The sequence below is a fragment of the Cyprinodon tularosa genome, unplaced genomic scaffold (genome assembly GCF_016077235.1).
Source record: "Cyprinodon tularosa strain WSP-4 unplaced genomic scaffold, ASM1607723v1 ctg185, whole genome shotgun sequence".
NCBI lineage: Eukaryota > Metazoa > Chordata > Actinopteri > Cyprinodontiformes > Cyprinodontidae > Cyprinodon > Cyprinodon tularosa.
In genome coordinates, this window is record NW_024038643.1 from 2869 (window position 1) to 147047 (window position 144179).

The following is a 144179-nucleotide window of genomic DNA, read 5'->3' on the forward strand; positions in this document are numbered from 1 at the left end:
TAAAGTTTTTTTTTTTTTTTTTTTTTGCGTAAACCAACCCTAATCTTTTTCATTGTTTACAATATCAATTCATCTCAGCTGCAATTGAAAGTGTGCAGACTTATATCTGTTCTAGTTGTTCAGATAGTCTTGGTAAATCTTTTTCTTTCCGGAACTGTTTAACTACAGTGGCTTCTCTAAAAAATTTCCCCCAAATGACATGTGAAAGTTTTCCACATTTGGCTTAAATTTAAAAGACATGGCAGCAACTTAAACTTTCAGGTTTGTTCCCTTTCCTAATTCATCAGGATTTAAGCAATATTTTTATTTCAAACCACGATTCTGCCTTATAAAAACCCAGTTCTAGACGTATTTATCCCTGTGCAGTGCACCTGCAGACAAAACCAGCCTGTATGTGATGTTACCGTGGAAACCATGAGCCTTTCATGTAATCAAACACAAGATGACTTGATAGAAACAAGCCATTCCAATAAGCATCTATTTCAGAATCTCTTCTAGGGTTTTTTTTTTTTTTCAGGGGTGGGGGGCCCATCGTTGTAAATAGAAAAGAAAATATTAATTGGATATTTAATGGACTGTCTCTGCACTAAAGCACTAAAGTCTGAAATTATGAGTGTGTTTGTATTTCCCTCCAGTTAAGCCCCACACACGTTTTCCTGACTCTCCACTCCGTGTAAGTTCACTCTCCATAGGAAGAAATTAACAACTGACACTATTTGTTTTAGTAGGTTCAAGTATTTTTGGGTTATTCTCCAGCTATCAAAGAATTTGTCTCAGGCTGGAGTAAGAAAACAAAAACACACTTTTATTTTTCAGACCTGCTACCCACTAAGACAAAAGTATATATATATAAAAAAAAACATGATAAATTACTATTTATATATTACATTATATGGTTTTATTATGTGTTTTTGCTATATGTCCTTATCCCTTAGGCAGGTTTTGGACTGTCAGTCACTCTAAAGACTGAAATTAAATTTGAGTCAACAGTAAATGTATGGAATAGATATACCTTACTTTAAATAAAAATACATCAATCCCGAGGGATCATTATTATTTCACCACAAAATATGATTTTCAACTTTTTGTTGTACATTTTCTCCTTGAAACAACTTCATTCTTCATGTGACAGGAGAGCTACTGGAAGGAAAACAAGCAAGAAAAAATCAAGATAGTTTAGCAAAAGCAGGATTAGATTTATTTGTCGCCATTTCTAAACACCTTTTTTCCTTTGAAGGTACAAATAATGAATATAATACAATGTTATATTCTCCATTTAAAGTAAGTTTTATGCTAAGATCTCAGTCATCAGTCATTTACATCACTATATATAATATATTTATATATAAAAGATGTATGTAATTTCATCAAAACAACTATTAGTTAATGTTTCTCCACATTATGATGAAGTACAACAAATCAACATATTTCAAGAAAGTCTAGCTGCAGATCTGCACTGTCAGGAACCTTTGCTGCAGACCTGCAGTGTGAGGTCTACACCCTGTCAGAACCTGAGGTTTATTTGAAGACTTTCACAATAAAAGCAAAGTTGATTTGAAGCCTTTCTAAAATAAAAGCTAGTATACCGGAAGCATTTTATGTTCCTGTGTTTATTTATTGGGTCTTAAGGTTAAATAAGGTTAAAAAGAAAAAAAAATGCAACAAAATAAATAAAAAAATTACTCTGTTATTTTATAAAACATATCTTATGTGGGTTTGCAAGTATTACATATCCTTTTTTTTAGTATTTTTTGTGCTATGTTCATACTTTTGCTGTTGGACCACATAGATTTGCCAATGGAGGGTGTTTGTGTACTAACAGTGATTTACTGAATACCTGGATACACGATTAAAATAGGTAATAACTTCTGTTTTTTTCCCACGATACCGGAGAAACGGTAGACTTTTAAATGTCTGTTTTATTTAATTGTCTTAAAGCTACAGTGTGTAACTTTTAGCGACATCTAGCGGTCAGACTGCAGACTGCTGCAACATGAAAATCTCCCCCCCACCGCTTCTCCCCCCCAACAGCACGGCGAGCGTTACGGGACAAAATGTCTTCCACGACATCCGCATCACCTTAGACTTAGACTTAGACTTCTTTATTTGTCATTTTGTATGCACAGGGTGCATACAGAACGAAATTGCGTTACATACAGCTTATGAACGTTGCATTGATATTTCAAATGGCACGAGTTATAGAAAAATACAAAAAGTGCAGCAGTGGTCAAAGTGTGAACAGTGCAGAGGATAAGAGACAGTGTGCAAGTTGCAGTGGTTCAGTGCAAAATGGCATTTGTGCAAAAAATGCGTTATTGAAAAATACAATGAGATGAACAATTTAAAGGGCTAAAAGTTAAAAGTTCAGCAGCATTTGATGCCCGATAATGTGCAATAGGTGCAGAGTTCGGATTGTGGATCAAAGGTTCAACAGTCTGATGGCAGTGGGGAAGAAGCTGTTGCACAACCTGGTGGATCTGCAGCGGATGCTGCGGAACCTCTTTCCAGAGGGCAGCAGGGAGAACAGTCCATGGTGGGGGTGTGAGGGGTCTTTGATGATATTACGGGCTCGGGACACACAGCGCTGTGATGAAATGTCCTTAATGGAGGGAAGAGGAGCCCCAATGATTCCTTCCGCTGTCCTCACCACCCTCCTCACATTCTTCCAGTCAGAAGCTCTGCAGCCTCCACACCACAGAGAGAGACAGCTGGTCAGAATGCTCTCTATGGTGCTTCTGTAGAAGGTTGTGAGGATGGGCGGGGGCAGGCGGGCTCTCCTCATCCTCCGCAGAAAGTACAAGCGCTTCTGTGCCCTCTTCACTAGAGATGAAGTGTTTACAGTCCAGGTGAGGTTGTCCGTGATGTGCACCCCCAGGAACTTTGTGCTGCTGACCACCTCCACAGCTGAGCTGTTGATGAGCAGTGGAGCATGGTGGGGGCGGTTTTTCCTGAAGTCGACGATGATCTCCTTCGTCTTCTCCACGTTCAGGATCAGACTGTTTTCACTGCACCAGTCCACCAGCTGCTCCACCTCCTCTCTGTAGTCCCGGTCGTTGTCGTCCCTGATGAGGCCCACCACCGTGGTGTCGTCCGCAAACTTCACGATGTGATTGGTGGTGAACCTGGGGACGCAGTCATATGTCATCAGGGTGAACAGCAGGGGGCTCAGGACGCAGCCCTGAGGGGAGCCCGTGCTGAGGGTGATGACATCAGAGGTGTTCTGACCGACCCGGACTGACTGAGGTCTGTTGGTGAGGAAGTCCAGCAGCCAGTTTCGAAGGGGTGTGTTGAAGCCCAGATGTTCCAGCTTTCCCACCAGGTGCTGTGGGATGATGGTGTTAAACGCTGAACTGAAGTCCAGGAACAGCATCCGCACGTGGGTGTTCTTCTCCTCCAGGTGGGCACCTACCTTCTCAAGTGATGAGGTTTGTTTACATAGATAATTTTACAGATAGTATTTCATTAGTCTGTGTAGGGTATAGATTTCATGTAGACTTAAGATAATAAATATACCCGTTATTTTTTCTACATCGTTGTGACATTTTGGCGATCTCGCAATCGCTAGTTTGTTGGCTTTGCGCTGCCGTAGCGCAAAGATGTCTGCCTCCATGGCTGCAAGACCCGCTCCTATGTAATTATAAATAACGAATTCTAAGGCAATGCAAATATTAAGGTTAAGAGGCTGAGCTCGTAGATGATGATAAAATAACATAGTTATGTATGATATATTACATTTCTGACTGTATATCCCTGTAATTATTACACACTGTAGCTTTAACAGCAGATTTCACAGCATGACATGCAGCGTTTCACTGCCGGCAAGATTCACATTGAACATGCATCTGTAAAAGACACATAATGTTGTTTGTATGTCTTCTTCTAATAAAATCTCGCAGCATATATGTGCTTTGCGCTTTTCCTGAAGGCTTAGAATAAACTTCCAGTCCTGATAGTGCAGGGGACCCCGCTGTGCAGGCAGTGCAAGTCTGCACCCAGACCCTGTTCTTGCCCAGAGAATTCGTCCTGAATCATTCCCTCATGAAGTGACTAATGGAGCCTATAGCGGCAACTGCGGCAAATAGAGGAAAGCTCCTTTTACATTTTAGGCAATTGTATTGTATGGTATGTATATGGGAAAGAAAATAAATATTTTAAAACTTGCGTAGCACACCTTTTAAAACATAATCTGACTCATGCCAGCTAAGTCTTTTTCTACAATGGTTAAAATAAAAAATTTATTTCATATTAAAGTTAAAAAAATTGAGGTAGTAAAACTGCGAATAACCTACTGCTGCTTATGTTAGGGTGTAAGAGTCTTGGATATCAGAGAAAGCAGTTATGTGAGAGTAGCACTGCCTGCCAGCTGGTTGAAACCATGCTCCTACACTTTTGCCTTCAAGCAGGTCTACATCGTAGGCAACTGGACGTTTGCCCCATTTTACTAGAAGTGTTTTTCTGTCCAGGAGTCAAAATTTACAAGGTCTTATTTGGAAGGTGTCAAAACGTTTTACATTTGCCTCTGATTTAAGCTTGTTTGTGGTTGTCATGACCTAAATGGAAGAATTTGCACATGCATAACCTTTTCATTCACTCTCTTACAAGTGAGACATATACATGTCTGTTGGAAAATACTTTTTGCAGATAAAGTCACAGACAGTAATGGTGTGGAAAACTAACTTTATACCCATTTCAGACTGATGTATATGACCTTTTTGTTTTAATTATGTGAAAAGATGATGCCAAAAAAGGTTAATGCTTTCACATCAACTGCTTTGATCACAATATAAGTCATATAAAACACATAAAAAAAAAAAAAAAACCTTACTACAAAAGCACGTCACATCGCCTTAGGTACACCCTAAAGGTGGATGCTTTAAACTTGCACTGATGCTTGCTTTATTGCTCACCCACAATTTACAGTGCTTGCAGCTCGGCTCCGGTGCAAACGTACCATTAAATATGCATCCATCATAGTCAATGAGAGCATTTATACTGCCTCTGCAGGAGAGTAGGATGTGTTGGACCCAATTCTATCTTTGCTGTATGCCAAAACCAAAGATTTTCCTATATTACAATTAGGGCTGGTTAACATGGGTCAAACATTTAATCTCTGATTTCTTTTCCTACCAGATGAAATTAATTGATTTTTTTCTACCTTAGGTTTCACAATAAAAGTGTAAAATTCATTCATTACTTTTAAAACACAGCTTTTATTCAGTCCTCCCCTTTTAGACTTAGGCTCAAATAAAAGGGCAAATAAAATGAAGTTGTAAAAATGCTTCTAAAACAATGCTTCACAACATATTTTCCAACACTTTTTCCAAAAAAGTAATCTTCATAAACTGAAAATGGGAATCATTTATTTTATCAATGAACTGGCTAGCCATTATTGGAATATATGGAATATATATAACATTACGTTCTCTGTACTTAGTAGTATTTCTCATAGTAGAACAAAACTCTGGATGCAAAAAACAAAACAAAAAGACAAAAAAAAAAAAAAAAAAAAAAATCTAAAAAGCAGCTGTTTTCCAGCTGTTTGGGTCTGACCTCTGCATTGATCATCGGTTTTCTTCATTTTTTGCACATGCTTCTCCTAGTACCACCAGGCTTTGCAGTAAAGCGGAGCACATGCACTATAAAATGCGACATTATGTGAACAGATCTTGCAGAGCCAACAGTCAGGGTAACTGTCTGAATAATTTGACTAGTAATTGGGGCCAACTCATGAAGCATTCAAACCAATTTCCCAGATGGCAGGTTGATGCTTTAATATAAATAAATAAAATGTTTAAATAAATAGATTCAAACTGAAGAAAATGGTCATGATGCAGCAAACCAGTGTATTTTCCACACCTCTGGTCTGAGTATGAAATTCCGAAAGGGGTTACATCAAACGATGACATACTTAGGACTAAATATATATTTGATAAGTTACCGTATTTTCACTCCTAAATCACTCCTAAATTAACTTAAAATCCTGAAACCTGCCGACAGAAAATGTTCGCTTTTATTACTGGTATCCTGGTGCCTGCAGTTTAAATTATTTAGATGAAAAACACCTGCCAGCCACTGCATGAACCTGGAGGCTGCCCAGCCTAGAGGCTGCTGATGAAGGGATTTCTACTGTCGGCGCACCGCTGGTATGTGGGGGTCTGAGCGCCTCCGACAGAAATAGATAATCTGGATGAACTGACTGCAATTATTAAGTTTTCAGGTGGACTTTCTCACTTAAAAACATATTAAAACTACTTTATTCCCACTGATCACAGCAAATATAGCTGCAAGATTTAGATTATTTAGATGAAAAAACACCTGCCAGCCACCGCGGTGAAGAGGAGGAGACCCGTCCAGAGGCTGCTGTTGAATTAAGTTTTCAGGTAGAAAAATAGAGCGGGAGCAAAACTGAGTATGATTGTGCTTTATTCATGTATTTATTACAAAGTATTAATCAAACCCATCAAAGTCATCATCCTCTGTTTCTGAATTAAACAGCTGCACTAAATCAGACATGCCAATTTCCCCTTCTTCGCTGTCAGTCACTTTCCGTGCAGCGCAGCTCCTCAGAAATAATGCCGGCTTTTGCAAAAGCTTGAACAACCGAGCCAGCAGACACGTTAGTCCCAGCATCAACAATCCATCCGCTAAAGGTGGCGTAACTTGCCCGGCGCTGCCTTCCACTTATCGTGAAACTGTGGTCTCAGTCTGTCATCCATCGCTCCCACGCCACTCGCAGCCTTACTTTGAACGGCTGGTTCACACCGATGTCGAGCGGTGGAAGTTCCTTTGTCAGACCCCCGAGATAACGGCGAGCACAGCGTTTATTTTTTTTCACCATGTTTTTCACATCAGCTGTGAGATGGGCACGCATGGAGTCACATATTAAAAGCGATGGTGATGCGTGGAAAAAAAAACACCTGGTCTCCTCACATAGGCTACACCTCCCTCAGCCACGCTTTCATCATCTCCTCATCCATCCAGCCTTTTTCATTTGCTTTAAAATCATATGTCATCAGAGCGATGTGTCTGTCTCGCTGTCAGCTCCCAGATCAGCTTCTCTGATTCGGTAATGCGGCGCGTCCAGCAGCAAAACTTCAATTTTTTCCATCTGGAGCAGCAGCAGCGCGTTGGCGGCGCGCTCCCGACTCGCTGCGCCTGCTGCTCAAAACGCCTGCGGGACCTTTTGCTGCATCTATACGCTCGTCAACCGTTGACTTTGCATGTAAACTCGCTGCTTCTGCTGCACCTGCCGCGTCCGGTTCACAGCGAGCACAGCATTAATTTGTTTCACCATGTTTTTCACATCAGCTGTGAGATGGGCACGCAGCGATGGTGTGGTGATGAGTGGAAAAAAAAAAACACCTGGTCTCCTTACATTCAGCCACTCTTTCATCATCTCCTCAATGAGGTGGTCTCAAAAGTCGCAGTTGCAACACACATAGGGCGCACCGCACCAAAGGGCGCACCGCACATTTTGAGGGGAAAAAAAGACGTTTATGTGCGCCTTATAGTCGTGAAAATACGGTATATTTACATTTAGACCCATCTAACACTTGCTTTTAAAAACATCAGCATAGCTGGCAGGATAGGAAAAAGTGTTAACAGCAGATTTCGGTGGTGTTATTTCAACATGACTGCTGTTAGGATACAAGTGAAACGTCTGTAATCAGCGTTAATTTAGTCATACTTGTGTTTTTAAAGAGCACCAAAAAAAAAAATACCTGAAAAGAGATTAATCTGTGCAAAGAGGTTTATGTAAATACTGCATATAGTGAAGAATTTTCCTTTTAAACATGATTATTCAAACGTCTCCGTTTCAGGGAGGTTTGAATAATCATCTTTAGGATCCAAAGACGCTCCGATTAACCTAGTTCAAGGAGAGGTCTGAAATCACATTTAAGACCTCATATTGTCATCATGTATCTTGTTATTATTTCATTTTTTCCCTCAGTAAGTCGTAGAAATGCCCGACTGTCATGGTGGCCAGCATCACTACTCTAATTTTTTTAGTTTTCTTAATGTTTTATCTCATTAGATACACAGCTTGTCAGATAATCACCATTATTGGAAGGATGGTTTGTTGTGGTTTTTACCAAACCTTCTGAATTACTGGACTTTCTTGTGTGCTCCACATTCTTGAACTTAACTTTTCTTAATATTCTTAGTTCTAAAGGTCAGGCAGTAATCAGGCCTGGATTTCGCTTGGAAAATGTTATTAATCACTGTTGATCGAACATTTAACACAGAAAGGTTTACATAAGGAGCCAGGTTAGTTAGTTCCCTTAGTTGGCAAAATTCAAAAACATATTATTTTATAAACTTATATAATTTTCTTTGACAAGGAGGCACTTATGTTTCATAGTACTTTGTCTGCTTGAATGCATCTCTACTTCTATATAAACATTTAACCCTTTAAAGCCTGGACCATGAAATAATTGAAAGAACATTCAAATTTTCTCAAAATCAGAATGTCATTGAACTTAAGTTAGTTTAGATCATTTTTTGCGTCAAATTTGATACATAAGGCAATTCTGTATAATCTTTTATACAGTTTCAGTTCCCTACATGTGTCCGAATATAAACATAACACTGATGACGCTGAAGTCTCAAAAACTCATGTATCAAATATGATACGTTTGGCTTTAAAGGGTTAAGGTTTTATTAATAACTGCTGCAATACCCTCCTGAGCAGAAGATCAAGCTGCAGGAAAGTTTATAACGGTAAAGGAGCAAATCCAACTGAACCCATTACATCATGGGGTAATTCCAAACCCATGCAACATAAAGAAAGTGGTACATTTTGCTTTTACAATGAGAAGGATTTGTCTTAAAGCTTCCAGTTAGATTGCTGGCTGAGAAATGAATGTGTGTCTTTATCCTTCAGGTTTTGTGGCATCTTGACATCTTCAGGAGAAGCTTTCGTCAGCTGACCACTCACAAGTGCATGGAGGACTCATGTATCTTCTGTGCTCTAAAGGTACCAAAACCTTTATTATTGTCCACCCTACTGTATATGTTTTTTCTGTATACTTTGGTCAGTTCACTTTCAAAAAATTAATTTGTTTTGCACTTTTTGTGAGTTCAACTTTTCAAAGGAAGAAATATATTAACTTAAAGGCCAGCTCTTAGTCATCAAAAAAGAAATAGATGTGAAGCTTAGAATGAACAGATCACCACAGAAAACTGGCTCAGGTAGATTATTTTTGCCCCTCCATATTTAGTTCTTCTTTAACTTCTTTGTTTACATAAAGGTACTGAAATGTATTAAGGGGAAAGAAAACATTTACATTCTTCCATTATGCCAATATATTATATTCTAGAGTTATTAAGAATCATTAGAGGTCATTAAAATCTAGTCTTTAACAGAGAGTAGATGCCCTCCACCCACAACTATGTTTGCTTTTTTTTAACCTTAATCCTGTTTTTAATTCCAGCCTAATGAACTCCTTCTGTTTAGATAATGCTCACTGAAAAGGCTTTGGGTTGTTTTAAGCAAGTCAAAAATCTATCCAGTCTGTTTATAAAAACAAGAAACTTTTCCTGCTCATTAAATTAGTTATCTTTTTATGTATTTCTGCTTGAGGCTCAGGTTTGATCTTACCGAGGTCATTGAAACAGGGAATGCCTTTAAGCTGACTCATCTGGGCGAGTTTTGCTCAGTCATTGTAATATGAGCGATCACACTAGATCTGAATACCATCTAGCACAATGAAGATCAGGTCCCGCCTCTATTCTGTTCCATAATCTGATTCCTTTGTGTTCCTTTTTTAATATTGGTCTCATCTGAACCCGTTTCCAATGGACTGCACCTGTTCTCTGATAGAGTTGATATGTTAGAGTTGGGCCTGCTTTTCAGTGTTTAGTCCTATTTCTCTCTCAGACATAGCTATGGACTCAGGTTGTACTTCAACTAACTATGTGCTTTCGCTTTGACATAAAGACTGGCTAAAATCTTGTAGGCTTAACTCTCTCTAAGACCGAACCACCTATTGAGCTACTTTACTGTTACCTTTTCTAATATAGAAAGTATTTATAGGTCAGGGCTTCTATTTTCGTTTTATATATCTACTTCTGTCTCCTTGAAACCCCAGACCTTAGCAGGTACACACATAAATGGAGATCAGCCATGGACGTCTTATTTAAATAAATAAATAAATAACATTAGATCTACCTTTCACATAACCTTAGATCTGTAACATTACTAATTTAGCAAAAATTTAAGAGTTGGGTGATAACGCAGCACTTTAATGTTGATAACAGCCCGCCATTAAATAAATATATCTATCTATATGTATATAGATATATATATATATTTTATCTCTTTACTTAAAAACAGTATCCATTGTATGAGAGTTATTTGTTTTTATCATCTAAATTCATTTTTTTCTTTTTCTTGGTAGAATTATTGTAGTTTTTTTGTGAGAAATTGGTAGATTTCTTCTAAGGAAAAATATGTCCCTGGAAGGCGCATGGCTGTTTGGAGAAGACCAGCGTAAAATGTAGTTGCAGATAGAGCTCTAAAACTCCTGTCAGGATACTAAGCTAAGAATATTTGTCAATATTCAGGTCCAGAAGGCTCTACATTGCAGAATTCATTCAAAAGTTTTTAAAGTGGTTGGAGAGCTTCAAGCTGCTGATAGTCTTACTCTTTTTTGTGTTTAATATATGATCATATTTTTTTCTATTTATTTATCAAGATCATTTAAAGTAAAAACAACAACAAAAAAAACCCCAGAATGTTAATTTTTAATTTTTTTTGTCAGAAAATATTTTTTTACATTTTATTTTGTAATATTTTCTCTATTTAAAAGCATCATTTTTATTTTTATTTATTGTTATCACTATTTGATTTCTTTTCTTCTTCTTCTTCTTTTTTTTTTTACTATGTCATAGTTTAAAACATGTTTTTTGTAAAAAAAAAAAAAAAAAAAAAAAAAAAAAAAAAAAAAAAAGCCAGAACAAATAGTTTTTTACATTTTTCACCAGGGTTTTTGGTTTTTTGTCGTTGCCCTTTTAGTGCTGTGATATAAATATAACTGCATTCTTGGGGTCTCTTAGCAAACCAACTGTTAAAAAGAGAAATGATACTGTCGTTCCCCACTGCTTTTGATTGGGTGATGATGGAACCAACTTTACGGAATAAAAGTGAATTACTTTGACATCCTTGCATTGACAGTGTTAATACAAAGTGGATTATTTGACAACTTCAAAATAGAATGCAAGAAAGATGTTATACAAGAATTGTTGGAAATAAGCTTTTAAAAATTTATATGAGAACTTGTGACATTTTTTTCTGTGGGGAAAATATGTCCCTGGGTGTTTCATAGCTCTACGGAGTAGGTTGGCACAAAAGAGAGCTTCCAAGAAACCAGCAAAAACCTCATCAGGATACTGGGCCATAAACATTCTTGGATTGCTCAGGTTCAGAAAACTCTGTAATGTGGCATTCATCCAACAGTTGCTGAAGGTGTTGGAAAACTTGCAAAAGTATTTTGGTGAATCAAAGTTATCTGTTTTAATGTCCTCCGTTTTAGAGATGTATCTTCTAAATAGGCAATAAGTTCTTCCTCAGTTAATATATTAATTTTGAAGAGCATTTTCACAATTTCCCTGACTTACAATGTTGTCCTCATTTTTAACTTCATTCAGTGTAATCTGGGTACAACAAATCAATTGCTTTGCTTCTCCTCTGCTCTGGGGAATGTGCCGCCTGGTATTTTCTGTAAACGGGCATCAACTTCTTTTTATATCATAATTTCACTCCGACTAGGGTCTTCAAAAGTTTATGGACTTTGTGTTACATCAATATGCTAGAAACATCTGTTTTTATTGGGGCCTGCCATGGCAAAGCATGAAGCCACCAATCATTCTACACCCTGCAAAATGGAGAAACAGGAAGACTTGAATAATAAACACAGATAGAAAAAAGTTAGAGGCCTGTGATTAACAATAAAAACAGATGAGAATTCCGGGGGTGGGGTGGGGGTTGGTTGGCAGGGACAAAACACAAACTAAGAGAATTTAAGCCTAACTGCTCAAGGATCATAACACACAGGGAATGGAGGCTTGACATATTTTAAAATTGTGGTCTCTAATCTCTACAATAATGTTTAATATATTAACAACTGAAAACACTTAAAACAATTACTTTCCACCTTAAAACACATTTTGAAACAAACCAGGTTAATGTTTGGTATAATGCTAAACAAGTTTGAGAGGATATAGAAAAAAGCTGACTAAGTGCAGTTTTTAGTGTAAAGCCACTCCCTGCCAAACCAATGATGGAGTTTCTTGCTTTCTCATAATCTTGAAAGCTTCAAATAAATATAATTTTTTCTTATGTTTCAGCTCGTCTGTTTAAGCTGTAGCGAAATGCTTTTTTACTGCTCTACTCTAGTTCAGTGATTAAAACATGTACCTTTTCCAAATATAGTTGTATTGGTACAAAGAACCCCTGGCCTGATATTTTCCTCTAGAATATTCAAATTTTAACTACAGTCTCTACCATTTTAAACCTCCCTGTAATGGGGTCCATTTCACAAAGCTCACATTTCACAAGCTTAACAAACTCAGACTCATATCTTCAACTCTGAATTGATCCAGCATGAAGTTGGAAACTCTTAATTTTCAGTTACATAAAGGCCACTGTGAGTTAGTTTAATCAACTTTTAGTACATTTACTTAGAGTTGAGCACATGCGTAACAAGTAGGAAAAGTCAGTATCAGTGGAGCCCAGATGTGACGAGTTATCATGACAACAGGAAACAGGAAGTGCCTATTTCAAACAAATAGAACTAGAGATATTAATGCATAAATTGAAAAACAAAAGAAATTGGAGAATGTGTTTAAAACACAGAGCAACAGCGCCACAGCTGCTAAAGAGAGGGATATGGAGTAGATTGCGTATGTTTATATGCAGTGCACTGTATTTACATTTATTAAGAGCGCTCTCCTCTCTGTTATTCCATTTCCACTAAAATAAGATTTTTTCCTGGTCAAAATCACACTCCTAGACAGAATTAAAAAACCTTTTCCAAATTACATCTTTTGCAGCAGAAACTGAAAATCAAAAAGTGAAAAAACAAAAGTGTGCTACAAAGAATTAAGTTGTATATACCAAGAAATGTTTACACATTTTAGCTTTGCACATTTTTTGCTTTGATAGCGAAAAATATCATTTTGTTTCAAGTGGTTATATTGACAAGGGAAACTTTTTGTTTTTCAAATTTTAGAAATACCTATTCTGTCAAACTAATACATCTGAAAATGACCTACCATAGGTTGTTTTGACCATGATAACATTATATTCTATTTAGGTGAAATCGTTTGATCGGAGGTGAAGTCTAAAAACGTTGTTCTAATAGACAGGACCTGTTCATCATTTCATTGGGTTTTTCCTCAGTTTGATTCTGTTTTCTATTACACAGAAAATACTATGTGGCTGTTTCCAGTCTGTTCGGATGTTATCATCCCATTAAAGGGTCATTATTAGTGGTTATCAGTCTTATAGAATAGCATCAGATTGTGTCAGTAGGCTTAGTATGCTATCATCGAGTGAATCCAAATTCTAACCCTAAGTTATTCCCTTCTTTTCCCATGGAATGAATTTATCTATGTATGTGTAATCTGAAAATAATATCAGTAGTTCTTCATGTACTGTAAAAAAAAAAAAAAACTCTGTTTCTTTGTGAGCTGATTATAAAGGATTTTGCACAGTGATACGGCAGCCTAGCTCTCTGTTGCATCTCAGGACTCCAGAAGATAAAGAACTATAACCTCCTGACGCTCTCGTAATGAACAGGCTTAAAGCAGCTCAGCTCGGGCCATTTGTTGCATCAGTGCCATTATACATGTGTCTCATCCTGGAAGTGTGTGCTCCTCATGCCGCTCCGTCTCCAGCGCCTGCTGTAATTAATTGGCCCGGCTGAAAGCGCTGAGCCAGCACTGCCCACGCTGGGGCGTTGAAATAAGAAACACACACGCATATATCTCACTTTGCACTCCAGCCACGCACCTTTGGATCCTCCCGCTTTGGCCGCACGCATACAGGACAGTGTGCAGCTGTGGGTATAAAAACCAAGGGTTTCTTCTGTATTTTCCTGTCGGTTTTCATTAACTGTCCTCCCAGGTATCAGCTGTAACACTGCTCCCTACAGTCTGCTTGAGTTGATTAAAGCCTCCAAATAACCGAGCCAGACATCCACAAAATTAGCTTCAATGGAGTGTTAAATTTCAAAACAACTTCTTTAATCATGTAGAAGAAAAATCCTGGGTCTGTTTTACTTTACTTTTGGTCTATTTGTGGTAGATAAAGACTGCATTGTGCTTTCGTAGTGGAGATAAGTTCGGAGGACGCCAGTGGCAATCCCTCAAGAAAATCACTGCAACAATTTATCTCTCTCAGCTGCAAAACACTTTCACACTTACACACATGCACACAATTGGATGCAGATACCCGAGCACACACTGCAATAATCACAAAGAAGAAAGGGCAAAGAAGAAAGAAATGAAAATGGGAGGAAAGAATGGAGAAAGATGAATGAACATGGGAGCGGTTGCTGATTGTTTCTGTTTTCACACTCAAACATGCGCGCACACACTTTAACACACCTCTTTTACTCACTCACTCCGCCCCCTCTCTTCCTGCACTCCTCCCTCTCTGTAGGGTCTATTCCCCCTCCATTCTCCTTGGCGCAATGCTGCAGTCAGCACAGACACCATATCACACACACACACAATATTGCTCTCACTTTTCCTTTTTCCTCTCTCACTCCACCGTTCACACACATACACACTCCTCTCCGTCAGCAGCAAGACTGCATTACCTTTGCCGTTGCCATCACTCGGCCCTGATGAAGCCTATTGTTTGAGAACATTTTCACATCATTATGATCGCAGCCATTTTGGTAAACTGCTCCCGTAATGTCATCTGAAATCATGTCTACCTTTGTCCGGTACAATTACCATTTAACAAGTACATAGGGATGTTCCGCCTGGTCATCAGTAGATTTTGGTCCCTTTGGCTGTGTTTGCAGGTGCCAAGTCCACCTGGAAAATAGCATTGAGAGCTTTATAGTTTGTCAGCAGAGGAAAGGATGAAAAGTCTAAAAGGCGATGTGAACCCAAAGCATCGTGGAAGTTGTAGAGGGATTGAGGGGTCAAACATGACGAGAAGATTGATCACAGTGTTGCGATGGAGCTGTCCTGTGAGGTAAAGGATTTTTTTCCGTCTTTAACAAAGACAGAGGAAATAGCGGGAAGAGAGAAAGGTTCCTTGGAGGCCAGAAGCCCTTCTCCTTCCTCTTACATATAATGGTTACCATGGTCGCCGTCAATACGTTTTTGAGCAAAACACTTAAAAAAAATCTTTACCCAAATTGAATCTCTTTTGCATTTTCTTTTTTTTTTTATAATGAGAGATTGCACACAAAAAAATCGGAATAAAATGAATAATGATTTATTTTAATTTCCCATCTTAACAGAATTATTTAGTTTATGTCAGTCCCTAACTGAACTACAGCTTCCCAGGGTGGTGCTGCTGACATCCTTTCTCCTAAATTACATCACATAGCAAAAATTTGATGCAGTAACCCTTTTAAAAGCAGGATTTTTACAAATGTGTAGCACACTGTCAAAAATAATGCTTTTTTCCTTTTAAAGAATAAGAAAAAGATGATTTGAATACAAAGATACATCGTGTTTAAATAAACGTTTTTACAATTAGCTCCTTAATTGATTTTATTTAGCTATGTATTCATGTTTTATAGAAGGCCTATGTTTTTCATACTTAATTGGACCCACTGAGGACAGAAACAGATGACACATCAGTGCTGACGAAGTGTGACTGTGTGAATATTCTTTCCTTGATGTGGTGTTTTTGAAAGTCCTCAGGATACAGAGAGGACCTGCTGTTTTGCAGTCCAGCCATCTCATCGGCAACTGAAAGCACCGCTGTGAAGGAAAACCAGCAGAGGACTGACCACTGTTTGGATATGTTAAGCCAATTTAGGTTTATTCCTGTCAGAGGCCTAGGCTTGTTTAGTCTTAGTCATTATAATATATATATATATATATTAGGGCTGCAACTAACGGTTATTTTAAAAATCGATGAATCGGCCGATTATTTTTTCGATTAATCGATGAATCGGACAAAAAATTTTTTTTATATTAACCTCTTTATTCCAAAATAAACATTTTAGACAGAACAAACAAGCACACAAGTACAGGTTGCTCATTAACTGTACTGGTGCAATATGAAAAATAAATGTTTGTGTAAAAACTATGCAAACTTACATGAGAAATGTAGCTGTACATCCACAAAATATAGGCTACTTTGTTTCATAAAGCGCAAAAAGAGACAGGCATTTTTGTTTTTTAAAGCCCCTAAGGGGTTCAAACAATAGCCCCCCCCCCCATTTCAACAAATTAGTTTTTTTTAGACTAGAAGAGTTCTGCCTTTTAAGACAGGAAAGTATAGCAGTTAAAGTTGCTGCTTGAGAAAATACTGAACCATAGAGATAAAAATAGCCCTGTGATTCAAATTATAAATTGTATTTGGAATAAAAATGAGAGAACTAGGGGTGGTAAAAAAACACATCCTCCAAAGACTCCAATTTACATGGGAATGTGGCAGATAATTAATTGACATATTACTGATCTTGCTGGATTTTGTTCTGCTTTACTTCCATAAATTGCAGGATCTTCTTTTCTTTATCTTTGCCAGAAGATTTAAACTTTAAAAGCCTTGCCCTCATAATTTGCAAGTTAATTTATTTATAAAGAAAATATAAACGCTGCTTAAACAAATTTAAATGAAATTAAAAGTAAAATAAGTAGCCAACCTTATCACTGTCTGTAACCTACTAACAAGGTAAGGAAAGCATCAGATGAGCTACCTGAGAAACTAACTTACGTTTCCCCTCTTTAAAATGAAACAAACATGGTTACTCATCCTGCTGATCAGCTCTCTTCACTGCCATTGAAGGCTCCAACGTGTTTTCTTTTCAGGTGCTGCGTCATAACAGTGGTGCTTCCGTGCCATGTTCATTTGTTTTTACGAAAGTTGCATGTTACGACTTTTTTCACTTTACAAAGCGCAGGCTATTTTAATTATTGTGATCAATTTGCGCCATCAATCCCGGCGCATGCGCGCTTCATTTGCAGTCTGGACGCTGAGGGTAAACTCCTCACTAAAATCCTGCTGCTCTGACTCTGACTGCTGCGCTGAGAGGGATTCCTGTGGGAGAGGGAGAAAGGCGTTGGGATGGGGGAGGCGCCCCACGGCAGGCAAGAGCCGCCAGTGACACCGTAAAAAGTCGCCAGATTTGTTGCTAGTCGCTTTTTTGAAAAATAGTCGCTGGAGGGGTCTGAAAAGTCGCTGAGTTGGCAACACTGCAACTGCGGCGCTGACTCGCTCCGCCATATTTTTTTTTTCTTCCCCCGGATGACGGCGGTGGCGGATGACGCATTAATCGCGCGACACAACTAATCGATGATTAAATTCGTTGCCAACGCTTTTAAAAGTCGATTTTTATCTATTTTATCGATTCGTTGTTGCAGCCCTAATATATATATATATATAGAGGGATTATCAGGCAACGTCACTCTACGTCACTTCCGGCACCAATGCGCATGTCGCCTGCAGAAAGAGCCGCTAACATGTCTTGTTGTGCTGTCGGTTGCACGAACCGTTTTGATAAAAACAATAAAACGCGCAAGTTTTACCGAATCCCATCAACTCGCACCCCTTTCAAGGCAAACAAGAGACGTCTTTGGTTGCAAGCCATCAGAAGAAGCGATTGGAACGAGCAGATGATTAAAAATGCATCAATCTGCAGCGATCACTTTATATCAGGTAAGTCTTATCTATAAAAAAGCTAAACGGCATCGCTGGTTTTACAAACAATGGTTTTACATACAATTATTAAGTATTACATATATAAACGGGATTAATGAATCGTACAAAACACATTGGAGCATAACTAGCATACAAGCTAATGTACCTTGATTCGATCTTATCAAGTTGCAACTCATCGGGTCAGCCATAAGTTTTATCATTAACATCATCAGGTTGTCTGGTCTAAACTTCTCTGTGTGTGCTGTCTTTTCAATTGATTGACTAGTGTCTGTAATAAAGGTTGATGATGATGATGATGATGATGATGATGATGATTGCGTCAATACATTATTTGTACAGGAGAGGCATCAGACGACATTGACAGCCCAGACTTTGTCCCGTCTATCTTTCCATACTCAATCCAGCCCGGCAAAGACGGTGTTGCAAAACTGGAGCGGTAAGTATCACATCTGTGTGCTTGATTGTTGTCTGATTACAAGCATGACTCCACATAGTATGACTGGAAGTGCAAAGAAAAAATATTGATATATTGTAGCTATATAGGTTACCCCGGTTAAAGGTCAGAGCATGTAGTTTTTATTAGACATCTCATATGGAGAGTTGGGATGACTTAGCATGTGATTTGCATGGACTTGAATTTAGGAGATAACACCTGTGGAACTGTTTTGTTTTTTTGGGGTTTTTTTGCACTAAATGATTGTTCTCTCCTGTGTGTTTCAGATATAAGAGAAAAAGAAGAAGGGATGCAACCCCCAGCAGGTGTCCAGAAGATGGACATCAGTGTACACCCTCTTCCATCTCTCCAACTGAGTGTGGAATAGAGGCTGGTGCTGATCTATATAATGGTATGAAACCTTATTACTAACCTGACCAAGACGGCCTGCAAACTCATTTGGATTTTTATAAAGGGACGTAGATCTGTGTGTTCCTAAATGTTAACATATTAATTATTTTTTAAATTTTTAAATTTTATTTCAGTTTAACATGGGAACAAAGTCAGAATTCTGAGATTAAAGTTAGAATTCTGACTTTAATCACAGAATTCTGACTTTTTTCTCAGAATTCTGACTTTATTCTCAGAATTCTGACTTTATTCTCAGAATTCTGACTTTTTTCCCATACTATACGGAAAAAAAAAAAAAACAAAACAGTTAACTTTTTTTTTTCCAGTGGCCCTTATCCTCTTCCGTACTAGTGTGATTAATCAGTTAGTAATGTTCATATCTGTTGCGAACAGGTATTTGCCCACAGTGTGACTGATCACCCAGAATGTAACCATTTGTTTTTTGTAAAGATAAGAATGTAAAATTTGTATTTATTTTTCAGAAGGTATGGTCCCAAAGACTGTCCATGATGACCTCCAGCTGAAGTACAGCCAACTTCATACAGAGTGTGATAACCTGCGTGAGGACATCAACAAACTGAAAACAGAGAATGAACAATTAAAAGAAATGCTCAGGACTGCACAGTTCTCTTTTGCGTCACTGCAGTGTAAAGCAGCACAGGTGCTGTTTTTCACAGGTCTAACCAGTGCCCTCTTTAATTGGGTCCTGCAGACGATTAAGGACAGTGTTGAGGTCATCCGTGGCTCTCTGACCCTAGAGGATCATCTTTTGGCTGTACTCATGAAACTCAGATTAGGACTCACCAACAAGGATATTGCATTCAGATTTAATGTTAACGAATGTGACATCTCTAAAATCTAAAGAAGTTGGCTGCCTATTATGTCTCAGATTTTGAAACCTTTAATCAAGTGGCCAAGTAAGCATGCTATATTAAAGAATATGCAAAAATGTTTCAAACCTAAATACCAGCGTTGCAGGTGCATTATTGACTGCACAGAAATTTTTATTAACAGACCAACAAATTTAACAGCCAGAGCCCAAACATATTCAAATTATAAGAGCCATAACACGGTTAAGTATTTGGTTGGCATGTCACCTGCAGGAGCAATTACATTTCTGTCTGCAGGTTGGGGTGGGCGTGTTTCTGATAAACAACTTACAGCCGAGTCTGGATTTTATGACCTTCTACAAGTAAATGATGAGATACTAGCAGATCGTGGTTTTACCATTAGAGATGAGCTTGCCTTGCGTGGTGCTACCCTGAGGATCCCTCACTTTACCAAAGGTAAAAAGCAGTTGTCTGCTCAAGAGGTGGAAACATCGAGGCGTTTGTCCAATGTCAAAATACACATTGAAAGAATAATAGGGAGATGGAAAACTTTCCGAATTCTTACTACTGTTATCCCTTTATCACAGGCGGACCTGTTAGATGACATTGTAATTGTTTGTGCAGCAGTGACAAACATTTGCAAATGCATAGTCCCTAGAAAATAAATTAAAAGCCCTTAATTGAATTGTGCCAAAATTAAGGCCTTAATGTTGTTAACATCTATGAATTGAGGTTTAAATGTCATTGAATATTATTTTTTGAAAGAAATGATTGCCTAAGTATTTTCACTGCATAAGCTCATTGAACATTCAAAAGCTGTGGTTTAAAACATTTTGCAGCAGTTTTGGTTCAAAATGTGTGTTGTATCCAGTTTGCTTTTGAATATTGAGATTTTTCCTCATTCCTCTGTTGTATGATATATTTCAAAATCTTAAATGAAATATGCAGATATTTTGCTTTGTGTTTTGCCATTGAAAATAAAACAATTCAATCAGCTGATACGTGTGTAAACCCTGTGTAAATATTAATAAAGTATTCAAGAGTCAAGGAAACATTGAAATATATTTATTCTTGTGCATGTAACCAATAATAAAAATAACAATATTAAACATTCTTGTCATAAGATGCACACTGAGAACCTTAGTGCATACTTTGAATGGTAAGCACAGGTACAGTTACAACTCTATGTTTCAGAGTGCATTTTTTCTAGTTTTTCTGTTTTTTGCACTGATCACAATACCATTCTTTAGCCTTTCTTTTTACTTTTGCACATTCGTAGTGGAAATGCCTATTGCACTTTGCACAAGTGGGAATGAGTGTCCAGCCAGTGAATTTTGGGCCATTTTTTCTCGTCATTTATCTACTCACCGGCATGTAACGCGTATAAATAATCCCTCTATATATATATATATATATATATATATATATATATATATATATATATACATATATATATATATATATATATATATGTATATATAGTACCAGTGTTAGACGTGACTTCTCTTTTTTCTTTGTCAGCTACAACACACCACAGTTATCTTCTTTTGTAAATTTAGCTCTCTTTTTCATCGTCTAAAGCAGCGTAAAACTATTATGATAATTACAATGGCACACTCACAGAAAGCATGCATAATTTACTAATTTAAAATACTCCACAGTTTTATTTCCATCTAATCATCCTTTGCCTCAATTCACTTGCAGGGTTATAACAGCTGAACCGGTGCAAACTGTCTAAAAAAACATAAATGAGTCAAGGTCAGCAGCAAAGTCAGTCTAAGACTGACCAGTTTTTAGTTTAAAGTGTGAGTTTAAAATGTCCGATGATGAGCTGTAAACAGGAAAAACATGGTTCAGTCCAAGTCAAATTGATTGGATTCAGTCCGGTAGCTTTGATCTGACTCTCATTCAGTTAAATCCAGTTAATCAAATTGAGTTAGATTCTCTTTGATTAGATTCAGTGCAGCCAAATTCAATTGAATTAAATCAATTTTAGTGCAGCTTGATTCTGTTCAATGTAGTTCAGTCCAACGTATTTGATTCATATCAGTCCTTCTCTGTCCACTTGAACTTCATCCAGTTGGTTTTCAGTTATTTCAATCTAATTAGCCTAGATTGTTTTCTCTAAATTAGAATTATTATATTCTATTAATTATAAGTCAGTCAAACTTGATTGGTTTTCATTCAGTTCTTCTCGATAAATAAATATGTTAATGTTTCTAACTATGTTTGCATGTACATAGAATCTCTTTCCATCCTCTGGCATTCAACCAATGCCTTCTTTGTAGTATAAGTGCAAAAACTGGCACCGAAGTAGTTTCAGATTTGAAAAAATCGTTTGCATTTTCTTCCACTCATGAATTTGTGCATTTTTGTCATCAGAATGTTTGATCTGATTTGTATTCTAATGGGGAGTAACCTCCATGTAATGCAAAAAGGAAAAAAAACATTTTAAGGTTTAACAGAATTTATTCCAATCAAATATAACAGAACAATTGATAATGAGCAAATCATACAGAGAAAATATTGAATTTCCTATACCTCAAGGATTGTTCTCCTCCATCAGCCAAAGAAAAGAGACCCCCTAACTGCATTTTCTTTTTCTTTTTTTTCTTTTTGCAGAGCTGGCCTTCCTGATCAGCTTCTCCGGCTGCTTTCTCTTATATTCTCCATATATAAGATTGTAGTTTTACAATGAATCTTTTGGATTCAACCACAAACCTGAATGTTATTTTTCAGATTTTTTCAGATTTTACAATAGAGGTGAAATGTTTTTTGTTTGTTTTTTTTTACACATACATGTGAGGAATGTGGTCTGCATCTGTTTTAAAAATCCTACTTCACGAACAGACTCCACCTGTGAGTAATTTAATCTCAGTATAAGTTCTCAGTTCTACAAAAGTCTCCAAGATTTGCTAGAGAATATTAATGAACAAACAACATGACGACCAAAGAACACACAAACAGGTTAGAAATAACCTGTTTTTGCACAGCTTATATCCCTTTAGATAATCATCAAGGAGAGTTTCCCACAGGAAGACCTGAAAGTTGGCTGCAAACTGACTGAATAATTCTGTCTTTGCAGGATATTCTTTACATCAGTTGCTGCACTCAATGGCCTATCCCCTTCTTCTAGCCCCCTCCCAGCTATAGTCTCAATTTTACTGCTAAAAACCACTCTTTATGTTGTTTTTTTATTTCCAGACAAATGCACCGCAAATGTCATCTATTATTGATATGTTCTGATATTGAGGCCTTGGGATAGTGCTATTTGTTTTTAGCTCTATCAGAGAGTGACCTGCAGCACTTTAGTCCTGGATAAATTCACACGTTCCCCTGCTTCTGTTTTTTATGGGTCGTTTAAAATAACCTGATGATCCAGGCGGATGTGTTCAACGATATACTGCTTTATTTCTGTTTCTTTTTTTTTTTTCTTTCCTCCAGCTCCAACAATGCAGAGGTGTTTCAGGAGCACTATTGCAAAATACAGGTGCTGGTCATAAAATTAGAATATCATGAAAAAGTAGATTGATTTCAGTAATTCCATTTAAAAAGTGAAACTTGTATATTATATTCATACATTACATACAAACTCATATATTTCAGATGTTTATTTTGTTTAATTTTGATGATTACAAATGACAACAAATGAAAATCTCAAATTCATCATATCAGAAAATTAGAATATTGTGAAAAGGTTCAAAATTGATGGCCCCTGGTGCCACACTCTAATCAGCTAATTAACTCAAACCACCTGCAAAAGCCTTTAAATGGTCTTTCAGTCTAGTTCTATAGGCTACACAATCATGGGGAAGACTGCTGACTTGACAGTTGTCCAAAAGACGACCATCGACACCTTGCACAAGGAGGGCAAGACACAAAAGGTCATCGCTAAAGAGGCTGGCTGTTCACAGAGCTCAGTGTCCAAGCACATTAATAGAGAGGCGAAGGGAAGGAAAAGATGTGGTCGAAAAAAGTGTACAAGCAAAAGAGATAACCGCACCCTGGAGAGGATTGTGAAACAAAACCCATTCAAAAATGTGGGGGAGATTCACAAAGAGTGGACTGCAGCTGGAGTGAGTGCTTCAAGAACCACCACACACAGACGTATGAAAGACATGGGTTTCTGCTGTCGCATTCCTTGTGTCAAGCCACTCTTGAACCACAGACAGCGTCAGAAGCGTCTTGCCTGGGCTAAAGAGAAACAGGACTGGACTGCTGGTGAGTGGTCCAAAGTCATGTTCTCTGATGAAAGTAAATTTTGCATTTCCTTTGGAAATCAAGGTCCCAGAGTCTGGAGGAAAAGAAGAGAGGCACTTCATCCACGTTGCTTGAAGTCCAGTGTAAAGTTTCCACAGTCAGTGATGGTTTGGGGTGCCATGTCATCTGCTGGTGTTGGTCCATTGTGTTTTCTGAGGTCCAGGGTCAACGCAGCCACATACCAGGAAGTTTTAGAGCACTTCATGCTTCCTGCAGCTGACCAACTTTTTGGAGATGCAGATTTCATTTTCCAACAGGACTTGGCACCTGCACACAGTGCCAAAGCTACCAGTACCTGGTTGAAGGACCATGGTATCCCTGTTCTTAATTGGCCAGCAAACTCTCCTGACCTTAACCCCATAGAAAATCTATGGGGTATTGTGAAGAAGAAGATGCAATACACCAGACCCAACAATTCAGAAGAGCTAAAAGCCACTATTAGAGCAACCTGGGCTATCATAACACCTGAGCAGTGCCACAGACTGATCGACTCCATGCCACGCCGCATTGCTGCAGTAATACAGGCCAAAGGAGGCCCAACTAAATACTGAGTGCTGTACATGCTCTTACTTTTCATGTTCATACTTTTCAGTTGGCCAACATTTCTATAAATCCTTTGTTTTTATTGGTCTTCAGTAATATTCTAATTTTCTGATATGATGAATTTGTGATTTTCATTTGTTGTCATTTGTAATCATCAAAATTAAACAAAATAAACATCTGAAATATATGAGTTTGTATGTAATGTATGAATATAATATACAAGTTTCACTTTTTAAATTGAATTACTGAAATCAATCTACTTTTTCATGATATTCTAATTTTATGACCAGCACCTGTAGTTTACGTTTGCTGCAGCTGATGAAAAATTGATGGATTCTTTATATTTGTGTGCATTTGCAGAGCATCTTTGCTCAGTTCCAGTTCAGCAGCGAGCATGTTCTGCCGTCGGACGCACTGCGGAACGCTCTGGCCAAGACTTTCCAAGACAAACAGCGGTTTCAGCTGGGCATCATGGACGACGCTGCTGAATGTTTTGTGAGTCTGCAGCAGTGACATTGCTTCACACACACACACACATGCAGCTGATTGTATAAGACTGCAGATATATCTCACTTTATGACCAGTTATTTTTCTTAGAAAAGTCAAGGACAAAAGTAATCATTAGAAAGAACAAATTTTAGCTGCTTCCAATCTTTGTCTTATCTTAGTCTGGATGCTGGCACCATGCGGAAGCGTTTTCCACTTGGTTCACATGTAAAGTAATTCATTATATTTTGTCAAGAACCCAGTCATGTCGCATGAATAAAACATGATGCTTGAGTGTATTGGGATCAATAGTGTAAAATTCAATTCAGCATTTCTGTCTCTGTCCATATTAAATAATTGTCCAACAACATTAGGCAGTAATCTAGTTGTAAAAAAAGAAAATATGTTTTTGGAAGTATGCAAAGCTTAATTAATATAGTCTATTAACCTAAAGCAATATGCATGGTATGGTTGTTACATGTCAGGTACGCCGGTCATTGACCTTGACCAAGGCACCTTATAGTAGAACTGCAGTCAGTTCCTGGACTGGCATGGCTATCACTGCCCCTACATAGATAGGGAAAGATTTGTACTGGGATCAGCTTCATGGTAGGACACTTCTTTGATTTTATTTATTTTGCTCAGGCTACTCGTAAGCCCACTGTCATGGTTTTGGTTTTGTTTTCCCTCCGATTTCTCATTGGTCTCATTTTTCATTCTTGTGTTCTAGGTATTTTTGATTGTGTTTGAGTTCTTAGATATTTCCTCTTTGCCCTTTTGTGTCAGTCTCCTTTTCCCTAGCTCCCTTCCTGCCTCTGTTCACACCTGCTCCCAATCTACTAATTAGCCTGGTCTTTGTTTCTCTCTCACATTTATTCTCCTCCTGCTCAGTGGTGAGTCTCACATAGTGGAGAAATTGCAAATCTTCTTTCGGAAAGTAAGCTTGTCTGCAAACAGCAACTTCTAAACAGAGCGTGCACGAAGAGAAATGAGCTTGTGCATGCTCTCGCACGCGTTTAATAGACGTTCCCTCTCCAGAGCGGGTACAGGGTTGTGAATGTGCCTTTTTTTTTTTGTAAGTGGACAGGGTAGGTCTTTTCAGACTTTGCAAAAATCCACTATATTTTCTAAGTTGCAACATGTGAAATCAGTTACGAAATGTTTTAGAGGTATGAAACAGTTTTTTGTTTCGTTGGTAAATTTATGTTGAATTAAAAAAAAAATTAGCTCTTTGCTTTTTTTTGTTTAAGTGGATAAAAAAATGTACTGACCCATTTAAAAAAAAAAGTACTGGTGCATTTAGTTCTATGTGGAGCAGGTCCAAAGATAATGTAGCTTTTATGTCATTTTTAGAGCTGGAACATATTTTAACCTCTTGTGATGCGTCTCTGTGAATTTCTTTTGTTTTCCCTCCTTTAATGGTCTTCAAACTGAGGAGCATTTGTACCGAAGTGAAGGCATTTTGGTTTTTCTCATGTCCTTTTTTGTTAAATCTTAGGTTTTGGACTAGTTTAATTGAGTTTAAGTTAAATTATGGTTGGGCATGGTCTGGTAATTAGGTTTAGAGTTGTTGTCATGGTTATGGCATAGAAAGGGTTGAAAATGACTGAAAATCAATGCGAGTCAACATACGGTCCTCACTACATATACCAAAATGAGAATGTGTGTGTATGTTTTATGTGGGCTTCCAAAAGGTGTTGTCTGATCGATTGGTAGTAAATGTGTTCAGTCAGGGAATCGGTCGGCTTCTTATGAAATATAGATGCTGCTCCGACGGTCAGATTAACAAGAGCACCAGCAGAGAGGAGCAATCAAACCCACACGCACACAAGGCCACACACGCATACATGTACCGCGCAGCTATATCCATAAAACCACTCAGCTCGTATGTGTAAACGTTTCTGTGTTGCATGTTTTTCAGGAGAATCTGCTGATGCGTATCCACTTCCACATCAGCGCAGAGAGCAGGGAGGACATCTGCACAGCCAAACACTGCATCCCTCACCAGAAATTTGCCATGACTCTTTTTGAACAAGTAAGTACTCAAAAGGGAAGGGCAGTTAAGTAAAAAAATGTATGCTTTATGAAAAGATAGTTTTTCACTTTACATTCTTCTCATCAACACACCCACCACACGATGTGCAAATATGTTTATAATTAATGCAATAGGTACTAAAAAACCTGTTGTAAAATGCTGTTATGTCATTAAGAAACTCATAAGTGTCAGGGTTACAAAAAGGGATTATAGTCGGAAGAAAATAAAATGTTTATATTCAGTGAGATATTGACATGAAAGGGTTAAGTAATCCCCACTTCCAAACAAATCTTAACAACTTCATACATTAAGGTAATTTGAAATAAAGTGCAATAGCAAATACAGCTGACTATTATAAAAAATTATTTCAAACTTAGTTGGGTAACCCTGGTAGAAACCCATCCCAGAAGCTGTAACTGCAGTAAAAGGTGGTTTCATAAATGGATTCATGTTTTCCAGTAAAGAATTAGCAAAACACCTTTGAATTAAAGCTCCTTAAAATAAAAGAAAGATTTCACAGCTTAATAAAGGTGTTGATGAGTCTAAAGTTAAAATAGGGCCTGTGCATTCAATAAAGACAGCTTAGAAAGATGGTTTCTTTTCACCTCCTAAAGCAGAAAAGATTTTCATTTAATTACTTTAGACTAAAAAAGGAAATGGAAGAAAAATTCAAATAACATAGAAAGGAGCCTACCTTGTAAAGCTCTAAAGCTTAAGAAGAAAACTTTAAAATGAAATCTAAATCTGACTGGTGACTGGTATAAAACAAGGATTAAATCAGGGGTTTTTCAATCCTTTTCATTCCTGAGCCTTTAGGATTAATAGAAAGGCTGTGCAAGAACCTTTTTCCATATCTCAGTCTTGGTTTTTTAAATTTGGATAAATAAATGTGTATATAGATATATATAATGAAGAAAACGTATACCCATTTTTAAGGTTTAATGTCTTTTCTGATATCTATAATATTAGACTAGAGCTAAACTTATTTTTAAAAACACACATTTTATGAGAATATTGTAATGTTGTCTTTTACAGTACTCTGAAAAGGTTATTTAGGTTTTTTGGCCTTGGACTGATTTTATTTAGCTCAAAAACGGCCCTTTAGATTATCAAGGTAAAACGTACTGAAGTGCATATAAGTTTGCAGCGGTCATTGGAGGAATTGGACAACTTTTAGCGGAATACACCTTTAATGGAGACCCTTATCAACAGCCTCAACTTATTTCTAGCATCTTCTAACACAAACTTAGCTTTCAAATGTCATGATGGGTTTTTTCGAATCTGACCCACATGCAGAGAAACCACTCAGAGCATGGTAAAAGTTTAACAGGTTAATTGAGGGAGTAAAACTGGAGTTGGATCTTGAACTCGTTGAGCTGGTGACCCGGAACTGGAAGTGAGAAGGGAAGTTTAGTGGTCAGTTCAGGGACTGTGGGAATCTTGGAAGCACTTAGATTATGCTAGAATGGGACTCACGTTTGAGGGAGGCCTTGTTTGTCCTTGAATCCAGTCTGTGTGGTAAATCCAGAGAATAGTGCACACATTGGAGGGTGGACAGGTAAACAAGTGTTGGACCCGGAGGAGTAATGGAGCAGACTGTTACTCGGATTTCCGATGGGTACTTGAAAGGAACATGTGGATGTTTTCCCCTGCTCAGTGTAACTCGGTTTTTCCTTCCAGGGGGGAGAAGATCCAGGAATCCAGTATCACAGGAAAGCTTCCTGTCGGGGAGTAAAGACAAAAAACTCGTTAGACTCAGAAACAAAGCTAGGTTAGACTCAGCTAAACTAAGCTTGGCTAGAGTACCCAAAACTGGCAAACTCTCTGGTGTTGAGGTAGTGACAGCCCACTGCTCAAATACTCTCCAGATAATGATCCAATGACCCGCAGGTGTGCAGGGAGGGACAGCGAAGACAGGGCACCTCCTGGTGGTGGAAAAAGGAAACACATAAACAGGCCACACAAACTGGATTCCTGACATCAAATAGTTTTTTTTTTATCCCCTAAAAGGTGTCGGAAATTGTTTAAAATTTCAGTCCAACTAAGGTTTTTGAAAATATTTAGTGGGTAACCGTGCTATCTGATTCCCATTTCACATATAGTCCAATTTTTACACCAGCTCTGCCTCAGCAAAGAGTCTTTGTAACGATGAAATGGCTTTTTTGCTATCTGGACTTGATTCTTGTTCAGATTAAACAAAAACAATCCACTTACCAAGTTCTGACCTCTGTTTAGATACAGAACATAATTTGTGAAAAAAATTAAGCTATATTATTATGTGATAACATTTGAAGGCTCCTAATGAGAAAATAATTATCAGAGAAAATGATGTCCTGTGATGAATCCCAGGATGTCTTCCTTCTTACAGTGTGTGTGCAGCAGCTGTGGAGCCTCATCGGACCCCCTGCCCTTCATTCAGATGGTTCATTACATCTCAACCACGTCTCTCTGGTAAGTCCAAACATGCACCTTCACATTCACACACACTTGGCTGTGAATACACACGTTGCACTAAATCTGGAAGCAGGTTTGGGCTTAATCACGGCAGTAAAAGAAGGTACAGCTCGTTCTTTGCTTCTCTGCATGGGTCCTGGCTAGACAGTGAGCAAAATTGCGCATGAACATCTAAGTGCATTTGTCATGCATATGGTTATGCAAGATGCAGAAATTGAGTGTGTGCATATGTCAATGAAGGATTGTCCAGGTAATTGCACACACAGAGAAGTATGTGTTTTACATTACAATCCCCCCACCCTCTACTTCAGGTTAATGAAATAAGAAACTTGGTTGCAATCAATAAATTGCTCCAAGGGAATAGCAAAAACCTATAAGTAAAACAAGGAAGCAGAACAATCTAACTGAAAAATGAAACAAAACATCAAACATTTTACTTTTTGTTATATGATTAAAGAAGCCCTACCTTCCTTCCTACAGCAGGGAAAAATACAAATAAACAGGTAGTTCAAACACAAAGGAGCAGCTTTCCCTGTGTTTTGTGCCCGTTCACACTAACAGGCTATTTTTAACCGTGCCGAGGCCTGCTGCTTACAGCCTAGAGAGCAAAAAAGTCAACATAAGTAAGATAATCCAAGAAAAACAAAAAAACAAAAGATGGAGAAATGTTGCGGATGTGTGGCTGCAGCGCAGCTCAGACATAAGTAAACAGAAATAAAAGCGTCTTCCTGGCTGTTATTGTGGTGTGGTTGCAGTTAAGAGGTTTATTTCAGCATTGTTGTTTCATATTTACAGAGGGAATTAATTTATTTATGGGTTGGTCGCTTTGGGCATTTTAAATCAGGCAAAAGGAGATGACTGGATGGATTGTCTCAGAAGGACAAAGACAAGAATTGTTACCTTGTTCAGCCTTCCTGTTTTCCTCTGAAAGTCTTCCTTTCTCATTGCCTGAATGAACCGCAAAAATGTCAAGTATATTTTGCTTATTGACCTAAAAGAAATGCAATTAAAGAAGCCTGTCAAGGGTGTACCAACACAACTGGAGATGGGCACCATCACCCCTTGCGACCCCGCTTGGGATAAGTGTGACAGAAAATGGATGGATGGATGGAAATGCATTGACTATACACTTTAATTTCTTTCCTTTTGAAATATAATCACTTCTGTGTAAGGAAATGATAAAATGCCTATGGTAATATCCCAGAATCAGTACTCAAATGTAAATTTATGGCTTAAACAGGTAGTTCTATAATAGGGTAATCTCTACTAGGGCTTCCTGATTGGTGTTTGGCTTTCCTCTGAAGAAAGTCTGTGATCTTCATTCTGTTTCTGTGTGTCAATTATTCTGCAGTAACCAGGCAGTGAGAATGCTGGAGTGCAGAGAGAAACCAACGCCGGACATGTTTGGAGAGCTGCTGCGCAATGCCAGCAACATGGGAGACCTTCGCAACTGCCCTGTGAGACAATAATCATTTCACACATAGACATTATGCAAGAAAGTACTGTGTCATTAGCAAAGAAAAATATATCTCTAATCAAGATGCTGCCACATTACAGCAATGAACAAATATTAATCTGTCTAACCTGTCAATCATACGATACATAGAGAAGCATGTATAAAAAACGCATCCTTACTTGAAAACAGTGTTGAATCCAGCATGTCGATCAAGGCAGGATGGAAATGCTGGACCTACATCTCTTGTGTGTAAATGGAATCAAGAAAACATAAAGCAAAAACCTTTACAGGTCTGATTCTGATCATTAATCTCAGCAGCTCTTAAGGCAAGCTGCAAAAAGAGATTCAAATCTAACTTCTCTGCACTGGAACTCACTCTATACCTTCCTTTTTCTTCATCACTTTCCTCTACATGTTCTCATTCTCTCTTAATTAAATCTTTCTATCTTCACCACTTATTCTAACATCATTTTCCTCATTGTCACTCATTTCACTATACAGTTGCGCTATCAGTGGCCTCCTTTACCTGTGACTCTCCTCTCTCCTGATCATTCTAATAAATAAAATATGTTTTATTTAAATTGCAGCCTAAAGCAGGTGGCTTAGCAATGTTGAATACTGCATTTTAAAGTGTGTTTCTAGAAATTAAGTGTTTACCTTTGGCTAATCAGTGCTATACTCTGAGCCAGGGGAAGCCACACACATAAGACCATCGCTCTGTGTGACTCAGATCAAATGTTTTCTAAGCCAGTTATCAGTGGGACATATCACACATTAATCTGCCTTCAAACCAGGAGAGGTTTCTGAAAATAAACTGAAGTTTTATATCCACAGTGATGAGAATAGTAAAGGTATGGATCCTAAATGTTAAACCAAGACAGTCTTGTTAAAAGTTCAATGTTCCTGAACATCAGAGTACTACAATTTACAAAGGATCAATTGTTATTAGCATAGTAGAAATAAGTTTGCTTCAAAAATGATAGTTTGCATTTTTTTTTTATAATAGTGTTTTCTCTTCTATCATTCTAAAATATACTTTATTAGATATACTAATTTCATTAGTTTTATTATGAAAAACAGTAACTACTGATGCATTTTGTCAATGTTCAATGTATCTATTTTGGTACATGATTAATGTATCTATTTAGGTAAAATCATCTGGCAGCAGGTGAAGATGAAGTCTAATAACATTGTTGTAAGACATGGGACCTGTGCATTTTCTCATGGGGTTCCTCCTCAGTTTGATTCTGTCTTCCATTACACAGAAAATACTAAGTGGCTGTTTGCAACTGCTTTGGATGTTATCATCTCAATAAATGGTCATTATTAGTGGTTATCAGTCATCGGCGTCACCAGACCCCATTTACTGGGGCACGTGCCCCAGTATAAATGAGCTGTGCCCCAGTATAAATCTCATGAATATTTGCAACAGTGATAAATTTTTTTAATGCATCAATTTAGATATTTCCAACGGAAGTAGACGTATATTTCTACTCAAATGCGCAGCAAGTGTGTTGGTAACTCCAAATTGAGGATGTATTAGCGCCCCCACGTCAGCGCATGTCACTGCATGAACTGCAGGTAAACTAACGCGCAGCTCTCAACTGTTTTGGATGGGACACTGTGCGGCCACAACGCATTTTTAGTTCTGGTAACGTTTCTTACCTGTCAATTTTATTATTTTCCCAGTGAAACCACATGATTTATAGGCTACTAACTGAAAATGACTGCATTGGTTTGTAGATGGATATCAGGAAATTCCTCACACGAAGCAGAGACAGGGAAGCAGTAACACAAGATGAGAGGGAGGGAGGTAAGGTCTTGTGATGAATTAGTGATTTAAGCTAACTAGTTACATTAGCAACGTTATAAGCAATATGATAGATATTTGCATAATAATAAACTTACGTTTTTTAATGTTTGCTGTAGAGAATGAGAATGAAGGTGCTGGAGTAGGAAAGGGAGGAGGAGGCGAGTCTGACAGGCAAGAGACAGGAGAGACAGGAGAGACAGGTGAGAGACAGGACCATGAAGATGATGAGGGAGCAACAACCAGCTTCCACAAATAAGAAGGGGACATTAGTGACTTAGGGGGAAAGCATGATAGTCCTAGACAAGTGAAGTTGTCCCACTATCCCCAGGACAAATTTGGAGTAAAAAAAACTTTAATTTAATTCAAAATGGTTTGAAAGCTTTTCCTGGTTGAAAAGAAAGCCTTGTCGTCAAGGATATGCAGTGTGTTTTCAACTTGCTTGATAACACCATGTTCCCCACACTAACGCAGGTCATCCAGATCTCCCTCACAATCACAATTAACAGCTGGATTTGTGAAAGGTCATTCAGTGTGTTGAGAAGGATCCACACTTGGCTGAGGTGCACAATGGGATAAGACAGGCTCCATCATCTTGCTATTTTATCAGTTGAAAAGGAAGAACTTTCTAAGCTGAGTCACAGTCTAGTGATGGACCGCTTTGCAAAAATGAAAAATAGGAGGTAAACTTTATTGCTCAAAAAATAAAAGAAAAACTTAGTTCGGGTTGAGTTAATCTTTCCCCTGAACTAAAACTCTGAAACCTAGGAATTAATGATTACTTCAGATTGTGTATAAGGAAACTTTTTATTTGTCAAAGTTGGGGATTTCTTATTTTTTATAGCTGCAATGTTGAAAATGTTCATGTTTGTTAAAACAAATATGCTCTTATACTCATTAATATCTCAACTGGTAATTTTGGTAGGAATGTATCAGAGTGGGGCAGTGTGCTTGTCTGTATTTGTGTATGGAAGGAGGGGCATATGCACTAGGGGGCCAGTGCCCCAGTAAAGCTTTGTGCCTAGCAACGCCCCTGTTATCAGTCCCATAGAATGGCTTCAGATTGTACCAGTAGGCTCAGTAGGATTTTGTCACTGAATAAATCCTAATCCTAACCCTAAGGTAAATCTTACTGCACCATGACATCACTTTTGGAAGATGTAAGGAGCGAGGTGTTACTACATTTGGGCAAAAATGGCCGCTCCCGGACTCAGGGATTGCGACGAAAATAGATATATTTTTTTTTACCCGATTAACTCTAAATTTTTTAGATCACCATGAATGTATTAGTTTTAGGTATAATGATCTATTGATTATTCCTTGGTGACTGGACTTTTCCTTTAACTCCTAATGTGTCTAAAGGACCAAGTGAAGGATTTTTTTAAGTTCCTTTTTTAAAGCACAAAAATACAACAAAAATCTCCGGACCAAATCGGGAAATAAAACAGCATGATTGGCTGTAAGGAGAGTGGAGACAGAGGACATTCAGAGTTTACTGAAAGAAACCTGCTCCCAATTAGGTAAGCATGGGGAGAACGTTACTACAGTGACTGAAACAGCGGTTGAGGCGGAAAACTCTGAGTTTCTAATATAAACCTGCATTGTGAAATGGACCCCTGATCTCCAGGCGTTTTATTTTGTATTTGTGTTCACGTTGTTTCCCGGTTGTTTATTTATGTTTTACCTCCTCTGTGATTTATAGTTCATTATATGTTAGACACTATATAAATATTTATATTGCGTTCTGCCTCTCTCGTGTAATTAGCCTCCTCTTCTCAGCTTCTGAGCTTTTAGCTGTTCCTTGTTTCATGTGATTAAATATGCAGTTTACTTGCCATTTCTTCATGCCTGCCTCTTTATTAAAGCTCCCTGGACTGTATTGTTCTCTGCTGGTTTCCTTCATTGTCCTATTCTGGATTCTATTGATCAGTCATTTTCTGCAAATCCTTGTCATTTGACTGCCTGTTTATCCTGCCAGTTTGTCAGTAACTTCTTATCCCTTGATTACTGACTTTTATGATGTTTATTAAAACAATTTTTGCTACAAATATGTGCTTACACTTTGTTTCCAGATCATGATAATTCCTAGAATATATTTTTTGTGTCTCCATTAGTCTGTATATGTCAGTGTGAATTATTTGCAGTTGGGCCGATGGCATCATTTGGGAAGGCGTCATACTTTTCTGCACAAATGAGACCCCCGCCATCATTCAGAATCAGAATTACTTTATTCTGATTCTGAACTCTTGTTCATGTTTTTTTTTTTCACATTGTTCATTAAAGTCAAACATATTTACTTTAGTTGTATCTGTCTAAATGACCTGATTTCATAAGTATGGTGGTGTTTTTAAATGCAACTTTAATCCTAAGGCATGCTGTTGCTCTCTGATAGCCAATATCTTCTAGCAGCTCTTTCAAACAATTCATACCTCTTCCCCCTTTTTCCTATTCAGATGTCCTGAACTGTACCTGGCCTGGAACTCTTCATCCTTCACTCTTGCTCTGAGCCTTACATGATCTGAGCTCATTGTTGATATGGTGGGATATATATATATATATATATATATATATATATATATATATATATGGGAGCATCTGCAACTTTCTTAAATGTTTTCCACTTGTAAACAATATAACAATGAGCTTCAAATAGTTTGGAAATGTCCTGCTAAGTGTTTGACGTCTTTCCATTTTGGTATGATTTTAACTGGATCCTTTATGCTTAAGATCTGAGATAATGGAGATCTGAGGTTTCTCATGATTCATTTATGGAGGGCATTCAGTTAGCAGCATAGCTGCCTCACAACAGATGCAAACCTATGGAAGCCCACCTTTTTCTTCCTTTGGCACCTTCTTCTCCTTTGACTATTAGAGCTGATGTGACGAGCAAATCTTAAAGAGGATACATATTTTTAATAACTCTGCAAAGAATTTTCTGGTTGAGCAGAGGTTTGAAGAGGAGTCAAATGCAGAGACAGATTGAGGCAGAGATGAGTTCTGCTGATTTAATGTTGATCCAAAGGCCAAAAATAAAATACAGCAAAGCAAAAAAGACATCAGGAAAAACACACATGAGGAGCAAGGAATAATGACCAAACAGTAACAGTAAGAGGAGTATATATGCCAAACAGAACAAAGACAGGTGTAATCAACTGATTGGGAGCAGGTGTTGACAGAGGAATCTAGAAGGGAGCGAGAGGAGACTGACACAAGAGGGCAACAGGGGGTAAACAACAAATACATGAGAACTCAAATACCACCAGAAAACAACACACAATGGAAATGATACCAATGAAAACTAAAATAGTTTGTTTAATGTTGTTAACTTGTTTTAATATGTGCAAAACAGACAAAAATATTAGCAGAGTAAAAAAAACAAAATTACTTCATGAGAATATGTTCTTGTCCCTTTAAATGCTCAATTTTGATATTAGATAAAACTGCATGAGTGAATGAATCTAATTGGCAATTTAAAAGGCTTATTAGTTTTAACAATTGGTCTGATCATTTCTTTGTTTTGTTTTTTTCTTCTCTCTTGACAGTTTTGTGTTAGATAACCCAAACTTTATTTGCATTTTCCTTAATTTATTTTACTGGAAGTGTTCTTTACAATAATCTGTAGTTATCAGTTCTCTCACAGTAGGAGTTCATGTTTAAATGTTAAATTTGAGATTAATTGAAAAGAAGTTTTTGGGTTGTTTCTTAAATTAGACACACAAATGGTTTCCTAGGAGATCAATTACATGTGAAAATAGAAGAACACGATTTGAAGGTTATTTGTGATTCATTTTCTTCTGTTTTATGTTGCCATGTAGGGACGTTTTGCTGTTGACTAAATACAGTTGGTTCCCAAAAAGTTTTAAGTCTTTGCACCATTTCTAGCCATATACAGTATTTTTGAAAAAGGATATTACTACACTGACAAGTTATTACATTGCAGACTAAAATCATAAGTGAAGCACATTATATAGATTAATTGAAAACAGTCTTGTTTTCCAAAATTTGTTTCTGTTAATTGTTATTTTTTTCTTATAGCCTAGAAAAATGAGATTGTTATATCAGAACAAAAAACAAACATTTAGATAAAAAAGGACATGGGAATATTGAATATTAAGTTAAATACCTGCTTCCAGGTAAACTTTATTTCTCAAGCACTTAAAAAACTATAATAAATAGTTTTAAATATAAAACTGTATCAGCCAAAGTGCTGTGCAAATTAAAGCAAACTATAGAAACTACACATAGAAACAAATGCATTTCTAAAATCAGCAATAAAAATATTTGAATGTTATTGAGAAAATTTAAGAGATTCAAAAATGGTCAAGAAGGATGCCAAATTGGCAGACCTTTTCGGAATTAAGGATGGCTACAGAACCAAGCGAACAAGGTGGAAGGTAGGGCTCTAAAGGCTCAGAGATACAGAGCAGTATAGATCAATTTAAAAAGTAATTAAACACCAGATATTACTTCAAAAAAACTGAAGAAATATCACCTCTCCTTTGAAAAATGCATCCTAAAATGCCCTTTTGGGAGCCAAAATGTATATTAAAGTGTCCTCTACAGTGGTCAAGACACTGTAGCGCTATATGTTTCCTTTTTGTTCTGCCCCTGCCCTTCAAAAATCTGTGCACACCACTGACTAAGGCATAGACTTAGGACAGGATAGTGAACAGGTTGGTCTTAAGCTTAGCTTTAAAAGAATCCTCTACTGAAAATGCTGAACGTCTTGGAGATTATTTTACAAAGACGGGATGTGAAGGGAAGCGGCGTGCTCCTCAGTTTATTCTTTCAGCTTTAGGGACTTTTGGAAGACTAGCACACTGAGACCAGAGAGCACGGTGAGGAACATACAGATGCAGAGGGTCGAAAAGATAGAAGATGCCAGACCTTTTTATAGCTTTGTAGTTGAGCAGCATTAACTTAGAAAACAGTCTTAAAATGGATCCTTAAATGAACACAATAAAATAAAGGGTGTTACTGACTAATGGCTCAATGTGTTTATATGTGAGGATTAAGTTTGATCCTGGTTAGCTGCTAATACTAATAACGCTGCTTCTAGATTATTATTTTCAAGACAATTTTAATGTATATTTAGATCTATATTCCAACTGTTAATTATTACTGTAAGTCTGTAACTTTGACACAGAAAAACACGACCTTTCTGTGTTTAACTTCCATCATTTAGGGAGCTGATCTTTTTCTAGTGCTTTCTTGGGCTTCCCTCAAACTATTTTGGGGGTGGTTGGGGTTTGGGGGTTAAAGTCGGAGAAAGGGAAAAAACCTTTTTTGAATTAACTGTATACAGGTTAAGGATGTGAAATAAAGAGGTAATGAGTGAATGTTTACTTCTCTGTTAAAGATACAGAAGAATTTGCTGTCAGTTTTGTTGACGTGCCACTAACTTAAACACTTAACTGCTTCATTATAAAATTTTCATTGCCTCTACAGATGATGATGATGTATCATCCAGACTTTATTTTGCTTGTTTAAGTTAAGATAGTCAATGGCTAATTCAGACCTAGAACTTGGTTTTATCAGCTAGGAAGAATGCAAATGACTTCTAAAACAGAACCCTTCTATAAAGTACATTGATGTACTGAACATAAAATGGAAATACTTTTTAAGACTCCTTTTAAATCGATGTATCACTGCAGCCTGCCATGGCTGACGATCAGTCTGTGGTTCTACTGAGGTGCTAAGAAAGCATAGCTTGTTTTGTTTGTGGTTTTAGCTCCTCTGTAGGCTATCCATGGGGCTTGTGTTTCTGATCTTCGCAATACTCTACAGATTTGTTATTGGGTCCTTTCAAGCACAGGGACACCATGGTTATTAAAGCAGGTATTGGTATGGTTGGGCAGTTGCACTGTGGGCAGGAGCCACCTTCTGTGGGAAAATGAAATAAGCATTTATAAACAGCTGTCAGCAGAGGGAGGCCTGTTGCTCTACAAATGTCTTGGTATTAGGTTTGGATAAACACAGAGGATCGCACCAGCATATAACACAGTTCCCTAAATCAGTGGCCTTCAGGTGACATAAAGTAAGGTCTGTGTCTCTCCCCTCTTCCTCCAGAATCCAAGTCTTTGGTTTCCAAATGAGGTGCAAACTTAGCTTTCATTTGAATGGAGGACTGTGGAACGCTGAGCAAAAGTCTGTCTTTTTTCTCCCAGCTTGTGCAATATCTTAACAGACGGAACATGACCTTGGCTAAAAGTATTAGTAGCAATAACATCTTGAAGTATTTATTGTCAAACTGGCCTTTCTAGTCTCTTATTTAATTTCAGAGGAATTTTGGTATCAATAGTTCCTACAGTACAAGATCCAATTCAGGCAAAACTTCAGCCGTCAAATGGATGGTACCACATTTGACTCTAAAATAATTTTAATCTGAAGAGACTCACACAGAGAGAGAAAAGTGTTATCGGCATGAATAAAATACGTTCTTTGGCGCTCGGGCCCAGGCAGAGGACTTTGATGCTGTGAATCACCATTGGCTTCGATGAGTAACTTAGAAAAAGGATTAGAATAGTCTTCCCTCAGGGTCCGGACACTGGTGGTTGGATAAGGCAGAGGGTAAGTGGGACTGAGAATAGTTTGATTGTGATGGAGGAGATGGAGCAGAGGACGGGGAAAGTTTGCTGACATGTTAGAGGGAGGCTAGGCCAAGAGGTAGGTGAAGTGTATGTCGAAACATGTTTGGCTTTGGAGGAAGTGCAGTCCCTGCATTGATTGGTTGAAGCTTGAGCAAGGGATATCGTAGGTGGTCCAGGTGAAGCTGATAAGACTCAGATAAAATTTTTACTTAAGCTTCATCAGTCCACAGAGTACTTTAAGCATAGCTCAAGTATTGCAGGGAATGTATGTCTTGTGATTGTCTAACAAAACACCAGATCATCATAATTCCATTTCTTTGCTTCATTGTTGGTAATCCTGCAGAACCACTATCAGTTTTAGTCTGTGAGGCAGACACCATATAGTTAGGGTGGCCCAGGCTTTCTTGAATTATCTCTACAGTTATGCTGTTATAGAGTTAGACTGCTGGAGGACATAAAGACGACTTAGCCACTTGGACCAGCACTCTTGCCCAGAGCTTCTGGCACATCACAGGAGAGAAAGCTCGCAAGATTTAGTTGAACTCTTGCACCTCAAGAACAAAGGACACTTCCTTGATGACCAGAATTTTTAAGTAAACCCATCAAACTACAGATTATTCCACTGTGAAGCTACAGATTAGACAAAGACTCCTAATGTGTGGAAACGTTTTCACAAAAAATGAGTGATGCCTCCGATTCAAGCCTGTTTTGTGGTTATTGACTGTTTTGTTATTGACTGAGATTTTTTGCAAGATTTTCCCATAGATATAACTGTTTATTATGGCCAGACATCTCTACCCTGGTTTTCTCCGTAAAATGGTTGGAGCGCAACAAGTTTGTTTTATCTAGATGCAATTTTGTCAATCTACGTCATTCTTAAGGTGCTAACTCAACCTGCAGAGTATAATATGAATGTATTTAGACTTTTGCAGCTTTGAACATTTTATGTTTTGGACTTGGACTGAATTTGTATGTAGTTGAGTCTGTCTATGTTGGGTGCCTTATACTGTAAAGCAGACTCCAGGTGCAGCCCAAACCTTGTCCCCTACAAACTCTCCCTGAATTGGCTTTTTTTGACGGTCTTCTGTCCGCTGCAGTTATTTCCTATGGGGCTTTTTCCTTCCACTAGACTTTCTATTGATATGCAATAGAACCCTGCATTTTTTTCTATTAACCTTGTACAGTAGTGCTTATCGTACATACTGGCTCTCTTTTGTAAACATGTCAACTCATGGTTGCACAGGCCATAACATATCTATTAAGCTTTCTTTTTCAATGATCTTCTTTAAAAAAAAATTTTGAGGAGTTGGATTTATGATTTTCATTAGCTTTAACCTAAAAGCATAAATTCTAATCCCTATGTGTAATGAGTCTCTTTATTATATTAATTTTGCTCCCTTACTTATTGAAATCTATTATTTTTCAGGGATATTTAATTTTTTCTGAGAATCGTTCCTGTTTTATGAGAAAAATCTGTATAATAATGCTAATCTTCCTTTGAGTTTATCAGGGAGAAGAAGGAGGACTTTTAAACTCCAGAATGAGAAAACAGAAAAGTTAACATTAGAGCAAAGTATCTCAAACTGTTATTAATTGTGTTTGACCTCTGAGTCTTGCACATGCTCAGTCGGCATCACAAATATAACGGCAATTTGCAGCCAACAATTATGTGTGAAATGAGAAGCCGTGGCGGTCCGTGGCCTGCATGATAATGCTGTCTGCCTTTATAAAAATAAAAAAAAACCTATAATCTACCTAAATAGCTGGCATACTCATAGCATGTATCATCAGCTAGACACAAGGAAAAGCCGATCACCTTTTTTTATAGGTTTGGAACCAAAAAATAAAAAAAGGTGCGAACAAAAATAAGAGTTAAAAATTCATCCAAGCTCGATCTGTGAAAGCCCACGCAGGATGTTGTTTTTTAAAAGTTTGATCAAGACCTACACATTCTTTGCCGTCAGCGGACTGATAAAAGTGGGATTGTCTTATTTTATGGAGCTTTTCAAGTTGTCAGGACCTACGGCATCCCTAGTCACTTTAAAGAATGCAACAATCAGCATTCTGAAGAGCTATCGTATCATTTGACAAACAGCCCTGTTATGTAACCCGCCGTCTTCTGGAAATGTCTGCACACTTCAAGGTCTGCAAGACCAGCAGTTTTTTTTTTTTATATTTGTTCTTTTTTTTAACAAATAAACTTTAAGAGATGAGACTGCACTGACGAACGTGAAGCATATCGAGTCTATTTGTACAGTCTTTTGATAAATGATGTTGTCAGCTGCTGAGAGAGGCTGTGGGCCGACTTTGTGTCCTGGGCAAACAGATAGCTCCCATCCTGGAGCCTGGCTGCTTGGCTGTCACCCTCCGGCCTGTGTTTGTGTCCCTTTCTGGGAAGTGAAAAGCAGACGCTGGCAGAATACCTTCCTGCCATCTCTGGTGCCAGTGCAGGACGGCTCTCTGCCCACAGAGGGAGCGTTCTGACTGGGATTGGGCATAATGTGTGTGTGAGTGTTGTGTTTGGCAGAGGATCTGGATGCTGGGGAGTTCTCAGGCTGTTTCCGAGCCCACTCTGCCTGCTCTCTGTGTGTTTGTGTAGGTTTTTATTTCAGTGTGTGTGTTTGTACCAGCTCTGCGGTGGGTCATGACTCAAAGGAAGGATTCAGAACACACGGTTCTGAACTCAACAGAAGGCCCGAGGGACAAATACAACTCAGCACAGCACTTTTTCCCCCCTCTGTCGTTCTCTCTTACAGTCCTTTCATAACTCTTCTCTCTTTCCTTTATCTTACCTTCCCATTCACTTACTGTTCTCTTAATTCCTCTGAGAATCTGTATGTGTACTTACATTTAAAATGACTGAATTAGAAAATTATTTGAAAGATCTGCTTTTATAACCAAGCTGCGGGTAACATGGCCGCGTGAATTCATTTAGCATAAACATGATAATGGAAGAAATTTTTTAAACAAAATATGAAAACAAAAATCAGAATAGTTTGGAAAATTTAAAGGCATTATTCAAACAATAAAAACAGCTCCTATATATATTGCTGTTAAAATAACCATGCATGCATTTGTTAGTGGTACCAAGGCATTAGCACACCTGTTCCAATTTCAATAACATAAGAAATTATTTATTTTATTATTGAAATAAAAATAGAGGCTCATGTTATCTAGGCTTATTAGACCCACTCTGATGTAATTCATTTGTTTATTTCCTTCTATAAAAAAAACATGGCACATAACTAGAGCTGCATCTAAGGATTATTTTGCTAATCGATTACTCTGTCGATAACTTTATTAATTTACAAATTTTATCGATTAATAATTGGACTGCAAAAAGTTCTCAAAAGATTATTTATTTTTTATTAAACAGCCTGAAACCAAAAAAATTCCATTTGAGGAGTTTTGGATAGAGCATAGTCATAGAGGAAAATCAATTTTTTTTAAACTTAAATGCAAAAATAATTACTGCTCGGTGCGGCTTACTCTGTCAGCTAAAAGCATGTTTTAGAGTCTCTATACTCCAGTTAACGATGAATTGATTACTAAATTAGTGTACAATTGTTTAAATAATCACAATTAATCTGTTTATTTTTTCCAGCTCTAGTTATAGCTAATAAAAAAGCTGTTTATTGTAAATGGAAATATTTAAGACAAGAGATCCTTCCCACCTAAAAACCATCAGCATCTACAACTAATTAAAATAAACCCCTGGAATGAGTTTCATCAGCATTTTTCTCTCCTTTGGGGATAATAAACCAGTTTTTTTTTTTTTTGAAACACTTTGTATCGACTGATCTGAGTTTGTATTATTATTATGATTCTCTTGTTTCTAAATATTTTCTAAAAATATTAGAACTGTAAATTTATAGTAATTTTTACTATTTTTCAAGGCTGCACTTAAAAAAAAAAAAGGGCAGTGAGCTGTTTCCAAACGAAATTTCTTTTTGTTTTACACTTGTGCAAACAAAATGACAAATAAAATCTGTCTTAAGTCTAAAGTCTAAAATGTACCCGTTTTTACCAAATATATCAAAAGGCTGAAAGCCTTTGGTTTAAACCTTCTTTCTTTCTCTCTTTATCACAGAGTAACTGTGGGGAGGTTCTGCGTATCCGCCGGGTGCTGATGAACTCACCAGAAATCGTGTCCATCGGGCTGGTGTGGGACTCGGATCATTCTGACCTAGCAGAGGACGTCATCCACAGCCTGGGAACATGCTTGCGTCTGGGAGATGTAAGAGGCTCAAATGTTGCGCACATTATATCCCCTCTCTTAAAGGAGAATTCCGGTTTTTACACTTTAAGCCCATTTTCTGTAGTGTCCAGGATGAAATCGAATGATCGACACCAAAAGTTTGACAATTGCTCCTGTCTCTGCTTTTTGGCTCATTTAGAATCCCCCCCTGGCTGCTTCATAATGGCTGCCATAGTGCATGTCCGATAATGTCCTTAAAACAACCTTAAATGTTCTTTTTTTAAAATATGCTACTCACCGTGTCGTCAGCGCTGTTCAATGACGTTCCAAAAAAAGTTTCGTGAAGAAAAAACGTTCCTTTAGTGTTTTATTTAGCATTTTGTAAATCCCATTGAGTTCTGTTGGAATAGTCAATATTCCGCTGCCACCGGAAACGGAAATGGGGCCTGTTTACACAGTTGTAGTCTTTTCGCTTCACTCTGTGTACTCCGACGTCGAGAATCAAGAATCCACCTTTCGTATTCCATTTTCAGAGTTTTTTAAAGTGTTTAACAGAGACGTTAGCACCTCGACGTCGGAGTACACAGAGTGAAGCGAAAAGACTACAACTGTGTAAACAGGCCCCATTTCCGTTTCCGGTGGCAGGGGAATATTGACTATTCCAACAGAACTCAATGGGATTTACAAAATGCTAAATAAAACACTACAGGAACGTTTTTTCTTCACGAAACTTGTTTTGGAACGTCATTGAACAGCACTGACGACAAGGTGAGTAGCATATTTTAAAAAAAGAACGTTTAAGGTTGTTTTAAGGACATTATCGGACATGCACTATGGCAGCCATTATGAAGCAGCCAGGGGGGGATTCTAAATGAGCCAAAAAGCAGAGACAGGAGCAATTGTCAAACTTTTGGTGTCGATCATTCGATTTCATCCTGGACACTACAGAAAATGGGCTTAAAGTGTAAAAAACCGGAATTCTCCTTTAACTATTTATTCCATGTGAGACACAAACAAGCTCATGTAAGCTGAGAGATATATTTCCAATAGAGATGTATATAAACTGTCCTGTTTTTCTTTTTGCATGTGAAGCAGGGATGTTAATGTCTGTGGTTGTAGATTTAGCTGTAGGAGGATTTGACTGCAGCAAAACTGGGCAGACTAGGGTTTTAGCTATATAGGAATGAATAAATAGTAAACTATGTGAGAATTTTTTATTCTTCTTCTTCCTCCTAGATTATTTACCATCATTCCCTCAGGATCACTTAAATTTTTTTATTCTCACATATTAGGATTGCAGCGCCCCACAGTTCTTTGCAGAACTTCGCATGAGTCTTTCAGAAGATGAACTAGGCTTCTGAATTATCATCATTATGCAGAGCCAAAACAATAAATTGGCCTTTAGCTGGGTTTACAGAGCAAATAGGGTGTTTTAAAACAAAGTTGTGAAAAAAAAAGTCTTTCCAGTTGTGCTTCTAAAACTGAAATGTGTCAGAATTTGGTTCATAAAGTAAGACAACAATCTTAATATTGTTTTCCCAATAAAAAAACAACAGCAGTTTTTATTAGGAATAGGTCTAACGTACCTAAATCCCCTAAGTGAAAACACAGAAAGAAGATGAAGTAAGCACCAGAGTAAAATCTGGAAACAAGCAGGAAGCCTGGATAAAGCTCTATGAAAAAAAAAATCAATGAAGCGGATGAGTTTCACTTGGAAATATGATTTCTCTGAAGTTTATAGTCATTGGACTCTTGGATTTAAGGCTGGAATAACCCAAACCTCAAGGAAGAATACATAGCAAAGGTCATAAGCAGAGTCAACAGCCAGACCACCAATGTTGCTGTAGATGTTATTTGAGAGCAGAATATTAATGTGCGAAGAATGTTTCCTTTTGCCAGTAATTAACAGAAGCTTTTTTCCCCCCTCATTGTCTGATATCGATATTATAACATTTCTTGCAAACACCACAGGTGTTTCATTAGCTTTTAAATCCCAGGGTAGGTTGCTGGTTTGCTAAGTTTCCAAGCCTTTAGAGCTGGGGAAGATTCGTTATGGCCTCCTTAGTGAATAAATGTGGGTATTCCCCATATAAATCTTCATAAATTTTTATTGAAAGGTCTCGCTGTAGTGACTGTTCATCATCCGTACCCAAATTTGATGAAAATTAGTCGCATCTCTGCGAGTTTTGGCTGTGTTATTTGCCCTTTAATGTACACTTATAGATGGTGGGAGTAAAATAATTTTGAACTTACATTATTTAAAACTGTTGAACTATTTTAAAGTTTTACAGAAGAATAAAGACACCTTTCAAGACTGCTTTTTTTAGTTGCTCTAGAACGCATTTTTATACTGTAATCACAGCAAAGTGACAAAGAGATTTTGCCTAATTAATTAAATTCAGCCTGAATCTCCATTACATATTTATTTTTATTGTGTGAAAACAATCTTCACAATATATTATTTTTCTGTTTTTCAAGCTGTAACTGGATGGCAATGAAACTCATTTACCATACGGCAGCAAACATGAACACTTGGTGCGATTTATTAAAAAACACAAGTAATAAAAAAACACGTGGACTTTAGAAACAGTTGAGTATTAAGTTTTTAGAATAAGGTTTATAAAAGATTGTAGTTTGTCAGTAAGAAGTTATATATATCATACTTCAAAAAAATAGATTAGTTTGTTGAAATAACTTATAATGTGATTTGGTAGCGAAAACTGCTTAAAAATAACATACTGATTTCTAGGATAGCACGCATCTGGGTTCAGCGTTCAAATCTTTTGTTTTAATTTTTTTCTTAATGAAGATTCATTTTCAAGCAATGGTCTTTGATTGTTTTGAAATGTCTATTAATTTTGCTAAACAGCTTTAATATACCGTACATCAGCCAGCTTCGTAATCAATCAAAAATCTCAATGAAAGAGCTATTCTATGGAATGATCATATCATTAATTCATAGAAGTGAGAATCTTGATCAAATTAAGAATAAATTAGGATAAATTAGGAACAATTAGTCAGTTGGACATTAAATGACAGATTGGATACCCATCTGCAGTATGATGGGTATTGCTCCTGAATTAGTGCGGTAAACCAAGAAATGCTCAGCCAAAAGTAAACCTCTAAATCTACTGATCATTGTATGTTTTAACCCTTACCAAAGGTCACAAAATGATCGTGACTGGAATAATAAGATGCTGGAAATAAGCAGCTGAGATGGGCTTCTTCTGCATATGCTAATTATTTGGTCATTATTTCCACTATATGATAACCTTGAGTAAAACTATGACTGATTCATACATATATCTACAGGATTTGAATGGTGGATTTGCAGTACGCTAATCAAGGGTTATACTGTAAAGCTAGCGCTTTTCCCACATCTCTTTACTTGTGCTTTTTACTCGACACTCAGACAGCCTTATTCACCTCACATGTTTGACCCCTGACACTCTTAGTCATAACTGAGTAATGTTGATGCATCATGATGCCGCTGTAACCTCTCCAGCAGCATTTTGAAGCGATATCTATGAATAATGGATTAGTCAACATGAGTATGTGTTACAGTGAGTCAAGATATGCCCCCCCCCCCCTTTCATCTGTCTCTTCTCGCGCCTCTCTCCCCCGTTTTCATCCTGCGGTTGTGCGATGAACTGTTAGATAAAAAGAAAAAAAACCTAAAGTCTGGCTTATTGAATTTTTCCTCTTGTGTTTAGCAGTTAAAAGAGAATCCATCTGCCTCTCGTTTCCTCGAGCTGCAGCTTCTACTCTCTGTCTTCTGCACCTGTTTCCCAAAAACACTTCTATGCTCTTTTATTCCTCATATTGGATCAGTTTTTGTTGCTGAAACCAATAGTCTGCTATAGAAATTGGATTTTGATGATCTATTATTACTGTGAGTCATTTAGCAAAGAAAAATTCCAAAAGATATTCCGGCTGCAGCTGGTAAAACTTAATATACAAGCTGCTGTTCTCCACTGTATGTTCTTCTTTTGAGTTTGCCAAGAAAGAAGGAGCAGTTTGCACCACGAAAATTATTTTGTGCCCTTAAAGGAATAGTACACCGAAAACATGATTAGCCTTCATTTTCTACTCACCCCCATGCTGAACAACACTCTGGAGTACTTTTTTGATATCTCAAATGCATTTGGAGGTCTGGGAGGCTTCTTGCTGTCTGCTAACATTCAAATAATGGAGGTCTATGGTGCCCGAGGCGGAAAGGTCCATAAAAGTCCACAAAAAATGTGTCAATATTCCTCCATACTGCTTGTCCAATGTATTCCAAGTGTCCTGAGTGGGTAGCGTCCATAATTTACTCGAAACGAAGTCATTTAGAATGTTTTTAGAGCATAAACAGTAGTGTATAGGACTTCCTAAACGCGCGCGCATGCGAGTTCACGAGTCTACGGAAACCGCGGCAGACCAAACCAGATGAAAGTGCGCATTCAGCTCGGCAAAGAACTCATGCTCTTCCTCAACAATGAAGTCCTCAGACATTTTTCTTTCGTTGTTTCTTTCTTTGCACAGGTAAACAGCACATTTCTTCTTCTACGCTTGCATTATCGGCAGAGCAGACGCTGAATGCGCACTTTCATCTGGTTTGGTCTGCCGCGGTCTCCGTAGACTCGTGAACTCGCTTTTAGGAAATCCTATACACTACTGTTTATGCTCTAAAAACATTCTAAATGACTTCGTTTCGAGTAAATTCTAGATGCTACCTACTCAGGACACTTGGAATACATTGGATGAGCAGTATGGAGGAATATTGACACGTTTTTTGTGGACTTTTATGGACCTTTCTGCCTCGGGCACCATAGACCTCCATTATTTGAATGTCAGCAGACGGCAAGAAGCCTCCCAGAGCTCCAGATGCATTTGAGATATCAAAAAAGTACTCCAGAGTGTTTTTCAGCATGGGGGTGAGTAGAAAATGAAGGCTAATCATGTTTTGGGTGTACTATTCCTTTAAAAACAAAGCGAGCTGTAAAATTGAAACTTGCAGCCCCTGCATAAAGGTTATGTAAAAGTACTGTTAAAAGGAGTAGCCAGACTTTTCTTTGTACTTTTTTACCTAGAGAGCAGTTCATTTTCTTTTTGTTTTTAATCATAATTCAATCAAGACAAATCCCACCCTCCCTGAATTGAATCTTTAGGTAAAAAAAATGCCTCTGGCAAAGTCACAAAAGGCAGAATGAAAATGCACAATAGTCCTTGTGCATGGATTATTCAATTTTCTTCTTTATTTACATATTTTTATTTAAAATTACGCTTTTATTCGGCTCCAAACATCTGAGCTGTATGTAGAAAATATGCATTTTAGTAAGATTCAGAAAGCAGTTTTTGAAGAAGACCAGAGCAGATGAGAACGACCAGCTTTCATTGTCAAAGGACGATCAGAAGACAGGTTGTTACGGTCGATATGTTCCTTTAAAATTATTATTGTTAAGTCCTAAAACGCCTCCTGGAGTAGAGCGTGTTCCATTGAAAATGAGTCTGGTAAGACTTTCTAAATCCAGCCCGATCCTGCCAGTTAGCCCCACCATGCATGCCCCTGCAGTACAACCAGTGGTGGTTAACATAAAATACAATTTAACAGGCATAAAGTGCTAAAAAAAACAAAAAACAAAAAAAAAAAAAATGCATACAATGAAAAGCCCCTTTTATTCAAAAGGCACCATAGAGTTCTGCGTAAGATCTGAGCAGTATATGATCAGTGAGAATATCCGTGAGTGCATTGATAATGTTGCATGCAGATAAGACGTTTAGCCTGTTGGATGGAGTCTCACTGCAGTAAATGCCCCCTCATTAACATTGATAAAACAGTCTAGGATGTTAAATCTCACAGAACGCAATAGAAGCAATATGTCACTGCCAATTTTCTATAATCATTTACCTCCATTCTGAAGTATTTATATGCTGAAGTCAAGGGTAAACTGTATCTTTGTGGAAAACAAGCTCATTCAGATTGGATAGAGAGTAAGAGATTAATGTGCAGGACTTCCATTCACTTTAAAGGCTGTATCTGATGCTTAGAGCTGCTCTAGCTCAATGAGAGATGCTGTATGATTACATTGAACTTTTTAATAATAACAGAACCAAAACATTAAAAAGTTCAAGAGGTTTTGATATGTTTGTAAGGTGTTGTATAGCCTTAGAGGCTGTACTTTAGCTGCAGCCCTCCTCCTTAGAAAAGCGGTAGCTTGTATTTTGTTCAGTTTCTTTGCAGTTTGCATGAAACTTCCCACATGCAGCCCATCTAGTAGGTGAATAAAATATGCTTGTTTTCATATTAACTCATTTGTACCCCCACCCGCCCAACTCCCTCTGCCTACGGCACATCTCTTCCCTGATGCCCCCCTCCCTTCCTGTCTGCTCCCTCCTCCTCCTCTATCTCTCTCCATAGTTGTTTTACCGTGTTACAGAGGAAAGGGCTCGCCAGGCGGAGCTCTACTTGGTGGGCATGGTGTGCTACTACGGCAAGCACTACTCCACCTTCTTCTTCCAGACCAAGATACGCAAGTGGATGTACTTTGACGACGCCCACGTCAAAGAGGTGAGGCAGTTTTATTCTATCCTTTTTTTTTTTTTTGGGTTGTCCTCATGCTGCAGAGATAGGAGGCTGCACTGTACGGCATCTGCTGCATCCTCAGCTGTGCCGGTGAGAGCAGGAAGGACAGAAACTCTGCTGTGTCTTACTTTAAGTGCTGCATGCTCAGGTCCTTTTGCTGCACTGAGGATTTGAAAATAAATAGTTTGACTTTTATTTTGTAGCATTATTTAGGGCTTAGCTTTGTTTTTTATCTAGGCATTGCACCTGTTACCATATTTTGTGTGGAATGTAAGGATTAGTGTCAGCAAACCGGTGTAAGTGGAAACATCCTTGACTCTTTTGTCAGTCACACTTCACAGTGTTTATCACATTAGAGGGTTTAGCTAATGACAGAGTGTGACAAATTTGAATAATAGATCTTTTTGGAAAAACCTCAGAAAGTAGAAGGTCACACAGAGTCTTTGCTATTTATGTACCAAGTTCTACTTCAGTGCTGACAGAATAATTTCCATCATGTGTCTCTGCGCAAATGTGTGTCTTTATGTCCTTTGGTGCATCTGCTCTCCTGCTGCATCTCCAGATCGGCCCAAAGTGGAAGGACGTAGTGTCTCGCTGTATTAAAGGCCACTACCAGCCCCTGTTGCTGCTCTACGCTGACCCCCGTGGGACGCCGGTGATACTGCAGGAGAGCCCCAACCCTTGTACTGGCTCCAACCCGCAGCTGGAGCTCCAGCACTGCAGCAGCAAAGCTGGTTACGACAGTGAGGACTCAGGTACAGCAAAGATAAACACTCTGCTGCACATCAGATGGGATTATTTTGTCTTTATCATCTGCTTGCATGAGATGATTTAACAATGATGCTGTGACCTTCAGTGCTATAATCTGACCTTTGCTTGTTTTTTACTGCTGGAGGCTGGGATTGTTTTTCTGGCCTTTGACTGGTGACAGACTGCAAGCGTGCAGGATTACCTTAGAAGGGTCACCTCTTTTTTTATCTTTCAGGTCGGGAGCCATCCATATCCAGCGACACTCGCACCGACTCTTCAACGGACAGCTCGAGCCACCGCACGTCCCGCAGCCGACCCTTGCACCAGTCCACGGGCAGCCGGCTCTCCAGTGAATCCCAGACTACGGTGGTCTGTAGCCACGACACACCGCCACTTAGTGCTGACACTGGAGGTAAAACCACATGGAATAAGGCAGGTGATCTGTCTTCCCATTAAACTTTTGGGCAAAAAAACTCTTTTTGTTATATAACTTGTTGTTATTTAGATTATTTATAGGCTCGTCCAGCTCACTTTACAGCCAAGAGCCCTTCCATTTTTTCCCCCCACATTATCATGTTATCATTTAAATGATATTTCAACAAAAGTAAATATTATCTTGAAAAAAAACTCTAAAACAAAACTGATGCATAACAGCCTTTACTTTAATACCTTAATCTGTAAATAGAGCTCACCTGTGTTTGACAAACTGGGTTCGAATACAGCTGATCCATGAGGACCTTCAAGGTTTGTGAGATAACATTAGTAAACAGGCAAGTTTAAGCAGCCAGTAGTCCTGTTTTAACTTTGGATGAGCTGCAGAGCACCTCTGCTAAGGTTGTTGCTAAGAAGTTTTTCAAATAAGTCATTGAAGGAAGACAGAGCACATATATAAGGGGAGTTGCTTAGATTTGACAGAAATAAAACCTTCATGCAAAATGAGTTGCGATAAACTAAGCCCAAACACACAATCTCCAGTGTGAAACATGGTGGTGGCAGCATCATGCTGTGGGGAGTTTTTTTTTTTTTCAGAAAAGAAATGGAATACCAAGGGAAAGATTAACAGAGGATTCCTTAAAAAAACTGCTAAGCAATAAATCATTGTGATGCACAGCTGATGGAGGCTTTCTCCCAAAGCCTGCAGATGTTTCTGCTTCTCTCTTTGTTCCTCCATCTCACATTTTTGGTCTAAGCTGTTGTGCACAGTTGGGCCTGCCCATAAAACCCAATAAAATATGTGATGGTTTCTGGATATTTTGTGGAAGAGGAACAAACATTTTAGCTTCTAACTGTTCATGACAATTTGAAGAAGGCGCTCTTTGGATAAGTGATTTAAACTAACATTTATAAGTTGTCGCTTTTTTTTTTTTTTTTTTTTAGCGATAGTTATCTTTGGAGCAACTCTTGCTGTGGATTTAGTTTAGTGCAAACAAAGGCCAGTTTTTTAATTATCCCTTTCTCTGTCGTCACTGCAGATTCTTCAGGTTGTTTAGCTCATTGGTGCACATTCCCACATTTATTTGCACTGCCGCCTGCATAATTGCTCCCTGTGGGATAAATAAAGCTCTTATTGGTTTTACTTGCTTCTCCTCTCCCTGCCGTTTCTCCCACGCTCAGAGTCAGCAGTGGAGCCTCCAACCCGCCACCCCTCTCCTCCCCTGCAGGAGTACAAGGAGACGGCAGTCTTCCTCCTGTCTTCACGCAGGCCCCTCACCTCCTCCTCCTCGTCCTCCCGACCCCTCTCGTCTTCGTCTTCGTCTGGAGTCGGGGGCTGCGAGGGCGGGGCTGGGGGTCCCCACTGGGAGGATGAAAGCACCAGCAGTGAGAGCAAGTCCAGGTACTGCAATCAGAACTCCAAACATGGTGCTAAATTCACTTTTTGAGCCTTTAAAAGTTTGGGATCTGATTAAATGTTCTGAAATGTTAGCCTTACATCATATTTGACATTGATTCAGATCATCCTTATTGTTTTTGTGCTTTAACGTCAGAGGCGCAAGTGACCCTAACGGTACATGATACACCTGTATGATAAAAGTAATTTCACTGTTATATTTTTTTCTGGCCAAGGACCATTGTAGGTCTTGTTTTGTATTGGATAGTCCTGAATAATCATAGAAACATCAAAAATAGTGGAAATTCTGTTGAAAACATGTAACCATGATAACGGCTGTTAAAATCTGTCGTCTGATGTAAAATGGCTCATAAATCCACACAGCCCTGTAAAAACGGCCAACATTTCTGGTGTTATTTAATGAGGCCAAGATAAATCATTTAAACACTTTTTTCCACAAAAAATGTGAGTTGTATGTTGTGGAATACATCCGTGCAAAAAAAAATCTGAAATGCAGAAAATACAATTTGTGCAATTATACAATTTAAGTTTTTAAATTATATTACACCGAAGGATCTTCTCTTTCCTCTATCAGTTATTGACTCTGATTAACCAGAAAAACAGTTCAGCTATTTTTGCAGTATATAATCCTAACTTCAGACAAGTGGATCAGTGGCATAGGCGGATCTACAGGTGCTGGTCATAAAATTAGAATATCATGAAAAAGTAGATTGATTTCAATAATTCCATTTAAAAAGTGAAACTTGTATATTATATTCATACATTACATACAAACTCATATATTTCAGATGTTTATTTTGTTTAATTTTGATGATTACAAATGACAACAAATGAAAATCTCAAATTCATCATATCAGAAAATTAGAATATTACTGAAGACCAATAAAAACAAAGGATTTATAGAAATGTTGGCCAACTGAAAAGTATGAACATGAAAAGTATGAGCATGTACAGCACTCAGTATTTAGTTGGGCCTCCTTTGGCCTGTATTACTGCAGCAATGCGGCGTGGCATGGAGTCGATCAGTCTGTGGCACTGCTCAGGTGTTATGATAGCCCAGGTTGCTCTAATAGTGGCTTTTAGCTCTTCTGAGTTGTTGGGTCTGGTGTATTGCATCTTCTTCTTCACAATACCCCATAGATTTTCTATGGGGTTAAGGTCAGGAGAGTTTGCTGGCCAATTAAGAACAGGGATACCATGGTCCTTCAACCAGGTACTGGTAGCTTTGGCACTGTGTGCAGGTGCCAAGTCCTGTTGGAAAATGAAATCTGCATCTCCAAAAAGTTGGTCAGCTGCAGGAAGCAGATGACATGGCACCCCAAACCATCACTGACTGTGGAAACTTTACACTGGACTTCAAGCAACGTGGATGAAGTGCCTCTCTTCTTTTCCTCCAGACTCTGGGACCTTGATTTCCAAAGGAAATGCAAAATTTACTTTCATCAGAGAACATGACTTTGGACCACTCACCAGCAGTCCAGTCCTGTTTCTCTTTAGCCCAGGCAAGACGCTTCTGACGCTGTCTGTGGTTCAAGAGTGGCTTGACACAAGGAATGCGACAGCAGAAACCCATGTCTTTCATACGTCTGTGTGTGGTGGTTCTTGAAGCACTCACTCCAGCTGCAGTCCACTCTTTGTGAATCTCCCCCACATTTTTGAATGGGTTTTGTTTCACAATCCTCTCCAGGGTGCGGTTATCTCTCTTGCTTGTACACTTTTTTCGACCACATCTTTTCCTTCCCTTCGCCTCTCTATTAATGTGCTTGGACACTGAGCTCTGTGAACAGCCAGCCTCTTTAGCGATGACCTTTTGTGTCTTGCCCTCCTTGTGCAAGGTGTCGATGGTCGTCTTTTGGACAACTGTCAAGTCAGTAGTCTTCCTCATGATTGTGTAGCCTATAGAACTAGACTGAAAGACCATTTAAAGGCTTTTGCAGGTGGTTTGAGTTAATTAGCTGATTAGAGTGTGGCACCAGGGGCCATCAATTTTGAACCTTTTCACAATATTCTAATTTTCTGATATGATGAATTTGAGATTTTCATTTGTTGTCATTTGTAATCATCAAAATTAAACAAAATAAACATCTGCAATATATGAGTTTGTATGAATATAATATACAAGTTTCACTTTTTAAATGGAATTACTGAAATCAATCTACTTTTTCATGATATTCTAATTTTATGACCAGCACCTGTATTGGGGTGGCATAGGGTGGCAACTGCCACCCTAAATGACAGCCTTGCCAGGCTGGCGAGGCTTATAAATTAATGATAATATCAGAATTAAGACCGCTAATTTCTAATGTCGGACTGCAGTGAATGCAGCACGAGATGACGCGAGAGCGACTGAGACTGATTTGTTTTGAAAACAGAGTGGGGCAAAGCGAGGGAGCCAGGGGTCATGGGGAGAGGAGACACAGGATGAAACAGGTGAAACTGATTAACTATCTATTGAGAAATTAAATCATAATGAAAGCACAATGTTGCTAGCATAGCTGCAATGCTGATTTTGAGATGATAAAAATCAGGTTGCAGAACGTTATTTCTCTAACTATGATGTTAGTTAGGCCTGACGTCTCAGGCTCATAAAAAAATATTTGCGGTCACCTATGACAGAAAAGAGACTATCAAATTTAGTTGTACTCAAATCAAAACGCACAAAGGCATTGGATCTAAATACATTAGTGAAGCGTTTTGCTCAGCAACATGGAAATTGTTACATTCAGCTGTTATAGTCATGTCAACTTTATGTTATGCTCTCTGGTTAGCCTTTACAGAGCTGCTACATTTTGTTTTGGCACCTGAGAAAATCTGATATTTCCTTTTAATAAAACCAAAAGAGTTAAAAGTAAAGTTAAAAATGTGATACTGGTGTAAATCCTGCTTAATATCAGGCAGTTTTGTTATTTCTTTTTTTGTATATATAGTATGAAACTATCCAGAAATAACCTGTATGAACCTACTCACAACATTTTTTGTACTTTTTCAGACTGGAAGCAAAATTTATTTTTATGTTGCTTCTTTTCAGATTTGTGGAGATTTTGATGTAACATACAGTACCTGCCTTTTTGTTGATTTGTTGATACAGCAGCTCTATCTATAGCATATTTACATGCATGAAATGTCCCTTTCATGTTGCCTTAACTGCTGTATGTCAAGTTACTGAGGAAAAAAATGGGATAAATGTGTTTTCAGAGTAAACAATACATAGATGTCCGGTACCTTGTTTGGGTGCCTTAACCCATTTATTTCTACTGTGTAGTTATCCTCACTTTAGTACAGCTCAGTCCATAGATCTCTGATGGGTAACTTTTTCTTTCTATAGTTTCTTCTTGTGCAAATGCTGCAAAGCTGCCTCTCTGACAGTCAATCTCACACATCTGCGACTCAGCACCTGTGTCTTACCTTAATACCTTTCCTGTGATAATGTCCCTCTAGAAGTAGTGTTATCATTCTTCTATCTCCTATTTGGTGAGATCACATTGTACGATGTATTTCTAATATGAACGGCTTCACATGAAACACTGACTGTACATACTATTCTCACCAAACTGTGATAACTGTGATTAAATTCAGTGTAAACAAATGCCATATGTTGCCACCCCTAAAAAATTCCTGCCCCCCTCTCGCCACCCCATAAATATTTTTCTAGATCCGCCCCTGATCAGTGGATCCCCTATTTTTAAAATAAGTTGTTACAATCCTGCTCCCAAAAGAAATCTTCTTGTAGTCGGACATATTTACAAACTGTTAGTGTTGTATCTTTTTTAACCCGGAAATAAGGAATAGATATCATTAAAAAAAAAATCGCCAGATTTTAATCTTTCCATTATTTGGCTCAGATAGGCTTGGGGCCAATCTGTAACAGTGCCAACGACACACAATGGTTGGAAGACAGCTGGATATTCTACCCCTCACCACTCATACACACAGCATCCCAGCAACAGATCTCCAACTAAATTTAGCTTTAAACCCTTTAAATGGCCTCATTTTCAGCCTATATCCAAACCAGCAGAAACATAAAGAATTCAGCGGCAAAGAAGGGGATAAATGTTGACCTATGTCCTTTGATTAGTTGTTTAGAGACACTATGCATGAAAAAAATTTGTCGATTAGTTAAAAAAAAAAAAAAAAAAACTCAAACAATTTTCATAGGACTCCACTGGGGCTAAAAATGGATTGGTGTGTGGAATGTGTTGCATTCTGGGAGAGGGGGGAAGAGAAAGAGAGCTTTATTCTCTAAACTGATGCACCTTAGAACGTTTTCCAGGAGCGGGGACCCCATAATTATATATATATATATATTGTATGAAATTGTTTTATATCAAACTGGTCCTATAATCACTCTATTACAGATGGAGTCATGTAACAAAAGTAATATAAAAAAAAGTTTTGTGACCCACATGCAGTACCTCCATGGGCCCCTAGGGTTCATGAACCCCCTGTTGAAGCCCTCCGCCTTAGAGCTAGGCTATAGGTAACAAACCGTACTGATATTAGGGATATAAAAAAAAAAATTACAGAACTGTGCGCTCTAAGCTTAGGTTGGTGTGAGTTTTATCTTTACAGCTTCATCATTTTTAAAACAAGCAGGTTTTTTTTTTTTTTTCAAACGGAAAAGAAGCATTTTTTTTCCTGCTGCTCCTAAAATTATAAGCAATACTGTCTTATAATTCTGTAGCTATGGACAAATATATACATTTGCTGTCTTCTTTTAACTAGAAAACACTTCAGTGCTTTAGCTAAAGCCTTACTTTACAGAGATGATTAAATATGTTATTTTTTTTTCAAAATGCTGATAATCCCAACAACAACAAGACATTAATAAATATGGCTTTTCATGATAATTCAAGGTAAGTAGTAGAATTACAGTAGTAGCTATTCAAAATTTCCCCACTTTTTTGATGGGCCCTTAGCTGGTCCTTGGCTAGTCCCCTACAAATCTTTTTTAAACTTCCAAAATATGCTTTTTTCATTCATGATTTGTAGAAATTAAGATCTAAAGAGAAGTGTCATCTTCTCAGACTCTGTAATTCAATGAAAGGGTGGAGTCAGAGTAAAAAAATGTGCATGCCCAGGAGAAGGCCAGTGGTTGGAAGTTGGAGGGGATTTTGCTCCCATTCAGCTGGCTTTTGACTGGGAAGGGCCATTTTAAATGGCTGCTAATGTAAATCCCAGATATTATTTAGCAGCTCTTTACCATAATCTAAAATTCTTTTCTATATGTTCTCATTAAACTGACTTATTAGTTTATCTGGTTAAATATTAAATGTCCTAACAGTTATTTAATGCAAAATTTCACTCTTGGCAGCAAGGATTTCTTTGTTATTTTAAGTTTAACATGTAATGGGCTTCTACCAATGAAATGTAAAGACAATAGAAAATTAAAGGAGGGATTCATCAAGTTTTCATCTTCAAGTTGATGTTTTTTAGCGTAGGATTAATAAAATAATTAACTCCATGTTGTTGCAGCTGATTGTTATGAAATTGCTTTAGAATTACATAAAGGAAAACAAACATAAATCTATGCAATATGGTCATTTGCAGTGATTTACATGAAGAAGATTAAAACTATGACTCTTTTTCTAAAATAAACGCTGCGACCTTAAAGCCATTCTGCTGCCTGTTCTCTACAGTTTAATTACCTCTTCCTCACTGCCCACGCCTCAATTACCATTTGCTTTCTGAATATAGATGTGAACTTTGAGTCTCTCTTCAAATATGTGTTCATACTCATCAAGGTTTATATCATTTCTTGTTTCTTGAAACCATAGCAATAAAAAAAAAAGTTTTGCATAAGTGCTAATTAAAGCTAAATGTAAAAACTTAATCGCAGAGTTACCACACAGACTGGAAGAGTTTGGAATTTGATTTAAGTCTCATTCAGTTATCCAATTGCCCATCTGTCCAGAGTTAGCAGATGCTTTTAAAACTAACCTACTTTTTTGTTTGTATTAGTTCTTCTGGAAGCCGTTATCGGCCAACCTGGAGGCCCAGGAGGGAGGCTCTGAACATTGACAGTATCTTCACCCGACAAAGAGACTCCTCTCTGGGCTACAGCACTGCACCAGGGTCCTCTCTTCTTCCTGAGCCCCAGCAGCCCCTCCCCTTTGTGGGACCACAATCAGGACTGGAAAACGCAGAGGGAAGGGAGACCAGGGAGGCCGGGTTTGGGCTGGTTGGTCAGCCCAGGTTTTCCAGTGCAGGGCGGACTATGGGTCCTCCTGTTCCTCCACCTCTGAGAGGGGTGGAGCACCAGCCACGTCTGATCCAGAGAATGGAGAGTGGCTACGAAAGCAGTGAGAGGAACAGCAGCAGCCCTGACAGGTAGGACAAGCACACATATCAATTACTGTCTCTGGCTCTTAGTGTCCATTGTCCATCATGTTTTCCTCTTGAGGTTTCTCTTCCTTTTTTCCTCTCATTTTCCAATTTATCGGCACGAAACATAAATGTGACATTAACAAGAACAAATCGGCCAAAAAGAAGTGCTCCATAAAAAAAATTAAATGAAGCCCTGAACACATTAGAATGTGTGGGTTGTCTCATTTATCAGCATTTGCCCATTTTCCTCTGCCTTTCTTGCTGTCTTCACTCTTTATGCCTCTCTGCAGGGAGGTGGGGCAACAAAAACGGGTGCTGATGTCAGGACCGTCATGGCGATCGGTGCCCAAGTCGAAAAGCAGTGGTGCTATCACACAGGAGCTGCCACACCCCTGCTGGGTAGGCGGCTGTGCCACAGGTCTGTCCCCCCCTTCATACAGTTACATACAGCTTCTGCAACTTCTGTTGGTGTGATTGATTATTAATCTACTCTGCAATCTTATTCTGTCTTCAGGCGCTGGCCGCAGTGAGCTTGATGAGCTGCAGGAGGAGGTTGCAAGGAGAGCCCGCCAGCAGGAGCAGCAAAAACGCAAGGAGGCTGAGCAGGAAGCAGCCATGGGATTCAACCCCAGACCCAGCAAGTTCATGGATCTGGACCAGCTGCAACACCAGGGTATGGAGGAAAAAAGGATAGGAGCATGGCTCAACATTTTATACACATCAAGTAGTACTAAGGAGAACTTATGGGGTACTGATGGTACTGTGCACTATGAACAGGTATCATCTCATATGGTATTTCTTCTCTTTTTTTCCCCCAGTACTTACTGTATGCAGGCTGTTTAAAGGTCTATATGAGGGGGAATGTCTTTAAACTGATTACTACATTGTCATTGACAACCCTTTATTTACTGTACCTTGTCGCAAATCCATTTAAATCCATCTGCTCAAATGATACAACTTAAAGAGTTTCATGAAGATTCACTAAATTCTTAAACAAAAAAAATGTAAGCTTTACATAAAATATTTTTTATTGTATGTAAGAATTTTGTTCGCAGCAGCAAAAGCAAGCTGTATACATAGTAAATGCCAACATTTACTAGTAACTTTAACTATTTACTAAGAGCTTAACCCACTTTAACTAAAGCACTTATTGTCTTAATACCTCCTTGAAAACTAATAAATCATAGGTGTCATGTAGGTCCTCCCATATGTATCCTATAATTTTCTCAGTGGCTACCTGGCAGCTGTGTACTGCTGATACATCATACCTCTGTGCTCTGTAAGTACATAAGGGTGGACAGTAAGTATGGCAATATAAGTCGCTAAAAAATACTAGAGGTGTAGAAAAAAACTAAAATCCATTGACTATAATTTAATACTCAGGTCAGCCCCCATCAGCTGTTTCTTGAGGTGCCTAAAACAAAATGGAAGCTCAGGGGGATCATGATTTCTCTGTGGCAGCTCCAAAAATGTTGAACGACCTTCCAATGTGAATTAAAGTGTACCTCTCTGTCTGATTTTATATCGCTCATAAAAACAAATTTCTTTGGCTTGGATTCAAAACTGTGAGATGTGGATTTTAACCTGTGATCAATTATTTTAAATTATTTTTATTTTTATATTTCACTATTCATTTATTATAGATTTTATACTCTTATTTGTAATTCATATCTTTTATGGTTTAATAATTTTAAATTTTTTTTATTTATGTCCTCTGAGTCTGTGTAATGGTTTTATATTGTTTCATTGTACAGCATTGTACAGCACTTTGTTAAGAAATTTTAAAGTACTTTATAAATAAAGTTAGATTGGATTGGATAATTGGATGATTTTTAGCTTGATCGGCTGCAGATTCATCGTTCCTAGCTCTGAATTCCCATTTCAACTTCCCATTATAACACAGTTTGTCGTTTGAAGAAGACTTTTTAAAATCTGTTTTCAGTTGTGAAGGCTTTAGGCTTGATATCACATTATTTAAAAAAGCTAGCAAAGTAATACAGATTTAAATGTACTTTACACTCACCGGCCACTTTATTAGGTACACCTGCCCAACTGCTCGTTAACACTTAATTTCTAAGCAGCCAATCACATGGCGGCAACTCAGTGCATTTAGGCATGTAGACATGGTCAAGACAATCTCCTACAGTTCAAACCGAGCACCAGTATGGGGAAGAAAGGTGATTTGAGTGACTTTGAACGTGGCATGATTGTTGGTGCCAGAAGGGCTGTTCTGAGTATTTCAGAAACTGCTGATCTACTGGGATTTTCACACACAACCATCTCTAGGGTTTACAGAGAATGGTCCGAAAAAGAAAAAACATCCAGTGAGCGGCAGTTCTGTGGGCGGAAATGCCTTGTTGATGCCAGAGGTCAGAGGAGAATGGCCAGACTGGTTCGAGCTGATAGAAGGGCAACAGTGACTCAAATAACCACCCGTTACAACCAAGGTGGGCAGAAGAGCATCTCTGAACGCACAGTACGTGGAACTTTGAGGCAGATGGGCTACAGCAGCAGAAGACCACACCGGGTGCCACTCCTTTCAGCTAAGAACAGGAAACTGAGGCTACAATTTGCACAAGCTCATCGAAATTGGACAATAGAAGATTGGAAAAACGTTGCTTGGTCTGATGAGTCTCGATTTCTGCTGTGACATTTGGATGGTAGGGTCAGAATTTGGCGTCTACAACATGAAAGCATCCATCCTGCCTTGTATCAATGGTTCAGGCTGGTGGTGGTGGTGTCATGGTGTGGGGAATATTTTCTTGGCACTCTTTGGGCCCCTTGGTACCAATTGAGCATCGTTGCAACGCCACCGCCTACCTGAGTATTGTTGCTGACCATGTCCGTCCCTTTATGACCACAATGTACCCAACTTCTGTTGGCTACTTTCAGCAGGATAATGCGCCATGTCATAAAGCTTGAATCATCTCAGACTGGTTTCTTGAACATGACAATGAGTTCACTGTACTCAAATGGCCTCCACAGTCACCAGATCTCAATCCAATAGAGCATCTTTGGGATGTGGTGGAACGGGAGATTCGCATCATGGATGTGCAGCCGACAAATCTGCGGCAAGTGTGTGATGCCATCATGTCAATATGGACCAAACTCCCTGAGGAATGCTTCCAGCACCTTGTTGGATCTATGCCACAAAGAATTGAGGCAGTTCTGAAGGCAAAAAGGGGTCCAACCCGTTACTAGCATGGGGTGCCTAATAAAGTGGCCGGTGAGTGTATATTATTAATAAAAAAATAAGCAGCAAAAAGAAAGAAATTATAGGTCCATGTAAAGTAAACTGGATTGGATCTCTGATATCCGTACCCGCATGACTGAGCTCCTCACCCTAGCTCTAAGGGAGAGCCCAGATACACTACGGAGAAAAATCATTTCAGCCACTTGTATCCGGGATCTCGTTCTTTCGGTCATGACCCAAAGCTCATGTCCATAGATGAAAGTTGGAACGTAGATCGACCGGTAAATCGAGAACTTTGCTTTTTGGCTCAGCTCTTTCTTCACCACAACAGACTGGTACAGTGCCCGCTTCACATCAGATGCCGCACCAATCCGCCTATCTATCTCCTGCACCATCTTCCCCTAATTCGTGAACAAGACCCCAAGATAGTTAAACTCTTCCACTAAGGGCAGTACATCCTCCCCAACCCGGATAAGGCACTCTACCCTTTTCCAGCTCAAGACCATGGATGGATTTGGAGGCATTGATCCTCATCCCTGCCACTTCACATTCGGCCAGGAGCCGCTCCAGTGAGAGCTGTAGTTCACACCCTGATGAAGCCAATAGAACCACATCATCTGCGAATAACAGAGGTGCAATCCTAAAGCCACCAAAACAGATCCCCTCAACACCTTGGCTGCGCCTAGAAATTCTGTCCATAAAAGTTATGAACAGAATCGCTGACAAAGGGCAACCTTGGCGGATTCCAACCCTCACCGGAAACGAGTCCAACTTACTGCTGGCAATGTGGACCAAGCTCTGACACCGGTCATACAGAGACCTAAAAGCCATCATTAAGGGGTCCGGTACTCGATACTCCCGGAGTACCCCCCACAGGACCCCCTGAGGGACACCGTCGAATGCCTTCTCCAGATCCACAAAACACATGTAGATTGGTTGGGCAAACTCTCTTGAACCCTTGAGGATCAGGCTGAGGGTGTAGAGCTGATCCAGTGTTCCACGGCCAAGATTAAAACCATACTGCTCCTCCTGAATACCGAGATTCGATCACCCGATGGACCCTGCTCTTCAGAAGCCTGGAATAGACCTTACCAGGGAGGCTTAAGAGTGTGATTCCTCTGTAGTTGGAACACCCCAATCAGTCAATCCAGGGGAACTGCCCCTGATGTCCACACAATATTGCAGAGCCACGTTAACCAGCACAGCCCCACAACATCCAGAGTCTTAAGGTACTCAGGGCAAATCTCACCTACCCCTGGGGCCTTACCACCGAGGAGCATTTTAACCACCCTAGTGACTTCAGCACCAGAGATGAGATATCCCAACCTGGAGCCCCCAGGCTCTGCTTCCTCAATAGAAGACATGTTGGTGGGATTAAGGAGGTCTTAGAAGTGCTCCGCCCACCGATATATACAACGTCCTGAGTCGAGGTCAGCAGCACACCACCCCCACTCTAAATAGTGTTGGTACTGCACTGCTTCCCCCTCCTAAGATGCCGGATTATGGACCAGAATCGCTTTGAAGCCGTAGGCAAGTCTTTCTCCATGACCTCTCCAAACTCTTCCCACACCCGAGTTGTTGCCTCAGCAACCAGCCGAGCCACCTGCCGTTTTGACTGATGGTACATATCAGCTGCTTCTGGATTCCCACAATCAATAAAATCGATAGGACTCCTTGTTCAGCTTGACAGCTTCCCTCACCGTCGGTGCCCACCAGCGTGTTTGAGGGTTGCCGCCGCGACATGCACCGACAACCTTGCGGCCACAGCTCCGACTAGCCGCCTCAACAATAGAGGCACAGAACAAGGTCCACTCAGACTCAATGTCTGGGAGTTAAAGCTATTTCTCACAGGGGACTTTGCCAGACGTTCCCAGAAAACCCTCACAATATGTTTTGGCCTACTAGGTCTAACTGGCGTCCTCCCCCACCACCGGAGCCAACTCACCACCAGGTAGTGGTCGGAGGAGAGCTCCGCCCCTCTCTCCACCTGGGTGTCCAAGCTGCGGGTCAGATGAAACAACAACAAAGTGGATGATTGAACTACGGCCTAGAGTGTCCAGGTGCCAAGGGCACATATGGATTCCCTTATGCTTGAACCCTTATGCTCTGATATCCAATATCAAACTGCTGATATTCAATAGCCTGTGAATGCTGTGTAATTCAGTTGGTAGTTTCTGTTTTAAGAATTCTTCACAAATCAACATTGCTTAGTTGAGGTCTTGAGTTCTATGATAATTTTTTTGTCACATCCTATTTGTGCCTGTCTGGTTGCACCTAGACATATTAAATGCACACACGCAAACTGAGTTTGTCTCAGCTATGCTAATTCTTGCAGCCTTACAGCAGCAACATTTTTGCAATATTTTAAAATAGGTAAATGTTCTGTATATGGCCTTATTAGGATTTCTAATTTCAATGGCAGGAAATATGCCTTTCTAGGTTTCTTATTTACTCCAGTTGCCTTGATGAATTGCGTCTCGCTTCCATTGATAAAGTCTTCCTAACTATCAGGGTTAACTTGATTCAGAGTTACGTTACCTAACTGAACTAATCTCTTCTGAAATCACAAATTTAGGTTATGCCAGAACTAGGTAGGTCTACTTTCCATCAAGACTACTGTATGTTATCCTTTCTTTGTGAAATGCACCTAGTTCTCTGTACACACACACACACACACACACACACACACACACACACACAAACACACTATAGTACAGACCGCTATGAGGAATGGAAAGGACAAGTTGTGAACAATTGGATGGCATTCCTTTCAGTGTAATTATGTAACAGAATTTGGGTTTAAATATGTTCTTATTGATGACTGAGCCAGACTTCAGTATCAAACATTATGGGATGGCAGAGCAACAGTTAACCCTTTATTATTGCACCTTTAGAAGCAGGGATATTAAAACTCCACAGAAATGTGGATAGGAAGACACCGACCAGTAAACCAGTCATATCCAAACTGAAGTTTCAGTTTTAATTGACTTTGAATTGGTCTAGGGTTTAAATGTAAATTTTCCCTCCAAATGAGAAAGTATGAATAAATAAAGTTTGTTGTTTAATATTTTTAAATTAGGTTTTTTTTATACTGTACAATATATACCATCATTAAGGCATTTCATGTTTGTTTGTAAAGCTTGATTTACGAAGTAGTTTCAAATAGGTGCCGTCTAACTATGTACCTGTTTGTACTTGCTGTATTATGAATCCTTAATAATTAAGCTTGGTTTTATCACTGTGTGTCCAAATAATAATACGTTTGCTAACTATATCCAATGTCAGTGATGTGACACTAGGTTTTTTTTCAGGATTTCAAATACCTGCAGCAAAGTGATATTTTTTTAAATGGAAAAACGGTCTTCTGCATGTTTTATATCCTTGAGGTATTTGTGCTAAAGCGGAGGAGAATAATGTTGCCTCTCTTGTATTTCATGCTTCTGTGAATATTGGCTGAAAAAGTCCCTGATGACGTTAGGCATCTAAATGATAGGCAGCTTTGAGGTGCATTTCTATCTGTTTATTAGCTGACTTTTATATTTTAACAAGATTAGAAAATCTATGCTTTAACAAACCAGGACTGGTTTGTTAAAGCTATGATATATTAGTCCTTAAATCCCTGTCCCTTGAGCCAGGGAAGGGAGTTAAGGACCAGAGTGATATTCCCTATATCTGGTATATGGGTGGTAGGAAATAGGAGTGGCCCAACAATGGAGCTTTGCGGAGCAACAGATTTAATTAAATTTAATGAATAGATTTAATGTAATTACGGTCCAGGTCAACCAGTCGGTATGTTTTAATATCCAATCTCTCAAATGATGTATTCAGGCTCTTTGGATATATGTGAATTTTAACCTCTAGCACTACTGTATCAACTAAGTAACAACAAAAATTTTATAAGACCTACATTAATAAAATGCTGACTAATGCACTTTAAATCCTTGTTTCTTCTTTACATTGATATTTAATGCAAATAGTTTAAAGACAAAGAGTGGCTTCTTGAGTGGTAGAAGGTAATGGTAACATTTTTGTTTTGCTTTTCCATTCTGTCTGATGTTTGTCACTTCAAGTCTCAGCTTTCATTTTCTTTACTTTCATTTCCCCCTTTAATTTGCCAGCTGAAGTAAAAATTATGCTTGGGCAGACGTGTGAAGTCAAAACCGACCTGTAGGCACCTTTATTCTGGGCTCTATCGTGCATTTTAGTGATAAGGTTAACATTAGATCTGGAGAACTCTAATTTTCATTGCTAAAATATATATGTTTTTCACAGTAATATAAAACAAATCAGGGTAACGCAACATTTATGCCTCTTAAGGTTTTTAGGACTCTAATTTTTATTTCATACTTATCCAAAGCATAGATATCACTGAAATGCGACTTAGTTTGGCATCACAATTTCTGGGTTCTGGTTCTGATTTCCCGTCGTAGATATGGAGGCAAACAGTGTGGTGGGTCTGGTTGCTAAACACTTTCATGGCAGGACTGCTTTTATTTTTATTCAAAATATGCCCAGATGGGTTCCCAGTATGGGAGTGCAGCGTGTGTAGGCCCCCAGCACTCCAAAAGACAAACTTTCCTTTTTTCTCTGTCTCAGTTTGTTTCGATTGTTTTTCTCATCCTAAACTTTTACTGTCCTTCTTTCACTTTTTAACATTTTCACAGCCACTCTGTCATTTTATCTCTGTCTTTTCTCCTTTTTATCTCCTGCCCTGTTGTTAACATCCTCAGCTGTGCTAAGACCCCTGCATGAGGCTAACGCTCATAGTGGATTGGCTGTAGCGGCGTGCATGAGGAGCACTGGGGGCCCAATCAAACGCAGGCAGGAACAGGAAATGGAACAGGACGCGGGACGCGCCCATCCACAGGGGCCTCGCAGGTACCATAACTGTCCTTTACCCGCCCATACACTATATGTGTCAGCAGAGGTGCCTGCTTAAAAATCCCGGTGTCTTTAGCTTAAACTGTGCTTAGAACCTCTGCAAAACTCCTCTGTGTATCTGAACCTGGTGTTGGTTGTTCTCTATTACTTCTGGCTGGTTCATGTTTTTGTGACCCCCCCATTTTCTCCATTTGCTTCTGTGTTTAAATGTTGTACTTTATAGAGGGACTTTTTCCCTTTTTGTATTTGTTGCAATGCAGTAAAAGCTTTGCTGCTTTGCTGTGCTTTTCCATTGGGAATAAAAGCGAGAGTCTGTGTTGCTCTCTGTGTCTCTGTGCTTCACTGCTTCATCTGCATTGTTGTTCCTGTTGGCTTTCAGGGCTTCCCTCTGCTCTTTAAGTGCGGCTAACCTGCCTTCTCAACTGTAAAACTGCAGTCTGTCACTTTGTTTCTGTCCTCTTTGACTGCAGTCAAAGATCCTACGGTGCAGTTTGTTTTCTTGCTCTAAGTTACGACTGAGTGTTTTTCACTAATTAAATCTGATCCAATCCTGATATGGTAGTTTGAAAAGTAATCAGATTGGATTTACAGTAGGTATATTAATTGATTATGTATTAAATTAAATGGATTCAAAGTCATGATTATATTTACTAGACACAGATAGCCATGCAAGCATTTTATAGTTTTGACTTATGCCTGCTGTTTTGATCATTTAAATCCAACGATTTTTTTAAAATGTCTTGAAGTTATATTTATTCATATACTATTAAATAAAACCTTAGGTACCCATTATTCAACAAAAGAAAAAAAACAACAGTGGTCAAGAAATAACTTATATCCAACAAAAGTTATAATAGATAAATGAACAAATTAAAGTCAGACAGTGGTTTTATCCATGCTTCAACAGAATTACTTAAAAAAGAAACTGACCTGGACAAAAATGATGGTACCTCTAGAAAAGACAGAAAATAATGTAACTGAAAGAGCATGATAAATTAAGGTGTCTACTACCGTATTTTCACGACTATAAGGCGCACTTAAACGTCTTTTTTTCCCCTCAAAATGTGCAGTGCGCCCTATGGTGCGATGCGCCCTATGTGTGTTGTAACTGCGACTTTTGAGACCACCTCATTGAGGAGATGATGAAAGAGTGGCTGAATGTAAGGAGACCAGGTGTTTTTTTTCCACTCATCACCATCGCTGTTATTATGTAACTCCATGCGTGCCCATCTCACAGCTGATGTGAAAAACATGGGGAAACAAATTAACGCTGTGCTCGCTGTTCAACCGCTCGACATCGGTGTGAACCAGACCCAGCAGGTGCAGCAGAAGCAGCGAGTTTACATGCAAAGGACAGGTGCTGGTCATAAAATTAGATTATCATGTAAAAGTAGATTGATTTCAGTAATTCCATTTAAAAAGTGAAACTTGTATATTATATTCATACATTACATACAAACTCATATATTTCAGATGTTTATTTTGTTTAATTTTGATGATTACAAATGACAACAAATGAAAATCTCAAATTCATCATATCAGAAAATTAGAATATTACTGAAGACCAATAAAAACAAAGGATTTATAGAAATGTTGGCCAACTGAAAAGTATGAACATGAAAAGTATGAGCATGTACAGCACTCAGTATTTAGTTGGGCCTCCTTTGGCCTGTATTACTGCAGCAATGCGGCGTGGCATGGAGTCGATCAGTCTGTGGCACTGCTCAGGTGTTATGATAGCCCAGGTTGCTCTAATAGTGGCTTTTAGCTCTTCTGAATTGTTGGGTCTGGTGTATTGCATCTTCTTCTTCACAATACCCCATAGATTTTCTATGGGGTTAAGGTCAGGAGAGTTTGCTGGCCAATTAAGAACAGGGATACCATGGTCCTTCAACCAGGTACTGGTAGCTTTGGCACTGTGTGCAGGTGCCAAGTCCTGTTGGAAAATGAAATCTGCATCTCCAAAAAGTTGGTCAGCTGCAGGAAGCATGAAGTGCTCTAAAACTTCCTGGTATGTGGCTGCGTTGACCCTGGACCTCAGAAAACACAATGGACCAACACCAGCAGATGACATGGCACCCCAAACCATCACTGACTGTGGAAACTTTACACTGGACTTCAAGCAACGTGGATGAAGTGCCTCTCTTCTTTTCCTCCAGACTCTGGGACCTTGATTTCGAAAGGAAATGCAAAATTTACTTTCATCAGAGAACATGACTTTGGACCACTCACCAGCAGTCCAGTCCTGTTTCTCTTTAGCCCAGGCAAGACGCTTCTGACGCTGTCTGTGGTTCAAGAGTGGCTTGACACAAGGAATGCGACAGCAGAAACCCATGTCTTTCATACGTCTGTGTGTGGTGGTTCTTGAAGCACTCACTCCAGCTGCAGTCCACTCTTTGTGAATCTCCCCCACATTTTTGAATGGGTTTTGTTTCACAATCCTCTCCAGGGTGCGGTTATCTCTCTTGCTTGTACACTTTTTTCGACCACATCTTTTCCTTCCCTTCGCCTCTCTATTAATGTGCTTGGACACTGAGCTCTGTGAACAGCCAGCCTCTTTAGCGATGACCTTTTGTGTCTTGCCCTCCTTGTGCAAGGTGTCGATGGTCGTCTTTTGGACAACTGTCAAGTCAGCAGTCTTCCCCATGATTGTGTAGCCTATAGAACTAGACTGAAAGACCATTTAAAGGCTTTTGCAGGTGGTTTGAGTTAATTAGCTGATTAGAGTGTGGCACCAGGGGCCATCAATTTTGAACCTTTTCACAATATTCTAATTTTCTGATATGATGAATTTGAGATTTTCATTTGTTGTCATTTGTAATCATCAAAATTAAACAAAATAAACATCTGAAATATATGAGTTTGTATGTAATGTATGAATATAATATACAAGTTTCACTTTTTAAATGGAATTACTGAAATCAATCTACTTTTTCATGATATTCTAATTTTATGACCAGCACCTGTAAATGGTTGACGCGCGTATAGGTGCAGCAGAAGCAGCGAGTTTACATGCAAAGTAAATGGTTGACGCGCGTATAGGTGCAGCAAAAGGTCCTGCAGCGCGTTTTGAGCAGCAGGAGCGTTTAAGCATCTGCCAACGCGCTGCTGCTGCTCGAGATGGAAAAATTTAAGTTTTGCTGCTGGACGCGCCGCATCAACCAATCAGAGAAGCTGATCTGGGAGCTGACGGCTGGACAGACACAGCGCTCTGATGACATATGATATTAACGCAAATGGAAAAGGCTGGATGGATGCGGAGATGATGAAAGCGTAGCTGAGGCAGGTGTAGCCTATGTGAGGAGACCAGGTGATTTTTTTCCACGCATCACCATCGCTGCGTGCCCATCTCACAGCCGATGTGAAAAAAAAGGTGAATCAAATGGACGCTGTACTCGCCGTTATCCCGGGGGTCTGACAAAGGAGCTTCAACTGCTCGACATCGGTGTGAAGCGGCCGTTCAAAGTAAGGCTGCGAGCGGCGTGGGAGCGATGGATGGCCGATAGAGACCACGGTTTCAGGATAAGTGGAAGGCAGCGCCGGGCAAGTTACGCCACCGTTTGCGGATGGATTGTAGATGCTTGGACTAACGTGTCTGCTGGCTCTGTTGTTCAAGCTTTTGCAAAAGCCGGCATTATTTCTGAGGAGCTGCGCTGCACGGAAAGTGACTCTGACAGCGAAGAAGGGGAAATTGGCATGTCTGATTTAGCGCAGCTGTTTTATTCAGAAACAGAGGATGATGACTTTGATGGGTTTGATTAATACTTTGTAATAAATACATGAATAAAGCACAATCATACTCAGTTTTGCTCCCGCTCTATTTTTCTACCTGAAAACTTAATTCAACAGCAGCCTCTGGGCGGGTCTCCTCCTCTTCACCGCGGTGGCTGGCAGGTGTTTTTTCATCTAAATAATCTAAATCTTGCAGCTATATTTGCATGATCAGTGGGAATAAAGTAGTTTTAATATGTTTTTAAGTGAGAAAGTCCACCTGAAAACTTAATAATTGCAGTCAGTTCATCCAGATTATCTATTTCTGTTGGAGGCGCTCAGACCCCCACATACCAGCGGTGCGCCGACAGGAGAAATCCTTTCATCAGCAGCCTCTAGGCTGGGCAGCCTCCGGGTTCACGCGGTGGATGGCAGGTGTTTTTCATCGAAATAATTTAAACTGCAGGCACCCATAAAAGCGAACATATTCCGTCGGCAGGTTTCAGGATTTTAAGTTAATTTAGGAGTGATCACAGCGCTGTGTCATCTGCGATGTGTCTGTCTCACGGCCAGCTGCCAGGTTTGATTAATACTTTTTAATAAATACATGAATAAAGCACAGTCATACTCAGTTTTGCCCCCGCTGTATTTTTAAATACGCAGTAGAGGTATTTAAAGGTAGTAGAGGACATGTACCTGTATATAAAAAACGCGCCCTATAGTCCGGTGCGCCTTATGTGTGTGTTAAATACAGAAATGGGACACATAACTGAGACTGCGCCTTTTAGTACGGTGCGCCTTATGGTCGTGAAAATACGGTAATTAGCATCACAGCTGTCTACAATCTTGTAGTCAGTCAATGGGCCTATATATAGAGCTACAGGTAGTCGCTGTGCTGTTTGGGGACCAGAGAATGCAAAGAGTTGTCTGAAAAGGTTAGAAAGAAAATTATAGACCAGTATGTTAAAGATAAAGGCTATAATACCATATCCAAACAACTTTATGTTCTTATTACTACAGCTGCACATATAAATCAGAAATGATGCAGATGTTTTAAGGAGAAAATTGATGACCAATGTAAGAGATGGATGATATAAATGGTAGCAAGGAGCATTAGTGTCAGATCACATCATCCATTGATGTTGAACCTATGTGGACTTAATGGTAGATGACCAAGGAAGACAGTGTTAGTGAAAACGTTTAAAAAGCTAGATTGAAATTGGACAAACTATATTTTGGCAAGCCACAAAGTTTGAGGGACAATGTCCTACAGACAAATCAGACAAAAATTCATCTTTTTGCCAAGGTACAGAAGCTCTGTGTTCACTGATGGAAAAATGAAGCATATCAAGAAAAGAACACTGTCCCTACTGTCCCTACCCTAACTGCTGCGAGGAGCAGAAGTCTCATTAACAGTTATAGGAATCATTTGATTACAGAGATTGCCTCAAAAGGATTTGCAGCAAAATATTAAGTCAAGGGTATCATAATTTTTGTCCAGGACTGATTCATAAGTTAAAAAAAATAATTTTGTTGAAGCATGGTGGGAAAGCAAAGTCTGACTTTCATTTGTTCATTTAATAGAATTTGAATGTATTAAGCCCGGCGTACACTGTGCGATTTTCGGGGCGATTTTCCAGTCAGCCTGATTGTGCATTGTTAGTCGTGTAGTGCATAGGGGGTTACGAGCGGCGATCAGCCTCTCCCAACCACCTCCAGATCAGAAATCGCGACAATCGCGACTATCATGGGCAAATTGCTCAGGGCGCATGCGCAAACAAGGATTCTTCTTTTTATTCTTCCTCTCAGATGTAAACACAGCAGCATGGCAGGGATGCAATGACTGAAATGCAGCTCTGTCGGAAAAATCTTTTTTCTCACACTGTACGACTAAACGCAGGGTTTAGTCGTATAGTGTGAGCAGCAAGTGTGTGCAACGATAAAAAAAAAAATTGCACAGTGTATGCCCAGCTTTATTACTTTTGTCAGATTCAAGTTATTTTTGTGAGAATTGTGGGTTTTTCTTTTATCAAATGAAGGCTACCAACAACTTTGTTCACATGTGTTTCTCTTCAGGTCATCTTTAGATTGTTCAAACATTTTCTTTAGACATTGGCTTCTTTTCTTCACCAGCCACAAGTAGTCCATGTTAACTGAACCATAGTTGATTTCCCCTTTGGTCAGGACCAAACAACCAGACCAGTGTTGGTTCTGAAATGTGCAAATTGTAGCTCCTACTTCGTGTTCCTAGCGCCTCTTCCTTCACCTTTTATTTGATAACAAAAATAACATTTCAGACTGCTGTGCTGAATCTGTGCATCTCTCAGCCTTAACATATGGATGATGTAATTCAATAACAGTACCACAGCCTTCCAAAAAGGAACAACAAAAAATGGACAAATCTAGCATGCAAAGAACTTGCAAAGAAATTACGTTATTTTAGTTCAGCTCTGCGAGGTGGGCTGTGCTTATAAGTTATGTCTCGCAAAGGATTCTTGGAGATGTTATAACTCCTAAGCATTGGACGGGAATGTTGGTAGTTTCCTATGCTAAATGAACTATAAATAGGAAGCTTCCTCTGCCTACCTTCCTTCTTACTGCCAGCACTACTGTGATAGCACTTATCATCTGAACTACTGACACACAGTCGTTCAAGTGTCCTTACAGATTTGTCTGACTTGGATATATGTGAGGCCACTTTTTGAGGTGGTCTTGGTTCACTTCCAAATGGATTTTGGTGTGTATTACCTCAGGGATGGATACAAACCAACCTCGGTCCAGCCCCAATGCAGCAAGCATACACCGCCGTGGACTTAGCAAGCAACTGTAGCAGTAAATGTAGTATTGAAATAGTACCTTCCCCACTGTCTGTCGCTTAGCAACACTGCTCCCAGCAAGCAGTCAATCTCCCTCGGCTTAAAGGATGCATTCCCCGGCACCATCACAAAATTTATACTGAAAGTTTCAAAATCTACTTTCAATGAGCGGTTTTTCACCCTCTTCAATGATTTTGCAGCTGTAATAAGAGCATAGATTTATAGATCACTTAGAGGGAACTATAATTTGATGGAAAATCAGACCAACCAAAAACATACAGTCTGTTTCATGTCTGGACAAAACAAGGAGACCAATAAAATTTTCTGGTGTAAATACACCCAGAGTAATGTTACAGTATGTAGTTAGTTTTTTTTTTTAGTTTTTTTTTAAGACCCAAACTTTGTCAATATTAATTGAAACAATGACTGCAGATGTTTATTTTATCCTAGGAATAATGTAATATATGGGGGATTTAATAATTATTTTTCTTTGCCTTCGGGTTTTGAGCAATTATTGTTTATCAAAGTAGCAGATGGAAATTATTTTGTTAGCGATTAGCCTTATTAAAGTTGCTACCTCTACAGAAAGAGAAATCCTCTGTATCTTATAGAAGATAGAGCCTTACGTTAATTTAGAATTTCTCAAACATTGTGAAAATTTCCAATTCAGGCACCTTCCAGTACAAAGATTAAAGGTTCAAAATGAAAAATCAGTAGATACTGATACTCCTTTTAGCCTTCCTGTTATGTGCTGAAAATGTTGCTCTCTCTTGCTCTTTCTCTTGCTCATAAATTGGTAGCATTTAGTAGTAGATTTTGATTTTGAAAAGGTCAAAGTGATTGTTGAAGGTTAGTCAAGCACAAATGGTTCCGTGCATTTTTGATAGAAGATACTTGAAGATCTGTCACATTATACATGATAAAACAGAAAAGTACCCAAAAAGGTGTTTGGAATATTTGGGAGTTCTTCTTAACTGTGTTGTCAAAAGGTCCTATATAGTTCCTGTTTCTTTGCTAAGACTCAAGCTATGGATAAGTATGATTTAAATATTAGGAGACATGTCAGGTCACCATATCTATTTCATCATCATTTGTTTAATTTGTTTAATCTTCATTTTTTATTTTATTTTTTAAATTGATAAACCCCACAATACATTGTTATGGACAGATAGGATAACCAGGTCCAAAATGTACAAAACAAAAAACAAAAAACAAAACAGCCAAAGTCTATTAAATATCTCTACAGCAACTGTTATTAAGACAAGTGTATGTGTGTTTTGAAGGGATATTATGGAGATTTGTTGCTAGGAAGATAATGTTGCAAGGATTTTCTGTACCCCATAACCAAGATAAGTTTAATCTCAGATACATTGATAATATTTTAGGTGATAGTGTTGGTCATTTTGATTTAGATAAATCTGTAAACCTTTACATCTGAGTGTGTATGTGCTGACATTAAACTTTGCCTCTACTTACTTGTTTAGGTGCTATTTTGAAGCTAATTGAACCATGGTGCAGTGCTACAATAATAGTTTCCCTAAGGGTGGTCATGAAAATGTATAAGGCATCTCCCTTTGCCCTGAGCCAAATTAACTTTCTGTAATCACATAGGTGGAAATAAAGTCTGGATGTGCTAACTTGTTAATATTGATTTTAGTCTGCATTTCATTACAGCTCTGTTTAAACCGAAGAGAAACTTTCAAAAAAAAAAAAAAAAGCGAAGAGGTCTGTTACCGATGGAACTGGAGGAAAAGGAGTAGGTGGAAGTAAAGCTCTCAGCACTCAGCCTTTTTTATTACCTTCCTCCTCTCCTCTATTGATCAACATAAGCCTCTGATTTATAGCTTGCTGCTGCTGAGCCTACTTGGTAATTACAAAGGCTTGAAAAGGGACAGGAGAGCTAATGTGGGGAATGGGGGTGGGCGCTCACACATATGTGGACACAGTAGACACATTTACGGACTTGCTTTTAACACAAACTCTGTGTAAGAAAAGTTTCACTGCAAACAAGATTCACTGATTCAACCTGAAGTCCTAAGTAAAATCATTTACTGGGTCAGAACACGGAGCTAAAACTCTTTCAAAAGTATTTACTTGATCTTCAGTTGCTTTTTAACCCATTTCAGCCCAGCAGCTAGATGACGCTTTCAGAGGAATGTTTTATGTTAGTCATTAAGTCACTTAGTGAGAGGGATCATAAAAATCCAATGATTTGGTGGCATCACTTGGTGGTTTGTTTTCTGAAGAACCGAAGATATAGTCATAGCTGATATGGTTTCACCATAACCACTGTTCAAGCAGTTTCAGCAAAAAAAAAAAGGTTGAGTCGCGAAGGCTGTTTGTCTGTTTTAGAGACTGCTTTTTTTATCCGGGAAAAGTTGCATCACAATCACTGCCGGTCACTACTTCACCAGTTGGTGAATTAAAGACTCTGTTTTCACACAGCAATCGTACTGTTAGTCACAGTAAAGGATGAGGTCATAGCTGCAGTATGTCAAGGAGCGAAACAGGACTAAGTACTGAAAAAGAGCCCCAACTCTATCATCTATAATCAGAGGTATTGATGGCAGCAGCCCAACTTAATACTGCATTTTTCTCCATGATGGCCACCCACTCAAATAGGATGTCAGATGAAGTTACTATAGGGCAGACAAATTATATAGAAACTATAGTTAGCGGTTGAACTAACAAACTAAAGCACAGCAGATTAGTACCGATTATCGCTAAAAATCGACCAGTTTTGGAACATTTCTTACCATTGCCTTTTTACCGTATGTCAAATTTCAGAATGAAACCCCTCATTTAGAATAGAGCAGAATAGAATAGAATAGAAAATCCTTTTATTGTCCCACAATGGGGAAGTTATGTTACAGCAGTAAATCAGTTACTAATTATTTGTATGTGCAATTCTAGCCTTTAAACACAACTTCAGCAGGCTTTTATAATTATTAAATTACTTTACAAAATAAACACCTTCACATTTGGTTTAGCAGATCATTGCAGCATATATTTTGCAGATAGTTTTATATCTAAGGGAAACATATCACAGGACATTACAACTTTTTTTTCTTTTTTATGTGTTTTGTACTATACGCACTCTTTTTATATTGTCTGTCATATTTCTATATTTAATTGCATCTAGATTTAACTCCTCTACAAAAGCTACTGGAGCCAAAATTTTCCTGAAGGAGTAATCGCAAGAGATAAAAATAAAAGCATCACTATTTTACATGTACCCTATAACAAAATATGTCCGGTTGGTTTTAATTCTTCTTTGTACAGATGTTTGACAAAAATGTCAAGCCTGATGAAATGTTTTAACATGTCTTGATGAACTCTGAATCCCTCATTAAGGCACACACCTAAATATGTAGCAGAGACTCTGACACAGTTTGCTCTAATTATGTTCGTAAAACGTATTACCCTCTTATTAAACCTGAAGCAAGCTCATCTACAGGACGGTTTCTGGCCAAGCCTTGCTAGCCTTTGATAGATACTACAAGATTGTCGGGCTGCTTGAAAGCAATAAAGGAAAGATAATCAATACAGTAATATACAGTAGTGTTTCTGTGTCATGACATTTTGAAACAACAGAAGCCTTGTTAATCTTTGTGTTGATATATGTACATCCCTGCTTTAAGACCTTTAATGAAATAAGATCCTCTGGTGTTAGGGATGCTCTGATATGTCAGCTTATGCTTTATAAACAGCATGGCTCATTGCAGAAGGCTGCATCATCACCACGTGTTTGTTCTCTAAGTGTGCGTATGTGCTTGTTTACCGTGCTGCTGTGACCTTCCCTCAATGCAGTAACTCACCTGACGTCAAATCTGTTTAGTTTTTCTGTTGTTTTTTTTTTGTGCTGGTCGACTGACCCAACCCCTCCTCTGTCTATTATCCACCAGTGAACAACCTGGCTCGGTCCAAGTACTGCTGACGCCCAATCAGGAAGAGGAAGAAGACGAGTCGACGACCAACCGACACGCTGCTCAGGGTCAAAGCCCACCCCCACCTCCTCCACCTTACCACCCCTCTCTCCCTCGACCAACGCTCACCCTTAGTATTAGTCACCCCTGCAGCCCGTCCAGTCAAAGGGAGGAGGAGGAGAAACGAGATGAGGAGTGTGAGGATGGAAGCGAGGGGATGGGGGTAAGGCTATGTGAGTTACTGCAGGCTGGGGGTGTGAGTGTCAGACCTCTAGGCAAGCACTTAGCCATCTCTCTACCCTCACTTCCTCTTCGTCTCTGGGATACACACACCTCACACTCTGCGCACAACCCGCCACCGCCCTGTTCTCCTCCCCCATCAACCCCTCCAGAATATTACGGGCAAAGGAAACACCTCACGCCGCTCTGGCAGCCGCCACGACCACATTCTCCCGATAATAGGTCTCCCCATTGGCAACAGCACGCAGTCCTTGCAGACGGAAGCACCCGTCACTGGTCCTCTTGGAGTCTGGACTGCCCGGATGCTGTGGTAACGCCATATGACACACCCCCGGACCGCTGCTTTCCCATCAGACCACAGAATCTCGGTCAGAGCTGCAGCTACAGTTCTCAGTCTTCTCCAGGGCACTACAGCTCCCAGCATACCCCGGTGCAGCAGGGTGATGTCTGCTGTGAACGTGAAGAGACTGAGCTGTCCGAGCTGGACTCCCTTTATCAGGCCAGTCTGCAGGCTGGGAGAACAGGTACAAAAAACACACACACAAATTTCCTAGGATAGACCTAAAATATTTTCATCACTCATTGCTCCATCCTCTTGGTGTAATTTACCGTAAATGCCATTTGGACATCAGACAGCATGATGCTGCCACCACCATGCCTGCAAGTTGGTAGAATCTTCTTAGATGTAAAAGCCCCTTCAGATATGCTTTTTGTTAGAGCGATATGGTCAAACCTTTTATCACAATGTATATTTTAATCTTGGTCGATATGATGTATTTACAATATTAAGATAAAAAAAAAAAGTAATTAATGATTGCCAAGAATGTCAGCAACAGAATTCTGTACAAAGTTACAACAAATATTTTACAAGGTTTATAAAACTCCTGTGAAATATTCCCTTTAAAAATACAAAACGCATTAAAATACATTAAACCTAGAATGTCAGTCAGTGTCAAAAATTGTAATGTACGTTAATATATCTTTAATGTGTTTTAAAGTCATATTATTAAATAGAATTATATTGCTATTAATATATTTAGAATTAATTATTTTTAAGCCCGGGTTTCTATCCTATGACTGAATAGCTTCATTTTTCTCTTGCCTGACTGTCAGATTTTTCTCCTGAAGGACTTTGCCTCTCCATGTAGACGGCTACAAATCTCAGCTAAGTTTGAAGCTTGTTCTTTTGGATCTAAGGGGTTCTCTCTTGGTCATCACTCTCTCATTTTGCTGTAATCAGTGACTCTGTTGTTCAAGTTTTATACAGTTTATGATGTAGAACTTCAGATAGTTTCTAAACAACCCGTTTATTTTCCTTTTTTGGAGGTAAAGGTCTCGGTTATATGATTCATAGTTCTGCTAGTTTTTGAAAAAAATAAAAATAACAAAAGAATGACTCGGACTTGAAGGAATATAAAAGATTTCTGGACAAAAATTATTATAAAAACAAACACTTTACTTAATGACTACGATATCTACCAAGAGAGATAGTCGAATACAGAGCAAGGATTACACAAAGACCTTGCTGATGACAACAGAAAGTCTATAGTGTTGCTTGCCTGGAGATGTTTTTCTAAATTTGAGCGGGGTTGTAGGTATATTTGGGGGTTCCTACTTTGTTTTGAAGAATTATTCACAAGAAACATTTATGAAAATTCACCTTAAGGCCCTTACTTTTTTAAATGTTACAAAAGTTGTAAGTTTTAACAACTTAATGTTTCTCCATTAAAAAATAAAAATGCGTCCTTTAGTACCCGAAATTAAAATAACATTGATGGCAATCGACTTTTGCTCGACTTTGTCCTGACTTTGTCCCTCATTACATTTATTACTTTTTTTTTTTCAAATATCTCTTCCACAGACAGAAAAATATAATGTAGTATATTGAGCTGATGGGCTCTCTGTAGTTTGCCTAACTACTATGGCCTAGTATTGTGCTAGTACAGCCTGCTGAAAGAGCAAGTGACATGGAAATGGAACCAACAGTTAGCGAGGAATAATGGAATCCTCCACACGACCGGTGCCCCGAGGCACCAGGTCACAAACAGCTTAGCCGAGAGATACGTCTCATCGTTCAAGGCTGGCATGAAAAAGCTGGAGAGAGAAGATTTGAGCATTGAAAACAAAGTCTCTCATTTCCTGCTATGGTATCGCACAACTCCCAACAGGAGTCAGGGCCTGTGTCCTACAAGGTCCGCAGGGAAATGACAGATCAGGATACTAACCCTACGGAGACCAGCTGAGACCCCACCATTCTGCGGGGCTTCCAGATCTGCAACATGAGGAAGTAGCTGAGGAGACGGGGCCGATGGAGAGCAGTTTTAGAACATCCCCAATACCTAAACTGTCAGAGCTAGCTGAGACGCCTGGTCCTGTTGCGGTGACCCTAAAGTGCTCCCAGCGTACCCCAAAAGTGCCTCCACATTACCAGGACTGACTGTAGTGATAAGAGACTGAATGCTGATGTTTAGTTTAAGTTACAGTTTTGCATTCAGTTTATTCAGTTAAGCATTCAGTTAACTTTATTATGCAGTATAGGAAATATTGATATTTATTATCTTAATGCCAAGTAATGATGTATTTTATGTTAAGGTTTTTGGCTAGTAAAGTAATGCTCCAAGTTAACCTTTAAGTAAATGAGGGACATACTGTATATTTAATATGATTTGGAATGTCTAAATCTTTCTAAGTTACCTTTAAAGGGGGAGGTGATGTGGTATATGGCTCTCTGTAGTTTTCCTATGTTGTATGTGATATGCCTTGATGGATTCACCAGAACACGAGCCACAGTTGGCATGTTGTAGTAATGTTTATCAAGTACTTCAGTAAATGTGGTTAAATGTTTTCAAGCGTCTCATCATTAATACATCACTACAAACCTCTAAATTATGAAATATGTCTTCAAAAAAGCCATATTTTTGACTGGCCACCTTGAACAGAGCGTACCTCAGCACAGCATACCTAGATGGTGGTCATTTTGGTAATGAATGGCTTTGGTAAACTGTGAACTATGGTAAACATATTGGACAAACTTCTTCAAATGTGTGCAAAAAGAATAAGGTGGTGACTCCTGCCCTGAAGGACACAATCTGGCTGTCCAGTCATGCACAGCATACTCATCTGTGAACACATTTCGGAGGGAAACTATTAAAATAATTCCACTTACCTCAAACTTCACCATGAAATATAAAGACCTAAACATTGTCTTTGCTCAGCTTTTATTATTTATCCTTTTAGGAAACCTGCTCCAGCAACACAAAGCTTTTTTCAGTTAAACAATCAGACATTGGTCCATTTCCAACGTGTCTCTGGCCTCTTTTTATGGATGTATGACCAACAGAAGTTTGTATTAGGGAAAATTTCATTGATTGGTATTTTATTAGAATAAAACCTGGATTTTATTACAGTGCTGAATAAACCTAGTGGTTCTTTAGGAGTGAAGGGTTTTTTAAATGGGGTGTATTTGACATCATTAAAGTCACAACATTTCACCCTATTAGAAACATATGTAAAGTGATTCTCAAAGTAACCCGGGAATGGTCCAAAAAACAGAAACACATGCTTTATTGTATATGATTGATGAAGCATAAATTATCTAAAAACATTTAAAAGTGCACCTTAGGAGGGCACCCCTAGGGTCCCCGTCCGTTGGAGTTCCCTGACCAGCCCCAGAGCTCCCGGGTCTGTTCGGTGCCCGGTGTGTTTCGACTACGTGCTGCACTGTAGTCGACCAAAATCATGGATGATTTTGAAATTCCCTACTTTTTAGGTATGAAAAGTAGGACATGTCTGGGAAACGAGGACGTCTGTTCACCCTAGCACCCCTCATATTAGAGGGTCACTAAGTAGACTAGTAAAGAATAGAAGAAATCTGCAGAAAACATGTTCTGATTCTAAACATCTTCATGTTGGAACTTTGAAAAGGATCTGATTTTTTTAGGGGAGCCTGTCTGGGTTTGATGCGGTGTCTGATCAGAAAGCTCTGTGTACAGGAAACTGGCACTAGTTCCTGATCACAGCAACCATCCAATATCAGTTCAGAGAATAAACTGTTAAAAATACATCTGGGTTTGTCATGTGTGATCTGTGCCGACCTGAAAGATGGAAAGAAGGATTAATAATTTTCAACTAGTTTCCACCTATTTTTATTCCGAATGACGTCTTCAGTAGAGTCTACTCATGTGTGATTTAAAAATATCACAAATAAAAACAGTATAAATCCAAAATTCTAAAAGGAATGTTAGGAATGAGTCTGCCGAGGTTTGGTACATCTTATAAAGGTAATATTGGGGTACTACATAACAGACACATGTCCGTCTACCTTATCAGGTGCAAACCTAAGCAGCTGTAAGGTAAATAACTCCATGAGGAGCTGCAGAGACCCACTACTCTGGTGGAAGAGTCTGTTTACACGTTTACTACTACTGTAATTCTCCATGGTTTGACGTTTGCTACAAGTCATGTTGGGGTCATAACAGCAGATAAGTACAGGACACCTTGGTCGAGAAACCAAAATTAGACATCCTTCCGATCTCACAACACTGGTCGTGAAACATGGTGGTGGCAGTATCATTCTGTCAGGGAAACTGTTCAGATAGAAAGATGAAGATGATTAATAAAACGACTTCATTAGTTTATTGTTGAATTTAAATTTGATGTTTGCAGCTGTATCATGACAAAATGTGCTCCAGAATTAGGCATCTGTAAACCTGTATGTTGGACATAGTTGGACTATTTTTATGAGAACTGATAACTGCCTCTTTTTTGCTCTTTTTGATTCAGCCTATGAAAAGCTTTGGGTCTCATGATTTTCCCTCATCTGCATCCTTACAGGCTGCAGCCCATCTGAAAGGCTGATATCCAGGATGGGAGTTCAGACGCGCTCCAAGACCCCCAGCGCAGACATGGAGAGGAGCGCGTATGGGGCGCACAGCACCAGCAGCCCCACCTACCTCAACAAGGCAACACCTGCTTAATGATCTCTGCAGATTGACGTCACACCTTCACAGGTCATCAGTTGGATCCATTTTCAGGGATGATAAAGGACTTTCTTTTTCTCTCTGTCTATTTTCAGCCAGTGACGCTGCGGGTGGAGCCTGATGATGGGGAGAACCAGAGGCGAATTGGACGCAGCCTGAGCGGCACAGTGGTGACCTCCCGCCGCAGCCGCCTCACTGCAACCCGCAGCTTTGTAAGTAGGATTATAAGTGCTCTGCTGTCTCCCTGTGGCCTTAATCTGAAATGCATCTGCTTAATGTCCCTCGGTCACGTTTCATGCATTGCTTGTCCCTGTGCTCTTCTACCTCCTGCTGTTTGTCTCATTTCTTCCTATTCTTCTGTTTCCAATCTGTCCCCCTGCTCTCTGCTTCTCTCTCTGTCTCTCTCTAAGGTGAAGCAGGCTGATGTCAGTGCCTCTCCTTGCTTACTTCCTCTCTTCTGAGTCCCTGTTGCTATTCCACCACCATCACTTCCTCCATCCTCATAATCAACACCTCCTCATCACCACTTCCCTTCACTGCTTTACAGGTAAACACTGCTTCTTCAGAGCAAACTAATGCTGCCGTGCATCTCCAGTTAACCTAGAGGGGGGCTGGAGCTGCTAATTTGTGAGCCAGATAAATTGAAAGTGAGAGACATGAACAAATTATGTGATAATGATTAAATAGGAGACGTGTTAAATCTCAGATTGAGTTTCTTTAATGGTGCAGATGCTAGACTAACCTGACACTGAAGCAGCAAACTTTTAATTTACACGTACTGTACACTACATTGTTGGAATAAACTCAGATTTCGTAGAGATTGTTTTTTTTTTTTAAATGTATAAGGAGTTATAAATGGTTATTTCCCATTTCAAGAGGATCATAAAAAGAGGATAAATAAGCTGTTTATTACACCCTGTCACTTTAGACGAATATTGTTGAAAAGTTAAGTGGTTTCAGTAAATCTATGTAAAAAGCTAAACTCCTTTATTGTAGAATATTTCACATAACCAGTGAAATATAAGATTTTTTCATTTATTATGGTTTAAATGGCTTACAATTGAGAACCTATAATATTAATACACAAGACCAGCAGAACAAATTGTTTTTAAAGAAATATTGATTATTGCATACATAATAATAAAGGGAGAACTGCTGATTGAAAAGGTTTAACACAATCAGGGTGACCCAGTAAGGTCATTGTTAAAGATGCTGCCATAATAATTGATACCATTATTTGTGTTTTTACATTTCACTTAAACTACCTTTAAATAGGATTTTTTTTACGTTACAAAATTAATACCTTCTAGTAATTAAATGTGAAGTTGAAGGCAAATGATAGATGGTTAGAAAAGCTTTTTACAGATAATCTGAAGTGTGGCAAGCTTTAGTGGACAAACAGCATCATAAGGCAGATGAAACAAAGCAGACAAATCAGCTTCAAACATTATAGATTCCCATGGAAAGGGACATTTTTGAGTTTAGGGTAAACCAAGAGACAGAACTTATGTGGGAAAAGATGCTTCGGTCTGATAAAAACCAAAACTCAACATTCAACCTGCAAAATGCTGAATGTATTGAGAAGCAAACCGAAAATATGACCATAAGCAATAAGAGAACATGGTGGTGGAGGTATTATGCTGTGTGGATGCTTTTCTTCTTCATGGATGCTTTTGAGCATTAATGGGAAGCTGAATGGAGCTAAATGCGGACAAACCTTCCAGCAGGTCAACCACCCCAAACTGTTTGGATCAAAGCCTATCCTAACAAATGGCACAATTAAACTATTTACCTGAATTAGTTTTAAGATCCACAAATTCCTACTTATTGCTTCTCTCATTTCGAAAGATCTACACAGCCAGTGGAGACAAAACTCAAATAACTTGCAGCTTAATGACGCTATCTATTTCACTTCACAATTATGCACTCCTTTGGTCTCTTATATAAAATCCATGAAATATAACTTTATCCACAGAATCAAAAAAATATTACATCTACAGAGGACTGTTTATATCCCTCCTCCTCTGACCTGTTGTTTATCTCCTCCGTCCAGGAGCTGTCGGGTGGTGCTGGAAGTTTCTGGCTGTGTCTGACAGGAGTCAAGCTGTCCTCGGACCAGAGCCCTGCTCTGTTTCATTGATATCCCACCCCTGCCCTCCTCTGTAACCTCCCCACGGGACGGCGGTGCTGCGGTCCCTGGCTGTGTCACCTCGAGGGACCCAGGAACCAGTCAAGGTCTCTTCTTGACAGCCATCCTGCTCCAGCACCTTCTCCTTCAAAATCTTGTACACAAACACATGCACGCACATATCTGCACTGACGTCGAGCCTCCGTCCGCGCCTGAAGCACCCTGCTTTAGCCCCTACTTGCCTTCCCTTCCTACTTATTCTGTCTATGCAGTCACTCTGACCCCTTAAACTATAACCTCCCTTTCTTTCCTGGGACTGTTTCTCGTCTCCCTTTGGGTTTTTTGGGAGGATTCCCTGTGCAGGCGGCCGGATCCAAATGGGACTGGAGCTGTCTGCATACTTGTCCCCCACCCCAACAGGACCGTCAGCTCGACGGGAGACTATAACCAAGTAGCTACTTCCTCTTTCTTCATGGGCATTTTCCCGTTGGACGCACATGTAGCTGAACTGACAGCCATATTTTTCTCTCTTTTTCTTTCCTTTAGTTTGTTCTTTCTGTTTTCCTTCCTGGAACTGAACTCTGACAACTAAGCGTGTACAGAAAAACATGCATGAAACCTGTATGTTAATTAATAAGACCTTATGGAATGTTGATAATTAACAAGTATTGATAAACTAAAAGTGGTACTTCCTTATGTCTGCATTTCAAATAGCAGTGGAGTGCACTTTACAAGTGTCTAGCTGGAGTTTCCGCCCCAAATACCCCTCTATCCCCACCCCTAAAAAAAAAAAAACAACTGCTTGCTGACCTAATGACAGCTCTCCCGCTTCTACTGGGAGATTTAACGAGAAAAGCGCTTCCTGTTACTTTTTTCCTTTCTTTTACTTGCTTTTCTTTGTTCTGAAAGGGAAGCATAAGCATCACAACCAGGTCAGCAGGAAGAGGGTCTAGAAGTAAAAGAGAGGGAGGAATTTAGGTTAGGAAACCCGCCTCTTACGGGCTACTTTATCAATGAACACGGATGACTCAAGTGCACTTTGAAAGGAAAAAGTGCACTTTTTAGGGAAGGTTTTTGAGTGAGAGAGGTCCTTTTGGTTTTGTTTTACTCCAAGGCCTCAGGTGAACTTCAGTGGCACTTATAAATTCCCACTTTTATGATATGTGACGCTGGTTCGGAGACCCAGATGGGAGCAAAAACGGCACATCTTCAGCCTGATACGGTTATGTGTCTAACAAAAATATGCTTTATATGATGTATTAGAGGTATATTTTCAGCCAGTGAGCTATCTTAAGAGATGTCAAGCATTACTCTGTGGTGTAAACATGAAATCATTCCCATAAAAAAATGAGCTGTATATACATATCTCTATATATAGATAAATATATATATATATATATATCTATATATATATATATATAGATATATATATATATATATATATATATAGATATATATATATATATATATATATAGATATGATGTATGAGGAAACCCTTATAAATCACAAATCAATCGAGCGGTGTAAAGTTTTGCAAGGATTTACTAATGTTGACTGATCGTTGTAACAAAAAACCAAAGGTTGGCACTTAGCTTGTTATTCTCTTTGTTCATTTAGGTTGTTGTTGATTGTTTGCTGTCTCTTTTTCTTTTGGTTGTGGATGTGGGAGAATGTAGCCAATTGTAGCGCATGAGTCCGCTATGCAACTAAACCTTCCCTCGTAGTCCTGTGTCAGAGACGGCGAGGAGCCAGGGCGCTCACATGGACGGGGACGATGAGGAGAACTCATGTTTTAATGCTGCTGGTGACCTTTGTTGTTTTGCGTCAAATTGCTACATTTTAGCTGATGGAAGCAAAAAAATAAAAACAACACAATGAAGAGGCAGAGAAGATGAGAGGTAATGAATGTAAAGTGCAGAGTGTGACGGTGAATGATGGGTAGGAGACGGGGGAGGGTGGACAGTACCTGGAGATGGCTTTTTAAGAGGGCGTGTGTAGACTGTCAATTTCGGGTCTAGTGTTGCTTGGAGAGAAGGATCCTGTATTTTTGCAATAAAGTAATATTCAACGTACTCCTGCAGGGGGTTTAACCACCATAACGTGTCGTTTTTGTCTGTTTCTTTGGGAGATCAAACAGGTGCAAGTCCAAAAATTAAACTATCATCAAAAAGTTTTTTTTATTTTACGTGATAACCAAGGTGAATCATATACAGTAATAGGTGGAAAACTGAGACAGTAATACGTCATTTAAAATCTTTTCTACACATATGAGAAGCCTTTTTATCAAATACAATTTGAATGATGAAATATACATGCAAATTATTGTTACGCATCCGTCTCAAACTAGTGTATGTTGTAAGATCAAACACTTTGCATATCCCACACACACCAAGAACAGGATAGGGAACATTTCGCTGTTCCATCCAAATGTCAAAGTCATGCCTTATTGGCTTAATTTACAGTCTATATATTGTGTTTGATCCCATATTTTTCCAATTATGGAGTAATCTCTATGTAATGCAAAAAAGAGGAAAGCATTTTAAGGTTTAACAGAATTTATTCAAATGAGAAATAACAGAACAATTAATGAGCAAATCATACAGAAAAACAATTCCTATACCTCAACCTTTGTTCTCCTCCATGCGCAGCAGGAAATATACCCTCAACCCCCCCCCCCCCCTCATATACTAAACTCACACCTGCTTAGGCTCTAACTGCTTAAACTTCAAGATTGCAGTTTTTTTTTTATTTTGTCACCCAGATCACAGAATGTCCATATAGAGAAACAGAAATGCACAGATCATCATGCATCTAACCCAGCTGCAGCATACAAATACACGGTTCACATTCCTAAACAACCATAATCTATCTCTAAGAATTGAAAGCTATATGAATTGCATGTGTTATACACTCACTGGCCACTTTATTAGGTACCCCATGCTAGTAACGGGTTGGACCCCCTTTTGCCATCAGAACTGCCTCAATTCTTCATGGCATAGATTCAACAAGGTGCTGGAAGCATTCCTTAGGGAGTTTGGTCCATATTGACATGATGGCATCACACAGTTGCCGCAGATTTGTCGGCTGCACATCCATGATGCGAATCTCCCGTTCCACCACATCCCAAATATGCTCTATTGGATTGAGATCTGGTGACTGTGGAGGCCATTTGAGTACAGTGAACTCATTGTCATGTTCAAGAAACCAGTCTGAGATGATTCCAGCTTTATGACATGGCGCATTATCCTGCTGAAAATAATCATCAGAAGTTGGGTACATTGTGGTCATAAAGGGATGGACATGGTCAGCAACAATACTCAGGTAGGCTGTGGCGTTGCAACGATGCTCAATTGGTAACAAGGGGCCCAAAGAGTGCCAAGAAAATATTCCCCACACCATGACACCACCACCACCAGCCTGAACCGTTGATACAAGGCAGGATGGATCCATGCTTTCATGTTGTAGACGCCAAATTCTGACCCTACCATCCGAATGTTGCAGCAGAAATCGAGACTCATCAGACCAGGTAATATATATATATATATATATATATATATATATATATATATATATATATATATATATATATATATATATATATATATATATATATATATATATACACACACACTAACAATCTAGATTGATTTTTGCATTCTTTTTGCCTTAGAGGTCAAAGCTTTGATATGCAAAATGCTTCACAACTGTCAGAAAACAGCTGGATTTACATCATTTTGTTAAATTACTAACTTCTATCAGGAATTTTGTGGCTATTTGTAGCGTGGGAGAAAAAAAGCAAAGAAACCCAAACATACTCGTTCACAAATACATCACAACTTGGAATCAGCTGATCATGTGTCTCACTGTGTTGATATTAAACCGGGTAACCTCAGCAAGCTCTAACCTCCATGGGGAGAATTTTGATTCCAGGAGGTGTTCATGTCGTTTAAATGGGGAAAAAAAACGTCAGTATTCAAAGGAAATTGTACTGTTTATCTGTTGATTTAACCTCTGTTTGACTGTTTTTGTGTAAAAATGTAATATAATCTCTCTCTCTCTCTCTCTCTCTCTCTCTCTCTCTCTCTCTCTCTGGGAAAGGAAAGGGCTTATATGATATATATCAGACTGGGAGGACATATCTTTTTCAAAGGCTCCCCCAGATCTTTTGTGTGCAGTACTGGTCAGGCCAGTTTAAAACTTTATGACGTTCCCTAAAATTAACTACATCAATAGAAATACTTATGTGTGCATTTAACTGATTTAACACAGATCTAACATGTTTCTTTTGAAAAAAAGCAACAGAAGAAGAAAACTTTTTTGCAACCTTATGATATTGGTAGTTTATAAAGATTTTTTTTACTTAAGTCTGATCCTCTTTTCAGGAGCAGTAACTAGCAATAAATGTATGTATTCTGCTTTTTATCAACGGGAGACTGTTGAAAAATTAGAGAGTTTTCTTAAAGCCTGATTATATCCAGAAGAATTAACAAAAGTACCTCTTTTTGTTAGGGAAACCATGGAAACACCACACAGAAGGGAGGTTTTAACCAGAAATATTTGCACTGTGAGGTGCCAGAGCAAACCAAACTGTTGGAACTGACTTTAAGATGCCAAATAAAATCTGTTTGATAATTCAGTCATAGTTACTTTTACTGTGGCTGTTCGTCATTTTTTTTTAGCACCCTCTAAAGTAAGCTTCACTCTGATTATGAAATTTCTGCAACCTTGAATTGATAAGAAAAAAGCCATTATGTAAAAACCCAATAATTTTCAGTGAAACGTATTTTTTTTGCCACTTACACTGGAAAAAGCAGCTGCACATTTAGGAAAAAAAGAAGCTCCTGCAAAAACAGACTACAGTGAAAGCACAGAAATAAGCATAGCATATTGAAAACTTTTCCAGTGCCACTGTTACCCTTCCTTTTGTCCTGTAAAAAACACAAAGCAGTCAGAGTTACTGACTTTAAGAGATTTCAGTTTTACTTTTTCAGGCTCACTCTTTAGATGTTTTCCTCCTTCTACACAATTGATATAAATGAATGGGTGTATAGTGTAATGGGATGCTAGCGATCCTAAAAGGGTGCTGAGGAAGTGATCTGATTTTAATCAGATGGGCTGTGGTGCAGAAACATCTGTGCATATAGTACATCAGCTACTTAGGAGAAGGGTAAGGGATCACTGCTTTTGAAAACTCCCCCACCTGCTTTTAGAACTTAGTCCGTAGTTTTCTGTAACTTTTTAGGTGATTCCCAAACTTAAGGTACTTTTACATTGGGTTTGTGAAAGAGGGTTTTCTTTTGAAACACATAAGGCAATTTCAATAAATTTCTACTCAGGGCTTTCAGAAATGTGGTTGGTACTTTCAAAATGTGCTTTCCTGAACCTTTAGGATACTTTCTAAAATGAACAGTGTTCAGTTATGCAGTAATTTCTCTGGAAATTGGGCAAATTTCCTGCTACATTCCTACATTTCCTGCTATATTTTGAGTACTGTATGATTAGAAAACGCTACTGTTTTTGTTCTAAGACCTATAGTTTACTTTCTGTAAATGATGAAGGGATTTCCAGTAACTTAAACAGTTTTCAGAAATGTACAGTTATTTTTCCTTCTAGGTAGATATACAGTACTTTCTAAGAACATAAATATTACCATTGTGAAACTTATTCAAGTAGTTTCTTGGATCTTTTAACATACTCTCTAAAAGTTGAGTTACTTACCTTGAAATCGGAAAGTACTATCTTTGACCTTACACAATCTCTTCTTCAATGGATACATTTTCCTGGAACTTCTAAGGTTCTTTCTGCAAATACACCTAAACGTGTTTTCATTATGTTTTAAAAGATATCCCCAAAAGCTGACATTGTCAGATCTTATAGTTTTTTTTTTTCTTTTACCAAGAAGTTTCTTAGTGGGTACTTTTTGGGTATTTACTCATTAAGCATAATTTTCATATTTTCCTATAATGGACAGCTACTTTTGTGGTACGTTATGGGTAGTTACTGGTTACTTTCATAAATCGAAAGGATAATATTTGACAACATGCATAACATAAGCTATATTAGTCAAAGTTCTGTTGCTTTTCATTACCTTATAGAGTACCTCCTGAGACAGAAGATATTTTGAGATGAATAAGTCAATTTTTACTTATTTAATTGTACAGTTCTCTGTAAGTTTAGAGTAAATAGCTCTGGAATGTATGCATTGCATTTTATATATAGTATTTATATGGTATTAATGTCAGAAAAATATGTTTTTAAAGCTTGATCAACTCTAACATTACTTTTTTACAGTATATTACACTGTAAGGATTTGAATGGTTAACCATTCATTAGACTTAAATCCAATAAAATTGTATATAAATAAAATAAACTAATATTCAAAAACCTGAGATTTCTTATACTTAATACATTAATAAAATTTTGTTTTAAAGCTTGTGCTCCTGTGTTCCTCTATTATGGAGTTTAGGCAGAGGTTCAACTGAAGAAACGATTACTTACCCTCATCCACCTGCGTCACAAGCCAATCAGCTTTGAACCACACCTCCATGAAGCCCAATCAGCATCCATAGTTCATTGTAAAAGGTCTCCAAATCCACCTCTCAGTCTGCTACCCAAGCGCAGGCAGTGGTTTCACTATGTCAGACTTCGATTCAGATGACCCTGATTGAAACTATCACCATCCCCTTCTTCACCATCGTAGCTAAAGCTTCATCAGAGTGTCATTTCTGCCAGACTCTAACTGCGTTCCCTGCACTCAATCTCAACCAGTCCAGCAGGAGACCGCCATGTTGGTTCTGGTTCTGCCAGAGGTTTCTTCCCAAAGGGGAGTTTTTCCTCTCCACTGTCGCTTCATGCTTGCTCATCATGGACAGGTTCATGCTACCTGTGTTATCTAAGCTGGACTTCCATCTTCCAAGTCCCCGACAGAAGCACTACTATCAGCTCATGCAGTCCACTGGATCTCTCCATACAGCTCCAGCACAACCAGCAGTCATTGACTGAACCTACTTCATCCATCTCCACTCCACCAGTTTCGGGACTGGGGGGAAACATCCCTATTCTTTCCTATCCTATATCAAAGCAAAATTCAGCGCTAATGTTTCCTGTCACTGTCTGAGAGCCAAAGACTAAAGTAACTGTATCAATAAAATTCTTCTAATTGTCTTTTCATGTGAGTTTTTCCAGATTGAACTATTGCATGTCTTAATTAAATTATTGAGGAAAAAAGTTGCATTAATACACAAAAATATAGAGGTTTTTACTGTTTATTTTTTTCTCCAAAATATCTTGCTCGTAATTGCAATATTTATATGATTATAGATTAGCAAAATCTGTAATTTGCAATCAGGTGGCTATCATTTTTTAGACAAAAGCATTTCTTTTTCCTTCCATACCACTAGATGTCAGCATTGACACACTGTATTTGGTTAGGCATGCACTGCAGCACACATCTTTATACTTTCAAAGCCTTCAAACACAATGTCTGTTTTCAGACAAGCACTCAGAAACATTCAAAGACAGGCTTTGTTGTTGAGGGTTGTCTTTTAGGTTGAAGAAATAATCAAAAGTTTGCAGAGCTTTTTTGAAGGAGCAGAACAGAGAAATGTTGATGGATCAATAGCCATTAACTCTCACATACACATCTCTCTCTCTTTGGTGCACAGAGAGAGAGCTCTTGATTTTCGTTTTATCACTCATTTATATAGCTCCTAAACTGACGTAGCTGAGATACTATGCCTCATTTTATAATGCATGGGGGTACACCAAATTAATGCAAATAAGGAGAAAATAAAGTTGCCAAATAATGACCACAGTGTTAGAATGTGCATGGAGAATAAAAATTATGGAAACAGTTTGTGTGAATTTGATGAGGTGTAATTAAAATCACAATAAAAATGAATGGTGTCCGATCTCATCAAATATTCATTGCTTAGAGGAATTGCTATTTTCAAATGTCCTTGGGATAAAGCTAGACATTCAAATGACCCTTTATAGAACTTGAATAGCACCAATTAAGCATTTGTTAACAGTGCTTTTAGAATTGGAACAAAAAAGAAATAGCCTCATGGAGAAGAAAAACCAGCAGAGAATAGCTTTTAAAGAAAAGAAGCTCACAAAGAAATACTCTGATCTATGCCCCCAGTTACAATTTAAACAACGCAAAAACACACAGATTCAGGAAATTGGTTTTATTAAACAGAATTTGGAGATGGTCTCCATTCTAAGGAAAATAGGTTCCAACCAATTCATCCCTTTAACCCTAGACATTACATTGTACAAGTGCCAACTGTTACATGCTGAGGCGGTTAGTAACTATTTAAATTTACTCAGTTACATTTACTCAGTTTTTTTTTTTTAAGTACCTTTAGGAGTAGTTTTACAGCAATGTACCTTTTACTTGCATACTACTATAATAAAGTATCACTGCTCTAATTTGAGTACAATTTCTGGCTTCTCTATTTTGAGTTTTGGATACTATTTTGAGTATCTTCAATTAATGAAAAGTTTTCTTTAAACAAATATCCATCACTGAGAGACACTAGTGACTTTTTGCATATCATAGTGTTTCTGATTTCCTTGTCCAGACCTGTTCTGCCTCTCAGCCGCTTAGCATGCCTGTTCCCATCTAAGCAGTCTGCCTGAACTGTGTGGATTCCTGGACCTCTGAGCCTTCCTGTTCTGATCAGTTTCCCTGATCTGGCTCGAATTTCTGCTTGTCCTCTGGGGCTGTAGCATCTGGGACAATCTGGGCGGTGCCTGCTGCATCTTGTTGGCAGCCCGGCGGCAGGATCCTACCTTGTTATCTGGCGATGGACTGAACTGTTAATCCAGGTTAGTCACTCACATAGATAATTATCCTCCGTTATCATGGTCACTAACCTGTGTTTTTCTCCAACAGAGATTCCAGTAATAGACGCTCTAGCTGCTGATACCTTGGATCAGCAGCTAGAGCTGCTATGGATCACTCCATATTTAAAATGAACGCAGTCTGAATCGCTTTGAATACTTGGTCCTTCTGTCCTTTGTCATGAAAACTTTTGTTCTTGTTTGAAAACCATATTACAGCTTGAGATGGATTTTGTATTTGAAAACCAAAGTTTATTTGGAAAAATGTGGGATATGATCAAATTAGCTTTTGACTTTTTTGAGAAATTGGAATGTTTTCAGACCAATTCACAATGCAAATCCATGAGGTGAATAACACATTTGGCCAAATAATGTTTTATTAAATGATTTGCGTAATCAGGAACCATTAACCTTTAGTTAATGATTCTCTACCCTCTTTGAAATAGCTAGCAGCGAATAGACATGAGGATTCCATTAAATGATTCTTGGTCATACTTGGTCATCGAAATGTAATGAGCATATGAGGAACACATGAATGCTAATGTTATATCAGTGTTTAAACCCTTAGTGAAATAAAGCTTGTCCAAGCTCCAACAATAGCTCAAAACATATTACTATAGCATAGCATGCAGTCCATCCTGTTAGCTTTGTATCTACTCATCAGTAAACACATGAAATGATCAACATCATCGAAAGACATATTGTTTTTTCTGTCCCTATTTGTGCCAGACCTGCAAACCTTTTTGTCCATGTCCATTTGGAAGGCATGAGTTTCATCCAGCAGCAGCTTAGCAGTCAGGCAAACAGCAACCAGGGCTTTCTTTGTGTCAGTGGCTCACACCAGGGATCCTTAGAAGGCCTTCTCATCCAGTTTGGCTCTGTAAGTTCAGAAACTCAAGAGAAAGGTGTTGCAAAAAGTCTGTTTTGAAGCAGTCTGGTTCTGAATGGTCAGCCATGAGGACTTATCCTTGATCATTCTGGAGATCTGGGATTTTTGCCTGGATGTCCATTTTTGCTACCTTTTCCAATGTGCACCCCAGGCAGCTTCATGCGAAAGAGAGAGCAATCCTGTGTTTCACTGTCCTCAACACAGAGGGGGTGTGACTTGCATACTTGACATACTGTATCCTGCTAGAAGTAGAAATTGGTATTTCAATAAAGTTTGAATGAAACGTAAAGAAATAAAAGTAGATAGACATAGAGACCTATAAATGTATATTTTTGGGTTACAGTGAATGGTAAAACCCCTGATTTACTGGACCACTTAAACAAATTAAACCAAGAAAGGAATACTTTCTTTCACACGATAACTCATTCAAAAACATGCTGCTCCATGATTCATCTACTACTGTCTGTCGTCTTTGTCTTTTTCACCAGGAGTAACATTTGGTTGGCGATAATGCTAATTGTGTGATGCAATTGTGTGATAGTTGACTTTGAAAGGCTTTAAAAATTAGGAGATTTAAATTGACTTATTTTCCATTCTGTAACATTTTCTCCCCCTGAACCACATTATAAACAAAATTTGCAGGCTTGTGAATTTCAGAAGGAAGCGACATAACCTAGAAAAAAGTTATGTATGTGTCAGGAACATCAAACTGAACCTATGTCCCTCACTGGACAGCAGCTCTTCCCATTGAATTACGTAATGCAGCAAAAGAAGTTTCTGTCACTAAGAATTTCTGTGGGAAAACACATTTTTGAATGTCTTACAATGATGGCATTGAAAGGAGGTGGTTCAAAGATAACCATCCCGATGATCCACTTTCAGAGTAAAAAGTGTATTTTCAAGGTTTAGTTCACTGGAGAGAGAGGACACTCAGTTCAAAGACTTCAATGAAAAATGTTTTCCCACCACTGAAAAACTTAGAGAGGAACTGAATGAAGGAATCTGAACAAAAAATATTTTCATGACTAGTTACTTGAAATATGCCAAAATGAAAACACTGAAGTAAAAGCTAACTGGTAAAAATGCAACATTATCCAACTATGGATGGAACTATTTTAAGATAGATATTTTCACTTCTATTATTGCTTTTACATGCAGTATGTCATGTTGATTCTCAAAGGACCAACATAAACTCACTGTTGTAAAAGCCAGCATAAATGAGCATGACCAAAAACTAAGAACTGCTCAGACAAACTGAAGGCAGTCCAAGGACGATCAATTCCTTAGTCAACAATCATCTGCAAAGTCAGATCAAAGGCGCTGCAGTGGGGTTAATAGAAGCTAAAGTCAAGCCAGAATCTGACTCAACAAGCACATTTCCTTTTGCCTATATGTTGTAACAACTTTGCATTTAATAACAGCTGTCAAAATATTTCCCTAAGAGCTAAATCTATTAGTCAAGGATCATCAACAAATGATCATAAAATCCATCTAGAAATATTCCAAACTAACACAAAAGCCAGAACCAACAGTCACTCTTGTCCCTATAGATTAGCTACTTTATGGTCATAACCTCAGAAAACCTTGTGGATTCAACCACAAAACACAAAATATCCTGCAGTCAGTTTAAAATTCCTGTGAAATGCCTGGTTCCTAATGTTTAAAAAACAAAACCCTGCTCTTTTCGACACTCTCGTTTTGACAACCGTAGGCAGTTCGAACTCCTGCAGAGGTTAGAAGAACAACTGCTAGATTCCACATCACTCCAGTAACACACTGCCACAAAACACAAAGTTCCTTCAGATGGAGGAAGATCCTCCCTAATCCCGTTATGAGTATGAAGGCTAAGGAGGAACCACGCTATGTGTGGTCCACTGACACCATGAAGGCAGCAAAACAATCTTTTGAAATACAATAAATTTGATTATGCAGTTTAAGAAACAAGACCTGCACCATGTAATTCTCTATACCCTGTGATAATCTGAGCAACTTCAAATACAGTAATTTAGACACAACACCTAAGCTTCTATAGGGTTACCATAAAGGCCATGTATTGTATGCAGCTTTGCTGTATTGGCATTCAGCAAGTTCACTTAGAACCTGTTGCTTTCTCATTTTTCTCTGCAATGTTGCTCAGGCTTAGTCATATTGCACGAAGAGCATCTGTCAGCATACATTTTCAACTCTTAATATAGATATTAAATGATTTACTTTCCCAGTCCTTCATCCCTCTTTCCCTAAGGTCAGCCACTGTCCCACTGCCAAAAAAAAAGACCACCAGCACTCTAAAAGACTACAGAACAGTCGCTCAGACACCTTGTGGACATAAAGTGCTTTAAGGAGCTGGTCGGATGCCACATCATGTCCTGCCTTCCGCCCATGTTCAGTTTGCATATAGAGCCAACAGATCTACAGGGGATGCCATCTATAAAGCGTTTCACTCTGGCATCTCCCATCTGGAATAGCAAGCCTGGTATGCAAGGTTCTCTTTGTTGACTTTATCTCTACCTTCAATAGCCTCCCAGATATTAAGGAATTATATTCCTTCTGCTAAGTGACAGTTTATATGAAAAAAAGGACATTTCTGTGGGAAGTGGGGATGCTGTAGCACCCCTAGTGGGGAGAGGGAGATATGTAAAAAATTTATTAAAAACACTTTGCACAATTGATACTTTTTTTTATGAAATTGTTGGGAAACTATTTTGACTTTTTCATTTTACTCCCATGTGTATTTGCATTTTACTTTAATTATCTTGAGGCCTAATTAGCACAAGTTCATTGAAGTTGCGTTCTCATGGCAACGTCAAACAAGCTAGTGGTTGCTGAGTAAAGAGGTATCCCGTCCGCGGCAGCGGACTAGTAAATTTAAATAGGCCGTCTCTCAGTTCACAAGAATGTGAGTAGGGACTTGTGTCCTCACCAAGTATTTTCTTGAGAAGAGGAAAGTGTGGATTTGAGGAGCATGCAGCATAAATATGGGTCAATTGGAACAGAAGCGTACTCGTAACATCACCACAGGCTTGGCTCCTCTGGAGCTGCGTTTCATCTGCTGTTATTAATGGCCTCTAGATAATAATAAAAAATTATAACATTTTCAATTAGTGGGGGGATAATGATTAACATAGTCTGATAAAAACAAATCAAATGAACATTTTGCCAAATAAAAATAAATAATAATAATGGCCATCAGAGCCAGAGGTTATGCTGAGAGAGGGCTGCTGCAGACAAGCTAAAATTAGCCGCGGCTGCGGTTAGCCTCGGAGGTCCGCTGGTTGCCACGGTCCTCTCAACATCAGAACTTTTTTTAAATTATGCACTAAATCTGTAAATGGGCCATATAGTGACGCTTAAAAGTATAATGTTCTCTTATACAACTACAGCAACAGAAAAGAGAACTTTTAACTTAATACTCTGAGCTCCGTGATCACCCCTGGAAGCTGCTGCTGACATTGTGCATGCTGAGGCAGCTGTCAATCTAACTTGAGAACCACAAGTGCACATATTGAGAAACAGCCATAGTCTAATGACAACGGAGTGAAGCCAGGTAGTGCATTGGCAGGCCCAGTCCCAGCAAACCAACCTAGCGTGATTTGATTAGACAAGCCCTTCAAGCAAACCAATGGCGTAACACCACAACTGGGTGGGCCCCATATGAAGTACAACACCCCAAAAGACCCCCGCACCGTTCTTCCAACTGCTCCTTTGCTTTTTCTTTTCAGAAATCCACTTAAGTATCTCTTTTTGGTATCCATTGTCGCTAACACATTGTACGTAACGGTTATGACTTTAATCAACGCTCTGGATTACCCATAATTCCAAGACTTGTAAAAAATAAAATACATCATTCTTTTAAGATCTTTATTTCGGTTTGAAACATATAGGAGTGTATTTTTTAACACTCGTCTAATGAACTATACACAGTTATTAACATAGTAATTAAAAGTACCACTGTCTGCTTTGCTATTGGTGTCGTGTTTAAACGGCTAACCATCATGTTGAAATCTGGCTGTCATGATTTTACAAAGTTCAGACCCAAATGCAGAAAACCGAACAGGGAGACCAGGGAAAAGGTTTAACGGGTTTTATTGAAGAGGTTGAACAGAGGGAGAAGTGTTGCTCTGAACACTGCTCAACCGGAACTGAAAAGCGAGGGGAAGACACAGCGGTTAGTTCAGGCTCAGTGGGGAATTTGACTCGTGAACTTGGAGAAGAGGATTTGGTTGCCGACTCACGTTTACAGAGAAGTTGCTGAATCCTTGAATCCTGTCTGTGTGCCGTGGTTCCAGTGTTTGTCTGATTCGGTGGAGGACGGAACAGGGTTTACCCAGAATGCGGTTGATAGTTGGTAAACGGAGAAACTGACTGCCACTCAGATTTCCTGCGGTACTTGAAATAGTGGAGAATAATCCCTTTCTCAGTGAGAAGCTCAAACGATCTCTTTGGGAAAGTGGATCCAAACCTCCTGTTTGAAGCTCAGTTGATCCTTCCAGGGAGAGAAGGTCCGAGAAATCCAGTTTGCAGGATGACTTCCTGCCGAGAGGCAAAGACAAAAACAAAGTTAAACTCAGGTTGACAAAAACTCAGTTTGACTCAGCAAAACTCAGCTTTGCTAGAGTACCCAAAACTGGCAAACACTCTGGCGTCAATGTAGTGGCAGTCAGCAGCTTAAGAACACTCCGTGTAACGAGGAAACCATCAGCAGGTGTGTGAGGAGGCGGACCAGAACCAGGCGCCTCCTGGTGGATGAAGGGATAGGAGTCCTGACACTGGCATGTGTTGCGATATAACTACGGTCCAGTGTAATGGATTAGGATGGACCCAAAGACAACCCGCAAACAGGTCAGTGAAACTTTAACAGTCTTTATTAAAGAGAGAGGGCAGGTTCAGCGACTGGCAGCTCCTACAGACAGAGTGGTGGTTAGTGACCAGTGGAGGCAGACAGATGTGTGAGTAAGGAGCTTGGTCACTAACCTGGCCACGGGAAGACTCGGTTGGGCACAGTCTGGTTTCAGGAACGGACGGAGTCCGTGCTGGGGCAATTAAAGGTTCTTTGTCCAGGTTCAATCCAGGTCTTGACGGGGGGGGGGGGCGTTATTCCAGCTGAGGTATCCAAGCTAGAATCCAGGGGAGGTTCCAAGTCCAGATCCAGTTCCAAAATCCAAAAAGCACAGAGAGTTCAAGGGGCAGGCAATCTCCGTTACTCACAGGCAGGCTGGGTCAGAAAGACGGGTAGACAGTCCAGATCACTGAGGCTGACGAGCAGGGCTCAGGCGGGCAGACAAAAATCCAGAAAGGGGTCAGGCTGGCTCAAAAACAGGGGGAAAAACTGGTCGAGGTTCAGACAGGCAGACGGACATACAGATTAGGCTGGAAGTTCTCACCGTTTGGCTAGAGACGTTCTGGCACTGGAGGCTGGAGGGACGGAGCCTTTCAGCAGGTAGGGTGGAGTAGAACAGGTGCGCTGATTGCAATTAGCAGCTCCAGTGCCAGGAACGTTAAATCCAGTCAGTTGATCTAGTATCAGGTGGATTAAAGACAAATTTTCCGCACCATTACATGTGCAAAGAGACATCCTAGTCCACAATTTCGCAGGGGGACTACCAGGTGTCAGTGACGGGGGCCCCTAAGCAACTACATACTCTGCTTACAGATAGTTACGCCATTAAAACCAACAACCAATTTCAAATTTCCTGCACAGTGTTGTCGTAATGTAACATTCTCACGTTCTGTGGCACCGGCTTGGTTTGCTAGATTGCAGTGGCTGCATTATGTGGAGGAGATGGATCATATTTTGTGTTTGGATTGTCTGAAAGCAGTCGGGAAAAATAATCATACCTCTCTGGTTGCGTGCACTAAAGTGTATATGACATTAAAATAGTGAATCTCAATCTATTTATTAGTTTTTATTTATTGTATTTTACATAGGCCTATAGACTCATAGGTATTTTGTTCAAAAAAATAAAAATAAAAATTTCACAGCATCCCCGGTTCAAAATTGCTTCCAGCAGCCCTGACTAGGGGTGAGGTTGAACAGAAATAGACAGCTGCTTTAGATAAAGTTAAACATTTCTATTTTTTCTTTGTTTTAATTTAATGTCGGAGGCTGTCACAATTTGACTATGGTTAGTTGACCCAAAAGCAGAGGCAGGGAGGCAGAGGTGAATCTGTTGTGGATTTAATAATGACTTAACTGAAATCAGAGACTGGTTATCCAAAAATCCAAAACGAAAACAAAGTCCAAACAAACATGAAACCAGAAGTCCAAAAATCAAAAAATCAAAAACATGAAAACTAGTCTAATGTACCAGAAACCATGGGGACATCAGGGGAATCACAAACATAACGAGGAAGGCACAGAGAGAAGGAGTTGGAGCATGCAGACGGTGTTAGACGAGGACCAAGCAAAGGGGAACTGAACAGAGAGGGCTTTTTAAAGGAGACTGAGGCTCTGTTTGAAAACCTAGGACGCATCCTTAGAAGACCGGATTCGAAGGCCGATTACGTCATAGCGCGGCGCCGAGGTCTGGTCGGATTCCAAGAGTCCTCGTTATGCGGCCTTAAAATGCGTCCTTCTTTTTGCCCGATTTGAAGGACGGGTCTGATGTATCCTCGGTATTCTTGGATATCCCAGGATTCATTGCGAGACCAAGCAAGCTGTGATCAGAGGAAAGGTTACTCGGCGCCGAACAGTGGTGAAAATTGGAAGTTCAGTTTAATATAATACAACTCTGTGAATAGTTCCGTCTGAAATGAATGAAAATAGTTGTTTTAATGGTTACTGAGTCAGATATGTGGCGGTAATGTTTGGTCTATCTAAAGGTTTTAATCTGTTACTGTGTAAATGGGTTTGGCTGTAATTTAAGGACAGATTCTAATATATTTGCAGGGTGGGGACTATAAATCTGATAGGATTTTTATCTTTTTATTACTATTTTGCACAATATGCTTAACTTCGTATTTTTTGTTGTTGAATATTAGAGATTTTGCAGATATATTTTTTATAAATATATTGTTTAGATTTACTTATATCTTTCTACCCCTTTTATAGAATAGAATAGAAAATCCCTTTATTTTCCCACAATGGGAAAATTTACAGCAGCAGAAAGATTATTGAAAATGGTCACACAAATGAGGACCTTAGAAAAATGTATAAGAATAACATAATAGGGAAGAGTTAAAATATAAACAATAAAATACTGTAAAGTGTTTTTACAATATAAAACTGGGGAATAAATAACCAATATGCAGCTATGGACATTTTTACAGTAATGGATATTTGAAAATAGCAGCAGCATCAGAGATGTGCAAAATGACAGCAGCATTTTCAGAATCAGAATTCTTTATTGTCATTGCTCCACAGGGGTGCAACGAAATTACTTGATTATTATTTTATTTAACTGACTAAGGTTTCTATCATTACATTTAATTTTATTTGTTCCTGCTCCCGGTGGTTGGAACATTTATTCCATTCTGGATTCTTGTGAGTGTAGTCTTTGTTCACTTCACAATAAAAAAGAAATAAATAAACAGTTTTGAAAACTTCTGTATTCATTCTTTTCCTGCTTTGTGTGTCAACGTTCACGGTTGCTAAGCAACAGAGCATAAAAAGAGCGTAAAACCCGCCGAAGGGTAGACCTGGTCGAATTTACAGCCAAAACTCTTCCGGTCTCCTTATTTTCAAGGACTTCGAAGGATCCAGTCTAGGTAGACCTGGAAGACCCGTCTTAGGTTTTCGAACAGAGCCTGAGACAAAGAGGGGGCTAATGAGGAAACTGGGAGCAGGTGTGCAAAGAACAAGAGGGGGAAAGAGCTAGGGAAGAAGGAGAACATAAGAGGGCAGCAGAGAGCAACAAATAGAAACCTGGAAGACTGGAAATAACAACAAAATGATAATCAAATAACTAGGGATATAAAACATGGTGAAAAGAAAACTAAACTCTAGAAATCAAGGACTAAAGTAAGGCTGAAAACTCAAAAGAAAAACATAACAGAAACAGAAACCTAACAGAGGCTTTTAGTTTAACCCCATAGTTCTGTATTCTATTAATGAACACCGTTTATCCTGTACATAAACATTTAGCTATCTGACAACTTAAAAAAGCTGAAATCATACAATATTAATTAGCTTCAGCTATCTCCTGTTGCATTTGAGTAGGGACGTTGTAACACCATGATACTGCCACACACTGAATGTCAGCTTATGTTAAAGCTGATGCTTATTTTTATATTTTTGCTACACAAGTAAAAATATTTGCTTATTTATAAGAAGGTCAGTTAGTGCAATTCTTTGGAACACATGATTGCTGTGTTCCCAAAGTGGCTTTAGATGGGAGTTCTTGGCTTTCTCTCACTCTCATGTAAGGGTTATTTTGTAAGTGCACAAAGTTTTCTTGTTAACAGACTGTAACACCTGAACTCCTCTATAACTTCTTCACAGTTCAATAGAAAATAAAATATTTTTCATCTACCAATTTGGAAATTTCTGATTGATAAATTCTACAATACACCCCTTGAATTTGAATCACTCAAATCGTCCTGCATGCAAATACACATATTTCCTCCACGTATTAAAAATATGTCATTTGTAAATATTCTCCCTTTATCTGACAAAGTAGCATCTTCCTCCTACACCTCCGGAGTTTGCTACGGTAGAGGTAGAGTGGATGCTGATGCTGGTCGTGTCTGACGCGCGAGCTCCCTGCCTTGTTGAGGGGGCCGGACGCGCACGTGCTGCGAACTCACGTGCGGTGCGGCTGCAGACTACTGTCACGTTCTCAGTCAGACGCTCATCGTGAACTAAAAATAGCAACCGGAAGTAGAAAGGTGGGGGCAGAATCAAGAAATAGAAACTTTGGGGTTATTTTTAACCGCGCACGCGGGATGTGCTGCATCTCTGCTCCGTGAGAAACCCGTTTGCTGTTTCTCCTTTCTATTTTGGTCACGGTTTCTCCTCTGTGGCTTTCAAACTTTATTTTGCGTCGTTGTTGCGAAATCGCACTGACGGATCCCACCGTTTGTTTGTTTTTTTTATAACACGCCTCCGGTAAGGCGTGGGCTCCTCTCACTTGATATAACACAGAAACTTTAGTTGTAAAAGGATGTCATCGAGGAGGAAAACTAGCTACACCTGCCAGTACTGTTACCATAACAACCGCATACTAAGGCTGGGCTCATTCAGTTTCTCCCTCTTCCATTCATCCATTTCAATTCATTCCTGGTGTTTATGTGCTTACAAATACATTTTGTTGATTTTTACTTGCAGTAAAAATCAACAACCAAAAAAATAAAATAAAAATGTGGTCATGAATGAGTCAGGGAAACATCCTGATTAAAATCAGGAGGTTAAAGTATTTCTGATTCTGATCAGTTTGTTGCTGTAAGATGTTATCAAGCTAGAAGCCTTTACTTCAGTGTGGTAGACAAAGGCTCCCCAATTTAAGAAAAAAAATAATTACATGAAATAGAATAAAATAGAAAATCCCTTTATTGTCACACAATGGGGAAATTCTGGTGTTTACAGCAGCAAAAGGATTATAGAGAAAAAGTCACACAAAGGTGGACCTTAAGAAATGTTTAATAATAACATAATAGTTTAAGAGTTTAAAGATAAACAATAAAATACTCTATTGTAAGGTATTTTAACAATATAAATACAGTGCACCTGGAGAATAAATAACCAATATACAGCTATGGACAGTTTTACAGTAAAGGATATTTAAAAATAGCAGCAACATCAGAGATGTGCAAAATGACAGCAGCATGTTATTTAAATGACAAAGATAGAAACTCATGGGCCAAATCAGCATGAATATAACAACTTATTGAGTTTGCTGGGAACAGTGGTGGTTAAAAAGTCTTACAGCTGCTGGGAGGACGGATCTGTGATAATGCACCCTGGTGCATTTAGGGTGCAGCAGTCTGTCACTGAAGGAGCTCTCCAGTTCTGCAACAGCTTCATGCACAGAGTGGGAGACATTACCCAACGGGGATGTTTTTTTAGTTAGGGTCATTTTGTTTCTGTTGAGAACTCATCCTAATGAACAACTTGGCAACATGGCAACAACTTACACCTTATTAAAATGTATAAACTACAAATAATTGAACACATTCGTCAGTGGAAAGCACGGCGCACCGTGGCCTCTTCAGAATCAAAATCTCCTTCATATACAGCTGACAAATGCAGCTGACAAAGTTTTATCTGTCTATGTGCAAATGGATTTGGCTGTCCTTTAATCTCAGATTCCAATATCTGTGCAGTGTAGGGACTATAAATCTGATCACTCCTCATCAAGGAGTGGGACATCAGGAGGGAACTATCTAGTAACAGGCCAAGATGTCACGATTTTGGTTCTGTTAAATTTTCTTTGAGTTTTCAGTTTCACGTTGATTCATGTTTTTCTTTGTTTTCTAGTTTTATTGGTTTAATTCCTATTTATGTTGTGTTTTCTTGATGTGTTTGAGTTTGTAGGTTTTTCTTTGTTGCCCTCTTGTGTTGGTCCCCTTTTCCCTAGCATCTTTCTAGAAGCCTCTATTCTCACCTGCTCCCACTCAGCTCATTAGTCCTGTCTTTGTTCAGTCAGCCATAAATACTCTCCCTGTGCAGTTCCTCAGTGCTGGTTCCTCGTCTCTCCCTGGTTCCTCATGCTTGTCTTCCCTGAACTCTCCATGGGTCTGGTTTGTTTTACATTTTCATGTTGGATTAGTGGATTCCTCCCTCAGTCGCTTGTGAACACTGCATTAAAACTACAAGAACTCACCTCTGCCTCCCTGCCTCTGCATTTGGGTCCTCAAAACCTCAACCTAACCGTGACACACGACGGATAACCACATATTTAAACATAACATACTGTACACCAACAAAATAATGACTCAAAATATGGAAAGAAAACCATAATTTTAGACCATATTGTTCGGGAGATGATAACATAAAAATGGCAATAACGACCTATTTGAAACCAAACACAGGTCTTGTATTTATCCCTGCATTTTTCCCTTGCAGAAAAGACCAGGAAGGAAGATCCTCACCCCTGTGCAATAAACAGAGAGCTTGTTTCAACTGTTGCAGAGGTTTTTTTTTTGTTTGTTTTTTCTAGCAGCAGTTATTTAAACAGACAAAGCCATTGTTAGAGTAAGACCCAGTTTCAGAGAAAGTAAACAGCAATGTTTGACCCCTCGTATTGGTAAACTATTTGATTTTCATCCATTGGTGGCCTGGTGAAGGAGGTTTTCAAACTTTGAATTAATCCTCCTTCATGCATTTCTCTTTAGGAACCTCCTCCTCTCTGGGTTCTTTCAGAACCAGAACCTCCTCCTCTCTGGTTCCCTTCAGAGCCAGAACATCTGCCTCTCTGGGTCCATCTAGTACCAGAATCTTTTCCTCTCTAGGTCTGTTCAGAACCACCTCCTCCTCTCTGGGTCCATTCAGAACCAGACCCTCCTCCTGTCAAGGTCCATGCAAAACCAAAATCCCTTCATCTCTAGGTCTGTTCAGAAACAGAACTTCTTCCTCTCTGGGTCAATACAGAACCACCTGCTCCTCTTTCGGTCTGTTCAGAACCAGAACCACTTCCTCTCGTGGTCAGTTCAGAATCAGAACCTCCTCCTCTCTGGGTCCATTCACAACCAGAATTTCATCCTCTGTGGGTCCATTCAGAACCAGAACCACTTCCACCTGTGGTCCGATCAGGACCAGAAACTCTTCCTCTCTGGGTCCGTTCAGAACCAGAACCTCCTCCTCTCTGGGTCTGTTCAGAACCAGAACCTCTTCCTCTCTGGGTCTGTTCAGAACCAGAACCTCCTCCTCTCTGGGTCTGTTCAGAAACAGAATCTCTTCCTCTCTGGGTCCGTTTAGAACCAGAACTTCTTCCTCTCTGGGTCGATACAGAACCACCTGCTCCTCTCTTGGTCTGTTCAGAACCAGAACCACTTTCTCTCATGGTCGGTTCAGAACAAGAACCACTTCCTCTTGTGGTCCGCTCAGAACCAGAAACTCTTCCTCTCTGGGTCCGCTCAGAACCAGAACCTCCTCCTCTCTGGGTCCGTTCAGAACCAGAACTTCTTCCTCTCTGGGTCAATACAGAACCACCTGCTCCTCTCTGGGTCCATTCATAACCAGAACCACTTTCTCTTGTGGTCCATTCAGAACCAGAATTCCTTCCTCTATGGGTCCATTTAGAACCAGAACCTCCTCCTCTCTGGGTCCGTTCAGAACCAAAACCCATCTTGACTCTGGGTCCGTTCAGAACCAGAACCTCTTCCTCTCTGGGTCTGTTCAGAACCACAAACTCCTCCTCTCTTGGTCCGTTCAGAACTGAAACCACTTCTTCTCTTGGTCCATTCAGAACCACCTCCTCCTGTCTAGGTCCATTCAGAACCAGAACTTCTTCCTCCCTGGGTCCATACAGAGAGGAGTTTTATTGGTTTAATTCCTATTTTGTTGTGTTTTCTGGATATATTTGAGTTCTTAGGTTTTTATTTGTTGTCCTCTGTTGCCTTCTGGTGTTGGATTCTTTTTCTCTAGCTCCTTTCTGGACTCCTCTCTTCACACCTGCTCCCAATCAGCTTGTTAGTCCTCTCTTTGTTCAGTCTCCCATAAATACTCTCTTTGTGCAGTTCCTCAGTGCTGGTTCCTCGCCTTACCGTGTCTCTCCTTGCCTTTCCCTGACTCCATATGCTCTTTTTCCCGGATGTCTCCATGATTTTGGTAAAGTTTTACATTTTAAGTTGGATTTTGGTTTCCTGCCTGTTACCTGTCTTGATTCATTAGACTGCAAGAACTCGCCTCTGCCTCTCAGCCTCTGCATTTGAAAAAAAAAAAAAAAAAAGTCAACTAGAAAAACAAGTTGTTCAAAAACAAAAAAAAAGATACTTTTCAGATTTAAGATTTTTTCTTGAAAATTGCAGATTTTTTGGGCTCGTTTTGGTGTGCGGGGCGGGGCATTCAATGACAGGGATGTGTAAAACAAGACTAACAGCTCAACAAATTGGCTGATAAAACAAATCTCTAGCCTTTAAAACATCCTTAATATTCCATGTGTATGTGATTGGTTTGTAAAAATAAAATGCTTCTGTAAAAGAGCTAGCTTACATAAACACACAACGCAAATCTAACAGGATAGAGTATGATCTTGACATTTTTTCAAGTCCGTGTTGGAGATTTTCAAAAAATTTCATTGGTTACTTTTGTTAAAACAGTGAACAAGTTCACTTGTTCAACCCAGGAATCATTTCTCAGTAAATCAGTGGGACTTATGTGTGAAAGGGGCTGTAAAGACCCTGTTCTTAGGGAATACCAGTCTGTGTATTTCAATTAGATTTATTGCAATTTCCATTCCTGGATATAAAGTCCTTGGCCTTACATGTTAATTAAAGATTCTAAAAATATATATTTAATGCAGGTTTAAACAATAGCTGGTGAGAGAGTTAAATTTGAAAGGGAAACTAGTTGTGAACTTTTTGTTCTAACAGCACTTATCATTAAATTGGTTCTTTAAATTTGGAACCCTAATAGAAAACTCATTACTCCTTTCTTTTAAGCGTGAGGCAAGTGTTAATGCATCTATTAAGAGTTCCAGATTGGAAATTAACCTGACGCAGTTCCTTATGTTGTATGCATGACCTACCAACACAAATGAGAGAACTCCTGTTTCTTCAGGGTCTGCCCCTTGCCACTGATCCGGTGTGTGGTATTTATGGACAGTAATTCAAGGCATAGCTGTCCAAAAGGAGTTGTCCAATAAACCTTAGGATATTGTCTACTTGTAGATAATTTAGTTGTAAGGTTTTTTTGCCATCCATCCTTCAAACGAGTTCCAACATTGGCGCTACTCCATGTCTACTATTTCCATGTAATGCCACAGGCTTCAGTATGACTTGATCTCACAAGGTGGATTCTTATCCTATATTTGAAGTCTGGGGTTTTTACAAAACCTGGTTGAGGGTTACATTGTATTGAAACATTTTTCCTGAATGGATGTATCCACAGAAAGGGTATGTTTAAGATTTGTAGATTGAAAATTGCTGTATTTTAAAAACTCTATGCAATATCTAAATGTTTGTTCATAAATAAGTAGTAAAAAATACTTGCAATAAATTCATTGTAAAGTTTTGGATTTGTCCATTATAATTGATTCCTGGAAGTCAGAGTCTACACAAGTTTGAAATTTTCCATCAACAGTGTGTGTGATCGCTGGAATTACACCTTCCAATGCCTTCTTTTATTTGAATCACTCTAAATGCATGCGAGTACCAGTTTGATGTATTCAAGTCTGAGGCTATGGTTCTAGTGTGGAAAATCCACGATGCTTGAGCTGCATTGGGGTTAGATTCTTTGCCAAACAGATGATCTAATGGAATTTTTTGTCTCAGTATTAACAGGTTGTGATGTAAGATAAGCAAATGGATTGGTGTTGAGAACACAGGATGATCTCTCTTAACTTTTGGTAAATGTTGTTAGATCCTAGAACTTATGAGCATGTTTTTATGTTTGGTAGACCTGCCCCATTTTCTCCTCCTCTGTGCGAGTGATTAGTGGAATATGGCACAGAATATATAAAGCAGTGTCTTTCTGTCTCTCTCTTTCTTTCTCTCCCTCTCCATGCCTCTCCATCGGATGGGCTCTATCCTCACAACTATTTGAGTTTTTTTCTTTTCTTTTTTGCATCCAATCATTAACTCATACATTTATATTGCTAAAAATCAAACTATTTCCTCCTCTGTACTGATTTTTATGTATTAATACATCAAGGATAACAACTTGCAGGGTGAAATTTACATTTCATGGTCATGAGTAGAGCTTAACATTCTCGATGGAGGCATGTGAAATTATTTTTCCACTTAGTCTTCCTTAGAAATAAAGGGATGACCTCCATCATGTGGGAGGAGACTAAAGAAAGGCTATGCTACATCTGTTTGAATCAGAAGGACAAAGCTGTGGTAGTGTTAATTGATTTAGGAGCCCTAGTTTTTGCCACTATTTTGTTTTTTTTCCAAATACAGACAGTCACATAACGTACTGAGGAGGTTATGTCCTTCCTAGCCTGGGAATATGTTGATTTCCCCACTAAAGAGCTAAAGCATGTTGATAGGGAGAAGAATGTCTAGGTTTACCTTTTTGGAGCTCTTACCTCTTCTGCCTGACCTTGAAAAGACAGTGGATAAAGAGATGGATGATTCTCTGACTAATCTTTCAATTTTTTCTTCGTTATTCATGTCTTTTGAGTTTTATCATTCTTGACTTTTATCATAACTCCTCAGGCATCGTATTTGATAGAAAAACAAAACAAAAACCAGATTACAGTGGCTTATTGTCAATATCATCAATGAAGAACTTTGTTCTGCTTAATTACAACCTTTCTCCCACTCAACCACTCATTGTTTATTCACTTTTTTCAATTCTACCTACTTGTCTACTTCAGTGAACTCATATACTTTTGTCTTTTCAAACATCCGTCGTCTCTTATTTTTCCTATCGCTTATCTCTTATCTTAATCTCCAGAGATCAGGGGGCTTAACTGTTCTCCGTCATTTGTGTAGCAGCCTCAGCCAGAGGATATATTATTATTATTTTACTAAAACCGTGGCCTAAAATCTTATCAAAAAGGTCGACAAATGATATTTTAATGCCAGACAATATGAATGCTAACATGTCAGGTGGCACCAAAGAAATGTCTATTCAGGAGGACATCCATTAATGCAGCAGTATGGCAGACAATCTTTTTACATTTAACTAAAACGAAAGAAGTGACTGGATTTAATTTTTGTGGAATATTTATATCAAAACATAAGATCTCAAAAGAGCCAGTAAAGAGGGATGGGGGGGAAGCACGCATCTCATAAGGTACGTTCACACAGATGAAAATTTAATGTGCTGGAGTGACGGATTTCCCTGTTATCTCTATGTAGAGGGCAGTTCCGGAGTGCTGCAAAACAACCTCATGTGGGGCGAGGAGAAGGTGGCCCAATAGCAAGGTGAAAAACACGATTTGGGGAAATTCAGCAAAATTAGATCTTACCCGTGCCTGTAAAGCATACAACGTGAAATTCTCAGGATATGAAAGATCTGGACTTTTGCTTACCTTTGCATTTGCACTGATCAGGGACTAGATGTAGATGTGACCTACAGTAAAGGACGCAGCAGACACTAGCTTTTTAAGTTAAAATGTAAGATAGAGAAAATATTGTTGGAAAAGGAAGAAGTGGGTAATGTTCTTAAGTGGTTTTTGGGTTACTTTTGAAAAAGCCCTTTTAATTTAGCTCTAGAGGACTGTTTTATCGTCCTACCTGCCGGTGTCTTTTCTCACCAACTCTGCTGTCTTCCTCCACTCTCGTGCTGAGCTAGCATTGACAAGCCCTCACCTCTCCCCCACTCTGGTGTGCTGTCTGTCCAGCGGTCTCCCGCTATGGTTCCTTTGCTCCAGAGGGGGGCATGATTGCTGCCTCATCCTAGTTCTCTACCTGGATCCTTGCACTGATTACTCCTCTCTGAGCTCTAGAAAACGTCTCAATTTAATCACTGTTGTCTGGGTTATTCGCCTTCCATAGCAGGATAGCAGAGCCATGAACTGGGTCACAGATAGGCAGAAGTATGGGTGAAAGTAAATGTCATCCAGACATAGCTTCTGGAGTGGGTGGTGCTATTCTCCATTCTGGTTCAGCCTCAGGAGAATCCAGAGAAAAACCCATGCAAGTCGCTCCTTAAATCTCTTTCCACCATGTTGAGGTGAGTTCAACAACCAGATGTTTTGCAGACTTTTGTTGGCAGGTAATTTCAAGGGAAGTTAAAAAAGGCTAAACTGGCACTTTTTTTTGTGGTGTACATACCTTTTTCTCTTCACAAGGGTTGTGCTTTTTCTCCCTCAATTCAACAAAGCACAAACCATGGCTATTTAACTATGTTTTTACCATTTTTGTCCTCATGTTTCACAATATTTCACTTTTTAATATCTAACTTTAATTAGGTCCATCAAATAATTTTTTAAACCATTGTTTGTAGAGATAACTATGTTAAGTGCTAAGTAAATATTATTTAGTATTAGAATTATTTAAAAACAACTACTGCCTGTAGAAAACTAATTCTGCTCATTTAAATGGCCTGAACGAAGCTGGTTTTCAATTCTTACCAAAAAAAATATTACACTTGCAATTTAGAACCCCTAAATCTATGAACATCAGACCCTAAAGCTTAAAAAGAGCAAATATGATCTTTCCAAACATCTGTCACGGATAGAGCTGTATTCAAAAATGTTGGCAGCTGTTTGTATCGGTTGACTTCTATTTTTGTAATGTAACGCTATCTGTGTTAATTGCTTATATAAAAGGGTATATAAAATAGTCAACATTGTATGACTTTTAAAAAGGTAAACTTTTTCAGTTTTCCCACTTTTGTGCACTCCAAATAAGCACTTGTGCTAATTATCATATAATTATAAATGTAATCCCTAAGATTAGAATATTGATGTTAGGAATCCAGTTTGTGTGGGTTGTGTTTTTTGTGTCTTTCTCTTCCTCTACCACCAGGTGGTGCCCTCTTCTCGTTGGTCCTCTAGCACACCTGCGGCTGGTTGGTTCATCACTGAGGACTACTTAAGCGGTGGACTGTCACTATCTCGACGCCAGAGTGTTTGCCAGTTTTGGGAAGCCATCCTGCAAGCTGGATGTTTTTGGCCTTCTTTCCCTCAAAGGATTGTTTGAGTCTCACACTGAGCAGGGGATTAACCTCCACAAGTTCCGTTTAGGACCTCCTGGAGGGAACAGTCCGCTCCATAGTGCCTCAGGAACCAACCAAATCATGACCTGTCCGCCCTCCATCGAGTTCCTCCCTCTGGTTAACCCACACAAGACTCGATTCTGGGAAAAAAGTTTTCTTTATTAACTTGAGTCCCGTTTCCTCTGTTTGTCCAAAGTCATCGTTCAAAGTTCCAACGGACCCTGAACTAACCTCCGATACTTACCTTCCCAGTTCCGGTTCACCAGTACCCTGATTTTCCTATATCCTACCCCGTTCATCTCCTCAATAAACCTGTTAAATTTTTATCCTGGTCTCTCTGAGTGGTTTACTGCATGTGGGTCAGATCCTTTAAGAAAATCATAACAACTGAAACTTTAAAAAGTATCAGGGAGATTAATTGCAAAGTGAAATATGCCCCTGGTTTTACAATTTAAAGATTATCACTTAAAGCTAATGAGAACCTAAATTTATTCTTTCTGTGAATTAATATATTATTGAATACTATAAATTATACTGACCATGGTGATTTTAAAAGACTAACCAGATCACAAATTAATTGCACAGTAGTTATGAGATTAAACACAAGTTTTGGCAGGGATAATGTTTTGAGAAAGAGCTGCAAGAAAACAATGATGTCTTTTTTCCTGTTGAAACCCTGGGAGGAGATATTTCTCTGTGCTTCTGGAGTATAAACAAGGTTTTCAGGAGGCCGGGCTGCTTTAATATCAGTTGTCAACTGTTTTGTTTGTACTTCCATCCAATGATATTTGTATTAGAGACAGAACTGGACTGCTATTGACTGCTCTGTAGTTGTATAAGATGTGCACCTCGAGGTGCCATTTGGATGTGTTGATTCATAGATCCACAAATGATACTACAACCAACACTTCAAAGCTGAAAGACATAAATCTTTTAATTTTGTATTTCTCAGTAACTTAAAGTTCTTGGAATGATCTTTGAACGTTTATTTCTAAAGTGCAATATCTCTAATGTTTGACATACTAATTGACTTAAATTTAACACACACTTCGGTCCTTTCAGAATTTTGTGTATGATTATTATAAATATTTCATAAATAGGACTATATTCAGTGAATAGTGTGAGAAAATTTAAACAAGACCATCAAACTCTATACATTGTAACTATGCCTATTGATTAGATAAAAGGGTTCTGTATCTCTCTAGTTCCTTAGGCAGTTTAGGCAAGCGCTGCTGTTGAATGAAATCATTATATTCATAACGTTTGTCAGCAGAAGCAAGCATGAAGTCCTCCAAAGTTTCCTGGTTTATGACTCCATTGAAATTGGGTTTGATTAAATACAGTAGGCTGATATTATCCCTAAATCATTGCTGACTCTAGTCTACCTTCATATTCCTGGATTAAATATTCAAATAAATCAAACACATTTATTTTGTCTGAGAAGCTGACTTTGATTTTTTGTCATTACAGTCTATTTTTTTATCTTATTCCTGGTAAGATTTGTCTGAAATTGGCTTGTTCAGTACTGAAGCTTTAGGGTTTACTCTTTGTGAAACCTTTAAGTGACAGTCTATTCAAAAGCTGTCAATTGACCAGCCTAAGGATATATCCAGCCTAAGGATATATCCAGCCTAAGGATATTCAAGGAATGAGATGTCTACATTAAAATGCATTTTACTGGTTTCATATTAAAGTCCTAAAGCTAAGTTATGACATTAAGTTTTAATCAAATCCAAACTATAACCATCAACATTTATGTTGTGTAAAAAAGAAAGCTTAAACAGAACTGCTTTCATAAAAAAAAAATCAGATTTAAGACTATATATATATATATATATATATATATATATATATAGTTGACAGTGACAAAAGTGATAAAAAAAGAAATGTGTATAAAAATCATGACATTAATTTAATCAATTTCAACAGAATTATTGAAAGTAAACAATCAAAAATACCAAAACAAACAATAATTTTACAAGAATTCAGACAGATTTCTGCTGATGGTATATTGGTGAAATGTTCATGAGCACAGTGTCGTGGTTCTCCCCTTTTTTGGACTCTGAGTTTATAGTTTTCAGTTATTAGTTACTCTTTTTTGTTGATCTTTGGTTTATTTTTCATTATATTGTAGCAGTCATGGGTTACTCTCTGTTGCCCCCTTGTGCTTGTTTCCTTTCCCCTTGGCTTCCTTCTAGTTAGTTCCACTCACACCTGCTCCTTATTCAATTCATCAGTACATCCTTTGTTCTGTTCCCCTTAAATACTCCACCTCTGCAGTCACTCAGTGCTGGTTCCTTGTTGTTGTTTGTTGCTTCCTCATCTCTGGCTCCCCACGTGAATTTCCCTTGTTGTTTTCTGGTAATTTGTTTCTTTGTATTTTTGGATTTTGCCTCAGTTACTCATTAAATCTACAAGATTCACCTCAGCCTCCTGATCTCTGCATTTGGGTCTTCAAAATTCTCAACTCCACCATGACACACAGTACTCTAATGTGTCTTGGACTGTTTTCTTTTTCTTATCTTTTATAAAACCCAAAATTAAAAATTATTATTGACCATTTTTAACTCATAATTCAATCTTATATTTATATTTTTTTCAGTTTCTTATTATTAAAAGTGGTATTGTGAATTTTATAATTTATTTAATGGTAGATTGTCTAAACCTTTCATTTTGTGAAAGACAATCCAGATAAAATTTCACTTAGGGCCTCAGTTTGATCAGGGCTGGCAACCCAATAGACAATGCTCCAAGATAGAAATACACTACTCAAAAATAAGCTATAGGAACACTTTGTAATCAGAGTATAGCATCAAGTCAGTTAAACTTCTGGGATACTGATTTGGTCAGGTAAGTAGCAGAGGGGGTTGTTAATCAGTTTCAGCTGCTGTGGTGTTAATGAAATTAACAACAGGTGCACTAGAGGGGCAACAATGAGACGACCATCAAAACAGGAATGGTTTTACAGGTGAAGGCCACTGACATTTTCCCCTCATCTTTTCTGACTCTTTTTCACCAGGTTTGCATTTGGCTAGGGTCACTGTAACTACTGTTAGCATGAGGTGCTATCTGGACCCTACAGAGGTTGCACAGGCAGTCCAACTCCTCCAGGATGGCATATCAATGCGTGCTATTGCCAGAAGGTTTGCTGTGTCTCCCAGCACAATCTCAAGAGCACGGAGGAGATTCCAGGAGACAGGCAGTTACTCCTAGAGAGCTGGACAGGGCCGTAGAAGGTCTACAACCCATCAGCAATACCGGTATCTGCTCCTTTGTGCAAGGAGGAGCAGGAGGAGCACTGCCAGAGCCCTTTAAAATGTCCTCCTGCAGGCCACTGGTGGGAATGTCTCTGACCAAACAATCAGAAACAGACTTCACGAGGGTGGCCTGAGGGCCCGACATCCTCTAGTGGGCCCTGTGCTCACTGCCCGGCACCGTGGAGCTTGATTGGCATTAGCCACAGAACACTGGAATTGGCAAGTCTGCCACTGGCGCCCTGAGCTTTTCACAGATGACAGCGGGTTCACCCTGAGCACGTGTGACAGAGGTAAAAGGGTCTGGAGAAGCAGTGGAGAACGTTATGCTGCCTGTAACATCGTTCACCATGACTGGTTTGGTTGTGGGTCAGTGATGGTCTGGGGAGGCATACCCATGGAGGGACGCACAGACCTATGCAGGCTAGACAACGGCACCCTGACTGCCATTAGGTATCGGGATGAGTTCCTTGCACCCATTGTCAGACCCTATGCTGGTGCAGTGAGTCCTGGGTTCCTCCTGGTGCACGACAATGCCCGGCCTCAAGTGACGAGAGTATGCAGGCAGTTCCTGGAGGATGAAGGAATTGATAACATTGATTGGCCCCCACGCTCGCCTGACCTAAATCCAATAGAACGCCTCTGGGACATTACGTTTCGATCCATCCGATGCTGCCAGGTTGCACCTCAGACTGTCCAGGAGCTCAGTGATGCCCTGGTCCAGATCTGGGAGGAGATACCCCAGGACGCCATTCGTCGTCTCATTAGGAGCATGCCCCGACATTGTCAGGCATGCATACACGCATGTGTGGGCCATACAAATTACTGAATACCATTTTGAGCAATGAAATTTCAGCAAAATGGACTAGCCTGCCACATCATCTTTTATACACTGTCATTTTTGGGGTGTCTCTGAATTCAGCCCTCTGTAGGTTGATAATTTTCATTTCCATCAAATGATGTGGCATCCTAACACATCACCCAGTCCACATCAGTATAAATAAACAGCAGGATTTTTTGCCCCATTGAGATCTGATGTGTTTTCAAAATGTTCCTTTAATTTTTTTGAGCAGTGTATGTTATATAAATTGCTTTTATTCCCATTCAGTGATTATTACAATTGTTTAGTGTATGAGTATGTTTTTAACACTGTATTGTTTTCCTTCTGAGTAATACTTTTTCAACAAATGTAGATTAAAATAAAATAAAGAGTTTTAGGGTTTACACTAAGAGCAGTGAATTTGAGAATGGCTTGTTTTCTCTCCTAGACCTGCTACCCCTGCAGACCACTCTTAAGGTTAGATGAAAACAGCTTGACGAACGTAGGACCTTTGAGTGTAATTTTCTTTTTACATGTGATGTCTCTTTGTTGCCTTTGCAATGGAGTGACAACCTGTTCAGGGTGTACTTCACCTTTCACATATGGACTGCTGGAGACAGGCACCAACCCCTCATGACTCTGCAAGCAGTAAGAGTATTATATTTCCATAGATCCGTAAACAACCATTTTTTTAGCAGCTCTTCTATTGGATTCGGTATAGACTTGGGCACTGCAGGTGTTTTTTGTACACTGGGACAGCATTAGTCTTATCTTAGTTACTAGCACTCTAAGATTCCTTTTCCTTTTAGATAAGAAGGATTTATTTGTCTCCCTTAGTCCTTCCATTTTTGCTGACCAGCTGAAGTGCTCTCATCCAAAAGTATTAATTGCACGAACAGTAGGGGCCATTGACACTGAGCATGGGTGACTGATACATCATACAGACATCAAATAAAGACAAGATTTACTATTTTGTCAAACATCACAAAAGATGTTTGTGAAGATGAGGCCTCTCATAAACCAGATTTAAAGGCTCTATGTGATATCCTACAGGTGCTGGTCATAAAATTAGAATATCATGAAAAAGTAGATTGATTTCAGTAATTCCATTTAAAAAGTGAAACTTGTATATTATATTCATACATTACATACAAACTCATATATTTCAGATGTTTATTTTGTTTAATTTTGATGATTACAAATGACAACAAATGAAAATCTCAAATTCATCATATCAGAAAATTAGAATATTGTGAAAAGGTTCAAAATTGATGGCCCCTGGTGCCACACTCTAATCAGCTAATTAACTCAAACCACCTGCAAAAGCCTTTAAATGGTCTTTCAGTCTAGTTCTATAGGCTACACAATCATGGGGAAGACTGCTGACTTGACAGTTGTCCAAAAGACGACCATCGACACCTTGCACAAGGAGGGCAAGACACAAAAGGTCATCGCTAAAGAGGCTGGCTGTTCACAGAGCTCAGTGTCCAAGCACATTAATAGAGAGGCGAAGGGAAGGAAAAGATGTGGTCGAAAAAAGTGTACAAGCAAGAGAGATAACCGCACCCTGGTGAGGATTGTGAAACAAAACCCATTCAAAAATGTGGGGGAGATTCACAAAGAGTGGACTGCAGCTGGAGTGAGTGCTTCAAGAACCACCACACACAGACGTATGAAAGACATGGGTTTCTGCTGTCGCATTCCTTGTGTCAAGCCACTCTTGAACCACAGACAGCGTCAGAAGCGTCTTGCCTGGGCTAAAGAGAAACAGGACTGGACTGCTGGTGAGTGGTCCAAAGTCATGTTCTCTGATGAAAGTAAATTTTGCATTTCCTTTGGAAATCAAGGTCCCAGAGTCTGGAGGAAAAGAAGAGAGGCACTTCATCCACGTTGCTTGAAGTCCAGTGTAAAGTTTCCACAGTCAGTGATGGTTTGGGGTGCCATGTCATCTGCTGGTGTTGGTCCATTGTGTTTTCTGAGGTCCAGGGTCAACGCAGCCACATACCAGGAAGTTTTAGAGCACTTCATGCTTCCTGCAGCTGACCAACTTTTTGGAGATGCAGATTTCATTTTCCAACAGGACTTGGCACCTGCACACAGTGCCAAAGCTACCAGTACCTGGTTGAAGGACCATGGTATCCCTGTTCTTAATTGGCCAGCAAACTCTCCTGACCTTAACCCCATAGAAAATCTATGGGGTATTGTGAAGAAGAAGATGCAATACACCAGACCCAACAATTCAGAAGAGCTAAAAGCCACTATTAGAGCAACCTGGGCTATCATAACACCTGAGCAGTGCCACAGACTGATCGACTCCATGCCACGCCGCATTGCTGCAGTAATACAGGCCAAAGGAGGCCCAACTAAATACTGAGTTCTGTACATGCTCATACTTTTCATGTTCATACTTTTCAGTTGGCCAACATTTCTATAAATCCTTTGTTTTTATTGGTCTTCAGTAATATTCTAATTTTCTGATATGATGAATTTGAGATTTTCATTTGTTGTCATTTGTAATCATCAAAATTAAACAAAATAAACATCTGAAATATATGAGTTTGTATGTAATGTATGAATATAATATACAAGTTTCACTTTTTAAATGGAATTACTGAAATCAATCTACTTTTTCATGATATTCTAATTTTATGACCAGCACCTGTATATTAAATCACAGACTGGCAGTGACCTACATTCCCTTCCTTACTCTCCAAGGGGTTATCAAAACCCTCATGTTAACTTTGACGTTTCATGTGGTATATTTCTCTATAATTGGTATGCTTTTAAACCAATTCACAATGCAAATCCATGAGGTGCATAAAATATTATTTAGCCAAATAATGTTTTATTGAATTATTTTCTTAACCAGGAACCAATAACTTTTGGCTAATTGTTTTCTAATCTTTTTTGAGTAAGCTAGCAGGGAGCAGACATGAGAATTCCATTAAATGACTTTTGGTCATAATTTGGTAATAAAAATAAAATGAGCAAATGAGAAAAAAAAACTTTAACAATTTTTAAGTGTTTAAATCCTTAGTGATATAAAACTTGTTCTAGCTTCTTGACAACAGCTCAGACATGGTATTGTAGCATAGCCTACCATGCAATCCATCTTGTTATCTTTGTCTGTACTCAACAGAAAAAATGGGGGAGTAAGGAGTTACCTCTGGAGCTGGTTCACAGCTATGTTCTGTATCTCTCCTTCCTTTTTATTTCTGCTTCTATCACTTGAACCCCAGTCAGCCTTATCAGAAGGCCACTCACCCTGAACCTGCTTCTGCTGGAGGTTTCTTTCTGTTAATTGAGAGTTTTTCCTTTCCACTGTTGCTACGTGAATGTCAATGTGAGGGGTTGCTGTTGAGGCAAATTAGTTCCTGCAATCAGTTGCTTTTCCCTAGGTAGAAAACTTTTAACCAATCTTACTGTATGATCTTGTTGAACTTTCTCTGTAAAGTGTCTTGAAATTATGTGTTGTGAATTGGCCCTATATAAATTTAATTGAATGCAACTAAACATCAAAATCAGTAGCTATGTTAGATAGGATCCCATTCTCTGCTCTCTTTAAGCATGCAGTTTGTTCTTGTGTTATCTTATTGTCTCAATACTTTTTTTAATGTAAATGTATTATTCAGTTTCATTGATAAGCCTTAAATAAATGAAACTTGTTCTAAGTATTAGCTGTATTTACATCAGAAAAGTCCATTGTGCAGCTTGTTTGGTCTGGACCAACACCAGACATAATTTCTGTCAACTGATTCAGTTTGCATTCAAAGTTGTGCAAAGTTTTTGCAGCTTTTATTAGATCTGCAAATTAATACACAAAGTCAACAACAGATCAGTCAATGTAGATTCCATACTTTTATTTAGAATTTTGTGGTGTTTGGAGAATGCTGCCTTCTAGCTGAGGAAGAGCCACTGCTTTTGCAGAAAGTTTAGGGCGCAGTGGTAAAGGTGTGTACATTCTTGTGGCAAAACTATTAGGTCCTTTTAATATGCATAGTTTCATACTTTAACAATAAATATTTCTTACAGTCTTGAGTCTATAATATTTCTTACTCATTAGTTCTTCTGAGAAAAATCAGTCCCCAGTAACATTTAAATGGTAACAAGCAGATGTATTGATTTGTTATCAAAAATAGAGCCTTAGTTTAAAAACCACTGGAAGCTAATGAAATGCTGGTTCAATAAACCTTTTATTTTCTGGGCAGGGAATGACAATGAAAATAAAGTTAATGTGTTGGGATCCTCAGGCTTGCCCTCCAGAGGGCGCCGAGGATCCTCTTCTACTCTGTGTTTTTCCCTTAGGGTTGGAATTACTGTGGGGATCTGGAGACTACCCTCTGTCTCCAGCAGAGTGCGCCGTGGGTCTTCTGGAGCTGGAACCTTCCTGCACACCTGTTGCTAATCCTCTCATCAGAAGACCTCTCCTTTATAAGCTCCTGCCTGACCTTGCTTCCACGCCGCAGTGTTGATCTTAGTTGGTTAGCTTCCTGAGCCTCTGTTATAGAAGAATCTTTGTTATCTCTAGTGTGAGATCAGATTCTAACTCTTCCTTGTCTCTGCCTCACAGGAATCCTGTCTCTTCGTGAAAGCTCTGGATGAGCTTAACCTCCTGTCTCCTCGTGAAGCTCTGGATGAGCTTAACCTCCTGTCTCTTCGTGAAGCTCTGGAAGAGCTGTCTCTCTGGCAACCTGTCTTTGGCCTGCAGCTCTTGGAGAGTTGCATCACAGGAAACCAGTTTCAAGCCTGAAGCTCTAGGAGACCTAACCTGCTAATCTGTCCTGGTGAGCCAACCCCAGATTCCTAAGTGGTAGAAACCTGAAGACTTCTATGTGGAGTTTACCTAGAGGTTCCCCTGTGGATTTTCCCCTGTTGTTCCCTAACCCGAAGATTCCTACGCGGTTGAAACCTGAAGACTTCTGTGTGGAGTTTCCCTGGAGGTTCCTACGTGGAATCAGTTTCTAGAGTCCTTCGTGTTTTCCTCTGTTGTTCTCTGCAGTGAGCTGGAAGCTCAAATCCAGGACTGCCACGCTAAGCCTGAAGCTAGAAGCTTAGCCTCTCATGAACTCTGCTAACCAACAGTCTCCAGTCCCAGTCAAGACTCCGGTGAACCAGCCCCTGACCAATTCCAGTCCCAGTGCTTTAACCTTGTGTTCAGAACTTTAATAAACTCTTTGAACTTTTACCCAGTTTTCCCGTGTGTGTTCTGCATATTGGGCTTAAACTTAGAACCCATCATGACATAATGTTTGTTAATTGTATCATACAACCTGGTACTGGATAGGTGAAAAGTGTTCACAGAAGTTATTTTGATATGATTTGTTAGTATACAATGACAGTTTTACCTTTTCATCATTAATTATGTAATTTATTTGTCTTTTACCCATCCATATATTTAGTTATTCACTTTTTCTTTCAGAGAACTTTTAATTGTATGTATGTGGATGCTAAAAAAGAAAGTAAATACAAAAGATTCAATAGATATACTTTTGGTTCTGATAAAATGTGGAAAAAAACTAATCGCTGAAAAAAACTATTATTTTGGTGCTGAAATTACCTCTACTTTTGGCAACAGAGACGGTAGGGTTGTTGCTAGACATATTGATCAAGCTTTATTTCAAAGTATAACTGATCTGTTATTCGGTCTGCTGTCAGATCGCTGTGGGAAGTAACAAAAAACATACATATTATTTAACAATACCTTTAGATAACAAATCTTGAAATTCAAAGCAAAGAAGACACAGGATTGGGATGAGAAGTTATTTCTGCCTCATACAAGACAGTTCTGAAACACAAAAGGCAGTGAATTCTGTCATGATCTGGCCTGTTTGCTCCTCCCTAATTAGTAATTCCTCTCACCTGCCCTTTTCCCTCCCTGCCTCAATTATAATTTATTCCTCTCACCTGTTTCCTCTGGTTTACATTCAGTTCAGCAAGAGCATTCAGTGCCAGATCATTACTTGTCTTTCTGTCAGCCTGTCTGTTAGTTTTATTTCCTTGGTTCATGTCCTGGATCCTAGCAGCCAGTGGAAAGAGGGTTTTTGTGTTTGTCTCGTCTCCTGATTGTCCACTGTTCCTTCCCCGCAGAGTCCTCTGGGTTTTTGGCTCATTATGGGGGGAGGTTCAGTTTTTATCAAAGTAAGCCTGGCTCCAGGGAGGAGACCAGTTTAAAGTCCTGCTTCAAGTTCCGGTTCCTACGTCCTGTCTCGACTACCCTCTTCCACTGTGCCTGCCTGTCTGCACCTGATCCTGTCTGCTCCTGTGCGTGACCACCTGGTCATGCTTCTGGTCCCAGTCAGACTCTGAACCCTCCTGGAAGCCTGTGGATGCCTGGAAGTCTGGATCCTGCCTCCTGTTTCTGTTCCTGCCTGATCTGGATTCTGCCTGTTCCGTCTGTTCCTGTCTGTTCTGGATCCCTCACCAGGATCGGCTTCCAGCATGACCTCTGGGACTGCAGCACTGGGGACATTCGTGGTCTGGACTGTTAAACCACAGTGTCTGAGATTGGGCGGTGCGTATAGCCACAGCTCCGCTTTTGTTTTGTTTTATTTATTTAATAAACGTTTTGAACTTTCCTACTGACTGTCTCGCCTTGAATACTGGGTCCATCTGTCCTCGCTTCATGACAGAATTCAATGCAGGCAACGTTTGTTATAAGGGGCTAGTTTACTAGGATTAACATGACAGACAAGCACTCCGCATGACGTACTGTATGTATGCAGGGTGGAGCAGAGCGGAGTGCTGACGGACTGTTGTAAAGTCTTGGGGTATCAATGTATTTAGCAGTAAGAGTTTGATTCTAACACAAAACACAGATAGCTAAGAAATGTTTTGAGCAATTCATTTCTTAGATAAAATGTAACCAACAGTTTAAACTTGTGTCAGCTTTGGGTGTTTTTTAATCAATGTAACTTTGCTGTGTTAATATAAAACTGTGCATATGATTGCATAAATAATGGTACTTTATTTTGCCCTGTTTTTTTCCTTGTTGGCGAGTTCCATTTTCGGTATTTGTGTCACTAAAGTGATAAAAAAAAATGGTGTTAACGACTGGTTAACACTGCAGAATGTGTCCCTTCTTATCGGGATGTAGATCACTGCTTCTGTTATAAGATGCTTTTCATGAGGGCAAAATTGGTGGGCATAGTCAACTGTCAAGGAGAATGAAAATGATCAAAATCCATTTTTGTTTTTTCGGCTGTCTGCCTGCTTAACTCCAACTGCTCTATGCCTCACAGCCGTTATCTTTCTCATTTATACCTGCCTCTCTCTGTATATCTTCTCCTAGCCTACATGAGACCCTTTCCAGTGTCAGTGTGCATTCCCAACCTTGTTGTGCTCTGTCTGCCCTCGCTAGACTATCATTTCCTGTTTCAGCCTATCACTACTACTATCCTACTTGCCTCTGCTCTGGTCAAGGCCGGCTTCTAGTCCAGCATTTTTCAATCCTGGCCCTCAAGGCACACTGCCCTGCATGTTTTAGATGTCTCCCAGCTTTCACACACCTGTTATCAATTGATAGCAGATTATCAGGCTATGCTGAACTGCAGTCATCTGAATCAGGTGTGCTGAAGCTCAGAAACATCCAAAACATGCAGAGCAGGGTGCCCTGAGGACCAGGGTTGAAAAACACTGTTCTAGTCTGCCAGCCATCAGCTAGTGCTAGTCTGCTGAGAGTCAGCCTCCACTCTGCTCAGTCACTTCTGGTCTGCATTGTGTTATTTAAAAAGAGAGATATTTTAGACCAATTAAATACATTCAGATAAGCTATAATGTTTTTAGTCATAAGAAAGATCTGATATGGGGTTAGCCTATCCTAGCCAGCTTTAAATATGCTGATCTGCAATTATTAGGTTTGATCTTTACAATGCAGCTAAATAATTTTATATTGATTGTGGACCATGGCACAATTCAATATTCTATTTCATAACGGATGGATAAATGAGAGCTGCATAGTGGCACAGAATGTTGTACTGTTGCCTTGCAGCAAGAACGTTCCTGGGTTAAATTCTCAACCTAGGGTCTTTTATTGAGATTGCATGTTTCTACCTGTGCATGTGTGGTCGTCCAAGTACTCCGGCTTCCTCCCACAGTCCAAAAACATTACTGTTGGTTTAATTGGTGTCTCTAAATTGTGTGAGTGTGTGTATGCATGATGGAAAACAGGAAGAGGAGGATGGTTAAACGTTGTTTTTCATTATTGCACTAATTCATTATTATTTTTATTTTTTTTTATGAGATGCTTTTATCCTAACAGTCCAGATTTTTTTGTTCTCGTCTCTAAAGGATATGAGATAATGTGGTTAGTTTCTTTACAAAAGATCCATGTAATATTATTTATAAGCTAATGGGTATCTACAGAAATATTCACACTAAAATAAGCAAAGAAGACTACTTGGAAATCTTTACTTGGGTATGAAATTACTGAGGCTCTTTCAAATTTCAACTATAAAGCCTCTTTCATCATAAGACCCATCTGTTCTACGAGTCTGGAAGATGAGCTGCTTATTCATTTTTGTCATGAGTTTTGTTTTCTTTTGTGTCAGTGCGGAAAGGTGTTTCATAAATATAAAGGAAGCAATTGTAATATTTAGTAGCTTCTTTTTAATCTTTCTTGTTTCCAGTGTATCTGAAGAATTTTTTTTTTTTATGTTCAGTCATTCGTTTTTAGTAGATTTTCTATTTGCCCTCAGATTCCAAGAGTAGCCTTACCTTATGTTATGTACTTTCACATTACTCCAGTGAATCATGTAAGTTATATTTTTGAAAAAAAAAAAAAAAAAAAAATGTTATATGTTTGCTTTACTAGTCCATAATGGCAGAAGGAATTTGAGGTGTTTGAGCAATATTAATACACAGAGTTACCCAAACAACTGGTTGCAATATATAGATTGTCATGAAAAGTTTATTTGTCCATCTACAAATTTCTTCTGGTTACATTTTTTTACACCCTTATAAGTTTACTATTATTAATCAAAGTTTAAATTTAGGCAATGACAGCTTTAGCAGAAAAAATGGTGAGAGTGGAGAGGAGAACTGTATTTTCACTAAAAAGTAAAGCAGTGGTTCATTTAGTGGTCTTATCTAGGAGAAAAACACAGCCAAACAGATATGCTAATTTGTTTAAATTAGAAGTTAAAGTTTAAGAAAATAATTAAAATCCCTACATCTGAGAAAATAAAGGAAAATAAAGGAAACAGTATTGTTAAAAGAGAAGCATGAACTCAAACTACTGCACTAAGAATTTCCTATGTATTAATATTCTCATTCATTTATGTATGTACGTCGACTCAATAGACAGAAAATAAGTGTGTACATTTACAAAAAATTCATCTGCTAGACTAGCATTTTTTGGCAAAAAGAACATTTATTTATCTAGTGAATAGTTTTGAGACTTTAGGATGACTCTGTGCAACTCCATCTAAATCTTTCTAAAAGTGAACCACTTCTAATCCAAACCTACCATACATCGACCTATTGCATCAAACTGGAATCCCTACCTCTTAAAATATGGTATTGATTGATGACCAGCTGACCTTTAAAGATTATTTTGCCTCTGTTGCTTGATTGTCTTGCTTTGCATTATTAAGCATGAGGAAAACCCGGCCATAACTAACCCAGCATGTCACTCAGCTCCTGGTGCATCTATGGTCATCCCTACCCCTGTCTACCAAAACCTCTCTTAATTTGTTTCTCAGCCTGTGCTGTGAAACATATGCATATTTTCCTACACCTTTCATTGAAATGACAAGTTAATCTTGCAGTCTATTTCATCACCTCTGACAAAACCTGACTAATGATTCTTCTCAAGCTTTGATATCATCTGCATTGCTATTTTCTTGTAAATCGCTATGGATAAAAGTGCCAAATGCATAAACATAAAAATAGTTTTTAGTAGGTGTTGAACCATATTTTGTTCTTCCAGGGACAGTTTCACAAAGCAGGTATAACAAATTCGGATTTAAATCCTCAACTGGAAACTGAGTTTTCAGTTTCATAAAAGCTGCTGTGGGTTAGTTTAATCAACTCTGAGTAGGTTCACTCAGAATTGATCATGTGCGTAACATGCATGAAAAGCCATTATCAGTGGAGCACTAATTCGACGAGTCACCATGACAACAGGCAACACAAAGTGCATATTTCACACCAATGGAACCAGAGAGAGGAATCAAAATAAAAAATTGTACAAAGTGTTTAAAAGACAGAGCAACAGCGCTACAGCTGCAAAGGAGAGGGAGATGGTGTGGGGGAAGATTTCTGCTCCAATTACGGCATAGGGTGTATTGCAGGCCGTTTTTTTTTTTTTTTTTCCCAGGCTGTTTGGGCATTTATCAAAAGCACTCTCCCCTCTGTTGTAACCCTCTAACCCTCACACTCATAGTCAAACTGTAATAACAGATTTTTCCGAGTTCCATTTTTGCAGTAGAGACTGAATTTCAGTTAAAAAAAAAACCTAAATTGTACTAGTAAAAATTAAGTATTATATATCTTGTAGGTTGTTTTGTCTTGTATTTCTTAGTAGGTCTGCTTGGCTTCTGCTCTCTGACCATATACCCACTCTTCCAAATACCATGTTTCTGAGATAAAGTTCTATGCACAATTATGACAGTGATAACTCGTCATCATCTTAGGATGCGCTCGACTTGATTTAGATTTTTTTTTCCCGTGTTCTGATTACAAACCCCAGCATAGGATGGATGGATCTACTATACTACTGTCTGGTTACAGACAGTAGTATTTTCAAAGATATAAATAATAATTGTTCATACTATACAGACACAACATTTAATGTGACTATTATATTGCACGAAAGGCTGTCAGTAGTCCAGTTTAATAGCAGGAGTCTGTATTGTAATTTTCAATGCATTAAAGATTACTTGTCTCAATTTAAATCTGCTTTAAATATAATAGCACTCTTAGAGACATGGATACATGATGATACAGGTACAGACTTTAAAATTAATGGATATGAAGTATTTATATCAATTCTTATATATAAAAAAAAAAAAACTAACACAGTTTATTTAAATGATTGGATCCAAACTATTGGTTATTCACCAACGAGGAAGCAGATTTCTCATCTCCATCAAAATATTTATTTTATAACGAGGGACTTAAACTTTAATCAAATCCATTCAAAAGAAACTTCTTATTACAGGAATGAAAAGAGAGGCTGAGTTTGGGAGTAGTGAACAAGTTCATTAAAAAAAAGCAGTTTTGAATTATCCTTATCCCCGTTACAAAAATCTACAAAAATATATATATATATTTGGGCAGAAACTGAACATATGCTGGATGATGGTGGGATTTTTTTAATATGTCATATTAAATTAAGCGCTCACAGGGTTCATACAGGAATGAGTGACTCTAATTTAATGCTATTTTAATGCTATTTGAAATGATTTTAATGCCATCAACAAGAACCATGTACACAAGTTATTAGTGTACATGAAATATGAAGGAGCTGTAAGCAGAGTTCCATGACTCCTGTATGTATGTAAACACACACACACACATATATACGTATATATATATCCTCTAGCTTTTTCTCCGCCTGGAGCGATATAATATATCTGACGAAATTGTTTTTATAAGCATTTTTTATTAAAGAATTATAAATACTTCGATAAACATATTTAAATTATTTTAGTGCCAATTAAGGCCTTGATTTAAAAAAAAAAGAATGATTTTTTAATTATTTTTACTGATCCGCGGAAACCCTGGTTCATCTCGTGCATGCTCTTTACGATCTCCAAGAAACTCAGAGCGGAGGGGTCTGCAGCCACAGCCGAGGATGTATGCTTTGCTTTGTGCAGGCGGTCTGGAGCGGAGTATGTGGGATTTCGGGGTAAAACTCCTCTTGGACGCGATGGCAACTCTGCATCGAACAAGACGAACTCAAAGAAGAGATGCTAGCGGTAAATATATGTTCGATTACTGCCTGCTAGGCTAAAAGCAGCCTAGCCTAAGCTACGGCTAATAGCAGCCTAGCCTAAAGCTACGGCTAATTGCAGCCTAGCCTAAAGCTACGGCTAATAACAGCCTAGCCTAAAGCTACGGCTAATAGTAGCCTTGCAAGAACAAGCTTTATTAAAGTGTATTTTTTGTGATTCACAGGAAGCAGTACGCCGTCTTCACAACTCGGAGACTAATTGCAGGCGCTATGAACCGGAGCAAGGGTAAGATTTAAAGAATATGCTTTCATTCTGCGGTAAAAGGCAATGGATATGGATGGATACCGATCATAGCTGTACATTTTGTTTTCACAGACCTCCTATTTGCTCGGAGCCATATCAGCAAGTCCAGATTTGCACGATGTTGATAAAGACGACATTGTGTGTAAGTGACTTGTTTTAATGTTTTCTCCTTCCTTGTTACTGTGACTTGCGTTTGATTTTTTATTCATACCACTCTCATTTAATTGTTTTCCAGCTGCCTGTAAGACGTATTTTCAGACGGTACGCAGGAGCTTCAGATATACGCAGCCAGCCAACACGTTGCGTGCGGAGGCTATCTGCTCGGAGTCGGGCCAGAAGAAAGAGGGTAAGACTTTATTTGGTGACTATTTTTCAGGTGCATTACTAGATGTGTTGTGTCCATACACAGTGCGCTGATTCATTGTTTTTTTTTCAGCTGCTGAAAGCGAGGCAGAGTGTGCTAGCAGATGAGGAAGTGGAACTCTGGAAGTCCGCCACCGTCGGCCTCATGTCCGACGAAGAAGATGGCGTCGTTGGCGGTGTCTCTGGATGGATTGTACGGTCGCCGCCATTTCGTAGGCCGGATCTCACTGAACTCTGTGTTAAGCTGCAGTCCCGGTTAGAAGCGATGCGAAAGTACAGGGCCACGCACAGTAGGCGCCTGCACATCGGACCTGCCTCGGAGGGAATGCTGCCAGTTACCTCCAACCCCGAGGAAGCAAACGGACTTGTAATTTTTAGATACCCATGTGTTTGGATACGCGTTGTATATAGTTGTGTGTGTTTTAATAAAGCTCTTTCTTTGCATAAACAGCTTCCTGGCAAATGTTCATTTCCTGTATAAATTCATTCATGTCCTTGATGGTAGCCTAATAATTGTGTAGTAGTGTAGGATAACATAAATACACAGCATATGAATGAATAAATATATGAATGAATAAATATATATTCATAAATATATATATATATATATATATATATATATATATATATATATATATATATATATATATATATATATATGTAAATTTATATGTAAATATATATATATGCCAACCAATCACGAGCGACTTTACTTGTTTAAAAAGAAGTGGTTCCGTCCAATACTCAGTAAGAAAATTAAAGCCTGGCGTGGCCACGTGTGGTTTTGCTGCCAATCACGAGCGATTTCATTTGTTTGAGAATAGTGGTTTCAGCCAATACTGAGTAGGTTATTCAAGCCAGACCTGGCCAGCCGCGCGGGTTTACTGCATTCATATGCTAATTAGGGCCATTAGTACAGCTGATCGCTCTCCACATACGTCAGAGTCCGTTTCCGACAATTTGTGGCACGACAAACGCGGACAAGCACGGGTTGCAAATTGTCGGAAACTGACGAAAATCAGGCAGATCTGCGGGAGTTTACGGGGACGAAAATCTCACTTTTCATGCAGTGCACGAATACGGCCGCATTATCACATAGATCTCAGAGATGATAAGCTATAGGGTCGATTTCATAGAAAGCCATGGATTCTGACTGAGGGAAGCAATGAGGCCAAGAATCAGCAAACAACCTCCCTTGAAAGTATCCCCCAAAACCGGAGGAGGGGGCTGCGTCCATATAGACCTGGGTGGTGACAGCAGAATGCACAACATCATCCCAACAGATGTACCAGGACAAAAGCAAGCGAAACCAAAAGGAAAGATTGAAGGGACTAGATAGCGCTAAGAAGGAACTGAATTTGCTAGATTGAAAAAGCGAGAGATGACAGACCAGCACTGGGGAACTATGCGGATGGCAATGTTTAAGTGACAGAGTAGCTGAGATATTTTGCAGATGTGCAACAGCTTTTTGGCTGGTAAGGAACCGATTATGGTCTTAGAGTTCAGGGAGATACCCAGGAACTCAAGCTGCCTGGATGGGCCGAAGGTTTATTCCTCAGAGAGGAAAAATTTGCTGAAGCTGTGTGAGGGAAGGACCGGCTAGGTCGATAAGGAGTGATCCAGATCCTCTTTAAGGAGACATGGGATTCAATGTCGGACAAAGCAAACACAACGACTAAAGAGGCAGGCAGTGAGCAGGAGGAACGTCAGTAACAACGCTTGTAAGAGTCCGGAAAGGGTGCGGTTCCAAAGATAATTGACTGAGGTTTGGAGATAGGACTCCAGCAGGTGATCCAGGTGAGGCTGATCAGAGTCTTCCAGACTGAATTTACGCTAAAGCTCTTTGTAAAACGGAAGACTTGGTTTCAAAAACGTAATTTTCAGTAAACCTGCTTTGTGAAACATGTGTTGACTTTGAAATATGTTGACTGGTCTTTTTTTTTTTTTTACTGAGATGAAAACCAGTTTTGGGCCTTCATTCTATTTTATTATTATTTTATTTATTGTCTTACCTTCTGTGAAGGGTTTTTAAAGGATAGATTTTTCAATCTATATTTAAACCCCAACACGTGTTGACCTGTGTCACAGCAAAGAGCCCTAATTTAGCCAATTGTAAAAAAAATAACATACTGGGTCATGTTAAACTGAACAAAAGCTTGTGATGTACTGATTACAAAATATAGGCTGTTTGTCCAATCCTATTTTAATGTCCAACATTAGGTGAGGTTGAAATGTCTACTTTAAAAGTTGTGAGGCTTGGCTGAGAGCTGAGATTATTTCACTACACTAAACTCTCTGAGTCAGTGATAATTTCTCTTTGCTTTGTTGATTATAATAGTATCACTGTAGCTTCTAAACCCCATGCTTGAATAGAGTCATCATCTGAGTTGTTTTACTCACTGGAAAATAAACAGTTTATTTCCAACAGAATATGTCTGGAAAAACACAAAAGATGCCTTTCATTCTTTCTGACTCTACCTGTCTACATTTTTCTTTCTCTTTTGTCCAGATCCTCCTCCACACAGCAGGATTTTGTACCGGGATGCTGGCAGTCTTGTAATGCCTGACTTCTGTGTCCCTGACAGCAATCACTTCAAACAGTCCCTGATCTTCATGTTATTGTCTGTGCCATCATCAAAATCTGGAATGTTACTTCAGGGCCTCAGAGGGAAGCCTTTGTCATCTCTCAATTACTCCCACACCTTCTCGTACAAAAAAGATAAAGATACTCTGTTGCAACCCTTTCTGCTGCATATTTGAATAGAATATCAATTTAATTGCACACACAGGGGACTTTTCACAAATTAACATATCCTATGAACAGCTGATTTTTTTCAAACTATTATCCATAAGTGCGGCCGAGCTTTTCCAGTTCATAACTAAAGAGCCTAATCTGTGAGAATTATAGTTTTCCTGTAGTTTCCAACAATAAAAATGTAAAACATGTGATTTTATCCTGGTGTCAATCAAACAGCTGCACTCAGATGCCAGATGACAGTCAGTGGGGCACCAGTCTTTGTGTACAGGTTGTAAGTGTTTGATTAGGCTGTTGTCTTTACAGTGCCTCAAAGGGATCAGTGAGAAGGAACAGTTCCAGTATAGACACTACATATCTGGATGTAAGCTAATTGGCCTCCTTATGTATACATGTCCACTTGTTGAATCAGTAATTTACTTGGCTGCAGTTCCATGCATTAATTTATCAGAATGTTGTGAAAATGACTGGATGAACTTTTAATTGAGCATCAGAATGGAAGAGGGGGGAGCTTTTTAATGACTCAATTTGTAAAGGTAAAATGCCTGGTTACTATCAGGGTTCAAAGGAAAAGTAGCAGTCTTGTTGGAGTAGCTACAGAGCTTTAACATTTTATTAGGGTAAGTGCGCCTGAATATGTCCAACTATGAAGCAGATTTTCATAATTCTGCTCTGTTTGCACAGCCCTTGTCCACCGCTGCTCCTCTTATTCATACCACCTTTTCTTTAAAAGCTGCCCTCTGACTGCCAAATTTAGTTACCTATAGCCCTACATTAAGTATATATATATATATATATAAGATAAAGGTAAATAAGATGATCTGCCAATAGAATGAGTATGTTTATCCTTAGTATAAGATAATTAGATATTATGCACTTGATGTAAAAGATATAAGAGATTGCAGTTGTTTTTTCTTATTTTAAATGTTAATTGTTCCATTGGCAAAAAGTCATATTTAACTGCTCATTTCAAGAGAAAATGCACTTAGTTTAAGAGAAATTGACCTATTGAAATTTATTTTTTTGCAGTTTATGTCCTGTGTTTTTTTTTTTTTTCTCGACTGCCTACCTGACCTCAAACACTTTTTTGCCTCCTGGATTTTCCTGCTCTGCCTTGTCCATATAGGAAATTCTTTCTTTCTTCTGATCTCTCGACAATTTATCACTCTTGAGTTTTAAACTTTTACTTTTCCTACTCTGTGTAGCATTTTTACTGCAATCATTAATGAAAATGAACCACGAAGCACTTATCAATATTGCTGCTTTTGATCACAAATAACATGTTACAAGTGTCCTTTTTGTATTATATTACAATTTCCAACTAAATCAAGTAACTTTGTCAGCTACTATTCTTGGCAGAGAGTGATTTATTTTAGGTTTCTGCTGCAGCTGTCAGCTGGGTAAAAATGTGAAAAATCAAAATTTTAATTTATAAAGACGGTTTTCCCTCATTTTTTGTTCTGTCTCTGAAAAGCAAAATAACATTTAAAGCTCTTGGCAAGCTTTTATCCTTGATCACTAATTATCTAAAAGGCTGTTCAGAGGAAATTCAAATGTATAATAGTAATTACTGTATGAGCAAATGTTGGTGTTTTTTTTCTAAACAGCTGTCACTCCTATTTATTTAACATTCTGACATTCAATATATATATATATATATATATATATATATATATATATATATATATATATATATATATATATATATGAAGCTCTAGCGGAAGTTCAATTGAAGAAACTCTGACTCTGACTTACCTCCATCAATCAGAAGCTGATCCGTCTCTGAAGCGAGCCAATCAGCTTCGAACTACTCCACCACGAAGCCCAATCAGCGTCCTGCTTCCACTTTATAAACTCCCTCAAATCTCACCCCAGCCGCTATCCTGCAATCGCAATGTCGGATTTCGATTCAGACGACAATTCATTTTTCCCTGCTCGGAGAAGCTCCCGTCTAGCCGCTCTCATCTCCTTCTTCCGCGTTACACTCCAAGGGTATATTGCCAGGCTCCGACCTAGACTCTGCTCAGATGTCTCAACGAGCCTCCCTCTTACCTCCTCGTGATTCATCTCCCTCGCCTTCCGCTCTTCAATCTCCTGGCCGCAACATGCAAGTCCTCCGCTCCCCTCGCCAGGCGCAGAAGGCCTCCCGGATCTGTCCCAGCAGCAGTCACCGCTACGCCCGCTCCTTCTCATCGTTTTGATGCAGCCTTGGACCTTCTTCAGCTTCCTGATTCATAGCAGCTCCCCCGTCTAGTCCTTCTGGCGTTTAACAGCTCAAAGCCTCCCTCCGCTCCACCGGACTCTCTCACTCAATCCTTCGACGCTGTCCGCACGCTCCAAATGTGGCAATCCCTGCACTGCCACGTCATCCATGCCGCTGTCTGCTCAGACGGACCTCCCCCTCCCCTCATTCACATTAGGGAACGCTCGCCCTGGGCCAGCCTTAGGGTAAGACGTATTCAACCATGTTTTCATTCATAATTTTCTATCTATTTGAGTTTGCTCTTATGCTTCGTCTGCCTCTATCAGGCATACTTATATTAACATGCATGCTGATATTTCCACTAGCCTCGTTCTAAATTATTCAGGGGAAATATTTTAATTTAGTCTTTCTTATTCTTCCCTCCCCTGAAGTCGATCAGCAGGTCGCATCAGCAGGTGACGTCACAGTTTTCCTTAAATCATCCGATCTCCGTCTACCAGAGATCTTTCTATTGGCCAATTTTGGCCGCATTCAGCATCTATCGTGATTACTTAGAGCTTCTGCAGGAGGCCCATCCGAATCAGCCTGTCCCCGCCGTGCACGCTTCATATATATCGTACCTCAGTCTTAGCAGCCCGTCATCTTACCACCCCTTATTAGTACTTCTGATTATCGTTCTGTCTTCTTCATCAAAAAAAAAAAAATACAAAACTGATGTTCTCCATCAGTCATTTCTAAATGCCAATTGCGCTCCTTGCTACGTCAGCTAATTTGCTATGCGCTTATTTCTCAAGGCCGCTCTTTCATTACCCAGTTGCTTGATCCGGCAATTTCCGTCCCTCTCCTTGGTCAGATTACTGAACGTAGGCTGCCGTTCGGATCTCCTGGTCAGACTGCTTCTAAATTGGAACGAAATTTTTCTTTTCTATGTCGACATTATCTATCTCCTGCCATGCTCCAAAATTTTACGGATGCTGCATCCGTAGGTTTTGGGGGGTTCTTCAGGGCAGGTGGTTCGCAGGTTCATGGCCTCTTTTATTCACACCCAATTATCTGCTTGTGTGAGGTCTACCCTTAGCTAGCTTGCCATCGTGGGGCTTTGGGAAGGAATCGCGTCCGCCCACTGCGATAACTTCGTAGTAGTTGAAGCCACTAATAAAGTCACTCCTCCTCCCAGTCTCTCATGCCCTTCATCAGAAGCATCACTGGCAGCAGTCACTAACGTTTCATCATCTCGGAGCGTCATGTTTCAGGCATTCTAAGCACTTTCATTTCGCCCAAGGGTTACCCTGCGTCCACTCATGGTTCCTTCACCACCTCAGGATACTCTTAGAATCATGTGGCCTTCCCTCTAGTAGGTAATCTGGGCATTCGTTCTGGACCGAGCAGCTGCATCGCAGCTACTCGCGGGGTTCTGAGTCTTCCCTCAGCTCTGGGCCGATGGTTCATCAGCCTATACCTCATTCATCCGCCCAGAACTCTCACCAATTCTCGCAGCTTAGCGCTCTCTCTGCCTCTAGGTAACTCTATTACAAATACTGGTTGTGGTTCAACTCATTCTCATAATTTTCTGACCTAATCACGACCATCCTCTAACTCATTTTTCTACTCCCACTCCTTATCAGTTTTCTTCATTATTCCCTGCTTCATGCAGTCTTCCATGCTGTTTCCTTGCTATATTCATGCTGTCTTCATTCTGGCTCGCATTCATGCAATCTAACCTTTATGTCAGGCATTTACATGCATTCTCCTGTGTGTCACGTCACGTCTGGTCTGTGTCTCGTCATGCATCCTTGACACCATTTAGCATGCATTCCCTAATGCATCAATTGTTCATATATGTTATCATCCGCAAGAATCATCCGCAAGATCATTATCAGACTCATCCGCAAGATTCATTATCAGACTCATCCGCAAGATTCATTATCAGACTCATCCACAAGATTCATTATCAGACTAATCCGCAAGATTCATTATCAGACTCATCCGCAAGATTCATTACCAGACTCATCCGCAAGATTCATTATCAGACTCATCCGCAAGATTCATTATCAGACTCATCCGCAAGATTCATTATCAGACTCATCCGCAAGATTCATTCCCTAATGCATCACATGCTCCCTATCTGTGTCTCGTCGTGTCTCGTCATGCATCCTTTACGCCATTTTGCATGCATTTCCAATGCATCAATATGCACCATGTCTGCGTCTCGTCATGTGTCTGTATCCCGTCATGTTATATGTTCTATATGGACTCATCCGCAAGATCATTTTCAGACTCATCCGCAAGATTCATTTTCAGACTCATCCGCAAGATTCATTATCAGACTCATCCGCAAGATTCATCATCATCTTCATCATAATGGGATACATCATTTTCATCATCATCATCATAATCATCATCGTCATCCGCAGGATTCATCATCATCATCGTCATCCGCAGGATCCATCATCATCATCATCGTCATCCGCAGGATTCATCATCATCATCGTCATCCGCAGGATCCATCATCATCATCATCGTCATCCGCAGGATTCATCATCATCATCGTCATCCGCAGGATCCATCATCATCATCATCGTCATCCGCAAGATTCATCGTTATCATCGTCATCATCATGGGTAAGTCATCATCATCATCATGGGTAAATCATCATGGGTAAATCATCATCATCATCATCATCATGGGTAAATCATCATGGGTAAATCATCATCATCATCATCATCATCATCATGGGTAAATCATCATGGGTAAATCATCATCATCATCATCATCATCATCATGGGTAAATCATCATCATCATCATCATCATCATCATGGGTAAATCATCATCATCATCATCATGGGTAAATCATCATCATCATCATCATGGGTAAATCATCATCATCATCATCATGGGTAAATCATCATCATCATCATCATCATCATGGGTAAATCATCATCATCATCATCATGGGTAAATCATCATCATCATCATCATGGGTAAATCATCATCATCATCATCATCATCATGGGTAAATCATCATCATCATCATCATCATCATCATGGGTAAATCATCATCATCATCATCATCATCATCGGTAAACCATCATCATCATCATGGGTTCATCATCATCATCATCATCATCATCATCATCATCATCACCATGGGTTCATCATCATCATCATCATCATCATGGGTTCATCATCATCATCATCATCATCATCATGGGTTCATCATCATCATCATCATGGGTTCATCATCATCATCATCATCATCATCATGGGTTCATCATCATCATGGGTTCATCATCATCATCATGGGTTCATCATCATAATCATCATCATCATCATGGGTTCATCATCATCATGGGTTCATCATCATCATCATGGGTTCATCATCATCATCGTGGGTTTATCATCATCATGGGTTCATCATCATCATGGGTTCATCATCATCATGGGTTCATCATCATCATGGGTTCTTCATCATCATCATCATGGGTAAATCATCATGGGTTCTTCATCATCATCCTCATGGGTAAATCATCATCGGTAAGTTTTCGGCGTCTACCGTGGTCGCCATCCTCATCAACAACCTGGCTCGGTAAGTTGTTCGCAAACCTTCTCAGCATTTCATTACGCATTCTTTATTCTGTCCCTAGAGTATGCCCTACGAGCATACGGACTCTCCGGCCTCGACCTCGGCTTTTTGGGGGAACATCCCTATTCACATCCATCTACTCATGCATGTTAAAGCATAATTCAGCATGAATGTTCCTGCCGAGGTCTGAGCGCCAAAGACTATACTTTCTTATCAATAAATTCTTCTAATTATCCTTTCTCTCTGTGTGAGTTTTTCAGATTTAAATATATATATATATACATATACACAGAAGTGTTTTTTTTATTTTTTCATCGAGGCTTAAAGAAGAAAAGTATCCAGATTCATGACCACAGTGGGTCTGATAACGCTTGGCACCAAAACAAGCACAGCTATGTTGAGAAATATGACCTATTAGGACATAGGCAAAAGGATAAGGATTTTTTTTTAATCCAATATGGTGAACACATATATCATATGGTTCATTGTGAAAATGTTCATATCCCTTGAACTTTTTTTTTTTCACATGTACTCACACTATAGCCACAGTGTTTGATATGTTTTCTTGTGCCATTAGCCATGATCATATTGGGACGGTTCCTCTGTCAGGATAAAAAGTCATCTTCATTATTTAAGTGGCTAAGATTTTGGGAATGGAATGAGAGCTTTGTCCTCGATCTTAAATCATAGTGTAATATTTTGATAAGGCTGGAGCTATGGATGTCTCCTCGTGATGTAATGGTGTGATGATGTGGGATAGTGGAGTTGTTTAAAATGCTTATTTAACTGTGATTCGGGGCCAATTAAATGAGAAGCAAGCCCGGTTGGTAGGAGGTGCCTTCTGTAACCCTGAACTGGACTGCGTAAGATTACAATCTTTGTCAAAATCTATTGTCATGTCTCCTGGTTATTTAATACATATACATTATGAAGTGTTATTTAAAGAGTTTGTCCGCAGTTATCTCTTTTCAGGAAAAGAACCAGAGAGATAAAGCTTCAAGGTGTAAAAGCAGAGCTTACCTTAACAATGGATTACTTTGTCCCTTTCTTGTTGTGAATATTCCTGGTTTTCAGCATTTTTTGTGGATTTATGTTTTCGATTTTTGCTTTTGCTGACTTTTTGGTTAATTAAACCTTAAAGTAAACAACCTTAAGCTTTTGTGTCTACATTTGTGTCCTGTCAAACCACCCACAGTGACACAACATATTTAAAACGTGAAAATTTCTATTTGCTAAACTGCTCAAGCTCAGTTGGGTTGAGCTGAAAGAATAGACAAACTATAACTGTCATGGATTTAAGGTGTTTGGCCCACATGCAGACACAGTCGGAGAAGAAGGAGCAGTTAAAGATGTTTATTTAGGCTATACACAGATAAGAGTAGCTCACTATGTTAGCTGCAGGCGAGCTTCAGAACGTCAGAGTTAGGAGCACTGAGGGAGGAAACTGATTAAAACTAGTAAATGTAGAGAGATCTGCGCTGATAACGCTTCGCTTGCTGCCAGATACGGATTCGGATGCGATTCACTGTTTTCCGATGGCAGTAGATGGCTAAGCGACAGGTGGGCTAGTGGATGGAACATACTGTAGGCGGGAGCCCGAGCAGCACCACAGCAGAGACAGGTTCCAATCCAGGAAAGGGGGTCTCTTGTCTGGCTCGGTACCACCAACGGGGGCTAGAGGGGAACACCAGAGCAGTGATTTAGGAACCAGTCTTCAGCGCACGGAGACAAGACGGATGAGTAATCAGGTGCATGATGAACTGAGAGAAACAGGAGACAAAGTTAGAAATAGGAATCCAAAACATCAAGCTCACAGGAACAAAACTGTCGACAGGACAGAGGCCTAGGTGTACCACAACAGTCTAACACTCTGGTGTCCTACAGCTGACTGAAAACTCCCTTCAAGCTCCAGCCAAAGCAGCCAAACCAGCCGCACAACAACAGCCCTGTGGAAGAGAATTAGCAGAGCACGGTAAATCCTGACAATAACTGGATCTATACTGTAACATCTAAAAAGCCTGAAGTAAATTATCTTAACAATTTATCAGTGAACCTTGAAGCCCACCGCACAAAAATATTCCATGGTTAGTTTACAATTGTGCCCACTCTCTTTCAGATAAAGGATTAATAAGTGCTGTGTGTTTAAAGCTTTGGAGGATTTATAACCTAACCATGCTTTTAAAATATCAGTAAACTTTTCCCCAACCTTCGTGTTGTGTTGTGTTTCTTAATCTTTCTGAAGCAGTTTACTTTGAGGTCTTCACAGCAATGCTGGGTTTCTATTTAAAGGGACAAACACGTGTTAAAATGTTTTAAACCAATTAAAAACCTGTTATCCCTCCACTTTCCCTTCACACTGATGTTACTTTGTGTTGGTCTGTCATTTGAAAGAAAATTGAATAACGCACTATTTATATTATGTGACCAAAAAAAAAAAAAAAATCTTCTTTGAAGGCACTGTATGACAAGATCTTTATGAATTCCTCACAGCATTTGAACATGAATAGGACTGGAAAAGAGATCATGTCAGTGTTTAGGAAATCAATAGGATTGTCTATTAGCTGCCATGCCCCAGAAATTGGGACATTTTTGTGGTATGTTGTTAAACTAGTTATTATGGAGCAATTCCAGGTCCAATAGCCGCTTTTTGGTGTCAGCCTCCACCGGCTGCGTCTGCCAGATATTTTACATAAGCAGAGTAATCACAAGAACTTCAGCAGTGGAAACTTGCCAAGGTTTGGTCTCTGTTAATGCTTCCAATAAACAGTGTTTGACTAGACTTCATATTTGAACAGTAGAACAAGACAGCTGTATGGAGCTAAAGCAGTGACAGCTTACAGTGACTTTGAAAACAAAAGTTGGGATTGTAAATTAAAACATTGAAAAGCTAAAACTAAACTGTCCAGGCTGTCTTTTTGCTGTCTGAAAAATCAGACAGCAAAAAGGTAAACATTAAACATAAAAAAAATCAAACACTACTACAACATAAAATGTATGATGATCTATTTTATCCTGCAATTTTTTTTCAATGAGAGATTATTTCAGCATCACTGCATAGTTCCTTTAATTAGATATAACTACAAACTGGCACTGTTTTAGCATCAGGGGCAGAGCAAAACTAAATGCTATTAATCATTTGCATCCAGTAAACATATTTGCTCCTGTTACTATTTGACGACTTATGTTTCAAGAGAATGTGTGTGTTGTCATGGGGGGAATCATTGTTTAACTCTGCTCGGTTAGTTCTAGGTTTCTCTTCACTTTATATGATTTTAAAGTGCATCTATGACCTAATTTTATATTTGCTGTGTTTTTATAATAAGTTTTATTGACTCACGGTTTTATTTGCGTAAGTGGCAACCCGGACTGCCCAATTAAGTACAGCTAATTCTAATTATTGCCACCAGACCCCATAGTTTGAATAGACAATTGGTAATTCGTGGCCATTTTAATCTTTTATTATTTTTCATCAGTTTTATTTTAAATAAAACCTTAAACTTTATTTTGTCTGTACCTTCTTTTTTAAAGGTTGGGAACCTTTTCAGCTGATATTTTTAAAGAACCTGCACCCTACTTATGTCTCCTCTCATGATTTGGTGCCAGACAGAAAATCCAGTCATGAGAGATCATGGCACTTAGCAATTTTTGGAAGTTAATGGGTGTGAACATACCAGACACATTTTTCTGAAAGGGTTGCTGGAGTTGCAAAATCTGAACTTTAGTGTCTTGTAATGTTGCAATAACCAATCAGGAAATGGCTGTAGCTCTCATGTGTTAAGAAGGAGAGCAATGGAGACGTAGCTTTTGAATTTCAAAATCAAAAGAAGATAGAAAAAAATAATGCTGACATAGGATGAAGTAAGGAGTGGTCTTTTAAAAGAGCCCTTTTAATTGAGCCCTAGAAGGACTGTTAAATCATTCTTTCTTTACTCCTTTTGTAGCAGAAAGTAATGACTGAATAACTTTGTTAGCTGAAACAGTCCACCTGTCAATCCATTTTCTATCATGCTTATCCCTGCTGGTGCCTATCTCCAGCTGTCATTGGGAGACAGGCAGGGTACACCCTTGACAGGTCGCCAGTCTATTGCAGGGAAACACAGAGACCAACAGGACAAACAACCATTCATGCACACACTCACACCTAAGGAGGATTTAGAGGAGTCAATTAACCCAGCAGTCATGATTTTGGGCTATGGGAGGAAACCGGAGTACCCAGAGAGAATCCACGCATGCACAGGGAGAACATGCAAACTCCATGCAGAAAGACCCCGGGCCGGGAACGAACCCCGAACCTTCTTGCTGCAATTCAGCACCCAATATGGAAAAATGCACTTTATTTTACCTTCACTTATAATTTATTTAAGTAAGCCTTTGTTTAAACGGGAATGTTTCTTGATATTTACAAGTAAAGTTCTACAAAAAAAAAAAAAGTTGCAGACTTATTTTATTAAAATAAATAAGTTAACTTAAAAGCAGAGGAGACACATTGGCCTACAATAACTTCTCACATAGATGGCCAGGTGTGTGTCTCAATAGATTAGTTATTGCTGTAAACAAAAAAACAGATTGACTTTCAGCTCGAATTTGGCAGTGCGATGTTGTCATATGTTTTAGCTTCTACATCTAACTAATGCATTGATATTTATTAAACTGACCTAATTTGAAATATAATAAACAAATGAGTGAATGAAAACAAAGATATGTTTATAAGTAAAGTCACAAGTTTGCTAAAAAAAAAAAAAAAAAAAAAAAAAAAGATTTCTCCCTACAGTGAAACCAAAGGAACCCACCATTACGGACAGGGGATTTCGTGGTATCTTATACACAGGATGTGCATTTTCTTTCTGTCAAATAAGAAATCTTTAGCAGAACTCTTTTTACCACATCCTGCTCCAGGGAATCTTCCCAGAGCGTCTTTGGAGCAGGATTTTGCATGTCCTGGGTTCAGAGACAAGCTTTTCTTTCTGTCAGTTTATTCAGTGTCTTCAAGTGGCTGAGTGTAAAGCTGCTGGGCAAAAGATTGTCTGTAAAAAACCAAGTAAACCTCCTGACTTTGAGTCTCTGAATACTCATAGACAGTATCTCTATCAAAGCACTGAGATATACTAACTTTTGACCCAATCTGTTGCTGAAGCACCTCTGGATTAACTTCAGCATTGAAGGTTCTTCTGTAGGATTATCTCAGCATCCCACATCTCAATTTTTGCAAAACCAAGATATGGTGCACAGCTCTTCTCGAGTCACCTTTTTTTTCTGCCATAGCTCACACAGAGCATGCTTTGATCATCAGAGCGTCTGTTTCACATGCAAAATGTATAGGGGAAGGTATCAAGGGACGTTGAGAGGTCCTGCAGTACAATTGGAGTAATGGGTCTTTCAGCATTTCCAGTGTCAGGTGCTGTGCATTTTGAGCATTCAAATGTTGAGCGTCCAAAATGACAGGTTCCTGATCTGCATGTTGCAGCTTATCAACCATTCAATTGAGCTAATAAAGGTAGTCAGATGCTACATTAAAGCTGTGATCTCTCCTCACCCAGTGCTTTCAGCATAAAATACATATAAAGTGGTAAAGGTTTTACATAAAAAGGCAGGAGAATTTATTTTTTTATTTATAGCAAAAGCAATGGTGCTCTGTCGATTATTATTTGATTAAAATATTTTCTCACTGAACCGTGGCAAGCAGTAAAAATGAATACATTATCTAAAAATGTCAATACATGTGGGATAAAATATATTTTGTTCCATATTTTGGTACTAGCAGTTTGTATTATAAACCTAAAAAATACTTTGCATCACTGCCAGCCACTAAAAACGGCAATAGGAACCACTGACAGCCTGGCGAGCTTGAGAGAGCCTCACAAGTCACCTCTGGGGGTTCTCAGCTCTGTCACCCACCAGTATGCAGAGAAAATCTGGTGCACTGAACAACAACAGAATATTTAAACGTAGGATAAGAATGTTGATAAATTGACTGCACAGATTCATTTTTTCAGGTGTATTTTTTTTGCTTATAAACATGTTCAAACTTTGCACATCAAACCAAATAAGGCCAAAAAACCGTCTTGATTGTGTCGCCATTGTAAAAGAGACAAGAAAAGGAAACGCACAGATTAGCTCAACAAAGATGTGCATCTGACTTCAAAGTGCAGAGGTGTATATCCCATCAGGACTGAGAACACATTTAAATGCCACTGAATGCGCTGGAGAATGATCCTTGGTATATTGGTTACCCTTTTAGACCTCTTACCCCTGGGATCTGAAGTAGAACCTATTCATTATTTTACCCAGCCTTGCCAGACTCATTTACATTGGGCGTAAGTTAACCTGGTGAGGCTCAATGATCTCTGATCAAAAGCAGACTGAAACATTCACAGCGTAGGTGGCACACCAATAATGCAGCAATGCTTTTCTGTAACCATAAAGGTTGAGATTGCAGCTGCAAGTGAGCAATATTTAATTGATGTCCTTTATTATGTCGCAAAAGAACTATTTATATCATAAAATTTCAACAACTGCCTGCTGCAAAAGCTTTTCTTTTTTAAAAATATGTTTTTGAATCTGATGATTGGTTCTAAACAATTCCTGCTGATTCTGTCTTGGCTTAAGAAATATGCCGTGTGCACGGTGTAAATTAGTCTGGATGGCCAGGCAGTATTCAATGCTCTTCGTCAAACAATCAGATTCCATTATGAAAAAAAAACTTGACTTGTGAAGTTATTCACAAGTCAAGACCCTTGAAACAGATGTTCAAGTAGATTCCCACCAAGGGCTGTATGTGCAGCGCTTAGAGAATTTAAAAACCCTAGGAGCTTTGTCTTGGCACATCAAATTTTA

At 39.0% G+C, this 144179-nt stretch overlaps 2 protein-coding genes across 2 annotated transcripts; both read left to right on the plus strand.

Moving 5' to 3' along the window:
- Nucleotides 1-8884: 8884 nt before the first annotated feature.
- On the plus strand, nucleotides 8885-86112 carry LOC119781915 (inactive ubiquitin carboxyl-terminal hydrolase 54-like; the record flags this gene model as incomplete). Its single annotated transcript, XM_038282558.1, has 18 exons — nucleotides 8885-8977; nucleotides 24695-24829; nucleotides 26742-26855; nucleotides 29224-29306; nucleotides 30661-30766; nucleotides 43256-43402; nucleotides 49764-49913; nucleotides 50491-50683; nucleotides 50914-51090; nucleotides 52293-52512; nucleotides 58486-58854; nucleotides 59142-59269; nucleotides 59366-59524; nucleotides 66775-66922; nucleotides 77358-78142; nucleotides 82452-82579; nucleotides 82693-82809; nucleotides 84651-86112. Coding segments are annotated over 18 exons (3339 nt in total), but the record flags the coding sequence as incomplete, so codon positions are not given.
- Nucleotides 17593-19314, plus strand: LOC119781916 (THAP domain-containing protein 1 A-like). The gene is made up of 3 exons (XM_038282559.1): nucleotides 17593-17854; nucleotides 18197-18293; nucleotides 19184-19314. Exons 1-3 carry the CDS (start codon nucleotides 17626-17628, stop codon nucleotides 19209-19211), a joined length of 354 nt encoding a protein of 117 aa, XP_038138487.1. The 5' UTR covers nucleotides 17593-17625; the 3' UTR covers nucleotides 19212-19314.
- Nucleotides 86113-144179: the final 58067 nt, after the last annotated feature.

What these genes read in the sequence shown, in the direction of transcription:
- LOC119781916 (XM_038282559.1), top strand. Translation starts at nt 17,626, where the DNA reads ATGCGCATGTCGCCTGCAGAAAGAGCCGCTAACATGTCTTGTTGTGCT. An exon ending in CAGCGATCACTTTATATCAG is followed by an intron (nt 17,855 to 18,196) that starts GTAAGTCTTATC and finishes TTATTTGTACAG; the next exon opens with GAGAGGCATCAGACGACATT. An exon ending in GGTGTTGCAAAACTGGAGCG is followed by an intron (nt 18,294 to 19,183) that starts GTAAGTATCACA and finishes TTTATTTTTCAG; the next exon opens with AAGGTATGGTCCCAAAGACT.